The 141,021-nt window shown below is 46.4% G+C and overlaps 4 protein-coding genes across 24 annotated transcripts; 2 read left to right on the top strand and 2 right to left on the bottom strand.

Annotated features, from left to right (window-relative positions):
- Positions 1-21,953: 21,953 nt before the first annotated feature.
- Positions 21,954-72,399, top strand: WDR48 (WD repeat domain 48). Of its 8 annotated transcripts, XM_032348306.1 has the most exons (22): positions 21,954-22,028; positions 25,096-25,151; positions 29,525-29,581; positions 39,650-39,790; positions 41,971-42,049; positions 42,874-42,956; positions 43,072-43,201; positions 45,264-45,352; positions 45,729-45,830; positions 50,642-50,866; positions 52,567-52,641; positions 53,753-53,855; positions 54,863-54,960; positions 59,048-59,155; positions 59,696-59,792; positions 62,027-62,122; positions 64,395-64,500; positions 65,442-65,529; positions 68,115-68,191; positions 69,515-69,707; positions 70,364-70,462; positions 72,298-72,399. In XM_032348306.1, the coding sequence occupies exons 1-21, from the start codon at positions 21,974-21,976 to the stop codon at positions 70,457-70,459; spliced, it is 2,154 nt and encodes a 717-aa protein (XP_032204197.1). In that variant the 5' UTR covers positions 21,954-21,973; the 3' UTR covers positions 70,460-70,462; positions 72,298-72,399. The 8 variants fall into 8 exon arrangements, with proteins under 8 accessions (XP_032204197.1, XP_032204114.1, XP_032204378.1 ...); XM_032348223.1 differs by having other exon boundaries at positions 70,364-72,399; XM_032348487.1 differs by lacking the exon at positions 29,525-29,581 and having other exon boundaries at positions 70,364-72,399.
- Positions 72,400-83,528, bottom strand: GORASP1 (golgi reassembly stacking protein 1). 8 transcript variants are annotated; one of them, XM_032349321.1, is made up of 12 exons: positions 83,418-83,528; positions 83,148-83,265; positions 79,157-79,237; positions 78,385-78,588; positions 77,089-77,175; positions 76,818-76,948; positions 76,298-76,565; positions 75,377-75,527; positions 74,770-74,919; positions 74,319-74,540; positions 73,143-73,277; positions 72,400-72,761 (listed from the first exon to the last, which is right to left on the bottom strand). In XM_032349321.1, exons 1-11 carry the CDS (start codon positions 83,492-83,494, stop codon positions 73,186-73,188), a joined length of 1,581 nt encoding a protein of 526 aa, XP_032205212.1. In that variant the 5' UTR covers positions 83,495-83,528; the 3' UTR covers positions 72,400-72,761; positions 73,143-73,185. The 8 variants fall into 8 exon arrangements, with proteins under 8 accessions (XP_032205212.1, XP_032205130.1, XP_032205285.1 ...); XM_032349239.1 differs by having other exon boundaries at positions 72,400-73,277; XM_032349394.1 differs by having other exon boundaries at positions 72,400-74,540; positions 83,418-83,524.
- TTC21A (tetratricopeptide repeat domain 21A) lies at positions 83,192-118,810 on the top strand. Of its 5 annotated transcripts, none has more exons than XM_032347935.1 (29): positions 83,192-83,298; positions 84,578-84,707; positions 85,466-85,576; positions 86,826-86,992; positions 88,345-88,467; positions 90,474-90,631; positions 94,300-94,384; positions 96,008-96,106; positions 97,090-97,282; positions 99,728-99,825; positions 99,985-100,185; positions 100,893-101,022; positions 102,894-103,051; positions 103,283-103,498; positions 107,502-107,740; positions 108,783-108,855; positions 108,961-109,071; positions 109,430-109,568; positions 109,737-109,840; positions 111,037-111,225; positions 112,317-112,427; positions 113,084-113,165; positions 114,040-114,190; positions 114,427-114,588; positions 114,742-114,922; positions 115,015-115,239; positions 115,700-115,820; positions 115,937-116,004; positions 116,130-118,809. In XM_032347935.1, the coding sequence occupies exons 1-29, from the start codon at positions 83,272-83,274 to the stop codon at positions 116,205-116,207; spliced, it is 3,930 nt and encodes a 1,309-aa protein (XP_032203826.1). In that variant the 5' UTR covers positions 83,192-83,271; the 3' UTR covers positions 116,208-118,809. The 5 variants fall into 5 exon arrangements, with proteins under 5 accessions (XP_032203826.1, XP_032203773.1, XP_032203890.1 ...); XM_032347882.1 differs by having other exon boundaries at positions 114,730-114,922; XM_032347999.1 differs by having other exon boundaries at positions 114,730-114,922; positions 115,937-116,014.
- A 437-nt stretch (positions 118,811-119,247) lies between these two features.
- On the bottom strand, positions 119,248-131,335 carry CSRNP1 (cysteine and serine rich nuclear protein 1). 3 transcript variants are annotated; one of them, XM_032348946.1, is made up of 5 exons: positions 131,313-131,335; positions 124,373-124,626; positions 122,377-122,636; positions 121,538-121,852; positions 119,248-121,456 (listed from the first exon to the last, which is right to left on the bottom strand). In XM_032348946.1, the coding sequence occupies exons 2-5, from the start codon at positions 124,584-124,586 to the stop codon at positions 120,476-120,478; spliced, it is 1,770 nt and encodes a 589-aa protein (XP_032204837.1). In that variant the 5' UTR covers positions 124,587-124,626; positions 131,313-131,335; the 3' UTR covers positions 119,248-120,475. The 3 variants fall into 3 exon arrangements, with proteins under 3 accessions (XP_032204837.1, XP_032204924.1, XP_032205001.1); XM_032349033.1 differs by lacking the exon at positions 131,313-131,335 and adding an exon at positions 130,843-131,015; XM_032349110.1 differs by lacking the exons at positions 124,373-124,626; positions 131,313-131,335 and adding an exon at positions 123,348-124,366.
- Between the last annotated feature and the right edge of the window lie 9,686 nt (positions 131,336-141,021).

Here is a 141,021-nt window from a genome sequence, read left to right as displayed (position 1 = left end):
AGGTGTGATCTGAAGAATAAACCACTGTTTGAGAACCACTAGTATGTATAACAAGCAGCGAAGGTAAAGTCAAGAGAATGTTTTGTGGTTCTGCTCTGCCTCTTACTCGCCTAACCAAGGCACTTGGTCTCAATTTCCTGTTAAATTAGAGGGCTGCCCTTAACAGTTGCTAAGATTACAATGAAGTCTAAAAATTACTGTATGTTCTACCAAAAATATTCTGAACAGCAAAGGCAGGTCAGTCAGATTGATCTAGATGAGGAAACTCTTTTATCTTTACCATAGAAATAAAAACATTTTGGAGAAGAAAATAATATTTGATTTGCTCTTTGAGAAATACAAATTTAAAAATCTATAATTCTATTCATTGAATAAAATTAGCATTCTGGATACAGTTCCATTACATGCAAATGCCATGGGTTTTTATCTAGGCTCCTTGTCAACAGCTTCTCTGCTTTGTAAATTCTATTTAAGATGCTGTTTTCTCTTCCTGATCTCTATGAGGCTAGAAAAAAGGAATTATGCTTAAGTAATAAGTGATGATACTCATCTGTTACTTTTTCTTATGTTCATTTCTATGGCTTCTACTGCAATTATGTTTCTTTACAGAAGATATCTAAAAATGTACCTGTAGCAAGAGCTTGTAAGTGCAAGGTAAATGTTTGATTAGCTGCAATTAGGGGCTCATGAAAATAAATACCAGGTGACAGTTTGCACTATTCATCAGTGTATTAACAGAGGTGAGAGGGGGTATACTTTTTTCTTTTTAAAAATAACCAAATGAAGAAAAGTCATCAATAATGTTCACTTAAAGGAAACCACCTTTAATAGACTGTATCATTTGAGAACATAGTATATTCCAGGGGGCACTTGGGTGGCTCAGTCGGTCAAGCATCTTGACTGTTGATTTCAGTCCAAGTTACGATCTCAGGATGGTGAGATCGAGCTTGTGTTGGGGTCCACACTTAGTACAGAATCTGCTTGGGATTATCTCTCACCTTCTCCCTCTGCCCCTTCCCTGATCACACATACACTAGTGCACACATGCTCTTTCTCTCTAAATAATAAATAATTAAAATCTTTTTTTTTAAAATAATAGTGTTTTCCAACCCTTTTTCTTGGCAGATCTAGTAAACAGAGTGGTCCAGAGACAGATTTCAGTGGCACATTTTAGAAGTGCACATACACTGTCACATACAGAAACGTTTGTACATGCCATAGTTGGTCTATGGAGGAGACCTGACACCTGCCAGAGATGATGCCCAGAACAGAGGAAGAGGAAGAAATTCCCTAGTTTCCTCCATTATTTTCCTTTCTGGTTTCCAATAGTGCTAAACCCAGCCAGAGGCCAATGGACATGAGGGTCTGGAAAGTGCAGTCGGAGGGGACAAGTGTGAGGCATAAACAAGAGCCACATCAGCACAGTCCACCCCTTTTGCTACTCAGCATTCATTCCCATCTTTCCACCCATACTTAACTCTCTAAAACAACTTCATGCTTCTACCTAACAAAACTGCAGCGTGAGTGCCTAGCATTAAGATTTTAATTGCTGGGGCACCTGGATGGCTCAGGTGGGTTAAGCCTCTGCCTTCAGCTCAGGTCATGATGCCAGGGTCCTGGGATCGAGACCCGCATCGGGCTCTCTGCTCAGCAGGGAGCCTGCCTCCCCCTCTCTCTCTGCCTGCCTCTCTGCCTACTTGTGATCTCTGTCTGTCAAATAAATAAATAAAATCTTAAAAAAATATATTTTGATTGCTGAGGCATCCATTTTGGAAAGACATCCATTTTGAATATACATTTTGCCAGTTGTATGGAAAACACTCAGATATGGAATTAGGAAAACAATCAGATATGGAATTGAGCCATCATTACCCATGAAGTTTCCTCTTTCAGAAAGCCCTGGGTAACCTAGACAGTTGACCACTTGAATGCCCCACTTCTCCCTTCCCATGCCCTAATTCTCACTTCTAAACTTTAAATTAGCCAGTGAGGAGTGAACCCATGAAACCTGAGACACTCCACCCCTGGGTTCTAATCAAGGCAGAGCCCAAGGTCCTTTCTCTCTCTCCCTTTACCTTTGACCTCACTGTATGTCCCCCTAGCATGCTGTATATCCTTCAGGACTTGTGAGTAATAAATCATGTTCCTCAAATTTCTCTGATGGTTTCTTGCTGAAATGCATCCTGAAATCATAATAAAAATCACAAGGGCTAATCCAGCCAAGACTGGCCCTGGTGGGGAAATGTCTGTGGGGGCTTGCTAAAAGTAATACAGGTCTGGACAAGTGCCTCAGGCATTCCTACCCAACAGCAACACTATGAATAGCCTGAGACCAACATAATAAAATGTCAGGCAGAAGATGTATCTTACAAATGAAGATGTTCGCACCCTTTCCACAGCAAGGGGAAATATAATTCCATCTACCATGTTGTCCATATCAAGTCTAGGGTCTCCAAGGGATATGCAGCGCTGACGGGTCTGAGTGTGACTCCTCATAATCTGGTTTCCATTTAATTAAATTATAAAGTTAAGCACTGCCAAAACTCTATGCAAAATGACAGAGAAGGAAAGGTGTTGAAATTACTCGTTAAAATACACATAATATAGCAGCCTTAGTTCTCAACTTCATAACTGATCATAAGGCCATTACAGATATTTGTCATATCCTTCTTCATCTACCTATTCCATGTTACTCTTGACTTCATTCAGACCTTGGCTGCTTGGAATTCTTTACCTAGTGAGGGGACACCAACCTTCATTCTTTATGGACTTTAGTCCTTAATCATCCTGCCTTTTGGGGTTGCTAGTAACCCTTTCCCCCACACACCTATTGAACATGCAAGTATTAAGAAGCATCCCAATGAGGGGCACCTGGGTGGCTGAGTTGGTTAAGTGTCCAACACTTAGCTCTGGTCTTGATCTCATGTTGTGAGTTCAAGCCCTCCATTGGGTTCCATACTGGGCATGGAGCCTACTTAAAGAAGAAGAAGAAGAAGAAGTAGCAGCAGCAGCAACAGCAGAAGCAGCATCCCAGTGAATACCAATTCCAGACATAGTCTTATCTGTCTCCACTGTGTAGAAATACCTCCACATCAATGGAACCATTGTTGTGTATCCTAGTGGGAACATTCTACTCTTGGTAATTAAGACTTCTAGACGAGAAGAGCTAAGGTTACAGAAATGAGAGGCTAAACTTTTACAAGTGTGTTATTAGTTGTGAGAAGCTCCTCCCAAACAGTGTGCTCTTGTCATGAAAAAAAAAAAAAAGCAACATATATTAACTGTTGGTCCAAATCATAACCCATAAAATAACACTCCAATTTGGTAAGGTGCTGTCTCCAAGCTGGTACCATAACCGAGTCTTCAGCAGACCATTCCAACATTTTTGTAAGACCAGCTGCTTCTGGATTTTGAGACACATGATAAGACTAGTTGAATCTCTTGCTGCATATGCTTATGGTAAAATTAGTTCCTTGGTTGGAAGCAATGTTGTATGTAATACCTTGATGGTGAAAAGGAATGCTGTGGAATGCCAATAAGTCCATGGACAAGTGTGATGGCAGAAGCCAATGGACAGAGAGAAATAACCCATATTCAGAGAATAATCAGTGAGGACAAATTAGTTCCTACTTAATGAAGGAAGGGCTCCAATGTAACTGACCTACCACAGCAGGTAGGGCTGGCTAGTCCCTCAAGGGAATGATGCCATATGAGGGGCTCAGCACTGCTGTTAGCATATTGTGTGCTCAACAGTAGCAACAGCCAGAGAAGTCATAGTGTGAAAAGGTCCATGTTGTTAAACTGAGGTACGGCCTGCCTTTCTGATGTCATGACCACTTTATTCATGAACACTGAGTGAGCAACAAGGTGGTTGAAAAAAAAGAGAACTCACTCATATCAACAGGATAGTTATCCACTTCATTGTTGTGAGGCTCCCTTAACATGGATGCCTTTTGGTCGGTATTTACATTGGATACAAATATGTATCTGCCTCTCCTTAATCAGGTTCCTCAAAACAGAACCTGAGACAGAGGTTCATATATCTGTGATTTATTTTTCAAGCACTCTCAGGAGAATCTGATAAGGGAATGAGAGAAGCAGGGTAGGAAAGGGAAAGCAAGAATGTGGTTTCAGGTGAAGTCTAGCTTCATTCTGATTACACAAGGAGGTCTGGAGGGTAAACAATTACCACAGAACATGTCCCATCTTGAGCCAAGGGCTTTACATTTCCACCTTGGTCAGTCATTGACTATAGGCTGCCAGGACAAAGCAGCAGCATCATTCCCAGGCACCTCTGGGCAAATAATCTTGGTTGTTCAAGGATAATCCTCCTGAGAAAGCTGCAAGTATGAGGCATTGCCTGGGCATCCACTCAGCTCAGAGATATGCATGCAAATTAAGCATTAAAAGGATCCTATTTCAGGGCACCTGGCTGGCTCAGTTGGTAGAGCATGTGACTCTTCATCTCTGGGTTGTGAGCTTGAACACCACATTGAGCATGGAGCCTGCTGAAAAAAAAAAAATGATCCCATAATTAGTGGTCTTTATTCCCTTGTATAGATCCAGATTTCTATCTGGAATCATTTTCCTCCTGCCTGAAGGACATCCTTTAATATTTCCTGTTGAATGCGATGTCATAGTGATTTAATTCTTTCAGACTTTGTTAAGTCTAACAACATATTTCACCTTATTCCACCTTCATTTTTGAAAGATATTCTTATTGGGTATAGAATTCCAGTTTGACAGTATTTTTTTTTTAATTTTAGTACTTTAAAGTTATTGCTCTATTATCTTCTCATTTGCTCTATTATCTTCTGCTCTATTATCATCTGTTCTATTATCTTCTCTTCCCAAAAAGAAATCTGAAATCATCTTCACTCTTGTTTCTCTATACATGGCATGCTATTTTTCTCTGGCTATTTTTAAGATGCTCTCTTTATCACTGGTTTTAAGCAATTTGATTATGATGGGCCTCTATGTTTTCTTCATGCTTTTTATGCTTGAGTATTTGTGAGATTTCATATATATACATCAGTATGTAAGTATTTATACTTCCTATCAAGTTTGGGAAATTTTCTTTTTTTTCCTTTTTAGATTTTTTTTTTTTTTCTGATAGAGAGAGAGAGAGAACACAAGCAGGGGGAGTGGCAGAGGGAAAGAGAGAAGATACCCCACTGAGTAGGGAACCTGATGTGGGGCTCCATCCCAGGACCCTGGAATCATGACCTGAGCTGAAGGCAGACATCCTTAACAGACTGAGCCATCCAAGGGCCCAAGTTTAGGAAATTTTCAATCATTATTTATTTAAATATTTTTTCTCTCTTTCCCTCTCTCTCTCCAGGGACTCCAACTATACTTGCATTAGGCTGCTTGAAGTTGTCTTACAGTTCACTTATTAATTTTCACCTCTGAAAGCTCTGAGTGTTTTTTAAGCATCTTCCGTGTCTCTACTTAACTTTTTGAACATATGTATATTGTCAGGACATTTTTTGGTTTGCTCTGGCTAAGCAGGCTCTAATAGTTAAACAGGTTTTAACATTAAATTAGCCTGTTAGGGCCAATTTAATGTTAAAACCTGTTTAACTATTAGAGCCTGCTTAGCCAGAGCAACTCGATATTGCCTAGGTAGCCATATTGTTGTTTACATCCACGGACTTCATTCCGGGAATAAATGCCCCAGTAGTTCCTGGTATGATTCCGGGTATCGATTCCAGGAGTAAACGCCTTAACAATAGAAGCCACGTACTTTGGGTCTGCAGTTATGCCCTATAAAACCAGCCTGTGGGATCAGGAGGGGGTCACTCTCTTCAGAGGCAGCCCCTGGCCGGTCAGTCTGACTTCTAATGCTTGGCATAGAATAAGGCTTTGCATAACTTTCACTTTGTCTCAGTCTTGTTTCTTTGATAACGAACCCCAACAGAGCCCACCATGGGCTTTGAACTCACAACCCTGAGATCAAGACCCAAGTGAGATCAAGAGTCAGACACTTAACTGACTGAGCCACCCAGGTTCCCTCATGGTTGTAATTTTTAATATCTTTGTCTGCTAACTCTTCTGTGTCCATTTTGTGTGGTTTCGACTGAATAATTTGTCTCCTCGTTATGGGTCATATTTCTTACCTCTTTGTGTTGCCTGGCAGTTATTTATTGAATAGAAGGTGTAAAATTTACTTGTCAGGAGTGGACATTAGTGTTTGAATAAACATTCCTGAGCTTTGTTCTGGGACACTATTAAGTTACTTGAAAAGTGCATTTAGCACTGGGTGTGGTGCAAAAAATAATGAATACTGTTATGCTGAAAATAAAAAAAATAAATTAAAAAGAACATTAAAAAAAGAAAAGTGCATTTATCCTTTTGAGTCTTGCTCTGATGATGTGTTAGGTGGGACTTCCACAGTGCTCATTCTAGGGCTAATCATTTCCCATTACAGAGGTAAGACACTTCCGTGTACTTTACTCAGTGCCCTGTAAATCTTGAGGTTTCCCAGTCTGGCTGGTGGGCAGGAACTATTCTATGTGAGCACTGTGCATTGCATTGTTACCTCTCATAATTTGGTGCTGCTTTCCCTATCCTCATGTTGTTTCCTATTTTTCCTTTCTTTCTTTCTTTCTTTTTTTAAGATTTACTTATTTGAGAGAGAGAGAGAAAGAGCATGAGCAGGAGGCAGAGGTGGAGGGACAGGGACAAACAGACTCTCCACTGAGCAGGGAGCCTGACAAAGGGCTCAATCCCAGGATCCTGAGATCATGACCTGAACTGAAGTCAGCTGCTTAACCGACTGAGCCACCGAGGCATCCAACTCAAGTTGTTTCCTTACATGCATTCACTGGTCCCTATTCTGCTGAATAGTTGAGAGCACTCTACAGGTCTCTGGGTTTCTCTCCATTGCAGTGCTCTCCTCTTTGGTAACCCATCCTGAGAACTTCAGCTTTCTTGTTCTCCTCCAAACTTTCAGCTCCTCCTCAACTCATGGAGTCTGCTGGGCTCTGCCAGGGTTTCCCTTCCCCCACCAAGGCCTGGCAGGACTCACCTTGTTTCTTGTCAAGAGATCACTAGTCCTATGTTGCTTGATATTGAGTGTCTTGAAAAATCCCTGTTTTACATGTTTTGTCTGCTTTTTGGTTGCTCAGGGGGGAGGGTACCTCCAATTCCTGTTACTCCATCTTGAGCTGAATTAGAAGTCTACTCTATTGTTATTTTTATTAGTTCCTTACATTATCCAACTAGTTTATTCTTTTCCTAACCTTTTGAGCAGAATGTTTAATTCATATAATGTCGCTCTTACTTATAACAATATTTTCTTTTCAGCATAGCTTTAACCAGAACTCATAAATTTGGACATAGAGGGTTTTTCTTTTTAGTTTTTCTATTAACATATAATGTATTATTAGCCCCAGGAGTACAGATCTGTGAGTCGTCAGGCTGAAACACTTCACAGCACTCACCATATCACATACCCTCCCCAGTGTCCATAACCCAACCACCCTCTCCCTCCCCTCCTCCCCCCAGCAACCCTCAGTTTGTTTTGTGAGATTAAGAGTTTCTTATGGTTTGTCTCCCTCCCAATCCCATCTTGTTTCATTTATTCCTTTCCTACCCCTCAAACCCCCCATGCTGACTCTCAACTTCCTCATATCAGGAAGGTCATATGATAATTGTCTTTCTCTGATTGACTTATTTCGCTAAGCATAATACTCTCTAGTTCCATCCACATTGTCGCAAATGGCAAGATTTCATTTCTTTTGATGGCTGCATAGTATTCCATTGTGTGTGTGTGTGTGTGTGTGTGTGTGTGTGTGTGTATATATATACATATATATATCACAACTTTATCCATTCCTCTGTTGTTGGACATCTAGGTTCTTTCCATAGTTTGGCTATTGTGGACATTGCTGCTATAAACATTTGGGTACACGTGCCCCTTCAGATCATTACATTTGTATCTTTAGGGTAGTAGTGTGACTGCTGGATCATAGGGTAGCTCTATGTTCAACTTTTTTGAGAAACCTCCATGCTGTTTTCCAGAGTGGTTGCACCAGCTTGCATTCCTACCAACAGTGTAGGAAGGTTCCCCTTTCTCCACATCCTTGCCAACATCTGTCATTTCCTGACTTGTTAATTTTAGCCATTCTGACTGGTGTGAGGTGGTATCTCCTTGTGGTTTTGATTTGTACCTTCCTGATGCTGAGTGATGTGGAGCACATTTTCATGTGTCTGTTGGCCATCTGGATGTCTTCTTTGCCGAAATGTCTGTTCATGTCCTCTGCCCGTTTCTTGATTGGATTATTTGTTCTTTGGGTGTTGAGTTTGATAAGTTCCTTATAGATTTTGGATACTAGCCCTTCATCTGATATGTTGTTTGCAAATATCTTTTCCCATTCTGTCAGTTGTCTTTTGGTTTAGTTAACTGTTTCCTTTGCTGTGCAGAAGCTTTTGATCTTGATGAAGTCCCAATAGTTCATTTTGCCCTTGCTTCTAGAGGGTTTTTCTTATTGGTGCTTTCATTTTCTCTGTAGACAGTTTTTTTAAATTCCCAAATGATGGGAGTATATATTGTTGGATTATTATACCATTGTTTTTCCTAACATTAACTAGAATTTCTAGAATTATTCTAGCATAATTAACATTAACCAATGTAGTTTTCTCACACTGTGATTAAAGGCTGTGGGGAAGCATACCCCATAGTGGTTAGCAGCTGCATTCTTGAGTCAAAACTCTGAGATTTAAATCCCTGCTCTGTCTTTCCTGGCTATATAACCTTGGGCAGAGAATTTAAACTAAGGCTCAATTTCTTCATTTGTAAAATTAAAGTAATAATCGTACCTATCTCAGGTGGTTGTCCTGAGGGTTAAATTAAGACAATACATGTAAATCATTTAGCACTTAGGAAATACTCAACTAATCTTAGTTAAAATTTCTATTGGGGGAAACTTTTGGGAATTTTTTGGTCAACTTTTGCTGTTCAATTGGCACTTGCAAGAAATGAAAAATATATATTTGAACATATAAAGTTCATGAACATATAAAGTTCAATACAGTATACAGGCTCTTGATCCCATCCATACCCCCTTGGTTCCCTCTGAGTTTGCCTGCAGCTATAAGCGACAATGTGCTGACAGTCCCCTCAAAAACCTATGCATCTCCTCTTCTCTGCTTGAAAATGGCCAGCAATGTTTGGGACTTAAAACCCTCAGAGATAATTCTCAGCAAATGAAGGACAGAGGAAAGTGGATAAATATTCCAGCTTTGCTGTCCCTGGAGAGGTCATATCTAAGATACATTCTATTTTTTTTTTTTTTAGAATAGAATAAGATACATTCTATATGTTCTTCAAAGGATCTCCCACAGCAACTGAACTTCAGTTACCCACATGTGAAACCTGCTCATAATGCACCCTGGACAGGACTTTCCTCCTTCCTGGCTCACTGTCCCTGCTCTTTTTCTTTTGCTTCCTGAGATTACTGCCTAAATAAACTATCTGCACAAGACCTCACCTCAGAATCTGTTTTCTGGAGGAACACAGACTAACACAGATATATATGTATTAGATTATCCTAGTTAATTGTACAGTTCCCATCTGCTAAGCGTGGTTCTCAAATCTCATTTCAAATTATAATCAACTGGAAATAAATACATCAAAATTTCTAGGTATTGTCAAATAAGAAACATCCAGATTTAGTAAGGAGAGACTACTGGAAAGGACTAATGCAAAGGGGGTGAGAGGAACTGCTGCTGCATGGAGAAACTATGACATAAGATCTCGAAGGAGTTTTTCTTTATAGAGAAGAGTAAACAAGACTAGAAGGAACTAGGTGTGGAGAAGTGGGGTGAAAGAGTGACTTAAAGAGTAGATCACAGAATGCTTTCCCCTGTGCAAGAATTCTCTGCCTTTAGCACTCGCGGTTCTTGATCATGCTGCTTCAAAGAATGAAGAGGTAGACCAGAAGAGTGGTAGGCAGCAAAGCAAGTTTCCTGAGTGATAGTACAAAGCTCCCAGAGAGGGAAAGATCCAAGAGGGTTGCCCTCAGAGTTTCTAAGTTTAGGGTTTTGTTTTGTTTTGTTTTTTAAAGATTTTATTTATCTATTTGACAGACAGAGATCACAAGTAGGCAGAGAGACAGGCAGAGAGAGAGGGAAGCAGGCTTCCCGCTGAGAAGAGAGCCCGACGTGGGGCTCAATCCCAGGACCCTTAGATCATGACCTGAGCCGAAGGCAGAGGCTTTAACCCACTGAGCCACCCAGGCGCCCCAATTTAGGAGGTTTTATGAGCTGTTTTGTGGAACTATCTTAAGCAATCAGGGTGTGCTGCGTCACACCAAACAATACTTTCATCATGTTATCTACCTATCAGGTTAACATCAACGTGCTGAGGGGTCTTTTTTGCTGACATCTGGGAGCTTATGTCTTAACTGCCCCTTGCCTGTGATAGTGACAAATGTTTTGTGGGTAATTATCTTATTCTAGGACGTTTTGCAGAAGTCATTTCTGCGAAGGCTGCAAAGCAGAATGTCAGTGCAGTCCTGTCTAAGCTGCAAAACAGGATGTTAGTGCTGTTTTATTTTAGCTATCCTGACTCCATATTTTCTTCTTGGGGACCCTGGCCTGGACTACCTCACCGTCCAACTAACTCCTTAGAAGGAGAGATTGTTATGAAGGAGTTATGCACTGGTTCATGCTGGGGGCAGGTCAAAGCTCAGAGACTTGGAAGTAGGAGAGAATCTTAACCAGGGTTTGGTTAACCAGAATTTTGTTCTGATTGGTCAGTAGAAACAAGCAGTTCAGCTAATCATTTATGAGGCCATGGGTGGGAACTTAGAGGGTCTGTGCCTAATCTTGCCATAGGTAAATAAGGGGGCATACGTGAGTCTTACCTAAGTCATATGGGAAAGGATGGTTCTTTGCAGTAATTCTTTTCCAGAACACAAAAGAGGTTGTGTGTGTGTGTGTGTGTGTGTATTTCTAAACTGTCACTATTTTCCAGGAGCTCAGGTAAATTCAACGCTTTGGGGATGGAACTTAGACAATAATAGTTTCTAGAAGCATGACTCCCCAAGATAAGCTATAAATTACAATAAAAGACTTGAGAGACCCATCAACTAATCCAAATGTGTAGCCCTTATTCAGGTCCTAATTCAAATAAAACTGTTTTTTTTAATGACATTAATAAAACAATGAGAGATTTGAACACTGAATCCTTGATGAAGTTGAAGAACTGCTATTTATTCTTCAGGTATGATAACGATATTGTGCTTATGTGTGGAGGCCGAGAAAATTAAGTCCATCTCACCTCAGGTTTAGCATTAGCACAAGTACAGCCATCCTATCTTTGGCAGCCATCTCAGGCCCAAGGGCTGAACTTTCCCCTACTTTACTTTAGTTCCAGGGATCCCCCCCCAACCCTGCTTTAGTTCTAGGGACCCTCACCCTGCTTTAGTAACAGGAATACCTAACCCTGTAAACACTTCAAGGAAAAACCGCTATACCTAATCCTGTAAACACTTCCAAGAAAGTACCTAACCCTGTAAACAGCCCAGCAACAGCTAATCAGCTTACTGCAGAAAAGTCTGAAACGTCTCCTCCTCTCCCTTCCAAGCCTCTCGTAATGACCCATAAAAACCCCTGCCTTAACTAGCATTGGGGTCCAAGTCCCTACTCCGCTGCGTCGGGTATACTTGGGCCCAAGCTTAAGCTTGTCAAATAAACCATGTGATTGCATCGGTGTTGGCTCCTTGGTGGTCTCTGGGACACGAAAACCTGGGCATAACATACGAATTTTTAATTTTAAAAAAGTGATGATGGTATTGGTGGTTATGTTTTTAAAAGATTCCTTACATTTTAGAGCTCTCACTGGACAAAATGTTTATATATTAAAAGATACAATTTCTGGGATTGCTTTAGTATAGGAAGGGGGAAAGTGGGTAGAGAATTAGCTGCCCATGACTTGGTAAAATTGCCAGTGCTGAGGTGGTGGGTACCCCAGATTCATTAGGCCAGTCTGTTTACTTTTGCATAGGTTTGAAATAAAAAAGCTTTTCTAAAGAAACCCCTTAATTATTCTTCATTTGCAATCCATGTTGAAAAACTGCTTTTCATAGCTTTATTTTTTGTCTGCTCAACAATCAAAACCTGAAAGAGGTTTGTTAAGGGTTCCCCTCCCCCAATTATTACATTTTTATCCATTTCTCCTTGTATTTCTTGCAATGCTGGATTTATAGATGTCATTGCTTTATTATTTGTGACATGGAGGTTTATGAAAGATTACCTTGGAAAAATAATACATGCTCATGGCAAAAGTAAAAAAATATATATAGCAAGCAATATTTAAGAGTATAATGAAAAACAGATTTTTTTCACCTCAAATTCCCAACTTTCAGCCCCTCTCCTGTGTGTCAGCCATAATTACTGATTTCTGTCTTCCCTGAAGAATGAAAAAAAATATATATATATATAGAACATATATATTATATATATTATATATATTATATATATTATAAATATACATATGTACATATATATGTGTGTATACCTGAATATCTTTTTTTGAATATAACTGGGACCCCAGTGTTTTACACTCTGTTAGACTCCTTGCATTTATCACTTAAATCACTTAAATCTTGTACAGAAAACAGCTACAGTGGAAACTGCGCCTCAGCACACTCTGCAGCCTAAATGAATCAGTTTCTGAGAGCTATTTTACAACTCTGTAAATTACAGATAACAATGCAAAGTAATTCCTGTCTGTCCACACGCAAATCAATTCCGGCCAGTACAGGGACAAGCTCCCCAACCTGTGGAAAAACCAGTTTTGCCCGTTTTGCTCATTTATTTCAACATTCCTTTACTGCCCGTTTTGCTCATTTATTTCAACATTCCTTTACTCCACAGAAATTTGTCCTTCTTTGATTTCTCCTGTGAGCCAGTAGTGACATCTGCTTACTTCCTTTGTTACAAGGAAATTAAATCTGCAGCATGTGTTCATTTTACATGGGCATGAGAGTCTTTTTTTTTTTTTTTTGAGAATTATTCTTAACGGTGTTTAGCCAATTGGTTGAACATACAACTTATGGGATGTGTGGAAAACCCAACTTTATTTTTATCTCTCATTGCCCCTGTGTGAGTAACTGTATGTATCAGTAACTCATTTAATCTGTTCCAGTCGTTTGCTTCAACAAGGCTTTGATAAATATGCTTTTACTTGTGTTTTTAAGTCAAACTTAATTACACTTGTAGGATGACTTCCTAGAAGGACTAAATCACTCTCCGAAGAAATTATACCAATTTATCTTCCCACTAAGAGTGTATAAAAATGATGGTTTTTCATATTCTCTGACCACAGCACATTATCAGACCTTTAGATCTTTTCCAGTCTGGTAGGTGAAAAATGGAATCTTAACTTAAACACGTATTTCTTTCATTATGGATTAGATTGGCAAATTTTCATACAATATAAACTATCAGTTTTCTTTATCTGTAAGCTGCCTATTCATGTCCTTTGCCCATTTTTTTCTATTATTTTGATATTGTTAATAATAACAGATTGGCCCTCTGTCATGGGTGTTGCAAACATCTTTTCCCACAATGGAGCTGGGGCTACAGTGAAGAGATGGGGCCAGGCAAGCATAGCACAACTCAGTGGATTTAGAACGTACCTGCATCTAGAAAAGCTATGTCTCTCAAACCTCCTGCCCTCCATCTGTGACTGAGTCCTCACCTTCTCATTCACAATCCCTCAGCAATGAAAATCTAATTGAAGTGCAAGAAAAAGGATGCATTGAAAAGTCACCATGGAAACTGCCCCTCCCACAGCATTTACCATTCAAGCGCTTCTACAGGCATTCATGTAACAACAAATTAGCAAAGAAAGATTTCCAGACTCACAACCCTAATTTGAATGCAGTTTAAAGGTGCTCAGAGGCAAGAAGAATGCCTGTGGTTTCCATAGGGAGATTACTAGGAAAAGAATTGTCTCCAACTCCAGCTTCTGTGGAGGATAATTTGTTGAGACATTAGACTGTATTTTGTTTTTGCTGCAATTTTCCACCCTCCCCTACTTTCTGCTGATGGTTGCCAGTTCACAGTGCTTAGTGGGCCTTAAGCCTAAAGACTACTTCTGGTCTGCCTTTAGTGAAAGTCTGGACTCACTGAAGAGGTTAAACGAGGTGGGAAAGCGTGTGCAGAGGAAAAATCCATTCTCTTCGGAGGGCAGAGAAGTCAATGAAATCAGGAGGACAGGTTCTGCCAGGGGTGACGACCTGTGGCTACTGCTGAAAGCATCCAGGATGGTGACTGTAGGGGAGAAAATCTGCCACCCCAAAATGTGTCTCTTTGGCATGTGAATTATTTTCAGCTGATTTGCTTTTAAGAAACAAAAGGCTCAGGAAGAAGCTTTGACTGTCCCCCTGACTGAAAAGAATTTAGACATAGAACCTGCTCCAGGAAGGGAGCATTCACCATAGAAAACAACAGCATAATATGAATTGGGGTGGTAGACAGGGAGCAAGGTAGCAAAGTCTGTTTGCGTAAATTCCTATGTCCATTGTTTCTGGATGGTCCAGCAAACATCAGATTACCAAATGTTTATCTTTTTCATCTTCCTGTGATTTATCTTTCTTCCTCATGAAGTCCCAGACCACCACCTCCTTCTCCTTAGCTCTAGATAAGCCTCAATTGCCTGACTGTGGCTCTCATATTCTTATGAGTCCATCTATGTATGTATATAACTAAATATGTATGTAACTATGTATGTAACTAAATTTAATTTTTTTCCTGTTAATCTGCCTCACGTCAATTGAATTCGGCCAGCCAAAAGAACCTTGAAGGGTAAATGAAAATTTTTCCTCTGAACAGTGACAGAAACTGATCAAACATGGCTAATGGCTAGTGATCTTAGGGAGGCAGGGACTGAGGCTCTGAGAATTCCAACTGTAACAAAAAAAAATCCCAGTCCCAGTGCAGGAAAAGACCAGAGGCCTCGTCACTTTCAAATGACACTGGGCATCTCAGCCCTAACCACTCTGGCCTGGGACTATTGATGCTTCCTGTTACCTGTGGGTGACTCCCAAAATCTATGGGTGACTATCATGGATCAGGATGGCTAGGGGAGTCTAAGCAATGACTGAGGTAGACTTTACCATCATTTTGACTGGCTGAGGGCTCAAAATTATACTTCATATAATTTTAATAATCTCATATGATATTTATATACCAAAATTTATAGAGCAATATTCATACTCAAAGTACTTTTTAGGACTAGCATTTTGGGAAGCTTCAGCCAGTTAGCTATGGTACAAAAGCCCCACCACAAAAAAAGTACATTTCTGATGTAGTTTTAATTTTGTTCTTCCACTTAGTAAATGCTTATAAATGCATAACTTTTGCTATATTTTCTTGAATTTTTCTAATAAGTTATGGCTTTTTTATGGGAACAAGTAGATTTCCCAAAAAGGTACTTCGGTTATGACATTTTTGCAGTAGGAAATCCATTCTAAGTTTTGATTTTGTCACCTTACAACCAGTGAAGGCCAAAATCAGGGATGATATCAATGTTTCTCTACTGCCCTCCAGTGGGAAGCTGGATGGAGGTGGTAACATTTTTGGAGTGAAAGAGACTGGTATATATTTCTACATAGGCATGTAAAAATATAGATAGAAAGAAATAAGAAGAACCAAAGGCTATTTTTCTCCCATTATGTTCAGAAATAAGTGAATTGTTGAATGATGAGTGATTTAGTACCATGCCTTCTAAGGCCACATTTAAACCCAAGGAGTTACTGACAAGACAAAATAGCACACAGTTTTTGAGGTAAACATCTTAAACATTCCGAGTCTCTATATTTACTTATATGAAATTGATTTACTTATACATACTTATGTAGTTATGATGATGTACTCTTATAAATGAAACATTCTTCTTAGTAGAAAATCATCAAAGAGTTAAAGAAAATGTATGCAGCTTCTCAATTTCTCCACGTTTCTGATTGATATCATGGCAGATTTACATTAACAAGTTTATTTAGCACATCTGTGTGAGGCTTAAAATTTGACACTTTTTAAGTTAATTTTAAGGATTTTATTTATTTCTGTGAGAGAGAGAGCACATTTGGGGAGGGGGGGCTGTGTGGCAAAGGAGGAGGGAGAAGCAGACTCCCTGCTGAGCAGGAAGCCTGAGGCGGGACTGGATCCCAGGATCAGGAACCATGATCTGGGCTGAAGGCACAAACACTCAACCGAATGAAAAACCCAGGCACCCCAATCTGACACTTTTAAAAATTCACCTTTCAAATATCCAAATTAATGCATTAGGTACTACAAACAGTAGTAGTTGCAAACCAAGGCTCTATAGGGTTTTATGTTTGTAAACGAATTTTCAAAACTTATTAATTCATCTTAGACAACTAAAACAAAAAGCATGACAACATTTATGTCTCCTCCTGGTGACGGCAAATCTGGGATATGGTACAAAGACATACAAGGTTACCTTCACTTTGTTCAATAAATGGTTTGATCTTTGAGCCATAAAACATGAATTTAAGCATGGACAACCTTCATTTCATGGGTCTTTTTCCAGGCTGTTGAGAACAAGAGAGGAAGTAAGACCAAAAGGTATGAAATTTCAAATTGGTCTGAAAACTTTAAAAGGTGATAGAGCCTACATTACATTAAACTTCTGAGACAATCTACCCTAGGAAAATATAGCACTCTGGCAATATTCCCTGAGCAAGGTGACGATCAAAAATGATACCTAAAATATATTGAATATTTCCTGCATACCAGCTACTATGCTAAGATTATCTCATTTACCTTCGTAAGAACCACAATATATGTGTAACTGGAAGGACCAACCCCCAGAGAAAGATTGAATAAGAACATATCTCTTTTATTTGGAAGTAGAAGTCTTCTATAACTCTAATTTATATTTACTGCATTTTTATTTAATATGTGTGTGGATTTTTTTTTTTCAGAATTCTAAAGGCAAGTGTCTCCACATCTAAGAACAATATAATAGGTGTCAAGCCTTCTTACTTTTTTTTTTTCCTTCTTACATTTTGAATAAAGATGCCAATCTGCCCATGCAGGAAGTGCTATGAGACTGCTGAAGGAATTCTGCCAGGATAAGCCTCCTGGCAGTTACACCAGAGAAGACAAAGAATGAAAGAGCGATTGCAGAGGCTGAGGGTGAGAATATCTTTGCAGAGCTATGAAGAGGCTGTGACATTTCCTCTCCTTCTGGAGGAGGGAGGATTGTACCAGTTACCTATTATTCTGTAACAAATCATCCCAAAAGGAAGGTACCTAAACAATAAGGACTTACTACCTTAGATAGTTTCTATAGATCTGGAATTTGAGATCATGTTAGCTGAATGTGCTGGCTCAATTTCTCACAAAGTTGTAGTTCAAGATTTCATCTCACTGAGCAAACTGAGGTCACATGCCTATACTCTCACTGTAAGAAGGCTAGAAAAAGTGAGTAACCGTCTTTCTCACTTTCTGTAAGCACTGCTCATCACCACCAAGACACACTGTAGGTAATTCCCCAAACACAGAAAAAGAACTAAAATGGTGCACAGCAAAAAATAAAACCACAAAAATGTCTAACTCAAAGTCATCCCTTTGGCTGGCTAAAACTGGTACAACCACTGCTTTCAATGCTTATACTTCAAAAAAACTTGCCACTTAAAATGTTGCAAATATCCTTCATCCAGTCAAAGATGCACTCACTCTATTACCCTCCAAGAAAGTCAGCCAACATTTCATCAGTTACCACATCCGTCTGTCCATTTCTAAGTCTAAAACCTCTAGTTGATATCTAATCCTTTGCAATTTATAGGCTGAATAATCAAGTTTATGAACAATAGCACACCCTACATACAGTAGTGAAATAGAGGGCAAAGAAGAAAATAAAAATTAAAACACATAAAAGTGCATATGATACTCATCGAGATAGGAGATTCAAGTAAAGATGCCAGCTTTCATTTCTTCCCCTGATGATGAAGACTGCACCATCCTTAGTGACTTCCTTTCTCCATCAGCCATTCTGTGTTCCCTTTGCCTTCAGCCAGTACCTTCGTTGCTAAGGGGTCTGTGTATTTGATAGAACTATCTGTTTAAAGGTATAACTGCTGGAATGCCTGGGTGGCTCAGTGGGTTAAGCCTCTACCTGCAGCTCAGGTCATGATCTCAGGGTCCTGGGATTAAGCTCCTCATCAGGCTCTCTGCTCAGCGGGGAGCTTCCTCCACTCTCTCTGCCTGCCTCTACCTACTTGTGATCTCTCTCTCTGTCAAATAAATAAAATCTTTTAAAATAAATAAATAATAAAGGTATAACTGCAAACCTATTTCTGCTTGATGATCAGGGTGAATCACTCTAGCCAGTATCATAACCTTGTTCTTCTCCTTTTCCTTCTCTTGCCTATCCAATGACTCAAGACACACAAAATGGTTAGATAGCAGTCTCATCCCCAAATCAATGGAACCACTGCTCAGCCTGTGTTGGAATAATTCCTTTCTTTGGTAACAGACCTCTAAACCAGCAAAACCCAGAATCTCTGAGACTGGCAGTTAAGAAAAAAATAATAGCCCTTTGTTCCTAAATCCATTATTTTTGCATATGGAAGCCTGATAGTTTTAAAACATATCCACAAATTCTTTGACCCTTCTCCATTAAGAAAAGGAGTCTCTGGTTGCTGGAGGGGAGTGGGGGTAGTGGGATGGGATAACCGAGTGATGGACACTGGGGAGGATATGCATTGTAATGAACACTTGGTATTATATAAGACTGATGAATCACAGTCCTGCACCCCCAAAGCAAATAATACATTATATGTCAATTAACTGAATTTAAAGGAACTTTTTTTAAAAAAGAAAGAAAAGGAGTTTCCTTTGACATAACTATCCTTAGTAACTAAGTCCTAATGAACCAATGTGATTTTGAAGTGACACTGCAGGACTTCCATTGTTGGTTTAGAAAGGCATTACAGTTCCCATCCAGATTTCTCTCTCTGGGGATGTTTTGCCCTTGGAACCCAGCTACCATGTTGTGAGGAACCAAACAACACTGTGAAAAGGCCAAAAGTAGGTGTTCTGGCTGCAGACTAAGCATCAGTCCCCAGACACGTGAAAAAGTGAAACTTTAGATGATTTTAGCCCCCAATTTTTTGGCTGCCCCAGATGGCACCAAGTGGACAGTAGAACAGAGATAAACTGTCCTCATTGCATCCTGCAGAAGTTATGGATTTGAAAGCAAAGTGAATGTTGCAGTTGTTTTAAACCACTAAGTTTTGGAGGTAGCTATACAACAATTGACAGCAAGGACATGAAGGAAAAGTCCTAAACATTGGACACCAGTTCAAAGAATTTGCTGCAAAAAGGGTTATCTCCCAGAAGGCATCATAACTAAGTCTTCAGTAAGATGTGTGCTTCTTGGTGACACACGATACAATTAGAGTCCGATACAATTAGACCAATGAACTCTATGGGCAGTAGCCCACTGCATCACTTCTTTCATTACAGGGTGAGTTTTTTGGTCAGAAGCTACATGGTGTCAGATGCAATGACTATGTACAAAACATTCAATAAATCCCCAGATGGGGGTACTGACAGCAGCACAGGAAGCAGGAAAGCAAATCTAAACCTAGAGTAAGCAATTTCGGAGAGGAAAATAACTATTCTCTCTCATTGACTGGGTTGGGTCAAAGGAATTGACTTGCCTCTGAGTGGCTGGCTGGTCCTCCTGGAGCAGGGCATATCTCACCAACTCAGAAATGGTCAATGCTGCTGGCAACCTGAACACTCAACAGTGGTTTGGTGATCCCAGGCATAGCTCCAGTCCTGCTATCATTTCCATTTCATTCATGATTCCATTGAGCAAGCACTGAGCCTGGAAAAGGAAAAGGAGGCTGAATTTCCTCCATAAAGCAGTTCATTTCATCTATTTGATTCATAAGATTCATTCTGCTAGGTCCATTAGCATATCCCCTCCCAAATATTCCTTGTCACCTGTTCTCCAGTCTTGCTCTTTCCAATGTCATTGACCACTGGGCAAAACAATTAGCTTTGTACTATGAATTATTACCCAAGGCCAACTCTCCTTTCAGGAAAAGTGAACTTCTAGACATACTGCTGGACACTCTGCACATTAAAAGGACTTCATGACTTCAGTGTTCTTCAGGTGCAAAGTGGGACCCAACAATCTCACAAGGCATTTCTGGCAGGTACCACCATATCGTCCAGAGCAACAAACCTGAGCAATCCCTGGCACATCATGGGTACCCAACGGACATTTGTTGAATCATTCTTCAAAAATGCAGATCGTAACTAACTAAAACTTAAACATTTGGAAGAAAAAAATGTAGATCATTTCCCTCCCTCCTCTGTTTAAACTCCTTCAACAGCTTGCTATTGCTCTAAAAGACCCTGCTGGGTATAACCTCTGCCTTTTCCATCCTCTTGTTCTCTGAACTCAAAGCATTGGTCCTCAATTCTTGGAATATTCCATGCTCTCTCCCACCACAAGACTTTTGCTTGGACTGTATCCTCTCCTTGTCAAGTTAACTCCATCCTCATGTCTTGACTCAAGGATTCTTTCCTGTCTTTTAACTATTTTTCTTCATTATAATTAACTCCGTATTTATTTACGTGTTTAATTAAATTTCTGCCTTACCCTGGGACTCTAAGAATGTCAGGATTATGAGCACTCACCACTGGATCTCCAGCACCTAATATATTGCCTGGCACTTAACAGTGCTAAATAATATTTTGCTGAATGAACACATAAATAAATGAATGTATGTATCTGTACTAAAATGCAGCATATGTAATTTATCTCCAAGTTATCACTGCCAGTTTTGCTTAAGAAGCTTTCTGTTATCAATTCCTACTCCTTAAATTCACATTTCTTTATTAATTTAAAAAGGCATTTGTCTAGACAAAAACTTTCCTAAGCATCGTTCTATAATAGAACTACGCAACAGAAATATGTGAGCTACATATAACTTCAAATATACTATCAGTCACATTTTAAGAACTGAAAAGAATTAATTTTACTATTTTACTTAACCAGTATTTCCAAGACACCGTTTCAATGTGAGATAGATATAAAAAAATTGATGAAATATTTTACATTCTTTTATTTATCCTGTCTTTGAAATTTGGTGGGTATTTTAGTTTCATTGTATCTTGGTTTGAACTAGCTTCATTTCAAGTGCTCCGTACGGGACAGTGCAGTTCTTTAGAACTCACTTTCACAAGGAGTCTGACCATCCTCAGCACCTAAATTCGTGCCAGGAAAGCGTCCTCAGGTCGAACTTTCATCCAGAAGATCTAACTGTTCCAGTATAAGAGATGATTTAAACCAGATACAAGAGTGAGCCCAAACTCCTTCAGGATTCATTTAGAAAGGTGTCTCTAGAAACAATTTTAATGTCCATCTTCCTATAACATCTTTTTATGTCTTATTTAACTAGAAACTTTGCTCCTCCTGAAGTTATGGGCCACCTTCTTTGCCGACCTTTAATTTCTCCTCCTTCGAAGCCAATTTATAATTCTCCATTTTTAGGTTCTTCATGGCAAATAGGTCCATTCCCTTGGCTGCTGAGGAAAGTTGGGGCGGTGTGGGGGTGTCTGTCGAAACCTCCCATGTTCAGTACTCATTCTTTGGGCCTCTTCGTTATGCCTGCTTGGACCTCTGGAGGTGGCCGCCGAGAGAGCAGCCCAAATCATGGTTTAAGGCCCAGAGCTGGAGTTGGATTGCTCCTTCGGTTCAAAAAGCAGCTCTCTGTCTGCCAGCACTATACGCACACAACGGTTTTTAGATGCTTTAGCCTCACCAGAGAGCCACTGCCCAGAAAAACAAACAGCATTAGCTAGCGCTAGACAAGCCCTACCTCGGCTTCACCACGTGCCCTTGGCTAAAGAGGAAGGGGCGGGACATCCGCCCTGCCCGAGACACTTCCGGAAGTGACGTAGGAGTGTCAACATGCAAGATGGCGGCCCATCACCGGCAGAACACGGCAGGGCGGAGGAAAGTGCAGGTATGGGAGTCCCGCTCCTGGACCTCCAGGACGTGGCCTGCGGCCCCGAGCCCACCTGCAGCAAGGAGATGCCTCGGGCCGCGGTCGTTCAGGGTAGCGGCTTGGGGCGAGCGGGACAGGGCGCGGCCGGCGGCGAGGGGTGGGGCCGCGGCGCTAACGGGTTGAGGAAGGGGCGGGGGGCGGTTGACTGGGCCCTCCTGGCCCAGTCCCGGGACTCTGGGGTGCGCGGTTTGGAGCTCAGATCTGTAAGACTTCAGCTGTCTCGTAGGCTTGGGCTTGCTGGATCTGGAAGGGCTTGTTTCCCACCCACCTGGCTCCCTCTTCCCTTGCTTTTCATCAAAACGCTCTGCCCTATCGCGTCTGAGCCGAGGCCTGCGGGCACTTCCTCGGCGGGCGGCTGCGGAATAGGCCTGTGCGGGGGCGTGGCGGGGCAGCGGGGCGCAGATGACCCTGAGGGGTTTCTGTGGAGGATTCTGCACTTGGGAGCCCTCTGCCTTTTTATGTTTTTGTTTTTGCGGAAGCTTTGTTTCTGCTCAGGTGGAAACGACGTGGAAGTGTGCAGGTGTTAGTGGGAAATTATCATTTTTCTTCATTTCTTCATTTTCATAGTGCATCCTCAAATCTTTTTTCCCGTTTCTAATGATTTATTATTCAGGGGTAAAGAGTTATCTGACCCTTTCGTGTGTTCTTTATGCCTTCGTGAATGCACTCTTATTTTGGGTACAATTAAGAGTTACCGCTCTCTATTATTTTCAGCTGTACAAGGAGTAAAAGGCCTTATGGCAAGTGTTTGACTACAGGTATATTGTATATAGGAGTGACGGTTTCTGCGCTTATTCATTAAACGTTTACTGAGCACTTAATTTAGTCCTAAAGATGTGCAAAAAATTGAGACAGTATGGGACATAAGTAATACCCAGGATCTCTTTATGAACTACGTTATATGTAGTTCTGCAGATTGAAAGCGATTGTTTAATAGGTAAATAGGACAAAGTGATCCTTTAGGAAGGTAACCCCAGCAGTCGCTGTAGGCCATTGTCTTCTGGGCAGTTCACTTACTTGTTTTATTGGTCTCATTGATTCACTACAATGACCTGAGTATTCACTAGATGTCTCTGAGTGATGTCTCTGAATTGAGTGAAATTAATGAGAATCTAAAATAACTTACCTTGTTAGGTGATTTTTAAGTGCATCAGTAACAGGATTTAAGTAACGCCAGCATTCAAGCTAGGTGGGTGAAAATGTGTGCTGTGGACTAAAATGTAACTCAAAATTTTCTTAATTGTGTTCTAGACACTAGAGTGGTACACTTCTTAGGGTAGTGAGGCGGGTTAATCAGGCATCTGTTTCTTGCATTTAAATGTAAAAGGCCATTTAAAAGTATAAGATGAAAAAAAAATTTAAAAAAATAAATAAAAGTATAAGATGAAGAAATATAAATTCGCCACAATGTGTGTGGAAAAATTGAGTCTTTTAATAAGCTGAATGTGAGCCATCGCATGCTGAATGAGGGAGATAATTCATTCTTTGCCGGTCATAATACAAAACTACAGTTTGAGGTTCAGCACTTATTTATCTTGTTCTTGATAGGTCTAGCAGTCAGACTGGTGAAGTAACCTGAAAGTATTTCCTATAAAGAGCTCAAAAGAAGGAAGATTAGCCTGCTGAGGAGAAGATTTAGTGAATCTTGTTAGTTGCTTTCAGAATTTGTCCCCAAGATATAGAACCAATGTGAGAAGCTACAGAGATTGTATCTCATTGTGAGGGAGAACTTTTGTTTTTGGCAGTGTTTTTCAAACTATTCTCTGAGCACTTTTGGCATGTTGGGCTGCATGATTCTTTATTCTTTACTGGGGGCGGGGGGCGGTCCTATGCATTATAAGTTGTTTGCATCATCTTGGCTTCTGTCTACTAGATGTTAGCATCCCTCCAGTGTTGACAACCAAAATTAACTAGATACTTTGAAATGTTCGTGGGAGGTTGAAAACCAGTGTTCTATATCTCTTTGTGCATGTGTACCCAATTTACTTGATTATTTTTTAATTCTGAACAAAATCATAGTATTTATTGTTCAGTGTCCTGCTGTTTGGCAAAATTTTAAATAACATTCCCATTGACCCAGCAATTCCAAGTCTAAAAAATTGTTTTACAAAAGTGCAAATGAGGGGCGGCTGGGTGGCTCAGTTGGTTTAAGTGTCTGCTCAGATCAAGATCCCAGGGTCCTGGGATTGAGCCTTGCTTCGGGGCTCCGGGAATCTGCTTCTCTCCCTCCCTCTTTCTCTTTCTCTCTCTTTCTCTCTCCCTCCCTCTTTCTCTCTCTCTCTCTTTCTCTCTCTCTCTCCCTCCCTCTTTATCTCTCTCTCTTTCCCTCCCTCCCTCCCTCTCTCTCCCAGTGCTCCTGCCCTGGCTCATGTTTCTCTGGCTCTTTAATTAATTAATTTAAATTAATTTTTAAAATTTTAAATAGTTTAATTTTTTAAAAAGTTTAATTTTTAAAAAAACAGCTTTCTCTAGTTGTGCAAGAGTGTTTATTTTAAGAATGCTGTTATTGTGAAAAAACTCAATGTCCATCAGTAGTCACTTAGCAGATAAATACACTTACGTAGTGGATTAATTTGCAGTTGTTAAAAAGATAAGCTTGATCCATATTATTAAAAAGGAAAGATGTCCAGAAGTCAGAAAAACAAGTCAACATAACATAGTCCCATTTCCACAAAGGAAATAATGTGTTTTAAACGTCTGGAAGGCTATTAACAGTGATTATCTCTAGTATTAGATTATGTGATTATGGATAAGACAGGAAATGGGATATCTTTTATTTTAAAATATATGTTAATATATATTTTCAAGCTTTTTACAAAATTTTTGTTTTTATGAATAAAATCTCCATTTTGGAAAAAGTGTATAAGCCTACCTAAAGATTTTTGCTTCTTGGCTGTCTAGTAGCAAGAGGCAGTAGCCCTGAGCTTCATTATTAAGTTGTAGGCCAAAAAGAACCCTTGAGACTTATAATACTGATAAATAACCAGTGGAGAGGGGTCCAAACATTACTGCTTATTAATTATAGACATAATGAAGAATGAACACATGTCCTACCATCTTCGACTTCTAAGCAGCCTGAAGGTGAGTATGAGGGGGAGGGTGGATTTGTGATTGGCAGAAACATGATCAGACAGTCAAATGTATGAATTCAGATATATGATGCAGATTTTTTCCTGATAATCAAGGTACCAAGCAAGTATTTTCATTCCCTGGTGGTCCCTTACTGTTACTATTTTCTTTTGTTTTGTTGTTGTTGTTGTTGTTGTTGTTGCGTATCAGTGATTTTATTTCTTTTTTTTTAATTTTTAATTTTTAATTTTTTATAAACATATATTTTTATCCCCAGGGGTACAGGTCTGTGAATCACCAGGTTTACACACTTCACAGCACTCACCAAAGCACATACCCTCCCCAATGTCCATAATCCCACCCCCTTCTCCCAACCCCCCTCCCCCCAGCAACCCTCAGTTTGTTTTGTGAGATTAAAAGTCACATATGGTTTGTCTCCCTCCCAATTCCATCTTGTTTCATTGATTCTTCTTCTACCCACTTAAGCTCCCATGTTGCATCACCACTTCCTCATATCAGGGAGATCATATGATAGTTGTCTTTCTCTGCTTGACTTATTTCGCTAAGCATGATACACTCTAGTTCCATCCATGTTGTCGCAAATGGCAAGATTTCATTTCTTTTGATGGCTGCATAGTATTCCATTGTGTATATATACCACATCTTCTTGATCCATTCATCTGTTGATGGACATCTAGGTTCTTTCCATAGTTTGGCTATTGTGGACATTGCTGCTATAAACATTCGGGTGCACGTGCCCCTTTGGATCACTATGTTTGTATCTTTAGGGTAAATACCCAGTAGTGCAATTGCTGGGTCATAGGGCAGTTCTATTTTCAACATTTTGAGGAACCTCCATGCTGTTTTCCAGAGTGGCTGCACCAGCTTGCATTCCCACCAACAGTGTAGGAGGGTTCCCCTTTCTCCGCATCCTCGCCAGCATCTGTCATTTCCTGACTTGTTGATTTTAGCCATTCTGACTGGTGTGAGGTGATACCTCATTGTGGTTTTGATTTGTACTTTCCTGATGCTGAGTGATGTGGAGCACATTTTCATGTGTCTGTTGGCCATCTGGATGTCTTCTTTGCCGAAATGTCTGTTCATGTCCTCTGCCCATTTCTTGATTGGATTATTTGTTCTTTGGGTGTTGAGTTTGCTAAGTTCTTTATAGATTCTGGACACTAGTCCTTTATCTGATATGTCGTTTGCAAATATCTTCTCCCATTCTGTCAGTTGTCTTTTGATTTTATTAACTGTTTCCTTTGCTGTGCAAAAGCTTTTGATCTTGATGAAATCCCAATAGTTCATTTTTGCCCTTGCTTCCCTTGCCTTTGGCGATGTTCCTAGGAAGATGTTGCTGCGGCTGAGGTCGAAGAGGTTGCTGCCTGTGTTCTCCTCAAGGATTTTGATGGATTCCTTTCGCACATTGAGGTCCTTCATCCATTTTGAGTCTATTTTCATGTGTGGTGTAAGGAAATGGTCCAATTTCATTTTTCTGCATGTGGCTGTCCAATTTTCCCAGCACCATTTATTGAAGAGGCTGTCTTTTTTCCATTGGACATTCTTTCCTGCTTTGTCGAAGATGAGTTGACCATAGAGTTGAGGGTCTATTTCTGGGCTCTCTATTCTGTTCCATTGATCTATGTGTCTATTTTTGTGCCAGTACCATGCTGTCTTGATGATGACAGCTTTGTAATAGAGCTTGAAGTCCGGAATTGTGATGCCACCAACTTTGGCTTTCTTTTTCAATATCCCTTTGGCTACTCGAGGTCTTTTCTGGTTCCATATAAATTTTAGAATTATTTGTTCCATTTCTTTGAAAAAGATGGATGGTACTTTGATAGGAATTGTATTAAATGTGTAGATTGCTTTAGGTAGCATAGACATTTTCACAATATTTATTCTTCCAATCCAGGAGCATGGAACATTTTTCCATTTCTTTGTGTCTTCCTCAATTTCTTTCATGAGTACTTTATAGTTTTCTGAGTATAGATTCTGTGCCTCTTTGGTTAGGTTTATTCCTAGGTATCTTATGGTTTTGGGTGCAATTGTAAATGGGATTGACTCCTTAATTTCTCTTTCTTCTGTCTTGTTGTTGGTGTAGAGAAATGCAACTGATTTCTGTGCATTGATTTTATATCCTGACACTTTACTGAATTCCTGTACAAGTTCTAGCAGTTTGGGAGTGGAGTCTTTTGGGTTTTCCACATATAGTATCATATCATCTGTGAAGAGTGATAATTTGACTTCTTCTTTGCCGATTTGGATGCCTTTAATTTCCTTTTGTTGTCTGATTGCTGAGGCTAGGACCTCTAGTACTATGTTGAATAGCAGTGGTGATAATGGACATCCCTGCCGTGTTCCTGACCTTAGCGGAAAAGCTTTCAGTTTTTCTCCATTGAGAATGATATTTGCGATCAGTTTTTCATAGATGGCTTTGATGATATTGAGGAATGTGCCCTCTATCCCTACACTTTGAAGAGTTTTGATCAGGAAGGGATGCTGTACTTTGTCAAATGCTTTTTCAGCATCTATTGAGAGTATCATATGGTTCTCGTTCTTTCTTTTATTGATGTGTTGTATCACATTGACTGATTTGCGGATGTTGAACCAACCTTGCAGCCCTGGAATAAATCCCCCTTGATCGTGGTGAATAATCCTTTTAATGTACTGTTGAATCCTATTGGCTAGTATTTTGGTGAGAATTTTTGCATCTGTGTTCATCAAGGATATTGGTCTATAGCTCTCTTTTTTGATGGGATCCCTGTCTGGTTTTGGGATCAAGGTGATGCTGGCCTCATAAAATGAGTTTGGAAGTTTTCCTTCCATTTCTATTTTTTGGAACAGTTTCAGGAAAATAGGAATTAGTTCTTCTTTAAATGTTTGGTAGAATTCCCATGGGAAGCTGTCTGGCCCTGGGCTTTTGTTTGTTTGGAGATTTTTAATGACTGTTTCAATGTCCTTACTGGTTATGGGTCTGTTCAGGCTTTCTATTTCTTCCTGGTTCAGTTGTGGTAGTTTATATGTTTCTAGGAATGCATCCATTTCTTCCAGATTGTCAAATTTGTTAGCGTAGAGTTGCTCATAGTATGTTCTTATAATAGTTTGTATTTCTTTGGTGTTAGTTGTGATCTCTCCTCTTTCATTCATGATTTTATTTATTTGGGTCCTTTCTCTTTTCTTTTTGATAAGTCGGGCCAGTGGTTTATCAATTTTATTAATTCTTTCAAAGAACCAGCTCCTAGTTTCGTTGATTTGTTCTATTGTTTTTTTTGGTTTCTATTTCATTGATTTCTGCTCTGATCTTTATGATTTCTCTTCGCCTGCTGGGCTTAGGGTTTCTCTCTTGTTCTTTCTCCAGCTCCTTTAGGTGTAGGGTTAGGTTGTGTACCTGAGACCTTTCTTGAGAAAGGCTTGTACTGCTATATATTTTCCTCTCAGGACTGCCTTTGTTGTGTCCCACAGATTTTGAACCGTTGTGTTTTCATTATCATTTGTTTCCATGATTTTTTTCAATTCTTCTTTAATTTCCCGGTTGACCCATTCATTCTTTAGAAGGATGCTGTTCAGTCTCCATGTATTTGGGTTCTTTCCAAACTTCCTTTTGTGGTTGAGTTCTAGCTTTAGAGCATTGTGGTCTGAAAATATGCAGGGAATGATCCCAATCTTTTGATACCGATTGAGTCCTGATTTAGGACCGAGGATGTGATCTATTCTGGAGAATGTTCCATGTGCACTAGAGAAGAATGTGTATTCTGTTGCTTTGGGATGAAATGTTCTGAATATATCTGTGATGTCCATCTGGTGCCTTACTGTTATTATTTTCTGACAGCTAGAGTCTATTGGTTGACTCAAACTCTTTTTCTCTCACTCTCCCTCTTCCTCCCTCTCCCTCTCTCCCTCTCTCCATCACAATGGACTCTTCCCTCATTTGCTTCAGAATTCTTGAAATGAGGTTATCAGTGCTCATCCTATTCAGGAGCAGCAACCATGCCCTAGTATCCAGTGATGTTTTAAGTATATACATACTTGGCCTTCCATAACAGGATTCTTTTCCTTGGAAATGACCCCCAAATCCAACTTAACGAGGCTCACATAATAAAAGACATGTGTTGGCTCAGGTAAATGAAAAATCAAGAGGTAATGCTGGTTTCATGCAAATCTTGAACCAGCAGGTTCACTGTGACTCTAACCTAAGAAATGTTGTAATGTCAGCTTTACCATTGCGCTGCTGCTGAGTTCTCTTCCATTCCCAAACTCCCAGCTCTAAGCCTTCACTCTATTGGAGGGGGGTGAGGGGGCAGGAATGGGCTGTCCCATCCCAGTTCTTCTGTCCTTTCACAGTGTTCAAGTCTCTTAAGTAGCTCCTGTAAATTTTCTTCTAGGATTTGCTTGCCTTGAGGAGAAGAAATGGGGAATGCATGGAGAGGCAGCCAACAAAGGTTTCTTCTATCAGTACTTACCTTTTTTCTTTGCCAAATATTTAGTTATTCCAGACCTATTCAGAACTCAGTGTGGGTCCTTATTTTTGATTCTGAGTCCCAGTTTTGGGTTGGTTGTTTAATCTTTGAGACCTTTTTTTTAAAGGAAGTAAAGTGTGCCAAATCCTGACTTCTCAAGGAAAGACCTTTACAAATTAGCTGTATGTCCAAGATGAATTACTTTTTATGTAGGATGGGTAGTAGAACAAATTATAACAATGTGACAGCCATTGGAACAGAGGTCAGTAAACTTTTTCTCTAAGGGGTCAGATGGTAAGTATTTTAGGCCTTGCAGGCCATTTTACTGCATTATAAACTACTCAACTCTGCCATTATAATGTGAAAGCAGCCATAGACAACACCTAGATGAATAGATGTGGCTGTGTTCCAATAAAAAGTTTGTTTACAGAAGCAGGCTTTAGCCCGGATTAGGACCGTGGGTAGTTTTTTACTAACCCCTAGAGGAGTTTTACCAACACGCCCTGACTACAAGTCACGCTAGAAGATGTCCTATTTTTATCTGCAAGAGTGCTTTTTAGAATAGTTTTGAAAATTGGCACTCTTGAAACTAGGTACAAGAAGGAAGTAATGGGCCACAGAATTGAACAGGGAAAACAGATGTGGGAATTACTGCTATCTGGCCAATTTTTCTTGGCCAGATTTAGTCTGATTTAACCTGATAGCTGGAAGTAGCCTTACACTAAAAAACTGTGTGATTCCACTTATAGAATGTTATAGAATAGACAGAATTAATCTGTTTTGAAAAAAGTCAGATCTAGGTTGCCTAGGAATGGGGTGTAGAGGTTGGGAAGCAGAGGAGGAAACATTTTAGGGTGGTAATAATGTTCTTTATGTCTTGGGTAGGGGTTTGTATTAAACAGATCCATACATTTGTTAGAAGTGTCTGTATACACATAAGATTTCTACTTTTCATTATATGTAAATTTTACCTTAAAAGAAAGCTGTTTTTTAAAAAAGCCACAAATAAATAATGAACTTTAGATGATGATATACAAGTTGAAGTATTTAGGGGGAAGTGGTATTGATGTGCAACTTATTTTGAAAGGCATTGAAAGTAATAGATCAAGTGGTTGGATGGGTATGAGATAAACAAATACAAACAGTGTTAATTGTAGAATAGATGTGGGTATACAGACATTTGCCATGTAACTCTTTCAACTTTGAAATTTTTGTAATATAATGTTGGATGAAAATAAGCTTTAAATGTTAAAAAATGGTTAGTGATAAGCAGCAGCAGCCGGGGGAAGTGAAATTTTAAGTGTGGTGGCCAGAAAAGGATTTGCTGAGAAGTTGACTCTTGAGTAAGGATCTGAAGGAAATGAGATTGCCATCTGGAAGAACATTCCAGTGAGAACATCAGATGTAAAAGTCCTGATTGGGAATGTACCTGGCTTATTTGTGGAATGCTAATGAATCCTTTGTGGCTAGTATGGAGTCAGTGAGGAAAGAGGAGCAGGAGATGAAATCAGAGAGGTAACTGCAAGCCAGATCTTTTAGAGCCCTATAGGTCATAGGAAGGGCTTTGGCTTTTGCTCTTGAATGAGATGGAAAGCAATTGGTGAACTTGGAGCAGAGGAATATATACAATATATGCATGTTTTAATAGGACCAGCCTGGCTGCTGTATTTAGAACAAACTGCAGATGAGCAAGGGCAGAGCAGGGGGACAGTAGCTATTTAAGAAATCCAGATAATAGTGCTCCATGAAGGGTGGTGAGAAATAGTTACATTTTGGAAGACTAGACTCACTGACAGGATGTGAGATGAGACAAACTGAAGTAGTGCTGGCGCCAAGGTTTTTGGCCTGAGTGACTGAAAGAACGGAGTTGCCATTAATGCCCATCAGTGAGAGAGACTACAGGAAAAGCTAGTTTGGAGAGGAGTGTTGGTTTGGACAATGCCACAATTAAGATGCCTGTTAGACATCCAAGTGGAGGTAAGTCAGGGCACACTGTTGGAGAGTAGGGGGTGGAGCAGGCTGGAGAAATAGCCCAAAGTCTTCTTTTGTGAGCCTGAAATGTTTTATTTGTCTTTTAAGGTGTTTATTTATTTATTTGGCGGAGAGAGAACGCAAATAAGCGGGGGGGGGGGGGGCCAGACAGGCAGAGGGAGAGGGAGAAGCAGGCTCCCCGCTGAGCAGGGGGCCCAATGGGGGCTTGATCCCAGGCTCACTCCTACGACTCTAGGATCATGACTGAGCCCAAGGCAGCTGCTTAACGGATTGAACTACCCAGGCACCCCAAGCCTGAAATGCTTTGAAGTATCCCTTGTTTGCTTAAAAAGTTTGTGAATTTTGTACTTATTCCGTGATATAGCATATTTGTTTTCATATAAAAAATTGCCACTGTGATTGGCAGAATTCCCCCTGCCCCCCAGCAAATGCCCATGCCTATTCCTTGGAAGTTGTGAATATGTTATATTGCATGATAAAAAGAACTTCACAGATGTAATTAAGGTTACCGACCTTAATGGGGGATTATCCTGGATTATCCCAGTAGACCCAATTTAATCATGTGAAGTCTTAAATGCAGAGTGTATTCTCACAGTGGACACAGAAGTCAGAGAGATTTGAGGCACTAAAGGGACCCTCTGTAGGAGAGGGCACAAAGAAAGTAGGAGAATGACAGCATGCAGCCTATAGGAGCAAAGATGGACCCCTGGCTGACAGCCAGCAAGGAAACAGGACCTTCAGTTCTACGGCTTGAATGAGCTTGGAGGCCAACTCTCCTAGAGCCTCTGAGAAGGAACACAGACCTACCAGTCAACTCTTGTCCATATTGGCCTTGTGAGAGCAGAGGACTTAGCTCAGTATGGACTCCTGACCTTCAGAATTGTGAAATAATAAATGGGAGTTGTTTGAAGCCACTAAATTTGTGGTAATTTATTATGTCAGCAGCAGAAAACTAATCTGATTATCATGAAATTTATCAAGGATAGTTTTTCTCCTGATTGCCTCTACCCTCCTGCATATTACCAATAATTCAAGGCTATTTAAACTTGAAATGCAGAGACAGATCACATGAAATTTAGTGGATCGTCCCCATTATCTGATTTCTTTATTTTGGGTCCCAGATAATTGTTGGAGAAATTAATCAGAGAGTGCTTACTAAGCCAGTTACAAATACTTAAGAGTGTAACCTAACTGGATAATTGCTGCTGGGGCGCTACCATATTCTTTTCCTTGTTCGTCCCTTTACATGTTTCTTCTAAAATGCATAGCTCCTACCAAAGGTCTGGCTTCCCATCCCTTGCAGAGTTCTTAAAGTACCCTCTGCTCTTCCCCATGCCCCCGCTTTTTAAGCAATTTTAAATGGTCAGATATGATTCTTCATCTCTGCATTTGCCTATACCCTTGACTGTCTAAATAAGGTTTTTCCAGGACTTTGCTCACTCATTCATTACTACCATCTCCAGCACCTTCTGCTTTTCTTTTTCCTTTTCTTCCATCTCTTCTGCCTTCAAAGCTTACCTACATCTTGGGGTGGGGTTGGGGGAGGTGGGGAGTGGCAGCAGATTTCACTTAACTTGCTATGACTTCTCTTATATTCTTTCCACACTAGAATGAAAGCTCCAGGGCTACCTGGGTGGCTCAGTTGGTTAAGGGTCTGCCTTCAGCTGAGGTCATGATCTCAGGGTCTTAGGATCAAGCCACGTGTCAGGCTCCCAGCTTAATTAGGAGGCTGCTTCTCCCTCTCCTTCTGCTCCTCCACCCTGCTCATGTGTACACTCTCCCTGTCTCTCTGTCTCTCTCTCTCAAATAAAGAAATGTCTTAAAAAATAAATAAAAGATTGAAAGCTCCAGGAAGCCTTCTGTGCTCACTCACAAAATCCTCAGTGTTTAGAATTGAGCCTAGACACTGGTGGATGCTTCATCAATATTTGTTGAAAGAACTGCATCCTGTTTTTCTTTTATCTACAGCCATTTATTTTATTTTATTTACTTATTTGAGGGAGAGAGTGAGAGAGGACACAGAGGAAGAGGAAAAAGCAGACTCCCCTCCCAAGCAGGGATCCCAGTGCGGAGCTTGATCCCAAGACCCTGGGCTTATGACCTGAGTGGAAGGCAGATACTACTTAACTGACTGAACCTCCCAGGTGCCCCAATTTTTTTTTAAAAGATTTTATTTATTTATCTGACAGAGATCACAATGAGGCAGAGAGGCAGGCAGAGAGAAAAAGAGGGAAGCAGGCTCCCCACTGAGCAGAGAGCCTGATGCGGGGCTCAATCCCAGGACCCCGGGATCATGACCTGAGCCTAAGGCAGAGGCTTTAACCTACTGAGCCACCCAGGCGCCCCCAGGTGCCCCAGTTTGTTTTCTTTAACAATACGTTTTTAGGGGCACCTGGTTGGCTCAATCGGTTAAGTGTCCAGCTTTTGATTTCAGCTCAGGTCATAATCTCAGGGTTGTGAGATCAGACCCCTCACTGGGTTAGAGCCTGCTTGGGATTCTCTCTCTTCCTTCCCCTCTGCCCCTCCCCCCACCCTTGTGCTCTCTCTCTCTCTCAAACTAAGTTCTTAATGATATGTCTTAGAATATACCAGCATATAGAATTCATTTTTTTTTTTAAGATTTTATTTATTTGAAAGAGCGTGCACATGAGAGACGACACAAGCAGGGGTTGCAGCAGAGGGAGAGGGAGAAGCAGGCCCCTGGCTGAGCAGGGAGCCCGACATAGTGGTGGATCCCAGGACACTGGGATCATGACCCGAGCCGAAGGCAGGTGCCCAGCCAACTGAGCCACCCAGGCGCCCCTCATTTTCATTCTTTGATGACCACTTAGAATGGATAATTTATCTAGTTATTTCCTTTTTGAAGATACTATTGTTGTTTTGTCCATCATACTAAAATTTACTAAAAAAAATTCATAACAGTTAAAAAATAATAAAGGAAGTCTTACAAAAGTAAACAAAAGGACAAAGATCCATAATATAGAATGCATAAAAGATGTAGGATCATTTTGGAAGTTCCAGCATCTGATCAATGGGGGTTTGAGAAGGAGCAGAGAAACCAGATTATTAGTGACATCATACAAGAAAGTTTTCGAGAGCTGAAGTGCCACAATCTTGTAGATTGAAAGGGCTTTCTTAGTGCATGGCAAAATTGATAAAAGGACCAAAAAATAAATAAGTAAAGCAGCAAAAAAATAGAGAAGATCCTAAACACTTAGGAGTGAGGAGAGTGGGCAGGTGGCAGTACAGGAAACAATGAAAATGAGATCACTTTAGAATGAAATGAAACAGAATGCCGTTGAATTCAGTAACAATGCTGCATGCTGGATTGGAAGTTGGAGCCGGGGCTTCCAGAAGCAGAGGGGTTTTTCTACATGGGCTTCTTCACCCTGCCAAATCAGATGTAGAGGTAAAGACCTTTTTAGGCTTGTAAGGACTAAAATCACCTCCCATGCAGCTTTTACTGTGTTAGTTTCTTAAGGTGCTGGGAATGGGTTTCAGCAAAACTGGAGAGTGAAGACAGAAGAAAAGAGACATTGTAACTCAGGAAACAATGGCTTGAACCCAGCCTAGCCTAGAAGAGCAGTAAAGGAAAGCATCCAAGGTGCCAGCTGTGCCAGCGGACAGAGAGGGCAGGTAGCCTGGGCCAGAGTGAGAGGATGTGTGTTTCTGAGAGATTTCTGGGTAAAGCGGGGTGATCTGGGCCTTTGCTCTAATATCTAACATGGTGCTGCAATGACAGGGAGTTGAAATTAAAGTAGAGGAAAGCACTGAAGAAGGGAAGAAAGGGAGAACACCAGGGAAAACAAAAAGCTAAGAAAAAAAATGTATTCTTGGTACAGTTCTTGGCCAGTCAGTAGACAGCATTTACAAAGGTGAACAGTGTAGCTAGTGCTAGTGATGCATTCACCTGAAAATCGTGGTACATTTATATCATAAGAGTAGAGGGAGGAGTTACTGAGGGGAGTCACTATCCCAGCCTGCCATAGCCTGAATAAACAGATAATGTCTAAAATGGGTAAGCCAGAAGGTTGTAGGATAAGCACAATATTTTGAGAAAGGGGTAACTCTGCAGAGCAACCAAGAGTTGAAATGAGTTACCCCAGGGAATTAAGACTGGGTATAAGGAGTCTTACCTGGACAACACGATTTTCATCAGAGTCTTTCAATACTACGGTATTTGATCTTCTGAGTATAGGCAAGAATTACTTGGACAGAAATTATACATTCAAAAAACTAACTAATATGTGTCTGTCATAAAACATTCATACCATACAAAAAAGGCACGAGTGAATGACAGTCACCGTAATTCCATCACTTGGGAGTAACTACTGATAGTTTTATGTATGTATATCCTTCCAAACTTATTGTTTTAAAATACACATTTAATATTCTGCAACGTGTTTATAATATTTATTTTTCACTCCTCTGTTGGACATATTTCACTACAAAAAAACACATCATGGCTTTCTTCCATGTTGGTTAGTCTGTATCTGCATCAACATTTTTAATGACTAAATAGCATTCTCTTTTAAAAGGTGTGTGCCAAAATTAACCCAACTAGGATACTTCTAATTCTTTGCCATTTCTAATCACACATCTGTAGCAGATACCCTTGAAGAGGTAAGCCTGGATTTGTTTTGCTGAGAATTACTTTCCACCTGGAATGAGGACCTAACAATCATGTTGTTACTTTCTGACCATTTCCCACTGGACCAATCAGATAATCTGCCAGAAATTTGAACTTTAAGATTCCTATGTGCAACATAGTCTCCACTATGAAATGTGCCTTGGAGCCCCAGAGAAGAAGAGATTAAAAGAGGTTGAAATTGACAATGAAGCTGTCTTGGTTCTGATGGCTTTCCAGTATCTGATTCATGCAACAATATTTATTGTGTCTTTTATGTGCCAGACACTATAATGAGGTACAGTGATAGAAGGCACAAGGCTGACAAGTTCCTTACCCTCTTGAAGCTTTTATTCTAAAGGAGAAGATACAACAAAAAAAGAGAAATACAGAGAGTGGTAAGAACCATGCAAGAAATAAATAGGGTAAGTGATGGAGGAAGGAGATCAGGGGATGCCTTTCAGAAGAGGTGACTTTTCTGCTAAGATCTGAAGGGCCAGGATGAGCCAGACCAGATAAAAGCCGGGGGAAGGTATTCTTGGGGGTTTATAGAGATGGGGGATATTCTTGGCACAGGGAACAGTTCATACTGAAGCCCTGGTATGGGTGGGCTTGATGTGTTTGAGGAACAGAACAGAGTTTGGAGTAACTCTCATGAAAGAAGCCGAGGGGAGTGAGTTTGAAGTGAGTGTGAAGATGCAGGATCCAAAGCATGTGAGGAGTTTGGACTCTTAATGCTGTGAAAAACCTTTGGAAGATTGCAGTAGAGAAGTGTCATGATTTTATTTTAAAAATGTCATATTTTTAAATATTTTTATAGTCATGACCATATTTCCTGCCCTTGGGCCCTTGTATCTTTATGTTAAATACCCTCTCTTTCTCGCTCTTTTTAATTTAAGCTGATTTGAGTAAATATCTATTACAGTTACTTGTACCCAAAAGACTAGGTCAAAAACAACACTTTAGTTTTTGTGCATAAAGCCCTGGCCCTTTTTGTTTCTTTATTTATGTGTTTGTTGACATCTTTTCTTTTGAAAAAGTATCCTCTTCATGATCTATATTCTTCTGTCTGTTAGAGAGTTTGATGACTTCTTACTGTTTTGTATGGACTCTGTAGGTTCTCAAGAGTAAACGTTTGTCTTTCATATATATTTCATTATTTTCCCAGTTAGATATTTGCCTTTTCACCTTGCTCATCTTATTTTTTTGGCATTCAGAGTTTGGTTTGGTTTTGGTTTTTCCCCTCTAAATAACAACAGCATTATTGAGATAAAATTTGTGAACTCACCCTGTTGAAGTATAGGATCCAGGGTTCCTTTGTAAATTCATAGTGTTGCACATTGATCACCTTATTCAGAGCCTTTTGTCACCCCAGAAAGAAACCTTATATCCATTAGTATTCACCCCCATTTTCTGTCCTCCAAGTCCCTGGCAACCACTAGTACACTTTCTCTTTCTGTAGATTTACCTGTTCTGGACATTTCGTGGAAATAGACTCCTAAAATAGGTGGCCTTTTGTAACTGGTCTCTTTAACTTAGCATGATGTTTTTAAGATTCTGTCAGTGTTTGAGCCTCTGTCAGTACTTCACTGCTTTTTTGGCTGAATAAGATTCCATTGCACAGATATACCACATTTTGTCTATCTTTTCATCAGTTGGTGGGCATCTGAGTTGTTTCCACTTCTTGGCTGTTGTGAATAATGCAGCTTGAGCAGTTGTATATGTATGGAAGGTTTTGACTTGTGTTGGTCAGAGCAGCATTGGTCTTTTTCTTTGAAAAGATTACCATTTCTTGTCATATCAGCAGAACCTTCTCTATGTAGAGATTGTACATATTTGCCTGTCTTTTTAAAGTATTTTTATGATTAAATTGTTAAATTTCGATCTTTAGTTCATATGCAGTTTCATTTTGGTTTAAGATTTAGAGAAAGGATATAACTTTTCCCAGTGGAATCACTAGATACTCCTAGACAATTTATTAAAGAGGTTCTCGTGCCTTCATTGATTTGAAACACTACGTTTATATCAAAATTAAGAATTTTCAATAGGAAAATACGTGTCCAAATTTTGTTTTATTCTAGTAATCCTTTTACTCCATTGTAATTCTCATAGCTTTACCTTTTAAGATCTTTAAAGACTATCCTTTTGTTTTTAAAAAATGAGTGGGTATTTTCTAGACAGTGTACTACTGTATGTGTTTTGTCAGCTTCTAGAAAATCTGGTAGGATTCTAACCAAAGTTGGATTAAATTCACAAATTTAGGAAAGAATTATTAATTTTGAATCTCTTGTGCTATAATATGGCACATCTCCTTTATTCAAATTGTTCTTTTTTGTACCTTGTGCTGTTGATTATGTATCTTCCTCACAAAATATGTTTTTAGTACTTATTCTTGTTCTCATTGTAAGTCATCCCCCCCCCCCCCAAGTTTTTTCTTAACTAGTTACTTTGTTAGATTAGATACATTTGTCTTCAGGCACCTAGGTGGCTCAGTGGGTTAAGTTTCTCCCTTTGGCTCACATCATGATCCAGGGTCCTGGGATTGAGCCCCAAGTTGGTCCCTGCTCAGCCGAGGGTCATCTTCTCCCTCTCCCTCTTCCCCTGCTTGTTCTTTCTTGCTCACTATCTCTGTCTCTCTCCATTGAATAAATAAAATCTTTAAAAAAAAGAAAGAAAGAAAGAAACATTTTGCTTTGGGCTGCCTTTTTATTGCTTATAATTGCTTTTGGTTGATTCTCTTGGGTTTTCACATGGAGCAGAGCAGACAGGTTACCAACAGCAAAGTAGAGGAAAACGCATTGAAGGAAATGTTTAGCATATTACAGGAACACAAAACTTCATTTTGTGTAGCAGGTCGGTTGAGGCCTTTTTGAGGAAGCATCATTTAAATACATGTAAAGACTGCAAATGAGTGGGGAGGAAGAGCTTCCACACAGAGGAACCAGTGAGTGCGATGGTCTGGAGGCACAGTGTGCCAGAATGGCGAGCAGAGTGTGCAAAGATGAGTGGCAGGAGAAGAGGCCAGTCAAGGAGTTCAGATCAAATCCTGAGTTAAGGAGAGTAAGTAGCTAAAGAGGTTTAGAGCAGAGGTAAGATACATTCTAGTTTACATTTGTAAAAAATGGCCCAGCTGTTTTGTGGAAAATGGATTCAAGACAGCCAAGAGTGGGGAGGAGTCTGGTTAGGAAGCAGTTGTAGTAAGTTAGGTTTATACCTACTAGTCCTGGACTAGGCTATTATGAATGTCATTCTTATCCACTTCTCAGTGTTTCAGTCTCTACAGAATAAAATGACATTTTTATAGGGTTGAAAAATAAGTTTTATATTGGAAAACATGGGATTTTGGATTTCACATTGGCTACTAGTAGACTGCGTTTTATTATTGCATGTCTTGTGACTTCATAAAAAGCAAATCTGGACGTATTTATCAGGTATCCTATGTTATTCGAGATGAAGTGGAGAAGTACAACAGAAATGGAGTCAATGCCCTGCAGCTGGATCCAGCACTGAACAGACTTTTCACGGCCGGTCGAGACTCAATCATAAGAATATGGAGTGTCAATCAGCACAAGGTAAGGCAGGGAGTGCGTTTTACATTTTAAATCTGTACTCAGTAAACGTCAGTCTGTCTGATATGGCACCTTTCACAGTTTCACATTTAATCTCTGAGCAGTGACTTATTTGGTACACTGCAACCAGAATTCTGTAAGCCTCTGAGAAAAACACCCCTCGAGGAATATTCAAAACTGCTTTAGCTAAAGTGGGGACCGTGTAAACTAGGTATGTGATAAGAGCTCTCTGGTACAAAGCAACAAAGATTGGTTTGGTAGGAGGATTACTTTGAGCAATTTATTTTCCGGTTTTAAGTATGTTCCCCAAAAGGTTCTTGGCAGCCCTTTACAGTGCTTTAAAAAAAAAAGAAAAAGTTGGATATGCTTTTTTTACGTTTATAATTAATCTGGAACTTTTGATTTCTTTCTTTAAAAGTGATTAGGATGCCAAAAAAATCCTTAGGGCCTTATTAGATAATAAAAGGTTGATATAAAAATACAAAGACAACATGGTCAGCTTCTTCAGGAGATTTCTTAAACAGGGAGAGGACTTCAATCTATGTAAAAAATTAATCCCCAGTCAAATGGAAAGGCACTCTTTTTATATTTTCTTTGAATGCCTGTATTGTGAATGACATAGGAAGGAAGATTCAGGGAAGGAGAAAGAGCATTTACTGAGCTCCTAGGCATGTACCAGATATACTCTGAGCCCTTTCCTCTCCAGTGTGGTTTTCTCACAACAGCCCTTCAAGGCAGCTGATATGATTCATTTTCATAGATGAGAAGACGGGCTCAGAGAAACCCATGGTTAAATAGCTGGTAGGTGACAGAATTAGATCCCAGTCTAACTTCAGAACCCTGGGGCTTGACCTTGTAGTTTTAAAAGGCTGTGTCTTTCTAACAATCTGTGGAAGTCTGATGTTCAGTCTGAAAAAGAGCCACTACTCTGCACAGTTGCTGGATAATGTTTCTTCAGATGGACTTCGGTCCAGTCGGCTTTAAATTTTTTAGCCAGTGGAAATAGTGGTGGCCAAGTATCAGAAACTAAGAATACTGTGGCTTTGAAATACTTGTTAGAACTCATGTTTGAATTGGAATGTCACTTTCCTAGGAATTGATAGTATTTCAAATACATTAAGGAAAATACTCGCAAGAACTTAAGCCTCAGAGAATCTAGCAAGCTACCTGTCCTGCCCTTAGAAATCTTTTTTCCAGTCTTCATTTCATGATAAGACTGAGTAGCATCATTTCTCAAATAAATCTGTAGAGAGCTGAGCTGTTCTTTTCACCCTTGAAGAGTCTTGAACTTGCCTGTGTTTGGTATAGGATGTAACTAAATGCTTTAAAAGGCCTCTCCTGGTATTTAAGCCAAGAGAGAAGAATGGAAGAATCTCAAGTTACTGAATTGAAACAGTGGCACAGGTAGTACTCCTTTAACTTTGGGCTTCTGGTTCTTCTCTGAACTGCTATAGATATCATGAGGAAAACATTTAATTCGGAAGGTAAAAACCTTAGTAGGAGTTTAAGAGCGAAAATATTCATCTCCCTCTACAGTCAGGCTGGGCTTCTCAATATTCTTGTCGGCCGCGTGATCGTTTCTGGGTCTGCTCTGAGCCATTGCCACCCCAATCCAAATCCCTCCAGCCTGAAGATCTGCTCACATCCTATCCTTCCTAGGAAACACCTGCCTGCAGCACTCTGTGTCATATGCAGTGTCTCGCCCAGATCTTGTTGCTTTTGCTAACTTAAGGTGTAAGAATTAAGCATTTGTTTTAGAAACCTAGGCTTTCTTCAGTAATGAAATTTCTGAAACAAAACTTCAGTTTACGTCTGTTACATGGAAGCACCAAATGTTTGATGAAATTCTACCCTGAGGGCACCTGAGTGGCTTAGTCAGTTAAACATGGGGACTGTTTGATTTGGGCTCAGATCATGATCTCAGGGTTGTGAGATCAAGCCCTGCACTGGGCTCTGCACTATGCAATGGAGCCTGCTTAAGACTCTGTCTCTGCCCTTACCCATCTGCTCAGCTCAGTGTGCATTCTCTCTCTTAAGTAAATTCATTCATTCATTCTACTCTGAATTCACTGAGAGCAATGTGTCACATTAATTGAAGAAAGTAAACATACATATAATTTGTAATATATTTCATCCTCTAAAGTAAACTAATGATTTTCTTACAATTTTTCTTTTAATTTTAGCAAGATCCGTATATAGCATCTATGGAACACCATACTGATTGGGTAAACGACATTGTACTTTGTTGTAATGGGAAAACATGTAAGTACTTCTTCGGATTATTGGGCTTCTAGAAGTTTTTTATTCAATTTGATATGCTTTTCATTTTTTATGTACTTTTTTATTGAAATTTGACATATATACAGAAAAGCACACACACCTTGAGAACCCAGCTTCGTAAGTTTATGGGTGAACACCCATGTCTACATACAGATTACCAGAAGCCCCCTTGGACTGTCCTTTTAATCACTCCCTTATGCCCAAAGATAACTGCTTTCCTGTCTTCTGAGCACTGTAGATTAATTTTTCCTGCATTCGGATTATATATAAATAGACTGATAGCAATATGTATTCTTTTAGCCTTATTAATGTGTCTTTTGTTCATGTTATGGTACAATCCATTTCTTGGTTTTGCAGTCTGTGTTAGAGAAATTTTTCTCAATCAGATTAGTTGCTCCTTCAAGTGAAACATTAAAAAAAGGTTTCCCTGCCTCGTTTAAAAAATATTTGAGGGGGACTGGGTGGTTAAGCATCTGCCGTCAGCTCAGGTCATGATCCCAGGGTCCTGGGATTAAGCCCCGTGTCAGGATCCCCGCTCAGCAGAAAGTCTGCTTCTCCCTCTGTCCCTCCCCCTGTTCGTGCTCTCTGTCTCTCTCAAATAAAAACAAAATCTTAATAAATAAATAAGTAAATATTTGAGACAAAATACAGTAGGTTCTAGGAGGAGCTTTTTGGTGTGTGTGTGTGTGTGTGTGTGTGTGTATCTGTGTGTGAACATTGGTTTCCAAGTATGTTGCATTGTTTTAAGTCTTTAAAATGGTGAAAAGTCTTACTACTCAGGTTTGTTTATTCTTTGCCTCTTCTAGTAATATCTGCTTCTTCTGATACGACAGTGAAAGTGTGGAATGCACATAAGGGATTTTGCATGTCAACACTAAGGACACATAAGGTAAAACAACAAATGTAATTTTCAGTGTCTCTCGTATAATACTGAGATCTCGCTACTTTATGTGGCTCCTTTCCTTACTGATCTAGTAGATCATTGTATGTGTGTTCTGTTACAGGATTATGTAAAGGCCTTAGCATATGCCAAGGATAAAGAACTGGTAGCTTCGGCTGGGTTGGACAGACAAATATTCCTTTGGGATGTGAATACTTTAACAGCATTGACTGCCTCAAATAACACTGTCACAAGTAAGGTGTTTGAAAAAAATTTCTTGAATTCAAGTTGACATAAAGAATGGTTTATGAAACGTCTTTGATAGGTTTGCATCGAGACAGTGGTTCATATTTTGAGAATACTTCTACCTACGGTGTTCTAACCCCCAAGAGTATGTTTGAACAACAACGAGCTAATTCCTCACTACAGTCTAAAAATGGTAACTTCTTCAGGTGTAACCTGGTTATTTTTGTTACAAGTGCATGTCCTGGCTCCCTAGGTAAAGTGTAGGTTCCTGCAGGGCAAAGGAATCTGTCTTATCGTTACTTTGTACCTCGCACAGCATTGCCTGACCCAAAGCTGCAGTCTCAGCAGATACTGTTGATAGAGGTGGTGATTACTTGACAAAGTAGGCAGTTTCTGACTCTTAGAAGTATCACTCTGTCTTTTGAGCCCTTGAGTTGATGGAGTTGATGGCTAAGGTGAAGAACAGGCCTCCAGTACCGATTTTAGGGGACCCTTTCAGAGCCGCTCTACACATTCCAGCCGATTTCAGAAGAGTTCAGAGGGGTTGGGTGCCTCCAGAGGCAATTCACAGACATTCAGAGCTGGTTAATAATAGCATGGGTTTCTCATCAGCTAAGAAGAGATCTCAGATTACCAGATCAGACCCAAACAAGTCTAGATTTGAAACTCATCCTCACAGCTGGCTCAACCTACTAGAGTCCTCTAGGCCAGGTGGCAGAATGGACACTTAGGAGCACCTTATTGGCTAACCCTGGCCTGGAAAGTCTGTGTTCAGGATCTGAGCTATCTAGATCCCTACATATAGGTCCAATTTGTTGTGGCTGTGGAATTCTTACACTGACATAGCTAAAACAGTTGTAAGATAATCTAGGATGTGCCAGGAAGGGCATGTTAAGAGACTGATGTTTATAATTTCTTGAATATTGTTCTGCCCTTTTCCCCAGGAAATATGCAAAACTGTAAACACTACCCTCCCTTTGTTCTCCTTGCTTTTTCACCAGTGCATCACTGTAGTGATTCAGCACCTGGTCCCTGCTGGGGACTGTCATGACAGATCATTTAGTTTTCTCTAGATGGAGGGTCTACCTCAAAGAGACAGTGACAAGAGGGAACGAAGCAAAAGAAGTCAGAATTGTCCCAAGGTCAGAGACCAGGGGTAACAGATTCTGCAGTAGATACATCTTGCTTAGAATTATTTAGCGAGATTACCACACAGGTTGATTTATGATAGAAATCTGAGAGCTAACATTTATTGAGTACTTACTACACTAATTTTCTAAATATGTGCTTATATTAACTACTTCACTCTTAAGTCCTCAGTATGTTTATTTACTTCTTATTGAAAATTAGGATCAAATTGTATAGACAGTTTTATATGCAACTTTTTTCACCTCAGTAAAACTTAGATCTGAATCAAAGAGTGTGAGCATGATTCTTGCTACACATTGCCTAATGTCCTTCCAAGAGTTGTACCAAACAAGTTGTACTTACCCCACAACTAATGTATGGGAGTACCATTGTACTATTTTTGAGAACTGTTAGCTCATTGAAAATCTAAATTGGTAGGTGAAAATAATGTTTTTTGTTTTGATTTGTGTTTCCTTGAAAATTATGAGTTTGGACATATTTTTCATATTTATTAGCATATGTGTATCTATGAAAATACATAGATACTTACATAAATAAATAAAATACTTATGTCGATAGTTTTTAAATAGCAGTGCAATTCAGTTTGGCAAATAATTATTGAGCACCATACTCAAATCTAGAAATGATGTAAATTTTGATAAAAGTCTTGTTTAGAATGACCTCCATCATAGCTAGATTTCTTTTCCGTAGAGCACTCACAAAGATAAGATTTTCTTTTTTTTTATTATTTATTTTCTCACCATAGCACATATTCTTCCCGACGTCCATCGCCCAACCACCCCATCCTCCAGTAACCCCTCCAGTAACCCTCAGTTAAGATTTAAGATTTTCTAAACCAAATAATTAAACTTAAAATTTTTGCTGACTAGCTGCCGAACAGCTGATGATTTTGTTAACATTTGCTTCGTTTATCCCTAATAGCTTCTTCTTTAAGTGGGAACAAAGATTCCATTTATAGCCTGGCAATGAATCAACTGGGAACAATCATTGTGTCAGGGTCCACTGAGAAGGTAAGGGTATATTTTAACACTGGAAAACAAAGACACCAAAATAATTTGATCTGTGTAATTACTAAATATATAGACCATGGTTTTGCCTGGAGGGTGCTAAAGGAAGGGTTTTATTTGAACAAACAAGAATGTAACTATATAATTACTGTCGTGTGTGGTGATGGGGGCAGGGTGGATGGGTGAGGGAGGCCTATTTGTGTTTTGACATTAGAAAGGCTTCCTCCTACTTGAGAAGACGGGGCCTCAGCCAGTGTCTTTGGAGACCAGTATTTCCTTCTCAGAATGTAAAGGTTGTCATTTGACTTCTAAATCATTTATCATTGAAATTTGTTCATGGATATACACAGGTTGTATGATATTTTGTTCAAATACACAGGTTTTAAGGGTATGGGATCCAAGAACGTGTGCAAAACTAATGAAGCTGAAAGGACACACCGACAATGTCAAAGCACTGCTGTTGAACAGAGATGGCACACAGGTACGTACATGCACGTTTACCTAAGGACCTTGTCCAGAATTCCGGGCACCAGAAATGTCCCGCTTTCTTGCCTAGGTTGATCTCAACCCAAAGCCACACATAAACTGTGGTATACTTTTAAAACCTTAAAATACTCAATTGTATATAATAGTAATCCACATTTTGAAATTACTCTGTTTGCATCACTTCTAAATAAAGGCCAAACAAGAAGTTCTCCCCCTGGGGGCGCCTGGGTGGCTCAGTGGGTTAAGCCGCTGCCTTTGGCTCAGATCATGATCTCAGGGTCCTGGGATCAAGTCCCACATCCGGCTCTCTGCTCAGCAGAGAGCCTGCTTCCCTCTCTCTCTCTGCCTGCCTCTCTGTCTACCTGTGATCTCTCTCTGTCAAATAAATAAAATCTTAAAAAAAAAAAAATTCCCTCAGAATAATACTTACATCAACTAGTATATGCAGTTATGATGTATATAGGACAAAACAATTTAAAATGTTACTTTGTATAAAGCAAAAGGAAGTTTTGGTATTGAATGCTTTGTGCTAGTGAATTAAGGAAAGATTTGCTGACGGTGGGTCTGACTTTGGGCAAATCCTCTCATTTGACTGTAGATACAGTGTATAAGTTTAGTCACCTGTCGTAATACTTAAGAGTCAGCACTTCAAAGGAAAACATCTTGGTAATGTTTGAACATGTACTGATGCTCTAGTATTTTGTTAGGTGCGTAATTCTGTTTGTTCTGTAGCAGTGGGAAAATGATCTTTCATCGATGTAGATGATAAAAACAAAAACCGAGCACCATTTTCAGTTAAGACCTAACACTACCCTATACCTCTGCCTCCCCCAGCCATTTTTTCTCATGGGCCAGGGAGAAGCCCAGAGCTAACTGGGATTGATTGTGAGCAGGTTAGGAAAGGGAGAGTAGGGAGGTGGCATGATGAGAGGTGCCATCACTTTTGTGGAAATTACATCATAGGAGCTGCCTCACACATGGACTAGAGAAACCTTTGTCTCCAGAGGTGAGAGAGAGGTTTGGAAAACTAGCCCAACCAAGAACTCATCTTCAGAACCAAGCAAAGATAGGCTTGAAGGTGCCCATGGAGGTCTTTGGAGATGCAGAAGGATCTAGATGTTAATGTACTTTTTGGTCTAGAGGAGAAAATTTCATGTTACTTGTCCTTAGTTTACTCATCTGCAAAGTAGGGACCATAACATTTGTTTGTATGGTTGTGAGAAGATTACAAATAGTAAATATATTCTTGTCTATAGGCCATGGCATTTTCTAGCATTGTTGAGTTCCTTTCCAGCCCCATTTTCTTAAGAATCTAAGAAGCCCAGTTCGGTCAGCTCCTCACTGTTTGCAGTGTAGCTGTTGGGCTACACCTGAGATGGCTGCCCCTGCCTTGTTCTGTGAGGTTCGTTCAGGATTTGACTGTGTCTTGTGGTCTTCATGGGACTGAAATGGGACTGTGGGCAAGATGGTTTTCAGTAGGAGGCCAATGGGCTCGGCAGACTTTCTAAAGCTCCTCCTGCTGCTATACTCCTTGCCTTGTTTCCTATCTATATAGTCATGAATGTGCTTTTTAGGTAGCACGTATGGTTACAGATGCACTTCATGTGAAGTAAGCTCCACTTACTGTAAGCAGACCGTTGGAAATGCTGCCCTTGAGTGGTAGAGCACATAATTCTGCAGATACCAGCCTCCTTGAGTTCCTCCTCCATCCATTTTCCTTCTTGGCAGTAGAGGTGAAATATAAACTTAACCACCAACTACACATCACACTTAGGGAATTGATCAACAAAATAGCAGTAACAACTACTTGTTCAAGTCAAAGGAGAAGAAAGAATCCTTTGACTACTGATTCTCAAACTCTTATAATATCTGAGAGAGATAGATAGTTGTTGGACAAGAGCACGTACTGCATCCCACAGAGTTGCCCTGCAAGTTTCTAATGAAGGATCTCTTGGTGACATCAGGAGTTGGGAACTTGTGATAAGATATGCATAATAGGCCAGTGAATCCCATCGACATCCCCATTTGTTCTGTTGTTTATTTAGCAAATCTTACTATTTGAGGACTGTTGCCACTATAGTTGTTTTGAATAGTGCCAATATTATTGGGCTGAGGCACCTGACATTTCAGCCCTTGTACTTACTAAGGCAGTTGCTTAAGAAACTGGGACAATCTTCTGTCTTGGTTTGAGTCAGTGGCATTCTTCTGTGTCCCTCACAGAAGAATGATAGGTTCTTGATAGGTTCAATGATAGGTTTTCCTATCATTGAAGTTTTGCCAAACCTGGCTTAAAGTCTAGGGGTGTTTAAGCGTCAAGCCACTCCTTCCCCCAACTTACCTTATGCACTTTGTTGCTGACTGTTGACAGTTACAGTTGCATATGCATTCCAGAAACACTTGTGTTGGTCAGCAGCAGCCTGGCCTCAGTACACTGGTTCCCCCTCATTTCTGTTGGTAAAAGCACAAAAACCTGATCAGGGCTGTAGACTCTGTGCCCCTAAGTCTAATGTAGTAGAACCATTGAGGTCCTTCTGTCCTAGTCCCAAGAATTACTTTCTAGTGACAGGGTCTTCACATTTATCTAGTGAAAGGGTGGAGGTAGTGGGAAATGTATGATGATTACTCTAGCTCCTACAAGGTAGCAGGCACTAGAATTCCTATAAAATAGGCATATCCTTCAACTATACTACCAAATGCTGCAAAGAAGTTGGCCAGCATTGTACTTTTTTTTTTTTAATTTTATTTATTTATTTGACAGAGAAAGAGACAGTGAGAGAGAAAACACAAGCAGGGGGAGTGGGAGAGGGAGAAGTAGGCTCCCTGCTAAGCAGGGAGCCTGATGTGGGGCTCAGTCCCAGGACCCTGGAATCATGACCTGAGCTGAAGGCAGATGGTTAACGACTGAGCCACCCAGGCACCTCAAGCATTGTACTTTAAAAGTAATTGTTGTCTCCTTAGGGGCCTACTTTTTAGTGGTCTTAGATTACAGTTGCCATCAGAGATTATTTTGTGTTCAGTATCAGAGTTGATACAGCTCTGTTCCCTCATCTGCTTTTAGCTGTATGTTTAGGTTTGGGACTTACCTCTTCCCTACTACAGGTTGCCTGGGCTACTAGGACTTAGCTTTCCTTATCCTAAAGTTGTCAGACCTTACTCTCTGGAGATACATAGCCTAGATCTGAGTGATTAAAGCTACACCAACAAGGGCATCTGGGTGGTGCAATTGTTAAGGATCTGCCTTTGGCTCAGGTCATGATCCCAGAGTCCTGGGGTCGAGCCCTGCATCCAGTCCTGCATCACACCTTACATCTAGCCCAGCATCAGGCTCCCTGCTTGGCAAGAAGCCTGCTTCTTCCTCTCCTACTACACCTGCTTGTGTTTCCTCTCACTGTCTTTCTGTCAAATAAATATATAAATAAATTTTTAAAAATAAATAAAGCTACACTAACAGCTTTGCCACCTCAGAGTAGCAATTCTTCTTGGACGGGGGAGCCCCTCCTTGGCCTCTCTCCATCAGATTGCATGGGTCCTCCCACAGGTATGTCAGAGGTCTGCTTGTAACTTCCTCCAGACAGTTTCCTTGTTGGTTAGGCTCTTGGTTGCCTTGTAACCAATTGGAGTAAGGAATTAAAACACTGATGCCCCTGGCAGTTTATGGGGGAGCTTCCTAGTGGGTGTTCATATAATTAAACATGTCCAGAGTTCTAAAGGCCCCTTCCTGTCACAGGGCACGCCAATAAATCTTAATATTCTTGAAGTCCTCATCTATTCAGACACTTTTTAAGTCTCCAAGCCCACAACTATCTTTTCTTCTTTGAAGCTCTTTGCCTTCTTAATTTCTTATACCAGCACCAGCAGTTGCTTTTTCTTGACACCATTTTTTTCCCCCAAAGAAGCAAGTTTTTATTCTCTTTTGCAAATCACCACAGTAACTGGTAGTGAACCCCAGGCATGCCAAATATGAATGGGGTGTGGCCAGTTCAGCCTCTTTCTATCAGAGTCACAGTGTGCTCAGCCATACTTTGTGTGCCAGCATCTTCTATGTAGTTGATGCTCCTGAGCCTTCAGAAAGTGTCAGAATTGCTGATGTTAACTCTGAATGCTGAAGGTCCATATTTTATATTAATGTTGAACTTGAGGCTCAGATGGGAAGTATGCAAGATCACAAAGAGTGAGTGATAAGCCTGAAACTAGATTTTGCTTCTTATTAATGGAATTAGTGACTCTTATTAATGGAATGTCAAGAGACCTTATTAATGGAATTAATGATTCTTATTAATGGAATATCAGAGACCTGGCAGGCCATTAGGAATCCATTGCCATGAGGGAGAGGTGAGACAGAGGTGTGACCTAGGGCTCCAAAAGGCCTTTTAGCCTAGTGCAAAGGTTGTCAACCTTAGTGTACCAGAATGACCTGGAAAGCTATCAAAACACAGATTGATAGACCCTGCCAGAGTTTTTGCCTCATCAGGTTTAGAATCTGCCTCATTAGCTTTGGAATCAGACCAGGTATCTGCATTTTTAAAAAGTTCCCTGGGGATGCTGATTCTGCATGTGGCCAGGTAGGAGAGGAAAGAGGCAGTTTTGCTCAAAAAGTTTCCTCTGCTTTAGCATGCACTGTTGCCTTTGGTCATTTCAGCCTGTGGTGCATGCTTATCAGAGGTCTTCATCAGAGGCAGAAATACGGGTTGTTAGACGTGGGTGTTTGACACTATAGAGTCAAGAGAGGCACCAACTGCAGAGCACAGCAAAGCAGGAACTTTTCTGGTTGGAACTTATTCTAACTTCAACTTTCTTCGTTTTCAGTGCCTTTCTGGCAGTTCTGATGGGACCATTCGCCTTTGGTCCCTTGGCCAGCAGAGATGTATAGCAACATATCGAGTCCATGATGAAGGTGTTTGGGCTCTGCAAGTCAATGATGCCTTCACACATGTGTATTCTGGAGGAAGGGACAGAAAAATTTACTGTACAGACCTAAGAAACCCTGACATTCGGCTACTAATTTGTGAAGAAAAAGCACCAGTTCTCAAGGTATGTCCCGTATTTTAGTTGAGTGGTTAAGATTGTTACATGTACTAGCAATCTGGCAAAATCTGTATGAAAACATGAATCAGCTGTGGATTTGTAAAAACAAGTATTTTAATTTTCGTTAGTCACTTACAGAAGAAATTGTGACTTCTTCTGTACCTCAGTGACATGTAGCTGTCCCACTGGCGAATCCTAGTGCGATTGGCCCACATTGCTCCTGAGCTCAGTTGGCCTTCCTAACCTGTCCTTAGTGGAGGGATGTGACAAGTTCAGGTATCTATGAGCAGATAACAGGAAAGCACAAGTATGTCCACTGCCCAAGAAGGAGGATGTGGAAGAGTTGCTCCAGAAGAGAGAACAAGCCAGTTCATACTTCAAACCGTGACTGCCTCAAAGTAGTCCTGATTGCCAATCAGTCAGGGTGAAGGGGTACTCCAGAAGCCGTCCACATTGACACCTGCTGAAAGTGATGCCTGGACTGCAAAATGGCCTTGTCATCGTATGACAAGTTGCTCAGTTTCCCTGATAATCTCAGAACTACACATTAAAACCATAGTAAAGAGATTTCCAGATTTAAAATGGAGGCATAAGGACAGCACTACTTTCTTCTCACAGAAGTCATCCAAAAACAAGAAAAGCAAGAAACAGAACTGCAGATACCCACGGAACTAAAAGACCCCTGAAACTCAGACCACAGTATAAAAGGAAGGGCTGAAAAAAGGAATAGAGATCGAATGAGACCATTGAGGCGGTGCTTGTGGCCTAGGAGCGCACACATCCTGGCCGAGTATAGCTCTTCAACATAGGTGTTGCCCCTGGAGGACAAAACCAGTAATCTAGGGAAGCAGGGGAGTTGATGCTGAAATCAAGAGTCTGTGCAGGAAGCAGGCTGCTGGGGGCCAACAACAGGGAGAAGAGACACTGCGTGTGAGTCCTGCAGCTGCCAGGATCTCTTGGCTGTGGAGAAAAAGGTGCAAAAACTTAGTGGTGCCATAACTGTGTGTTAGAAGAAACATCACTTTGAAATAAAGAGGATTCCTACTTGCTAGGAGTCTATCTATCCCACTACTCCCAACCTTCAATTTCCTGGCACAAGAAGAATAGTGGATGACTGACCATAGAGTGATTTCATGTGCATGCTGTCTATATGCATGGGTGTAGGGACATATTTCTGTGTGTTCTATTTTAAAAATACAGAAGGTACACAGTACATAGATATACTATTCTTAGGTGAGGGAGGTGAATTATGTGGGTACTTGTCACTTTTGCTATGTTGGGATTTTTTTTGCTACAAACATTTTCAAAGAGAAAAGGAGACCTACTTCCTTGTTACTAAAAAAAAAAATACAAAATACAAGAGTAACAAAAACAAAATTATGGTAAGTCACCCTTTGACAGTACCTATTTGGATCCCCTAATTATTTAATTTAAAATTACGCTGAAACTTTCAGCCACTGTTTTTGGTGAAAAGTCACCCCTATTATATTTGTAAAGGCCATTTTTCCTTTAGCAGAGACACTCCCTCATTATTCTGTGCAACCCTAGCTTTTACCGCCTGCCACGGTGCAGTCAGCATACAGTCAGCATAGAGTCAGCATACAAACATGGAATGAAGGAGTTGATGTTTAATAATAGGTAGCTAGTCCCGGCAGCTCAGGAGAGTCTGCATTCCACAGAGTGGTGTTTTTGTGCTTTGTTTTCAGATGGAGCTTGATAGATCAGCTGATCCCCCTCCCGCAATCTGGGTTGCCACGACTAAGTCTACAGTAAATAAATGGGTAAGGGAACCGCTGTATCCCTGACAGAGGTTTGTAAACATGTGGTTTAGTTATTGCAGACCTGCCAGATACCAGTAGTAAATGCTCAAGATGAACCTGATGCTCGGCATGCTTTTGAACAGTGCAAAAATCTGAAAGCCTCTGTGAGTGCTCTGAAGGATTGTACTAAAATTAAGATAACAGTCCAAATGAAGCTTCTGACTTCTTTGTCAGGAGCCAAGATAGACATTTGGTGTGCCTAGAGTAGGCACTGTTGCCTGATAAAACCAGTAAATGTTAGTACAACATCTGAGCTCACAAAACTGCCTTTGAAAACAGGCAGCCCAGGTCCAGGTTTTCCCCACTATCTGAAAGTTCGCTTCCCACCATTATGATTACCCATTGTCTCTAACCAGAAGAAATCAGAAGAGAATTTTTGCTTTTATAAAATGGTGATTGCTTCTTTGTCTTTACACTGTCTTGGCTTATAAAAGACTTCATACAAGTGCTTAACTTTTGGATAGCAGGGAATACCATACCAACATGGCAGGGACACTGTTAGGTTTCTGTTCTTCCAAATGTAAGAGAAAATAGAAAAATTGTGCTTTCAAATTCATTCCTTTTTTCCTCATAGCATGAAGAGCAGGGATAGAAATAGAGGATAACCAAAGAGGTCATTATTTAAAGTGCTTTTAATTCTTAAATGTTCATTAAAGAAGATTTAAGTTTTCTTGCTTACCCGACTATATGTGGATAACAAAAGAGAGACTATATGTTCCCATTTGTTTCTGTTTATACACTAATCAAGTGGCCTTTCTCAGCTTTCTCAGTACTTGTAAAAAATGTTATATATCTTGTCTAAATTTCATTGTCCCAATGTGAGATCAATATAACTTTACCTGGAAGAATGCCTACTTTTCCTTCCAAAAAGACAGTATTAATATTCCCATCTTAATCCTTGGTTTGTTTCTTGAAGTTGTGGTAGATAATTACACTTTATGATTAAGTATTTTTTGGTTGATGTTACTGTTTTGGTTTTTCTCATTTGTCCTTTGTTTTTCTTGCCACTTTTAACAGATTGGCAAAGCTTAGAAAGCATAAAATGATTAAAAAATGAATTTTGTTCCTTTAGACCTTGAAGGGAATTCATAATTTTAGAGCCTCTGGAGATTATGACAATGACTGTACAAATCCTATAACACCACTTTGTACGCAGCCTGACCAGGTTATTAAAGGTGAGTAAGGAAGGTGGGAGGTATTATATCTTTTACCGAGGCTAATTATAGTTATTAAGAGATTGACAAAAATAAAGGAGGCAACCTTCCTTTCAGTGTAATTCTGATGTCAATAGAAGACACAGTGTATTGGTTTATTTTTAATAGAAGAAAAATATTCTTTAAATGCTAGTTACTTTAAAAAGCAGACTTTCTTGAGGTAAACTTTTTGCCCAGCATCAGAATAGTTGTGGTCTGTGGCGGGCTAAGAACCACTTTGTAAAATATAGAGGGTTGAATGTTATCTTTTGGCACAAGTCAGATCTGGTCCCCGACTTCTCTGTGCTTCAGCTGGAAGTGGCACCTCTGACTTGAAACACCTGAGTGAGGAGTAGAATGCTGAACAGGTGTTCATCACAGTTCTGTGTCCATGCTAATGCCTCAAGAATCACATGTGCATGCCCGAGGCAGAGTTAGAGATGGGACTGATCCAGACATCTGCTGTTATCACTTGAACTTTTCCCAGTGGTTAAAACTGTTTGCCCTTAACAGTTTTCTACTGGAAGCCCCTCGAAGGAGGGAGTTTTTTCATCTATAATCTGTTTTTTAAAATCAGACAGTTTGGGGGGCACCTGGGTGGCTCAGTGAGTTAAGCCTCTGCCTTCGGCTCAGGTCATGGTCTCAGGGTCCTGGGATTGAGCCCTGCATCAGGCTCTCTGCTCAGCAGGGAGCCTGCTTCTCCCTCTCTCTCTGCCTGTTGCTCTGCCTACTTGTGATCTGGCTCTCTCTGACAAATAAATAAATAAAATCTTTTAAAAAAAAAATAAAATAAAACCAGACAATTTTTCTTAGGTTCACCTTAAACAGCCATATATATATGTAAAACTGTATGTGTATCTTTTGACTCTCCTTCTCCTTTGTGGTAGATTGTATGATTTCTGTTGTTACATGCCAATGAGTAATTACTGCCATATGGTGAATTTAAACAGGGAATTATTTTCCTAATTGTGTGGGTTTTTTTCCTTTAGGGGGTGCGAGTATTATTCAGTGTCACATTCTTAATGATAAGAGACATATATTAACCAAAGATACCAATAATAATGTGGCATATTGGGATGTATTGAAGGTGAGTAACTTTTTGTATTAAATATAGATAATTGGGTCATGTATCCCCTTTATTTTTTGTATAAAATATATATATATGAAATAACCAAAGTAATAAGTACAAAATTAAGATTAGACTGCAATAGTACTTTTTTTGGGGCGTGGATACTTTTTTATACAAGTATTTAGATGAGACAATAGTTTATCTTTTTTTTTTTTTTTTTTTTTTTGAGGCCATGGTTTATCTTAAAAGCACCTAAAATTTTGGTGGAACCATTTCTGCTGTGTTATTTGCTGCCTTACCTTAAAGTAAATATATCACATTTCCTCATCCTTGACATTATTGACATTTTGGGCCAAGTAAGTCTTTGTTGAAGGGGCCAGGATAGAGTGGGATCTGTCCTGTGCATGATAGGGTGCTTAGCACCACCCTCAGCTGCTACCCAGCAGGTGCCAGTAACCACCTTCCCTTCCACTGCAGCTTTAGTTGTGATAGCCAAAACTCTCTCCAGATATTGCTAAATGTTTAGGGGGAGGAAGAAAGAAGCAGCATACAAAATCACCCCAGGATAAGAATCCTTACAGTGCACAAAATAAATTTAGCCATTTCTTAGGGTTTATAGACATCACTGTGAGTGTAAGTTACAACTCTGGGTCATGTTACGCTGATCCTGTGGGATAGTTAGATGTTTTAAGCCATTCAGCCACATTCTAAATAGCACTAAAGAATTTATAGGCAGGGCGCCTGGGTGGCTCATTCAGTTAAGAATTTGCTTTGGGGGGCACCTGGGTGGCTCAGTGGATTAAGGCCTCTGCTTTCGGCTCAGGTCATGATCCCAGGGTCCTGGGATCGAGCCCCACATTGGGCTCTCTGCTCTGCTCAGCAGGGAGCCTGCTTCCCCCTCTCTCTCTGCCTGCCTCTCTGCCTACTTGTGATCTCTCTCTGTCAAAAAAATAAATAAAATCTTTAAAAAAAAAAAAAAAAAGAATCTGCTTTGGGCTCAGGTCATGCTCCCAGGGTTCACATCAGGCTCACTGCTCAGTGGGGAGCCTGCTTCTCTCTCTCTTCCCTGCTCATGCTCTTTCTCAATCTCTCTCTCTCAAATAAAATCTTTTTTTAAAAATTTATAGGCAAGTTGAAGAGTTTGCTTTTCTTGGTGGTGATAGTATATTTGTTGTATATATTATGTATTATTTCCTGAATTGAATGAATATTGTGTGCAGAGAGCTGTGTTGAGTCAGATAACAGAAAGTCTGTACCGTGATCCCCTCTGATAGGGACAGGGGTAGGGAAATGGGAAACCTTACAGATAAAAAGACGAAATTACAGGGTAGTTTATGGACAGGGGCAATTACTTACAAGTAGAGAAATCAGACGAGTGTCTTCGTGGTGGAGAAATCATTTGAAGAATGTCTTAAAGAACTCCAGCAGATGACTAATGGTAAGGCATTTTAGGAAGAGGAAGTGAGTAACAAAGGCACAGGAGGGAAGGTGGTGCTCATTCAGTGACTTTGACTTTTGTGTAATTGGAGACTAGAGGGAATGTTGGGGGGAAGCAGTAGGGGTGTAGGGGTGAAAGGTGCCATTCAAGTAATTTCCCAGAGAGTCTTGAATACAGGCCCCATGGTTGGCCTTCTTTGCTGTTCCCTAAAGAATCTAAATCTAAGATTGTACTGGAGCGGGAAGAATCCCATGCCCAGAGCAACAGTGGTCTGTGCGATGGGGAAGAAGCTGGAAGGCCGTGTCTTCAGCATAATGACTTGGGGATCTAAAGGAAGAGACAGATGTTGGATACATGATAAGGAAGAATTGAAAAGCTCTGGGGTTTTGGTTAGGCTCCTGGTTAGAAGAAATGTCTGGATCTAAAGAATAAACAGCTTGCTTTCTGAGAAGAAGGGACTGTCTGAATAGAAACCTTGGCCTGCCTGACACTTTCCCTCCCCATGGGCATGGGTATGGGAAGTCACATAATGAAGCAGTTGCCTGGTGAGCATGGTTGCAGAGTAAGAGCATAGTTGAGTGGAAAATGAAATTGCAGCAAACCCCAAAGTCCAACTGGTTTTTCTTAGGATAGAGATACACTTCTCGGGACCAAAGACTCATGTTTGTTTCAGAGAGGGGTCCTGTGGAGACTGGGAGAGTCCAGAGCAGTCCTGAGGACCTGGTCAGCAGGAAGTTAGCTACTCTCCCACTGACGCGGCCTTCGTTCTGGCCTGTGGCTGGACTTCTCATGCTGCCCAGCATCTGATGCTCTCCAGAACATAACAGAATCTAACTGGGCCAAGCTGCTCTTTCATGGTGGGCTGACTGATTTTCTGCCTGTGGATCTGATGTTCTTTCTCTCGGGCAGATTAGCCAAAGCCTTGGTAGAGTCCTGCTGTCTGGGAGGTAGCTCTGCTTAGATGGGGCACTGACCTGGCATGTTCCATAATTGGCATTTTTTGTGTCTCCAGCAGCTTTCAGTACCCAGACACTAGGCCCTGAAGTGTCAAGATCAAGTGACTGGGAGTGATGGACATGACATTAAACAGAAGTAGGGAGTCGGAAGTATTTAGGAATATAGGCTTAGAGTGAGAGAGTTGCATTCTAATCTTGGTTCTGCTAGCTACATTAGCCAAATGATCTCTGGAACATGATGAACCTCTCTATACCTCTATCTTTATTCCTAAAATGTGGGTGGCACCTATTTCTTGGTGAGGTTAAGGAGATGTTCGAGAAGTAGTTATCATAGTGCCTGGCGCATAATAGTTAAGAGGCTATTACACTGATGCAGGTGAGAGATCAGATATTTATCTGGACTAGGATGGAAAAAAACAGAATCTTGAGGAAGGTATTGAGACCTGTGGATAAGGGGGAGCTTGAATAAAAGGGTGTATAAACAAAGCAGCAGAGTGAGTCCCAGGTTCCTGGGTCAGATAGTTTGGTAAGTGGAAGTTATGGGCTGGGGGAGGTGATGTAAGAGGGAAAATGGATTGTTGGGAAAGGGAGAACACGATGAACAAGACAGTGAGTTTGAATTTATGTGAATGTCTAGATAGATAGGTCCTCACACACCAGTAAAAGAGCTGGGCCGGAGAGACAGGCTCAGCGGTCAGCAGCTGGTAGATTATAACTGAAGCAATGGGAACATCAAAGTTTCCAAGGGATACATCAGTACTGAAGAGAGAAGAAACCAGCCATCACCCTTTAGGGAACTGTTAGAAAAGAGAAAACCACAGAGGTATATAATAAAAAGGGGTTGGAAAACCAAGAGCCATTGAATGGCAGGTCAAGAACTAAGCAAGCATTTCTCGAAAGGGCTTGTGCTAGCTGGCCTACAGAGAGTTTATGTCCAGTTTGGAATGTAATGTGCCTGGGATTTAACCAGTAGGAAGGATGGTGTTGGGGCAGAGGGGTGGGCGGACAGCAGTCTTGAGGGAGTCCTTAGAGCCCTGATAGAGTGGATTGTGGAGTGATTGGGAGGTAGTGGAGCAATCGTGGATGAAATTTGACTTTGGGGAGGTGGGCAGGAAGAGGATAGAGGGATCGGAGGGTCAAGCAAAGGTTTTGTTTTGGTGTTCTCAGGTATTTTTGAGATGGGAGTAATGGGAGTGTGTTTGCTGCTTACAGGGAGAAGCTGGGAGAGACATGAGAGGGTAGATTCCCCAAGAAGTGAGGGGATCTGGAGCACAGCAACAAGGGGCACTTTTTCCCTCACAGTGGGAAGAACAGTAGTACCGATTTAAGGGGATTTTGTCAAGGCTTCTCTAATTTGGAGGAGTGGAGGTTTGTCCTGTGCTGAGGCACAGTGAGGGAGGTGACAAGGCCAAACAGAAGGAGGGTAAGATTTAACCGGGGTGTTGTGGGGAACTGATTTTGGAAACAGAAGAAACCCCAGGTGGCAGCAGTGATGAGGCTGCAGACCATACGTTTATGGTGGGAATATTGGCAAGGATTTGAGAGGCCAGCATGCCCTGTGTATTATCCATGTGGATGTGGATGTTGTCCAGGATGTTTTTAGACTCTATTTTTTTTTAGACAGGTGTGAAAATGTGTAAAATTTGGAATACCTAAGTCAGAATCGTTCAACACTTAATATTGATAATTATTATACTTTTTTGCTGTGTAGGCATGTAAAGTTGAAGACCTGGGCAAAGTGGATTTTGAAGATGAAATTAAGAAAAGATTTAAGATGGTATATGTGCCAAATTGGTTCTCAGTAGACTTAAAAACAGGGGTAAGTTAGCAGCTGATATTTGTACAATTGGGAATAGTTGAAAGTTTCTGATACAGCTAAAAAGTAGGTTTATTAGTTACAGAGTTGTATGTGTTTAAGTGTGGAGATAGTAAATTTCTCATGTTAATACTTAAAAAATGCTGGGGCGCCTGGGTGGCTCAGTGGGTTAAAGCCTCTGCCTTCAGCTCGGGTCATGATCTCAGGGTCCTGGGATTGAGCCCCACATCGGGCTCTCTGCTCAGCGGGGAGCCTCCTTCCTCCTCTCTCTTTCTGCCTGCCTCTCTGCCTACTTGTGATCTCTCTCTGTCAAATAAATAAATAAAATCTTTAAAAAAAAAAATACTTAGAAAATGCAGTTTAAAAATGCCTTTTGGTATCTCAGTAAATTAAATTGTAGTTGGAGTGAATCACATGAAACATTTTCGTTCTAAATCTGTGGCTTAGCTTCTTAGTCAAATAGTACAGATAAATAGGGCCTTAGAGGCTTATTTGGAAAATGTATTGGAATGGAATGCCACTTACAGTTTTTTTTTTTGACAGATGTTGACTATTACTTTGGATGAGAGTGATTGTTTTGCTGCTTGGGTTTCTGCAAAAGATGCTGGCTTCAGCAGCCCTGATGGGTCAGATCCAAAATGTGAGTTTAAGTGTTCTTTCTTCCTTTCCTCCTTTCAAAAGAGAAGGTGGATCTGTGCTGAGTTGGGTTTTCTTTTTGTTTCGATTTGTTTTTTGCTATCTGCTCTTTTATTTTTTTAACAATATTTGAGGTTTTTAAAAATCATATTCTCTCTTGAAAATGGAAAATACTGTTCATTTTAAATGTTTTGTGGGGTCTTGATTTTTCTCACAATCTGTGGTTTAGCTTTAACAATTAAACACTCAACACACTCTCTACCCTTAAACCTTTCTGGAAATCTGATAGGGTAGGAAAAATGAAGCTGGGAAACAATTCTGTTGTTTTCCTTTTTTTTTTTTTTTTTTTAATTGAGATATAATTGACATAACATTAGGTTCAGTTTCACATGTACAACATGATTCAGTATTTGTATATACTACAAAATGACCACAAGTCCAGTTAATACTCATCATCACAGTATAAAATCACACATTTTTCCCCTTGTAATGAGAACTTTAGAGATCTACTCTTAGCCACTTTGAAATATGTGTTACAGTATTATTAACTGTAGTCACCATGTTGTACACTGTACCCCTGTGACTTTATTCATGTTATAACTAGATGTTTGTACCTTTTGACTCTGTCCACTTCCCTACCCCCTGCCTCCGGCAACCACCAATCTATTCTCTGTATCTATGAGTTTTGGGTTTTGTTTTTGGTTTTTTTTTTTAAGATTCGACATTTAAGTGAAATCGTATGCTATTTGTCTTCCTCTCTCTAACTTATTCCACATAGCCTTCAGTGTCCACGTAAGTTATTGCAAATAGCAGGATTTTGTTCTTTTTTATGGATGAATAACATTCCATTGTACATACATATCACGTTTTTTCTTTATACATTCATCCATTGGTGAACATTGGTTGTTTCCGTATCTTGGCTATTGTAAATGCAGCTGCAGTGAACATGGGAGGTCCATATATCTTTTCAAGTTAGTGTTTTCATTTCTTTGGATAAATACCCAGAAATGGAATTGCTAGGTAATATGGCAGTTCTATTTTTAAGCTTTTTGAGGAACCCTTGTACTTTTTTCCACAGTGGCTGCACCAATTTACATTTTCACCACCAGTGCACGAGGGTTCCCTTTTCTCCACATTTTCTTGAACGCTTGTTATATTTATCTTTTTGATAATAGCTGTTCTAGCATGTGAGGTGTAGCTTGTGGTTTTGATTTGCATTTACCTGATAGTGACATGAGCATTTTTTCATATACTTTTTGGCCATCTGTATGTCTTCTTTGGAAAAATGTCTATTCAGCTATTCTACCCATTTTTTTTTATAATATTATATTTATTTATTTTTTTAAAGATTTATATATTAGAGAGAATGAGCAGTGGGGAGGGGCAAAGAGACAGAGAAGAGAGAGAGAAGCAAACTCCCTGCTGAGCAGGAAGTGTGATGCAGGGCTCCATCCCACAACCTGAGCTGAAGGCAGATGCTTAACCGACTGAGCCACTCACGCACCCCTGGAAGATTTTATTTTTAAATAACGTCTGCATTCAACATGGGGCTCAAACCCTTATCAGATATATGATTTGAAAATATTTTCTACTATTCCATAAGTTGTCTTTTCATTTTGTTGATGTTTCTTTTGCTGTGGAGGAGCTTTTTATTTTGATGTAGTCCTACTAACTGACTTTTGCTTTAGGTGTCAGATCCAAACAGTCACCAAGCTCAAAGAATTTATTTGCCTATATTTTCTTCTAGAAGTTTAATGGTTTCAGGTCTGACATTCAAGTGTTTAATCTATTTTGAGTTAATTTTTGTGTATTGTGAGAAGAGACTCATGAGAGTCAATTATTTTTTGTTGATTATATCTTTGATTGGTATTCTTCTACGAATGTAGCATGTAGACATACCTGATATATATAAATGTAATTTTAATGACTCTATATGGAAATATTTTCTTAAAGAGTGTAATTCCTGTTTTTATTTGTTCATTTTTAATGAATGTCGATATCTGAACAACCAGATAGAATGTCTTATTTGCTCCATGTTACTACTTCTTTAAACATTCTAAGATAAATTTTAATAGATGCAAAATCTTTCAAGTCTTGCTTTTAAACACCATTGGCATTGGGTTTAGAATTTAATATCAGAATATGTGGAAATAAAATTTTTATTCCTTTCCCTCTGTTTTTAGGCTAAAACTAATAAATGTTTTTCATTTCTTTTCATCTTAATTAACTCTTTTGCAGTGAACTTAGGAGGACTTTTACTCCAGGCACTGCTAGAATATTGGCCTAGAACACATGTGAATCCAATGGATGAAGAAGAAAATGAAGTAAACCATGGTTCGTGTTTTTGTATCAGGATAATTGATTTAAAATTACTCAGAAGTTTAGGATACTTGGAGTGTTTGTTATTCCAGGAATGTTTAAGAAACTTTAAGAAGCATTTGTTAAGTCATAACATAATAAATAACTCGGGATGTGCCCAGTTTATCCCCCTCCTTTCCACATATCAAAGAGCAGTCTTAACTGAGATTCCAAGAGCACTTTCACTCAGTGATGCTGCTCAGGAGGGGTTAAAAAATCCCTACATATTCAAATGACCTTTGCCCTTAACAGCAAGCAGCTTGGCAGCCTTCTTCCAAAGGTATTTCTCAGAGTAGCTGTGGGCCTGGGGGACTTAACCTCCAGAAACAGCTAATGAGCTGCATCGAAAGCCGTTTCGGTCCTTACCTTGTCATGGCTCACGTTGGCCTGAAACAGACATTACTGAGTCTGATGATCTACCTGATCTTGTCTCTAAACATTTCAGAAGATCAAATTCCAACTCAGAAGTGTCAGGATAAGTGAACAAGTATGTGTAAGAATTAATGTCACAGAGGACATTGTAAAGCTGTGTGTGCCACAGGCAGTGGCAGCAACTTTCTCTGGGCAGCAGAGAACATGTTTTGAATTTACAAATTTGGTTCAGTTTGATTGAAAAAAGGGAAGAAAAAGAACTTAAACTTTCACAGCTCATATGTTACAGCCAGTCAAAGAGTCTTTGAGTCCCACCTACCAAGGACTTACTCTGCTGAATATGAATGAATCTCTGAGTTCTCTGAAGATTCTGCTGAAGATGGCCCACTTGTGGTGGTCAGCAATGACGAGGACCTCCTAGTAGAGATTCATTCTGGTCAACCAACTCATCCAAAATGATTTCTGGAGTTAAAATCTCTTGTGCAAGGATGGCATGCTTCCCTTCAAGCCATTCTTCTGTTGTCCCTGTCAGAGAGGGCACTGACCCCACCCATGGGGACTTTTCTTTTATGTCACCGGGCCCATTCCCCTCCCCATCAGATGTACAGTGGGCCCGGAGCCAGAGAAACTCAATGGAAAAGTCTTTCCACAGAAGCTTGAAAAAGCTAAGTTTTAGTGTGGGCTCTGCTGTTTATCAGCTGTGTCGCTGTGGGCATGTCATTTCCAGTTCTTGGCTCATCCCTCTCCATCTGCAACATGACAGACAGGGTGCCTTTAGAGGCCCACTAAATAGACAGTAAAGGTAAAAAACCAGAAGTACAGTCAGCACCCCTGGCATCAAGGGTTTGGTTTTGGGAGTAAGGAAAAGTTAGAGGAAACCCCAGATCATCCTTAAAATCAAACTGCCACAGTAAAGGCAGAGCCCCCCTCCGTCCCCCCGCCGCCCTGCTCCACCTCTCAGACAGAAGCCTCTGTTTTGTGCCTGTGTGGTCATCTTCTGTACCAGCACCACAACCAGTGGACTCTCAAGAGTCGTGTACATTCTACTTGTTGAGCAGCTCAGGTGTTCGGGCGTCTGTAGGAGTTGCAGGCAGGGGTGCGCAGAGATAATTGGGCATGGACTGCATCCTTTAGGGACTGACATTGTGGTAGGGCAGAGAGCTCCTCAGAATAGACAGAACATGGTAAGGTCAGAGGGAAGATTGGTTGTTTCTCCAAGATAGGATCTGAAAGTGCTGTAGGCTCAGAGGGTGAGGTTGCTTCCAGATTCACCAGGGATACCTTTAGGAACAAGGTGGCACTGGAGTGGGGCTTAACCGTACTTGGTCAAAAGATTACAGAGAAAGCAGAGTGAAATGAAGTCTACAGAGAATAATAAAAAAGAGGTGTCGACTTCACTGAGGATTTTATTTTTCACCAGTACCTCTGCCATTAAGCATAAATTTTTTTTCTGGCCCAAGAAATTTTTCTGAGCTTGGTGTTCCACACATGCACACACATGCACACACACACACACGTGTGCGCACACACACACACACACAAAAGCATATTGCTATTTATAAACAGGCTGTCCTACCTTTTCCTGTGGCTGAAGTAGAGTTCTCCTTGTTTCAAGTCTCAAATATTAATCTTCTCTCTTAAAATTCTCTAAAATTATAGTCATTTCCCATAAAGTACATTACAAGTTGCTTTACTTCTTATTCTTTGTAGAAATTTAACTTTGATTTTTTTTTTCACCTTTATCTGACCCTGCTGACTCATCAGACTTTTAGCTTTGAAAACTTGGCAATGTTTGAAGCTTGTAGAAACAAAATGTTTAGAATCTGTGTTTTTAGCACTAGTTCTGGATACTGATGTCATCTGCATCTTTTCCTAGTAAATGGGGAGCAGGAGAACCGAGTACAGAAGGGAAATGGATATTTTCAAGTGCCCCCCCACACTCCTGTGATCTTCGGTGAAGCTGGAGGACGCACACTGTTCAGGTATGAGTGTGGAGGGCTGGAGACCTGCCTAAGAAATCATCCCCTTTGCTAAGAAGTACTGATTCAAACGTCATAACTTGTTCTAGGAGTATAAGGGGTTCAGAAGCTTTTCCACCTCCATGAGATAGTTAAGTGTCTGATGCTATTAGACCACGTTCTAATTGAGAACTGAGCCTCTTGTGTTAAAATGAGGTCGATACTTTGCTTTAAGGCAGCTTCTGTGGTGGTTTCTACAGAAAGCTGTCACTTTCTCTCACTTAGCTGACATGACTGTTGGGGTCAGGAAATCCCCAGAAGTCCCTGCTCATAGAATAGCATCAGAGAAGATAACTTCCCTCAGGCTGGGCAGTCAGTACAAGATGGGCTGGGCTGCTCCTGAGAACTGTTGTGCTCAGTGGTGCGCGACTTGAGGAACGAGGCAGTCCTTCATGAGGCCATGCTGGGAAGCTGGACTGGCTTCACCTCAAGGGGCCAGCCAGGCCCTGCTGGAATCACAGGGGAGAGCTCAGTAGTCTTCTGTAGGGCCAAAAGTAAGAAAAACGCAGGCCAGAATTCTCTTGCTTTCCAGTGGTTTCCTGAGAGTGTGATGACCAAAACAGTCCTGATCCCCATGATGTGTGGAGGCCTGTGCCATGCACTGCAGCCCTGGCAGGGGATGTTTCTTGAGTATTTTGCCTACAGCCAGCATTCCTATCATCACCCGAGGACTCAGAGAAGCAGCTCTAGTATATGCATGGCCTCAAGGATGCGGGGGCCTGAGTGTTAGCACCTGCCGCCCCCCTTAGCCGAGTGAGCCATGCTGCCTGGCTGCACTCCATTGCCTCAGCTGTCAAGTGGGGCTCATCCCGAATGGACGCTAGGGTCCCTCCCACTAATGTTTGTTGACCGTGGTTTGTCATTTGTGCTGCTGTGTCACTGACTACCTGACGGGTTATGTTTAGGCTGCTCTGCCGAGACTCCGGGGGTGAGACTGAGTCGATGCTTCTTAATGAGACAGTGCCACAATGGGTAATTGACATCACTGTGGATGTAAGTGTCCTCCACTCCTGTTTTGCCCTTTTGTTTTGTCCAAACACAAAGGAGATTAAGAGCAGCTTTAGACTATACAGTCTTAACGTTAGTAAAAACTAGGCTGCCAAGGGGAACCCTCCTCAGCCTCCCTGCAGTCCCAAAGTTGCCGAAGAAGTACTGCTAATTAGTTATGTACTGTTTATATCCTTGTTGGATTCAGTTATAACTGTAATATGTGCTTATTAAAGAAAATAAATGAATCGGGGCGCCTGGGTGGCTCAGTGGGTTAAGGCCTCTGCCTTCAGCTCGGGTCATGATCCCAGGGTCTTGAGATCGAGCCCCACATCGGACTCTCTGCTTAGCAGGGAGCCTGCTTCCTCCTCTCTCTGACTGCCTCTCTGCCTACCTGTAATCTCTGTCAAATAAATAAATAAAATCTTTAAAAACAAACAAACAAAAAACACTAAAAAAAAAGGAAAAAGAAAAAGAAAATAAATGAATCGAGTGAAATGCCCATCTCTTTCCAGTCATTCCTCTCTTCCACTCACTCGTGTCCTGCTCCCTAGAGGGGATAAGTAGTCGTAGTTCAGGCCATAACCTTCAGGACCTTTTTCTGTGCATACACAAGCAGATACTACTGAGGTGTGTGTGCATGCACCTATGTGTGTGTACAAACACACAAATAGACACAGTTCATTATTTTGCACAAAATCTGTTATACATACTGTTCTGCAACTTGGTTTGGTTTGGTTTTTCACTTAAAAATGTATCTTGGACATCTTTTCATGTCTGTACATGTAGGTCATTCATTCCTCTTTAATGACTACATAGTATGTCTTTGTATAAATGTATCATAATTTATTTAACTGGTCTTCTATTGATGGACATTAAGGTTGTTTCCAGTGTTTTCTGCTATGAGCAATGCTTCAGTAAACATCCTTGTACATGTATCTTTGTGTACTTTTTAGGATAAATTCCTAGAAGTGGAATTGCTGGATCAAAGGGTATGCACGTTTTCAATTTTGATAGATAACTGCCAAATTGCCCCCCACAAAAGCTCTAGCAGCGTACGCTCTCACCAACACTATGAGTGCCTGTTTACCACACTCACCGACACTGGTTACTTTTCAGTCTTTGCTAAAAGATGGCAAATATCTCATTGTTTTAATGTGGGGTGTTGTTTTTTCACATGTAGTGAGGTTAGGCATCTTTTCATACTGGCCATTTGTATTTCTTCTGTGAGTGTACTCATTTTTCTGTTGGGTGATTTGTTTTTTACTGATTTGTAGGATTTTGTCCTATTAAATATTAACCCTTCTACTATTATATGTGTCTCTCAACCAAAGTTTTACTTTGTTCGTGGCTGGTGTCTTTTGCCTGGCAAAAAATTTGAATTTTTTGTAATCAGATTGATCTTTTATGGCTCTGAGTTTCATGTCTTGCTTTGGTATTTCCTGTCCAAAGTAGCAAAAATGTATTTCTCCTCTGGTACGTCTGTGATCATTGTGTATGTCTAGATCTGTAACCTATTAGAATTTATTCTGTTTTGTGTGAAGTAGGATGCTAACTTTCTCCAGATGGTTAGCCGCTGTGCCAAAACAATTTTTTGGAGTGCTCTATCCTTTTCCTACTAATTTGAAATGCTATCTTTATCATATACTAAATTTCTGTATACACATGGATCTGTTTCTACACTCTCTTATGTGCTGTTGACCTGTTTTACATATTCCTAAAGCCATATGAAAAGAGATTTAACCTCTATAGAACTTTCAGAAAATTTTTTTTCTGTCCCAGATATACCTCCAAGAACTTAAAGCTAGTGTGACACCTGATGGATATTCTGTGCTCTTCTCTAAGTCCAAGATTCCCATAAACCACTGCTTCCTTTGACTGTGAAAGTCACCTGGGATACATTGCTGACTTTAGGCGTGTGGCTTATTCCTGAGAGGAGACATCCAGACAGGATATGACATGGAAGCTCAGAGGGGATTAATACCCAGAGAAAAGATGACCAGTTAAATTTATTCTTTATCTAAGTATGTGGTTTGCTTCATGATAGTCATCTTGGTGGTTGGCTGAAGTTTCTACTCTTGCTTAAAACCTCAGACCTGAGGTCAGAGGGAGAGAAAATGGGAGGACCTAAGTGACCTTTTCATTTGGATGGTGGGTCTCACCAGGCCAGAGTGTACAGTAGAATGTTGTGGGTTTCTCTCAAGACACTGAACTTTTTGTTTGGGCCCCTAGGTATCAGCCCCAGTGTTTAAGTGTGGAATTGAGATTTTTATTTTGAGAGCTTTAAGAGTTAAAGCTTATTTCCCTTTAATACCTTGAATTATTATTTGAGAAGAGCCATTCTACAGCATCATAATGACACTGACCTATCATTTGTCTCACATATCTTTTATTACAAAGCTAAACATGATACTTTCCTGATACGTTTTCACTAAGGCTGACAAGGATAATTTGATATCTTACTGTACATTTCATAGAAAGTCAGTTTTAATTGTAAAATAACTTACAAATCATGTTTTTCTGTTGACATCATTTTCATTCATTGGCTGATCAAAATGATCATACCTTTCTTTTTACTTTCAATATTTCAGAAAAATATGCCCAAATTCAACAAAATTCCTTTCTACCTCCAACCTCATGCATCTTCGGGAGCAAAAACCCTAAAAAAGTAAGTAAATGCAGTGTTACATGATGCCTTGATCTCATTAATGGCCAGCACTCTCTTCTTCTTTATAATTGCTTTCATAATAAAGGATAACTAAAGCAGGTTTTGTGATTCTGAAAGCTTATACAGTTGAGCGTTTACCAAATACCTCCGGTGGTAGGCCACAGATGTTCAAAAGTATAAGACTTGGTTTTTTTTCTCTTGCCATAGCATAGTTTAGGACACAATGTGTATATAAAAATTGCTTTTATGGATACTTAGGGAATCATGGGAGTAGGGGAAAGAAATGAATCGTGGGCTGGAGCTTCCAGAAAGTCTTCTTGAAGGACATGGAATTTGAGCTGGACATGTAAGAAATGGATAGAATTTCAAAAGAGAGGTATTATACATACAGGAAATGGTTTGAGGATTTGGAAGTAGGAGCATACACAGGATCCTGAAAATTAGCAAGGACCGGTGTAGCTGCAGCAGAGACTCCAGAACTGGGAAAGGAAATTTAAGGTCTTGTGGACGTGTATCTGAGCAAGTAAAATCTGTTAGGGGCATTTCTAGACATATACAAACGAGATCAGGGGCATGAACCCCCGTTATCCCCTCAAACAGCTCCAAGGTCATCAACACATGCCTAAGCATTTTCCTTCACCTCTGCCTCTCCCTCCGACCCACCTACACACACATATACACCCCACATCATTTTAAAGCAAGTCCTAGATAGAACTTCAACCAGATTTAGTGACTGAAGGTCAAGATGGCTTTCAGACTTTGAGCCCGAGCTACTTGGGTAGGCCATTTTGAACTGACGTCAGTGATACAAGAGAAGTAGGTTTGGGGGTGAGGAAATTGATGAATCTGATTGGGGACATGTAGAGTTTGAGGTGCCCATGGGACATCCTTCTGGAGATACCCAGCCAGCTGTTGGGCTTGTGGCCTAGAGTTTAGGCAGGAGGTCTTGGCTCTAGGGCCAGGAGCCACAGGAGAAATGAGCACCTGGGGAATGGGAGCCTGGTAAACATGGTGGGCTGCCTTCCCTCCCAGGAGCATTTAGTTTGCCCATCCTCTAGGATCGTCTTTAAGGGAATAAAACCCAGCAGGCTGTTAAGTTTTAAGAACATGCATTTAATTTCACTTACATGTAATCTGTGTCTTTGGAGGAACACAATGGAAATGTGTTGGCAATTCTAAAACTGGATTAAGGCAATGACCTAAACATTCTTCTTGATTTGCTTCCGTGCTATGTTTTGTCTTTATCCAATGGAACACCAAAAAATATTTAAGAGATAACATCCAGTGATTCCTGATGGCACAATCTGCCCTTGCTTCTTACAGAGACAGACTCTCTGCTAGTGACATGCTCCAGGTCCGGAAAGTAATGGAACACGTTTATGAGAAAATCATCAACTTGGATAATGAGTCGCAAACCACTAGCTCTTCTAATAATGAAAAACCAGGAGAACAGGAAAAAGAAGAGGATATTGCTATTTTGGCAGAGGAGAAAATTGAACTTTTGTGCCAGGACCAGGTAAGTGCACTTAAGGACCATAGCTCCATTTTTTCGTGTCGATGCTCAGCAAGTTACATGTGGTGTCATTATGGTTCCCACGTCTGTTACCTGTGGGGGTACTTCTGCTTTTAGGGAGGCTCTAAGGAGTGCTGGGTCTCTTCCACCTATTGGTGAGACCCTTTCTGGACGGGCTCTGCAGCCCACCCTAAAGTTCCTATTTACCCCAGGGAGATTCTCGGAAAAAGGACATAGAGATTAAAATGCACACACAAAGGGTGAATGTGCTGGTGGCTTTTTTTTTTTCCTGACAAGAAAAAGACACATGATCAACTCGATTGACAGAGCAGTGTCGGCCATGTTGGTTTAAGATTTGAAGCAGAGGTGGGTGGAGCATTGGGGGCACTGTTTTAAATAAAGGTGCACTCGAGGCATCTCCTCAGGGGAACGGCTGAAGTTGGGATCTCCGGCCTAGCCACCCAAGCTGCTCGTCTCTCACTGCCCAGACTCGTGTCTGCGTGCATGGGAGCTCTGTCAGCAAGAGCAGGCCACCAGGGGCAGGCGAGGGGAGGACGAGCTGGATGACCTGGTGAGAGTCCCTGAGTTTACAATAAAGGTCTTGGATATTACAAAGTAGAGGCTTTGACATTTATTATTATTTATTTTTGGCCGTTCAGGTTTTAGATCCAAACATGGACCTCCGAACAGTGAAGCACTTCATATGGAAGAGTGGTGGCGACCTCACCCTCCATTACCGTCAGAAGTCCACGTGAGGGGTGGGTGAGCGCTCCTGGGTATTCATTTACTGACCTTCCTCCTTGGCCCCGAGAGTAGTCCTAGGAAGCCCGAGCCCCAGTGGGAGCACGACTTCTAACGGCCGATTTGGTATGGACCGAGATTCTCTTTCAGTTGAAGTGACTAATTGCGGTGTAAAATAGAAACCAGTCTCCATGTGTAGATTAAGCTGTCCCCAGGGAGGCAGAGAGTGCGAACAGAAAACCCCACAGGCACACTGTGTCCTGTGAGATGTACAGAAGACGGACGACAGGCCAGCACAGACTGGGCTTCCTTTTGTTTCAAAGGACCTTATCTTCGTCTGTTAGCACTTGTAGAGACACATAGGTAAAGCCACATCTGTCACTGTGTTTCCACTTCAAACCTACATGCTCTGTAGCTTTTATAAGAGAGTACATTCCATTCCTGCAACACCTATGAAGGCTTTTTCCAAGTCGGTCATTAAAAACAAGTTGTTCTCACATTTAAGACAGTTATTTTTAATAGGAATTTGCTGTTGTACAATTCCAGAGCCAGCCCATTTCATAATAAATTATCCTTGTTGGGCTCGTTTTAATATTGCATCTCAGATGCGTTCTTTAGGAAGACCTGCGAAACTCTGGGTGCTGGCCCGTAGCACTTGGACTGCCAGACTGGAGTATGCCCAGCAGCGCCCAGGGCTGCTGCGCCCCCACAGTGCCCCCGGCTGTGTGGCAGCCACGGGCAGGTGCCACGCTTTCCCTGCTCCGCCGCATCCAGCTTTGTTGAGGGGCCAAGCTACGTGATGCCACAGGTTCGCGCTTTGGGTGAGCAGCGCAACACCATCGAAACTTAAGACCACGAGGAGAAAAGAAAAGGAAAAAAAAAGACCACAAGGAGATACTTCATTTAGATGCTACCTGAAATTTATGGTGTCTGAGAAGGAAGGGTATCCTAGTGAGTTAATTTGATATTCCCCTCCTGGAAGTATACATACTTGTTTTCACCAGAGTTTTATATGCAGGTTTTTGTTGTGGTACCTGTATCCGGAGTTCTTTTCGTTGTTCTTTCTAACAATCTGAAGCTTTCATAGAATCATTTGAGTCTTGTACAGAATATAACTTATTGGGGATAAACACTTCAACTTTTGGCAGAAGAAAATACTTTGGATTCTCCCCAAGGTCATTTGTATTCAGAATAGAACAGTCCCGTACAACTACGGAAGACAAGCCTCCTGTATGAAGCCAGAAGCACAAGTGCCTTCAGAGGGCAGTTTATTCCAGTCCAGTTGCCTCCCCAGCTCGCATGCAGTCTGTCCCCACAACAGCAGGGACTGGGGAGGGGCTGGAAAGGGTTGTTTTCTTTTCTACATCTTGACAGGTTCAGCGGGAAGCAGCTGATGGGCCTAAATCCAGACCTTTCTATTTGAGATATTCTTACCTGCACAACTGTAGAGACAGGGTTCCCTCACTACTGGTCAGCTTCCTTTGGAAAGTGGACAGGTCACTGCCTCCAGCACTTTGAAGAAGTGAGCAAAGACATGCCACATTTCCAATGAGTCTTTCTCCCTTACACAGAGAGCAACCGGCTTTTTTTTTTAAAAAGTCCTTTCTATCTGTTGGATACAACAGTGTGCTTTTGGTGCACATTTTTTAGCAATAGTTGTGAATTAAAGGCAAAAACAAACCCCACAACTCACTTATCAGCCCTCTGCTGTGTTTGCAGGAGGGGCCCTTGGGGTAAAGGAATAGGTTTCACTGGGCCATTTGGCCCCATGTGCCGAGACTTGAGGGGTGGCTGCACTCCCTTCCTGTCACAGATCTGACCCTCAGCATGCTTCTACTTTTTTTCCTTCCAGTCAAACCAGTAACAGTTTCCAGAAAATCTGACAGTCTGCAATGCCAAAAGGGTAAAAATCTGTATTTCACAGTTGTATAGAATAAAGGCTTTAGTTACAATATTTCAAAGTGTAGTACACCTTTATTTCTTTCACTTGTCATTTTCCTTCATAGCAGATTACAGAGAAACTTCTAGTTCCATGTTTACCCTGACAGTCATCAACGTCAGTACCCATTTTATCCCCCTGGTCAGGGCGGGAAGTATGTAAAAGTGAGAGAGGAAGAGCCAGAATCCTAGGGTGAGAGGGATGTTGGGCAAGACTGTCAGGCTGCAGTTCAGGGAAGCTGGCCTCCAAACAGTCCTGTGGTGATTCTCTTCTACTTCCTGGATTCCTACAGGCAGACACAACACCTCCCTGTTCGACAGGCTTATCAGCTGCCATGACAGGCTTAACGAGGGCTTGCTTCAAATGCAGTCACAGTGCTAGAAATTTGAAGAGTTTGCTCATTGGGGGCCCTCCCTGCATATACTTGGGTCAGTGCCTCCCCCTGAGCAGACGGTCCTTATTGTGTGGGCCCAACAGAACCCTGAATGCACTGTTAAGTGCCCACATTACAGAACAAGCCACAAACATGGGACTTTGAACTGGGTAGCAGCTAGAAGACAAGGCCAGAGGCAGCTTTTTTAGCAATTAGCAAGATGTGGGCAGGTGAGGGACTTCAGGAGCTGTTCCTGCATGGAACCCTCTTTCTGGAGCAACCAGGTAAAGCACAAGATCTTGCCTAGTCTTAGCCACTCTGGGCACCAGGGGTGGAGGGAACAGCCTCCCATACTATGGGAAAGAACAGAATGGCCTTTACCCACCGTTGTCCAGGCCCCTCATTCCCCCTTAGGGTGGGAGCTGTGTTCAAGAAGTCCAGTCAGGACTGGCTTTGAGTCTGCTTAGGTTGGTGAATTTAAATTCGCAGTCTGTATTCTCCACCTGGGCAGCCTGGATGCCTTGTATATTTAGAAGAGATGGTTGTGTAAGTTTGGGATCTGACAGGAGTCACCATTAGGGGTACTGGGTCTGTGGGGTGTAGGCCCTGGGGAAGAAGAGACATCATGGTCCCAGAACAAGTGAGTCTCTGCTGACAGGGCTAGAATTTCCAACCCTCCTCCCCCAGGAGAGATGGACTAGTTCACTGCTTCTCTCCTCCAGCTCTGACTGGCAGATGTCAGTCAGCCTGAGCCAGCTATGCAGTGTAGCAGAGGTGAGGATACGAGACTTCTACAAGAGACGGTAACTGGGGCCTCAGGGGTCCCCAAGGTGTGGGGCTGCCTTCTAGTACACGTGGGGCTGCCTTCTAGTACACACGGGGCTAGCTGAGCTGTACAAGAAGAATCAAGGCAAGCCCTAGCAAGTTGCAGGCAAATACTCCAGACCTATCCCTTCCTCCTTCACTCCACCCTTCAATCCTCCTTCCTCCTTCCTCCTTCACACCTGACCCTGTGTGGACCCTGCTGCTGCCTGGGCAGCCATAGTGACCAGAGCAGGAGCAAGCACTGGACGTAAGGGTACAATGTGGCCTAAAGATGCTCTTGCCGATGGTCTCCTCTTCCTAACCACTGAGGCTCTCTGCCCGACCCAAGCAGCAGAGTAGTCCTTTTCCTCTCCTACCCCAGCTCCTGCAAAACTTAATCTGGGTGCTGCTCCCAGCTCTCCACTACCCCAAAAGGACTTGTCTGAGACTCTCAAACAAGTGCCCGACTCCCCAAAGCCAGGACCACCAGGCAGAACCAATGCTGGAAGGTCATCTCTTGGACGCCGGCAGGGGTTATGGGCACACATGAGCTCCCGAACTGCAGAAGTCCCTGCACAACCGGGAGCCACTGCCTAGAAAGCTGCACACACTGGGCCGGGATCAGGCAAGGGGCTGAGCTGCATAGTGCGGCCTAAGCGGCTCCCCCCCTCCCCCCGTCTCAGCCTCACGAAATGCCATCAGGGACCTGGACACAGCCTAGGGTGTTATTCAGGGGTGGAGAGCAGGGCCTGGCCACCTGCCCCCTCAGCCTCCGCCCCGAACTCTGGGCTCTCTGTGCTTGCTGGCTCGTCCTCAGCCTGTGCTTCGAGCAGCTCAGCAGACAGGCCGTCTTCCGGTGAGGCTGCCGAGATGAGGCTGTCGGGAAGAGTTAGCTGAGGCAGGTGGTCTGGTTGTGCCTGGGTGCCTGGGCTGTCCGGGAAGGAGACCTCAAACTCTGATCCGGACCATGTGGCCTCACCTGAAAAATATAGGGAGGGGCTGAGAAGGCCTGGGGCAGCCCCCACTGACTCCCCCCGCTACTCGCTCCCCAGACATTGATGGGGAATGGGAGCTCTAGTGTCAAGATGCTTTCACGTGGCTGCATTTCACCCAATAGCCAGCCTCCCAGCCAGCTGAGAAACTCAGGGCAACCTTGCCAATGACTCAGGGTCCTTCCCAGAAAGCTTGTGCAGGTGTGGGCCACTCACCACCACGCTCGTGAGAACCGCTGCTGGAGACATCCTCAGGGCCAGAGGCTGAGAGACCCGTGGACGTCAGCTCTATGGCAGAGGGCAGGCCGGGCCAGACACTGGCATTGCTGCTGTCCAAGAGGGAGATACCTGACACATCCAGGAAGCCTAGAAGAAGGATGCAAGTCTTTGCCAGCACAAAACCCAGATGACTGGAAGGCCCATATCCTGGGCCTCAGGCCCCTGTTCCTGGAGTGCCTGGCCCAGCCTGAAACTGTAATCTCAATCCATAAGGGTGCCCCCGCCCAATCCCAAAGTGGTCCCCACTGCCTGTTGCTGAGGGAAGAAAAGGACTAGCACAGAGGCAGAGGGCCCAGACCCTGCTCTGTCCCCACTATGCAGCGTGACCTCGAGCAGGCCGTGTCCCTTCTGTGGACTGCAGTCCCCCCACCGGCACACTAGACAGGCTCATCTGCAACCCTCTTGGCATCTGTGAGCTAGGAGGCATCCGTGGGTCTGAGGAAGGTTTAGGCACTGCCCTGGAAGCCCCGCCCCAAACCTGGGGCCCACCGCAGCACCGGGGATTGCAGACCCCTCCGCCTCCTCTCTGGGGCCCACTCACTACCTGGGTCCATGACACGCTGCACTGGAGGTGGAGGTTGAAGAGGTGTCTCCATGGGATGTGGAAATCCCCCAAGGTCTGGAGCACCACGGCTGGGACTCCCAGGCTCAGAAAACTGTCCCTCCATGAAGGAGCTGGGTGCCTGCAGCAGGGCCTATGGGGGCCAGGGAAGAAGGAGGGAGCACTGTAGGGGCAGTTGGGGCAGAGGAGTCCAATCTAAGCCCCGGCCCACACTGACCACAGAAGCACTGCTCTGCCTGATGGAGCAAAGAGCCGTGGTGTCCTGCCACCGGATCTACAGTCCGGTATAGGAGGCCCGCCTGGCTTCTCCGTCAGTGCTGACAAGGAGGGGGCGCCCTTCCTGGTCTGCTGAGGACTGAGCACCCACCTGGCTGGGCTCCTCCAATGACCCACCTGAAGAGGAACCCTTGGATGAATTCCAGCATGCCGAGGGAGCCATCAGTACAGACACTAGGCAACAGCCGAGTGCCTGAAGGTACTCAGTGACTTTCCCACAGGCATGAAGGCAGGTCTGGCATTCCTCTACAGATCTGGCCAAACAACCAGCCCAGCTGGGGTTCTGGATGCCCAGCCTCTGGCCCAGCCTGACCCCAGACTCCTCAAGGCACAGTACAAGGCTCTGTGTCTGAGCCTCTGTGTCCTACTCAGGAAATGAAAGCAACAACTAGTGCTTTGCCATGACCTTCACCTCCAGACCTAAGTGTCAGAACTAAACTGGGCTTCACTGTCCCAGGATTGGACCACCTGCTTTCACTGGCCCCCAGAAGCAAGAAAGGCCCCCCAAGGGCTCCACAAATGGGCCCCGGATGACAGCAGCCTTGGGTCCTCCTTTCCTAGGTGGCAGGCCCCTTTGCCCATACGAAGCCCCCCACTTCCTCTCATTGGCAGATGATCCCCACCTACCTCCATGTAGTCATCCTGCCTGGAGCCTGTCTCCAGGCCTGAAGAGGCAGGAGAGTCCTGAGGGGTGGGTCCAGGAGGCAGGGTGTCAGGTGGCGGGGCATCAGGAGGCGGGGCACCAGGTGGCGGGGCATCAGGTGGTGGGGCACCAGATGGCGAGACGTCAGGTGGCGGGGCATCAGGTGGAGGGGCGTCAGGTGGCTTCTTGTGGTGGCTGGGAGGCTGGGTTGGGATCCGGTGCAGATACCCGTAGCCAATACCACACCCCAGACTGCCGAAGTCCAGAAACATTCAATCCAGGGGGTTGTCCCATAGCCCTTCCTAGGTCTTCCAACCCCACCCACTCCTAGCCATGAGGGGCAGCAAGGGTGCCTCCTGGACCAGTGGTCATCCTCAGGATCCCTGGACCCTGGGCCCAACCTCCACCCCCCACCATGGGATTCTGGGTGTCCACGTCCAGCGGCCGGGTCCAGCCGGTGCTCTGCTGGGCCCCTGCCCCACCACCCTCCACCTGAGAAAGTACCTGCCCTCTCCACCCCAGGCTGCGTTGGGAGTTACAGTCACCTCCCGGCAGGAGTCGGATTCGGAGTTGTAAACCATCAGCTTCAGGGGCTTCCCCTCGTGGGACTCAATGAGCGTAAAGAAGTCCTCGGACTACGACAAAACCAGCACCTGAGCCCCACTCCCCACACTGAATTGGGAGGCCTCAACTAAACAAGGCCCCCCTCGTGGACAGCACCCATCTCGGCACCCTATCCGGGGGGCCTGGGGAGGACAAACCAAATGCTGCTCACCTCCTGGAGGATCTGGTCTGAGCCAACCACATAGTCTGTGTATGGGCGCAGGCCAGCAAGGGAGGCAGGTGAAGAGGGTTCCACGTCCTGGGGAAAGAGAAATCACCAACTATCTGTCTTACTTCTCGAGTTGGGGATGGAGAGGGGCGGGCGGGGAGGATGGAGGGGCTCCCTTTCCAGGTACTGAGCAGGATACTTGTTCTCAGGCTCCAGGGCTAGGACAAGCCCAGCCTCTCCTACTCCATCCTTCATTTCCTGACCTCCCCAAGGTGCACAGCCGGCCGGCAGAGGGCAGCACCATGGCACTGCTCACAGTCCTGAGCTCTGGAATCTCCTGTGGGTTAAATCCTGACTCAGCCAACCTCTAACCTATAACTGTGGACAAATACTTAACACCCTAGCATCAGTTTCCCCACGATTAAAAGCAGGGTATGCAGTCCTTCCTCACAGGGTTGCCGAAACAATTAAAAATAGAATACAGGTAAAGAATGAAAACGACAGTTGGCCCACAGGAAGTGTCCAACTGCGGTGCTGTTACTGGGTGCAGGCATATGGCTGAGACCGCTGTGGAGGGGCTGGAGGCTGGGCAGTGAGCAGAACTGGGTACAAGCATCATTTCCTCCCTTGGGAATCTCTACCACTCCTAGCTCCAGGTCTCCCAGAGCAATGCAAAGGGATTTGCCTCATCACCCCATTGTACTGGTGGATAAACTGAGGAAGGCTAAAAGGTTGAGAAGTCTCCCACAAGAACTCAGTGAGCAACAGAGAAGGCTAGAGATCAAATCAGTCCGTTTCCAGCTCAGGGCACCCTCCTTCCACTAAGCCTTGGCACTAAGCATTCAAGATTGTAGGCACCATCGTGTGTGTGTGTATGTGTGTGTGTGTGTGTACAAAGACACAGCAACATCTGTGACAACTCAGTCACTGAGATTCAGGAAGACCCCAGGCCCAAGGCCCAACCGGGCTCTAAGGAAACCTGCCAGAAATGACTAGATCCCGGTAGGCCATAGAGTCTACCAGAAAAGACCCCATCTATAAAGACCAGGAACAGCAGCCTTCTGGCAGTGTGGGGTACCACCAACCGGCCCCTCCAGTTGGTGGTATCCCACCCCTCAAAATAGGAAACCAAGGTCTGGAGGGTGAGAAGGGTGCCGTAGGTCGCCTGGCTACCAAGCAGGGTACACAGTTATATGGATGAGGAGCGGCCCTCAGGAGCCCTGTCCCGGAAGCAGGTCATTGGCCCAATCCAGATGCCCCACACCCAACCCTTGCCCCTCCCCCCCACCCCCCACTCACCAGCACGTGCCACACGTGCTCGCTGGCTCTGCGGAAGCTGCAGAAGCGCACACTGGCCCCCAGCAGGCCCTGGCCGCCCCACATGTTGCTGGGCACCACCTCCACTTCGCGCACCTTCATGGTCTTCATGTTAAACACCTCCAGCTTCACGGGCCTCTCCACATTGGCCTTCAGCAGGGCCTTCAGCGTGTCATTCTCCTTGTTCTGCGGCGGCAGAGGGGCTGACGCCAAGACCCCCTGCCCCCCACTACCCACCCCCCAGGTTTGGGCCTCTCAGACAAGTCTGGGTCCAACGTGGGTAAGGGCCCAGGAGGCCAGGTGCCCCAGCGGGGTTTGGTGTGGGCGTGGGCCAGGGCAGGGTCTGGGCCTGCGACCACTGCAGCCCCTTGAGACCACTGCAACCCCCCACCACCCCTAAGCACCACGAAACCTGCCTCTCTCAAAAACCATGGAAAAGAAAACAGAGTGAGCGAAGAGCCTGCTTGGTCCAGAGCACTGCAGGGCTCCTCTCTCTGACAGGTCCCTTCGCACCCTGACACCTCTCGTGTCCTGAGAGGCAGGCCCTTTACACCTTGTGGCCAGCTCCAAGAGCCCCAAAAAGCTCAGGAGCTGGACACTGGGCAGTGCACCAGTCAAGCTGAGTACACGCCTAGAAGGAGGAGAGGTGAGCTGGGCCTCCCTCCGGAAGAAAAGGGAGAAGGAGCAGAGTGGGGCCTGCTGTGGGACAGGGGACACACACACACACAGCAGCTGTAGCATGGGAGAGCCTCACCAGCCTCGAGTGCCCGATGGTGATGATGAAATCAAAGTAGGGTTCCAGGCCTGCCTGCTGGGCTGGGGAGTTCTCCTGCACCTGTCCCACAGCAGAGGCCACAGTCACAGCAGGCACCAGCCTCGTGACTCTCCGAGAAGCCCCCATCCATGTCCACAATTTCAGAGACCATCCATCACCACTTTCGCTGTCACAGCAAGAACCCGGGCCCTGCACAAACTGTTCTAGGCAGGTAGGTGACCGGTGAGCACAGTCAAGGTAACTCCACCCTCTGGCTACCTACCTGGGCAAGGTTGTCCTCTTTGGGAAATGGCTCTTGTTGGGTCACACATCATACTTCCAGAGATGCCTCACAGGAGAGCCCAGGGTAGCCCTGGGAGCTTCTAGGAGGCCACACAGACACAGGGCACCACAGCCCTGTGGGGAAGCTTGGGCCACTGGGAAGCTGGCAGGTTTACCAGAGAGGTTTAGATGTGGACAGGAAGGGAGGGCCCCAGAATAGACGGAACCAGGGGTGTGCTCAGAAAGACAGAGAGGGTGGGCAGCCTGTGGCCAGATCCCAGAGCGCAGACCCTGTGGTGACAGATCCGAGCTCAGCTGGGCAGGTGTGGGACCTACTGAGGAGTGCAGCTGAGGGAAGAAGACCCAAGGGACAGGGGATGTGCCTGAGCTGGGAGTCCTGCAAGAGGGAGTCCCAGAAGCAGGGATGAATCCCAGCCTCACAGCCTAGTCTCCCCTTCTGTGTGGAATGGCTCCTCCTCCCTTCTCCCAAGCCCAAGGGGGCCTCCAGCCCTGTATTCTGGAACTCACTGCTGCTCCAAAAACACAGCAACCAGGCCTCCCAGCTGGGGTAAAAATCCATCTCAAAGGCCTCATTTACAGAGCCTTGCTCAAACAATGCAGCCTTTATCCTCAGGGCTGGACCCTGCAGTGGGCCGCACACCCTCAGGCCTTTGGCTGTGAGCACTTGATGTCCCGCTGGCCAGGCATTAGCCCAGAGGACTAATGCCTGGCCAGGGCTCATGTGGCTTCAGGTTCCCGATGCATCCACCATGGGAAGGCCCTGGGGCTTCAGCCACCCACCAGCCCAAAATTGGATTCCCCAAGCTGAAGGAGAGCTCACCCCACGCCTTGGGATCCAGGGTAATTCACCCCTGGAATTAGAACGCCCTTCTAGCTGGGTCACCACCCACTGAGGCCCTGCTTGCCATCCCCAGGAGCTTGCCATGGCTTCCAATGCCAGTGAGCCCAGAAACCAACTCCAGTCCCAGTTGGCCTGCAACAGGGGAGCTCTGAGCCGTGCCCCTCTCCCTCCACAGGAAAGCTGGGACAAGGTGTCTTTTGAAAGCCACTGGACAGTTACTCAGGGACAGCAAATGCGGAGGTAGTCCTCCTTCCCAGCTCAGGACCTCATCCATGCCACTCCTGCCTCCCCCTGCTCCTGAGGCCAGTGCCACCCAGCTGCCAGCCCGCTCCCCTCCTCAGTTACTCCTTGTCAGCTGCCCTCCAGCATTACTGAGGTCCAGAAGCTCAAGCCTCCCATCCCCAGGCCCTCTCGCCACCCTCTGCCGTGACCTTGTCTTCTGGCCGTACTCCACTGCCCCTGCCCCCCACCTTGCAATCACACTCTAGGGCTCTGGAGCAGAGCTAATCTGCGTGGCTTGCCACTACACCCCCGCTCCCGCCATAAGCGCTGTCCCCTGTCCAGCTCTCCTTTGAAGGCTCCCAACACCCTCCACCTCGCAGCCACTCAATGCTTGCTGGTTTCCCACCACCTTTCACTGTGTTCCCCATCAGGGAATCTAATGTAATTAAAGGGACAGCAGCTGACACTTGCTGAGGACTGGCTCCGTGCCAGGGGACCTGCCCTACCTTGTGTTTAACTCTTTTACTAGCACTGACTTCCCCAGGAGGAAAAGCACTCCATTATTCAGAAATCTGACTCCAGGAAGTCCAACCCAGAGCCTGGACAGGTAACAACCATTTCCTGGGGGACCCTCCAGGCCTCTAATCTCACTGAGGGCAAGGACTTCTCCATCGTGCCTGGTGCACAGTAAGACCACCAGTATTTACAGAAGACAACAGACATGTTCTTCAGTTTTTAAAAAATGTAAGTAGGTAAGGTCACACTTCCACGGAAAACGTCCCCCGTTCCACAGCGCAGGAGAAAATCCTGATCTTCAGGACACGACAGGCCCTGCATAGTCTGGTCTCTTCCTTTAGCACTTGTCCTCCTCACATGGGCCACCCCATTTCTGGACACCAGCCTCATCTCCTGCTTTCTCAACCCAACCGTCTCAGAATGCTCTTCCTCTAAGTATCTGTAATGTCCACTCCTTTCCTCCCAGGTGTCTTCCTGACCCCTCTATCCAAAACAGCACCCACTCAGCCTCTGTATGCTCTTCCTCTACCTTCTTCTCCTCGCGCTGCTCGCCGCCTAGCATATATTTCTGTTTCGTCTGTCTCCCTCCTCTCTGTGCCAGCAACAAAGGATAAGTTCCACTCCATGAGAAGAGGGACGGTGTCTGTTCTGTCCACTGCTTTATCTCTGGCACCCAGAATGTGCTCAAAAATACCTGTTTTTGTGGATGGAAGACCTCCAATCTCTTGACCTCTCCACTCAGCCCCTCTCCCACATTCCCCCCACCACTGCCCCACCTCTCCCCTCTCGCCAAGTCCTCAATTTCTTTGCTTTCCTTCAACCTGCTGGGAGATTCTCCTGATGGGAGGCGTTCGGCCGTCCACTTTTCTGTCAGGTGCCTCACTGTGATGCCAACCAGAGAAAGCCCATTGCCAAACTCGAGGCTGTCAACTCTGGGTCTTGAAGCCAAGCTGGCTTGCCTTTTGGGAACCCCCTTCTTTCACCCTCCCCTCTTGTGGTTAACAGAGCTTCAGACACCCCTCAGCAGCCAGGTACCAAACTGACCAGCTTGCCTGCCTACACTCAGCTCTGCAATCCATCCAAGGTGCCCGTGGAGAAGTATGAGGTCCTTCCCCGCTGCGCTGTGGGTTCGGAGACCCTCGTGCCCTTCTCACCTCCGTTTCAGCACCTCCTTCTCCACAGCCACCCCAGCTCTCCATCTGGCTGCGGGCCCTCTCCTCACCTTCAGACTCTAGGAACCCTGCTCCGTCTCCACTTTGTCCAGAACTGCTTGTCCAGACTCGTCCCTCCCCTGCTGCCAACGCTCGCACCCCGCCTTCTGCGGCAGTCTCCTGGCTCTCCCGCTACGGCTCTCCCTAGCTGGTTGGCACTGCTCCTCCAGCCCGGAACCGGAGGCCGGTCGGCGGGATACGCGCCGTGGCAGTCGGCGTCCACCTGGCCATCCCGACAGGGACCTAGGGTCTTGGTCTTGCTGGCTCTCTTCCCAGGCCCAGCAAGAAGGCGATCACAAACATGACCCGGGTGCACAAGTGCGTCCCGGCTGGACCTGATGCAATCTTCACCTGGGAGAAGTGCCATTCCGGGCCGCCGGACCGGACCAGGAAACGCTCCCGCTTCCTGCACGGCTGGCACTCGGGGCCGGCGCCGGGCAGACCCAGCCGCAGATGGCCCGGGGGCCAGAAAGCCTCGACGCCGCCTCCCGCAGGCGGCTCCCACCGGGAAGGAGGCACACGCCCCACCGGGAAGGAGGCACACCCCGGCCGCTCGGGGGACCGGGACCCTGCCGCTGCCGCCCTCGAGCCGACGATCAGACGTCCCCTCGCGTCCGTGCGGGCGCCCCGCCAAGGTCACCGGCGCCGCGGAGGCGACTCACCCCGTGCAGATGGAAGCCCTCGGCGCCGCCCGCGGGCTGCTCGGCGCTGGCGCCCAGACCCATGGCTGCGGCCCGGCGGCGGCGCGCGTGTCCCGTACCGCGGTGCCCACCCCGCAGCGCGACCCGACGCCACCAGCGCGCACTCGCCCTCTCGGCGCTCGATTGCGAGCGCCTTGTCACGTGGGTGCCTGCCTCTTCCACCCCTGATTCTGACGTTCTTAGCAACCGACCCTTACCTCCGTTTCCAGGGACGCGCGCCTCCAACTTCCGGTCGCGAGAGGCGTGTCGGGGACCCTGACTCGAGAATCCAGCTCCGGGCGGCCCCACCAGACCGGGACTCGGAGGCCCGGGAGCCTGGAGATGAGCAGCGATGACTCCTCTCTTATGGTACGTGGCCCGAATGCGGCCAAGCCGCTCCCTCCGGGACTCTCCGCCTCCCGCCCCGAGACCCCCGCGCCCCGCTGCTCTCCTGTCACCTCACCGACCGCCCCTGCTGTCCCCTTTACCCGCCTTTCGCCGTCCCCCGCCGGCCGCTTAAAGAAGAGTCTGGCCCCCTCTGCTTCACTGTTCGTGGCCAGTGCATCTTTCTCCTTGTGTGTTCTCTGTGAACTCTGAGCTCCAAATCAACATCCCCACCCAGTCTTGTCCTTGAGCTCCCCCCAACCAACGTAACCAAAACCCATCTCTTTCATTTTGCCATCATCTCTCCCTCCCCTGCTGCTGCTTCTGCGTCCCCCACTTCAGTAGAGGGCGCCTCTACTGATCCTACAGCCTTCAGTCTTCCCCATTCCCATCTCACATGTGCCTCACATTCCTGCCTATCAGCAGGAAATGTCAGCCCCTACAAGTCTCCTGACAGAACCCTCTACTTTGTACCTCCTAGTCCGGGATAACCGCTCCCCAGGCACCTGAAACACTACCACCCCCCCCACACACACCCGGCAACACACACACCAGCTCTCTCCTCACCAGCAGTCCCCACACCACCACCACCACCCACACACACACACACACACATCTGAACACATCCCTCCTCCTGCTTTAAAACCATTCGATCCAGCTGCTTCCTATTACCCTGAGGATGATGTCTGCGCTCTTTCATATGGCCCACAAGACTGTTCACAACCCAACCACATCTCCTCCCCAACTCCAGCACCCACAAACCTTAGGGGAAGTGAGACTTCACTTTGAAATCTCAGCCCCTATTACTGCATGACCTTTGTCAAGCCATCATCTCCATAGGCTTCAGCTTCTTTAACTATGAGGGATATGGAGGGCATAATGCATAAGATAATGGGTATAAAGCCCTTGATACGGTTTCCAACAAGTGTTTAACCCAGAGTAACTTACAACTCTAACTAGTGGTGTACCCATTCTTATGATCGGCCCTCTCTTTCCCCTTTTCCCCTTCCTAAGACAAAATCTAAATTGAATCCTCCATTGTCTTTGACCCAGAATATGGTGATCGTTCCCGAATACATCCAAGCTCCTTCCTGGGAAACTGCAATGGAGCTGCTCCTGGGACTAGTGAAGAATAAAATGAGGCCTTAATGTTCTCTTCCCCGCCTTCCTTTTGCAGAATGGAGGAGGAGCAAGGAATAGGGGAGAAAGTTGGTGAGATCAGAGAAGGGACTGGGGCTCTTGCCCCTGTGTCTTCCTTTCACAGGCTGGGATCATTTACTATAGCCAGGAGCAGTATTTCCGTCATGTGCAGCAGGCCGCAGCCTTGGGCCTGGAAAAATTCAGCAATGACCCCGTCCTACAGTTCTTTAAAATCTACGGGATCCTCAGGGAAGGTAAGGATTTGCCAGCATTGGCCTCCTGACCTAAGGCACTAGCCCAGCCCTGACACTCTGGCTCCACCTGGAATGCCTCCTTACACCCCAGCCGCGTGGCCATGGGAAGAGTCTTATACTCAGTGGCTAGGTTCCCAGGTTAATCCACGTGTGGCTGTGTAATACATATCTAGTTGACTTTTGAAACATCAGAGAGCTCACCACCCTTGCTCTGCCCCTCGGTTTCCCTATCTGGAAAACGAGTGGGTGGGTAGACATGACTGCATGCTTATTGGATAAATTCTGGACTTGGAACCTGGGAGCTGGTAGTGCAAGAAAAGGAGGAAGTGGGAGGTTTGGGTAAAGGCAAGTATGGTGCCGGAGCAGGGGGAGGAGCGATGCTCAAGCAGGTGCTGACTCACTGAGGCCGAGCTGGCCGAGCTGCCTACAGCCAACCTCAGTGGACACGGAGGGATAAGTGGAATCTATGGCTCTGCCCTGAGATCCTTCTTCAGAACTGACCACCCCGCCCCAAATCTTGGCCTCACAGGTGCCCCTGCAAGTACTCACAGGTGCATCCTCCAGCCCCAGGCAGCCTGGACCCTGGTGTCAGCAGCCCCTTCAGGGGCCACTGGGGATGTCTGGACCTGTTGGCCTTATGATTCTGGGTGAAGCCAGGTGGTGCTAAGCCTTGAGTCAGCTCTGACAAGGGCTCCCATGTGTCTGCCACAGAGCCTCCTGCCCTCTGGGGACGTAATCACATGAGCTTTCCTTTGCAGAGCACATCCAGGATGCCATTAGCAACCTGGAGAGCATCCGGAATCATCCAGACGTGTCCTTGTGCTCCATCATGGCCCTCATTTATGCTCACAAGTGCTGCGAAACCATTGGTGAGTGCAGCCATGCCCGGCAAGGCCTGGCCCCGCTGGGGAAGGCCGCCCCACTCCAGAGCTATAGCCGCCCAAGGGCCTGCCACAGGAGGTCGGTGCACCCGTGGCAGCACATGCTACTGGCCAGTGAGGAGTGGCTTCTGTTCCCTCCCCTTGGAGGCCTCAAGGAAGAGCCCCTGCCCATGTCCTGCTGAGTGGGAGCTGCAGGCAAAGAGCATGACAGTTGGAGGGGTCCTCCTTTCAGAGCCCAGGAGTTGGGAAGACACCCTGCTTTCCTTGCCCCAGACCTTGTGGAGACAAATCAAGTCAATATAAATAATTCCACGCATGGGGTGCCTGAGTGGCTCAGTCCTTCACTGTCTGCCTTCGGCTCGGGTCATAGTTCCAGGGTCCTAGGATCCAGCCCTGCATTGGGCTCCCTGCTCGGTGGGAAGCCTGCTTCTCCCTCTCCCTCTCTTGCTCCCCCAGATTGTGTTCTCTCTGTCTGTCAAATAAGTAAATAAAATCTTTTTTTTTTTAAGATTTTATTTATTTATTTGACAGACTGAGATCCAAGTAGGCAGAGAGGCAGGCAGAGAGAGAGGAGGAAGCAGGCTCCCCACTGAGCAGAGAACCCGATGCGGGGCTCGATCCCAGGACCCTGAGATCATGACCTGAGCTGAAGGCAGAGGCATTAACCCACTGAGCCACCCAGGCGCCCCTAAAATCTTTTAAAAAGTAACAATAGGGGCACCTGGGTGGCTCAGTGGGTTAAAGCCTCTGCCTTCTGCTCAGGTCATGATCCCAGGGTCCTGGGATTGAGCCCTGCATTAGGCTCTCTGCTCAGCAGGAGCCTGCTTCCTCCTCTCTCTCTGCCTGCCTCTCTGCCTACTTGTGATCTCTCTGTGTCAAATAAATAAAATCTTTTAAAAATAAATAAATAAATAAACAAACATTAAAATTAAATAATTAAATGATTCCACCCTTAATGTCCCCCTCTCTAGAGTCAGGGAAAGATTCCAAGACGCTGCCAACAACTATTTCCCCTCAGGATGGATTGTGGGCCTGAGGTACGGGATTCAGTTTGGTCTGTCTGCTCTGCAAACTGCTGGGCACAGGGGAGACAAGAGAAAGCTCAGACTGCAAACCCAAGTACTGGCGTGGGCGGCTGCTGCTGCAGTTTCCAGGCCCCAAGGCCCTCAGGGCCTCCTGTAGGACCGGGCAGCCCTCCTCCCTCTGACTCGCCCCCTTCCTCCTCTTGGATTCACAGACCGAGAAGCCATTCAGGAGCTGGAGAGCAGCCTGAAGGAAATCCGCAAGACAGCCAGCGCAAGGGCCATGTACTACGCCGGCCTCTTCCTCTGGCTCATGGGGCGCCACGACAAGGCCAGGGAGTACGTCGACCGCACCCTGAAGCTCTCCAGCAGCTCCAGAGAGGTACCTGCCACAGGGGACAGCACCTGCAGAAAGCAGCATCCCAACATATCCCAGTGGAGTGGCCGTTACTCCTACGGAGCACCCTGGGGCTGGAGAGGGCTGCATCGGGGCCCCAACAAGAGCCCAGGTCTCATAGGACCCCCCACCCACACTGTCTCGGGCTTTAGCTGAGTACGTGCTGGCATGTGTCCAGAGTCTAATCTGCAGACAGTTGTTCAGGGGCCTGGACTTTCTATTTTTTAAGTCTTGAATTTGTTGCCAACATTTTGAAATCAAAAGATTTTGACCAAAAAGCCCAGATTTCCAGGTTCTTTGGGATAGCCAGATGAGCTGGTTATGACAGGCATCAACCTTCCCTCCTTGCCATGGTCTGCTGGGTATCAGTGGTGGCCCACCCAGGAGAGTCTCACACGTGGTGGATTGGTACTGTTGCTAGAGTTTGAAGCCTCAGTCCCGGCTCAGTCTAGCTGCCACCTCAGCGGGGAGTGACCTCACCCCCCCAAGGGGGTGAAAATTGGTTCCCCGAGGAGGGGGTGAAAAAAAGTCTTGCTGTTTATGTACAAAACACAGATTTACATCCTGCATAGACAGATAGTATATCTGTGAGATTAAAATATCTTGGAGGGAGAGGAAATGATTAAGGGAAAATATCTGAATGGTCTCCTTAGGAGGGGAGCCATGGGAAAGGAGTTGAGAAACACTGGTTTTGGGCGTAACGCTTCAGGGCAATGTCCAAGAGACCCCCGACCTCACCTCCCAGGCCTGGCCACCCATCTGCCAGCAGAGGCTGGGTGAAGACTGGAGCAGAACCCTTGAGCTCAGAATGGCCCCTACTCACCCTCCAAGAAGACATTCCCGTCTCCTGCACAGTCCAGGTGCTGTGCTGGGCTAAGGCGTGGAGAGAGGAGGAGAGGCCATGCCCAGTGGCCTGCGGTGGCCTCCTGACCCCAGTGTAGAGTAAACAGGCAATGACAAGACAGGTGAGAGCATGTCAGTAGGGGCAGCAGAGCTGTGAGGGTCCCGGAGAAGGCCCACCCTCAGCCTGGAAGATCATAGAAGGCCTCTGACAGGAGGGTCCTCCTAGGCTGAGTTTGAGAGACTCATGGTGGTTAATCAGGTGAAGAGGTTTGGTTGGGAGCGCTGCAGGGACAGCGAAGTGAAGTCCCAGAAGTGGGAGGGAGCAGGGCTGCACTGAGGTCTGCAAGTCGGTGTGCCTACTTGCAGGTAGGCACTTGCCGGGTCTCGGGGTACAGAGTGATGGGGGGCGGGGGCCATGAGGCTGGAGAGCTGGCTGGGTTCTGAGAGGCTGTGCAGGACCAAAAACTTAATCTTCTGTCTTGTTCTGATCCCAGGGCTATGTGCTCCGAGGCTGGGTGGACCTCACCTCAGACAAGCCCCATACCCTGAAGAAATCCATTAAGTACCTGGAACAAGGAATGCAGGACAGCAAAGATGTGCTGGGGCTGATGGGAAAGGTAGGCAGTGGAGGGAGGGAAAGGATCTCTGCCTGGGCCCCTGGAGCCAGGGAGCCTCTGTCTCCCAGCCTTTACCTGGCCCATGAGGAGCAGGGGCCCAGAGAGGATCAGGGTCACACAACAGCCCAGAGCCCACTTGGTTCTCACAATCCTGCCTGCTCAGTCTGGGTCCCTGTCTCATTCTGCATGGAGTCTGCTCTGGGTCCGTCCTTTTTTCTCTGCTTCTTTCTGTCACGCTTTCTCTTCTGACCTATAAAGTTCAGTGTGCCATAAGAGAAGGGAGGTAAGTGTTTTGTGTTTTCTTTTTTTTTTTTAAGATTTTATTTATTTATTTGACAGAGAGAGAGAATGAGCACAAGCAGGGGGAATAGCAGGCAGAGGGAGAGGGAGAAGGAGGCTCCCCGCCGAGCAGGAAGCCTGATGCGGGGCTCAGTCCCAGGACCCTGGGATCATGACTGGAGCTGAAGGCAGATGCTTAACTGACTGAGCCACTCAGGCACCTGTTTTGTGTTTTCTGATCTCAATTTAAATTAAGTTCCTTTTTTCTTATGTGACCCCCCCGAATCAATCCATGAAGGAAAAGCTAGCCCTCTGATTCTCTTCTCTTAGTATGTATCTTCTTAGAAAATGAATATGTACTCATTAAAAAAGCAGATGGCTAAAAAAGTCAAAAGATGACCTCCTTCACAACTCCCCCTCCAAACAGCTCACGTGGACATTTAGGACCTTGGTGTCTTCCAGTCTTTTTTACTAGCATGTGGTTCAGAGGGTGCCTTAGAAGGGCTTTCTGGGAAGTGGAAGCCAGGGAGAGCCTTGTACAGCAGTATTCGGAGCACCCTTGGGACCAACACCTGTGGGAAAAGGGACAGAAGCAGGACTGGGTGGCAGGAGAAATTGGGCTGTGACACAGCCCTAGCAAAGGCCTCAGCCAACTTGGGGTTCTAGAGCTGGGGTGGCCTATCCGTGACCTCCTCCCTGGCCACGTGCCAGGTGGGGGCTGCCCCTGCAGACGGGTGTGACCTGGCACAAGGCTGCTGCCTGTAGCCATGGGTGACCCAGCGGGTAGGCCTCCCAGAGAGCTATCAGGCTCCAGTTCTTCTGGTCCTGAAGGTGCTCCCACGGAGCGATGGGAGATAGTGTTGTTATTTAATTTAATTGTAATCATAAGGCATCTTATCACTCGAGTTCCTTTTCTTCATGTAAGATTTTGTCATAAGCCCCTGTCATTTTGAACAGCTCCTTCAAGCCAATCCCCTATTGTATGGCCCTCATAAAATTTGCCAACCCAGATTATTTTCAGTTTACACTTATAAACTGAGTGCTGCAGTGAGCACATGTATGCATAAATCTATCTAGAACAATCCTCCTCTTGTTCTTAATAACTCTCTTGAGGGCAGGTTGCTGAAGGTCTAATGTAAGCTGTCCCTGTCAGAGTCCAGTTTCAAGTCCTTTGGGAGCATTGCTCTCTGCCCTTCAAGCACCTGGGGCATGACTCACTCAGGAGAACCTGGGGGCTGGCACTGGCCTGCAGAGGCCAGAACCCCAGCCCAGTAGGCCTCAGCAGAGAAAAGCTGCCGCAGCCCCCCTAAGAAGGGTTTTGCCTGCAAGTCGGAACTGACCCTGGGCCCGAGTGAGCAGTTTTCAGCAATAAGCTTCAAGAAAGTGAATGGCAAATGAGTGAGCCCAGCACCCTCAGGTCTCCCACCAAGGGCAGCCTGCACATGGCCTTGCCATCTCCCACACTTGCTAGGCCTCCCCCATCTCCCCAAGAGCCCTTGCCTTGCCTGTCGAGGAACCCAAGCCTTCTGTGGACTTTGATCTGTGACTCTGAGGGATGACTCCTTCCCGCACACCTTACCCCCGAGGCCTTGGAAGGATTCCTTGGCCCAGCTGAGGGGACTTGCATGCCCTGTGTCAGGTTCTGCTCCTGTTCTGGTAGAGACCCAGACACCTCCAACCTCCCTCTGCGGGCACTGATGGAGGCTTTTCTCCTGGGCTTCCAACAGGCGACCTACTTCATGTTGCAGCAGAACTACTCGGGGGCACTGGAGGTGGTGAACCAGATCACTGTCACCTCAGGGAGCTTCCTGCCTGCCCTGGTCCTAAAAATGCGGCTGTTCTTGGCTCGACAGGACTGGGAGCAGACAGTCGAAATGGGACACAGGTGAGCAGCAGTTGTCAGCTGACACCACCACACCCATGTACCGATGCTTTCCTTTTTTTTTTTTTTTTTGGCAAGCCGAGGGTGCTGATATGTTCCCATCTTACAAGCTGGGGAGATGGGAGACATCGTGTATTTGATGGAACAAGACATAAAAGTAAATACTGTCAAGAGAGGAGGTATGAATAGTGAGTGATGTGATCATATTGGGGGGGGGGGGGCACAGGGAGGCTGTGGCCTCTGATGGATAAAGAAATGGGCATATCTAGAGATAAAAGCATATTGTTGGGGCACCTGGGTGGCTCAGTGGGTTAAAACCTTTGCCTTCAGCTCGGGTCATGATCTCAGGGTCCTGGGATCAAGCCCCGCATCGGGCTCTCCGCTCAGCGGAGAGCCTGCTTTCCCCTCTCTCTCTGCCTGCCTCTCTGCCTACTTGTGATCTCTGTCAAATAAATAAATAAAATCTTAAAAAAAAAAAAAAAGCACATTGTTTAGGAGACAGGTGGAGGGAATGACCTAAGGAACCCAAAGCAACCAAGGCTACAGGGCGACAAACAGTTGCCTCTAAAGAATGGTGGGTAGGGGGCTATAAAGGGACTGTTGCTTTATTTAATTGTTTTAAACTATCGATATGATATACTGTAAAAAAAAACTTCAGGGGCAAGATCATTGGTGACCGGGAGACCTTTCAGCTGAGGCCGGGTCCATCAGCCAGACAGTAAGAGCTGGGGAGTTCCTGGGGCTTTGGGAAGCCAGACACCAAGTTGGGATGACCTTAGAGTACTGTCATTGTCGATAGAAATAAAGACCACTTAGGGGGAGGGATGTTTGATGGAAGGTTTTCTGAGGATGGAATTTTCTAGATAATTGAAGCTTGTCTCTAAACTCTAAGACTTGAACTACTTTTATTAAGTAATTCTAAAATGTATGCTACTAATTTTCTTCCTTAAAAGAGTTAACAGACTTTGAGTGACCATAGGGCATCACTCTGATTTGTTACTAAATTGTAGTACCATAGTTCATAGTTCAAAACCAAAAGCAAAAACCAAAACCAAAACCAAACCATAGCATAGTTCAAAACCAAAACAAAACACAAGTGGACCTCTTCCTTTCCCATGGAGGGATGGTAACTCCTCTGATGATCATCCCTGGAATTTGCATCCCAGAGAGAGGCACCTGGTAGCAAATGAACATGATTCGGGCCTGCTAAGCCCACAGGGGCCCCCTCGTGCAGTGCCTGTGTGGGCCTCGGCTTCTCTATCCCATAGTTGACACCTGGCCAGTGTCCTTGGCAGGAGTTGGGTCAAGAGCTTGCTTTGGAGGCCTGGCCTTCAGCCAGCAGAATCCTGGGAGCACCTGGCTGAAGGCCACAACCATGGTGTGTGCAGTCTCCCTTGGCCAAGGCCCTGCTGCCCTGCCCACAGGGAACAGTGTTTAGTGCCAATGGGCTGAGTCCCATACCCAACTCCTTCCCTCCTGGAGGTTTCCCCAGCTGTGGTGTTCATAGAACTCCCCCATTGTTTTGTATTTTTTTAAAAAAAGTTTTTAAATGTTTTTTAAAGCTTACTTATTTACTTACTTATTTAAGCAACCTCTATTCCCCTCTACGTGGGACTTGAACTCATAACCCCAAGATCAGCAGTTGCATTCTCTACTGACTGAGCCACCATTGTGGGTTTTTTTTTTCTTGTTTTTTAAAAGATTTTATTTATTTATTTGACACAAGGAGAAAGAGAGAGAGAGAGAGAGCACAAGCAGGGGGAGCATCAGGCAGAGGGAGAGGGAGAAGCAGGCCCCCCCTGAGCAAGGAATCCAATTCAGGGCTTGGTCCCAGGACTCTGGGATCATGATCTGAGCCAATGGCAGATGCCCAACCAACTGAGCCACCCAGGGGCCCCAAACCATTGTGTTTTAAATCTTTGCCCCCTCTAGATGTGTTTCTCTTTCTATCCCTAACATTATTTATTTTTCCCTTCCCTCTTATTTTTCTTCATCTACATTAATTTGTTTCTTTTATTCATCTTTTTAAAGACCCAGTTTGAGTTTTGTTGGTGGTGTCTATCACATCTCTGTTTCTACTCTGTTAATGTCTGCTCTTTATGATTTATGGGCCTGTTCTGCTCTGGTTTTCTAACTCTTGAATCAGATGCCTGGCTCATCCATTCTCAATTTTCTTTTAGGATATAAGTGTTTTTTTTTTTTCAAGTTGGGAGAATATGAGTGTTTAAGTCTGTGGATGTCCCTCAAGGTACCATTTTAGCAGTATCTACACATTTGGATTTGATAAATTCAGTATCCTTTGGCTCTAAGAATTTTCTAATATCCATTCTGATTCCTCCTTAGTTCACAAGTTATTTAAAAGTTTGGTTTTTTTCCCCAAATGTATTTGGTTCCTAGTACCTTCAGAATCACTATAAAGGGTTAGAACCGTTTGAATGCTGACTGCCTAATCAATCCTGTTAGAATCAGAGTAATCCTCTAGGAAGCACAAGGCCTAATCAATCCTGTTGGAATCAGAGTAATCTTCTAGGAAGCAGAAGGCCATCCCTGACCAGGATGAAAAACGGGAAGTTTCCTATAAAGAAACAAAATATTGAACATCCCATAGTATATATGACCAGAAACTGTGTCTTCACAGTGACACATGATGGAAAACAAGCGTCCTTTTTATCATACAGCTGCAGACAACCCCCCAACCACCTCTCCACCACTCTGGGACCCTAGGACCACAGTACCATGATCATGTATGTGAGAGTTGGAATATGAATAGGCTTCTGTCACAAATTACCCCAGATACATGACTTAAATGACATGAGAAGTTATTCCTCTCTCAGGTAAAAGTCTGGGTGGTTGGCTGGGACTGGGACAGCAGCTTAACTCTGTAGGGTCCCAGTCCCCTTCTGTCTTACTGTTTTACCATTCCTAGGATGTGGCTCCCATAAAAAGGAAAGAGAAGAAAGAGAAGGTGAGCTGTAAGAATACAGCAGGATGTCACCTGGGGTACTTGTGCTCACACACTATTGGCCAGAACTTAATCACAGGGCCACCACTGAACTGCAGGGGAAGCTGGGAGATGTAGTCTTTATTCTGGGTAGCTGGGAGCCCAGCCAGACTAGGGAGTTCCATTATTAAAAGGAGAAAGGGGGGTGCCTGCGTGGCTCGGTGGGTTAAAGCCTCTGCCTTCAGCTCAGGTCATGATCCCAAGATCCTGGGATTCAGCCCCACATCGGGCTCTCTGCTCAGCGGGGAGCCTGCTTCCCGCCCCCGCCCCCCCCCCCGCCATTCTCTCTGCCTACTTGTGATCTCTCTGTCAAATTAATAAATAAAATCTTAAAAAAAAAAAAGATTTTATTTATTTATTTGACAGAGAGAAATTACAAGTAGATGGAGAGGCAGGCAGAGAGAGAGAGATAGGGAAGCAGGCTCCCTGCTGAGCAGAGAGCCCAACGCGGGACTCCATCCCGGGACCCTGAGATCATGACCCGAGCCGAAGGCAGCGGCTTAGCCCACTGAGCCACCCAGGTGCCCCAATAAACAAAATCTTTAAAAAGTTTTTAAAAAAAAGGAGAAAGGAAGACTGGATATTTTCAGACAATCCTGAGTGGCGGCCACACGGTGCTAGCCTGGCCTATGAATACTCCCAGTTCATGTGGCTCCTCTTCCTATTTCAGAATTTTAGAAAATGATGAGTATAATATCGATGCCTGCCAAATCCTAGCCATGTATGAGCTTGCAAGAGAAGGAAACACGACCACAGTAAGTTCTTTCAAGACTTAGGAGTTGGGCCTTGGGACAAACACAGCCTGGGGGAAAACATTTTGACAACCCCCATCCCCAGCACCTTGGAGCGTGCTCCCTGGATCTCCGCTCCCTCCCTTCTCCCTCACCTACTCTTGTAAGGAGTTCAGGGGGTCTGCTCTGGTTTGCTCTTTGGGCAGGCAGTGAGCGTGGCTCTGGTTCTGCCCTGAGCCTGGGCAGGTTCACCTGGAGAAGCCCCAGGCTCCTCATTTGTAAACTGGAGATAATTCCAACCACTTTGTGAGGCTGGTAGAAGGACTAAGTGGAATGACATGTGGGAGAACTTGGAACAGTGCCTGATTTGGAGAAATGCCATTTTTTTAAGGAGTGGACTGGAACTGCTCAGGTATTGGCCAGGTAGATCCTAGCCCCAGATTTGCTCCTAAGCCCTGTAGTTTTTCCAAAGAAAGCCAGAACAGTCTTCGAGCACAGTCAGACACATCTGGAATTCTTCATGAAAACCTCAATGCCCAGACAGGTTTTTATTTTCAAGAAGAGTTTGTGTTTCCAGTCATAACATTGCCTTTTTGAATAATTGTGTTGCCTCGGTAAAGGGTGGCAAATCAGGAGTCTGTAAGGGTTTCATGATGGGAAGAGGAAGCTTCTGGTTCCTTCTGCACAGCTCTGAGTCTATGGGTTTTGTGGGGCGGGGTGAGAAAGAGGGTACACTCCATATTTGGGAGGAACCCTCCACAAGGGCCCCAGTGCCATCTCTGGGTAGGAACAGGAGAATAGGGCCTGTCCTCAGCTCTGTGCATCCCCAGAGCACTGGGCAGTCTTCCTGGGGCCTGGCCTGAGGGTTAATCCCAGGGGCGGAGTTAGCATTAATGCCCATCCTTGACCCCCCCACCTCAGCCCCTGGGATTTACCCCTCTACCCAGGCTAACCTTGCTTATATCTACTGAGCAGAGTAGTCCAGCCCCATCCTGGGTTTCCCTTCTGGCACTTCTTTGCAAAACTCCCCACTCCTGGGTAGGGAAAGGACAGAGGCATCCACTGGAAAGAACACAGGCTTTGGAGTCAGTCACCCAGTTGGCTGAATGACCTCTGGCAAATTCCCTAACTTTTCTGACCCTTTGTCGGCTAGACTGGAAAGTCCAGAGAGTTCTAGTGACTTACAGGGTCGTGGGGAGGATTCATTGGAGTGATGGAGTGGCACAGTGTGGTGACTCCCGTCAACATGGAGTACAGGCTCAGGGCCAGGGACCCACCACAACCATCTGCTCTTAGAGCCAGCCCAGCTGGCCAGTGCGCTGCCGGCCTGGGGGGCTGCCCTTGTGTACACCATGACAGCTGGCTCCGGCTCTGGCTGGGGGGATCTGAAAGGGCAACTTCTCTTCACAGATCCATGAACAAAGGGGTGGTGCCAGCTCTTGGCTGAGCAAGGCTCCCGAAAGATCCACCTACCGGTTTTAAAATAATACCGGGCTTACCCCAGCCCAGATGAATCCAAATCTTTGGGGCTAGCTCCTGGGTGTGGGAACTTCTCCCAGGGGATGCTAACGTACAGCAGGGTTGAAACATCTGCCCAACTCCCATTTTCTACTTTACCTTTGACCTTGTCTGTTTTGTCTCCCACAGGCTACCAACCATGTTAGAAATCTGATTAAGGCACTGGAAACAAGGGAGCCTCAAAATCCAAGCCTCCATCTTAAAAAAATTCTTGTGATTAGCAGGCTGGTAAGAAGGGTCTTTCCAGGTTTTTGAATCATGCTTCTTGCTGTGTTCCTAAGGGGAGCGCTGTGGTCCCCTGGAAGCTGCCTGGGTACCCTGTCCTCCCCTCTCTGGCTCAGACTTGGCCTCTCGGGTTGATGGCCCATGCCCAGTGGCCCCTAACTGCCTCTGGCCAATAGCTGGATCATGTAGGCTCTGTATCTGGGCCCAGATGCTGCTCAGAGACACTGTAAAGATGAGCGCGATGGCATCTGGAAGTGCTTTTAGAGTAGGAGGTCCCTTATTTGGGGGAAGAGGGAAGTATTATGTCTGTTACATAGCAGAACCATACCCAGCCGTGGCTCGGGGTCCTGAGATACCCGACTGCCATATTCTCTCTATGAAAGTGTCCTGGAAAGGCAGGCCTGCCTGTACCTCTCTGACCAGACCAGGTGCAAAAAGACCAGATTGCCAAACAATTTGCCTCTGTCAGACCCTTCAGCCCAAAGCAAGATTAACTAGAAGGAATCATTGCAAAACCTGAGGTAGCTCCGGGGCCTTGGGAACCAGAACCATGGGGTCAAGTGCCACGGGGACACCATCTTTCCCACAGAGACACAGATCTATGTCTGATGCTCTCTGCTCATTCTGCACATCTGGCAGGGAACATGGCTGCTCGCAGCCTTCTGGGCAACTTCCCATATCGACGGGATACAAGAGCTTCTGTCACCCAGCTTCAATTTTTGAAAAACTTCTTGGTGACTTGGACCAATTACTGTGGTGAGACAGGAGATGGGCCCTTTGGAGGGCCCTGTGCCTGGAGGCAAGTTCCACAGATGTGGCCAGGGTGAGGTTCTTTGGAAGCTGGACAACTGCACAGACCCAGCTGTGGGTTGCGTGCAGCCTTTGGGCTCTCCTGAGCAACTGAGATGTGCCCGTCTCTGATGTGGCCTTGTTCAGACAGGCTGCACTGACTGGTTTCCCTAATCCCATGTGTCCATTCCTCACAGTGTGGGAAACACCAGGCGATTCTCCGGCTGGTGTGCCCCTTCATGGAGCGTGCATTCGTGGCCACACCCTCCTATGCCCAGGTGGCCACAGAGCTGGGCTACCTCTTCATCCTGCATGACCAAGTGAGGGAAGCGTCTCGGTGGTACTCGGAGGCCTTGAAACTGGATGGGAGCAGTGTGGCTGCCTTAACAGGTCTCTGCAGGCTGGGCAGGGTGGGGGCATGGGGGCACAGAAGGCAGGGAGCAGGGTAGCATCCATGAATCCAGAGGAGAAATGCTGGGAAGCATTCTCTCTAGAGGGTGTGTGAGTTTGGGGGTACATTGTATGACAGGGGCACCTTTCTGTGACATATAAACAGATAAACCCATACTCCAACAGAGGCGGAGATGGGCTACCTTAAGAAATAAGTAGACCCATTTTTTCCCCCAGAGAGCTCCAGGAAATACAGAAATTAAACAAAAACAAAAACAAAAAAGCAAAGCAAGCTCAGAGTCATTGGAGGCTGAGAGCAAAATAGGCCGTGGGGCAGTGGGGCAGTCAGTGAGATAATGAGATAACTTACTGGAGGATTGGTAGCAACTGGAGAATGCAATCGAGGAGACCCTTAAGGGGGGGGTGGGGCGGGGCAGGAGGTAGCAGGTGGGAGCCCCTGATGCTTCCCACCACCATCAGAGACATGAAGGACAAAAAGACTTGCTGCTCCACACAAAGGCCACATCCCCTGACATTCCCCCACTTGGCTCAGTCCTTCCCCACTTCCTCTTTCAGGGGAGACCCCCAGCCAGTCAGCGGGGAGGGAAGTCCACCGGCCTGAATGGCCATCCCACACACCAGCCTGGGCCAGTCCTGTCAGGTGTGTGCTGGAGTCACCCTCTCATCTGACCTGTTTTGGAAAATCAGTGACCTTAACAATTTGGGAAATGTGCCTTAGCTGCTAATACTCATCAGTCTAGTCCATTTGTAAATCTGCTAACGCTTTGAAAGAGGGGCCAGGTGGGACATGGAAAGCCACAGCCCTCTGAGGAGCAAAGTTAAAGCCAGTTATAGAAAAAGACGTCCCCCTCCCCCACTAAAACACCTCTCGTGTTTGCAGAGGCTTTACATACAGTCAGTACATAAAGAACAGGCTACTGTGAAAAAGGGTACAGGGAACAAAAAAGCTACCGAAAATTAAAAATATGATTGCAAAGTACAAAATTCCATAGATGAGCCAAATGGTGGGATGGATAGTAGTGAAAACCAAGATGGTATAATTAGGAGGACAATCAGGAATAAATACACTGAGATGACCAGAAAGTACCTATAAAAGAGGAATAGTAAGAATAGATGGATTTGGTGTCCCAAATCTAAAACACAATAGTACTTAAGTCAGCTTGGGGCCAATGCTGGAATAAAGAGGCAGATAAATGGCACAGAAACAGGTCTTGAGAATAAGGTGACATTTCAAACCAACACAGTGGTAGGTTTCAATAAACCATGGCTGAACATCTGGCTATCCAGCATGAAAAAAGTAAAAGGAAGTTCCTATCTCACACCATACTCAAAAATTAACTCCAGTTTATTGGCTCAGTTGGTAGAACACGTGACTCTGGATCTTGAGGTTGTGAGTTTGAGCCCCACATTGCAGGGAGGGGGTGTAGAGATTAGTTAAAAAATAAGCTACAGATAAATTAGATATTTAAACCTAAAAATTCAGTTGGACTTGTCTTCCCTGGGGGAAACTCAGAGGCTGGAAGGGAAAATATGTAAAAGTTTCAATGTAATGGATGGCAAAAGACACTGAAGAGGTAAATGGCAAACTAATGGAAAATGTTGGCTACAAAGGATTAATCATCTTAATATATAAAAAGAAAACAACCCTAAAAGAAAAACAGGCTAAAGCTACTATGTACAGGAGATTCATAGTAGAAAAGAAAAAGGCCATTCAATATACAAAAAAAAAAAAGAATATATATATATATATTTATTTTCCCTGGCAATTAAAAAAAAAGTGAATTCAAATGAATTACTGTTCACTCTTTAGACTGGCAAAAAATAAAGCATATCTGCGAGGTTGTGCAGAAAAGCCACTTTCAAGTTCTTGGCTGTAATATTAATTGAAATATCTCTGGAGGACAAGTTGGCCTTACCTGTTAACATTTTAGATATACATGCCCTTTGACCCATCAGCTCAACTTCAGGAATTAGAACATGGGAATACGTTTACCGAGACCCTGCAACATTTAAGCGTCAAAAGCAAACTAAATACGAGATGAGGTGTCCTTCAATGGGACCACAGTCAAATGCTGTATGGAATCCACAGTGGCATGTTATGTTGCCATTAGGGAGAACGGGGTGGGTGTTTATACACGGACGTGTATCATGTAGACGCAAACACATTGCTAACAAATGCATGCTTAGAAAGATGGTCCAAGGACTATACTGCAAATTGTTAAGGGCAGTTACCTGTGGGGAGAGATCTGCTTCAAGCTAGCGTATGAACTAGGGATGTTTTTCCATATTGCCTCATGCTTTGACTTCTCTATCCTGAGCATGCATCACCCTTCCTTCCGCTGTTGCCTCTGTGCTCCTTGGCCTGCTGGCCTGCTGGCTCCATGTCAGTGCCGGCTGCTCACACTCATTCTATCCCGGGCCCAGGGATCATCTGGTGCCAGATCCTGGACGGCCACCTGGAAGAGGCAGAGCACCAGCTGGAATTCCTGAAGGAGGTGCAGCAGTCCCTTGGGAAGTCTGAGGTCAGAGCCCTCTGAGGGGCATGGGTTCCTCCAGCATTGGGTCACCCCCACTTCAGTTTCCGGTATCCAGCAGCCCACATGGCCTGGACTCCTGCTTCACCCTCGCCTACCCACTGCCCAGCTGGCATTGGTGCCAAGAGCTGCACCTGCCTCCCACAGGTGCTGCTTTTCCTCCAGGCCCTCCTGGCATCCCGCAAGCACACGGGAGAGCAGGAAGTCACTGCCCTCCTGAAGGAGGTCGCAGAGCTGCACTTCTCCAGCATGCAGGGCCTCCCCCTAGGCTCTGAGTACTTCGAAAGACTGGACCCCCTCTTCCTGGTCTGCCTCGCCAAGGAGTACTTGTTCTTCTGCCCCAAGCAGGTTAGTGGAAGTTCTGTCCTCATGGTGGGGGTCAGGAGCGTCGGTCTGGAGAGAGGCAGGTACATCACCTGGCTGGCTACCAGGCAGCGCTGTACTCTTGTGGCTGGGGAACCCCTTCTCCTCTGAACAAACTTGAACATGTAGCATGTGAACCACTTGAGAGTTGTTCCAGTGCAGATTCTGATGGGTGCGGGGGGTCGGGGGAGGGAGCCTGCCTCTGGAAAGAGCTCCCAGGTGATGCCTGTGCTGTGATTGTCCCCTCCCATGGAGGGGCAGGGCACTGGACTGTGCCCCTGCCTTTATCCTAGAGAAAAACCAGTCTCCTTTTCTCCAGCAGTCTTCTAAGAAATCTACTAGCCTTTACTTGTTTGTCTGCTTTACTCGTTTGCCTGTTTTCCCAGCTAGCCAGGATTCCCTGGGGGCAAGGATCGTGTCGCCCCCAGTGCCATGTCATGAGTTGTCCCACAAATATTTATCAAGTGCACTAGCCACGTGCCAGATACCAAGTTAGGTACTGGGGACATGATAGCGAGCAAAACCAAGTCCCCGTTCTCTGGAGCTTTTGCTCTAGTCCTTGATGGCACAGAGTGCCATAATAAACACCTGGAATGAGGTAAAATTCCTTCACTGAAATAGTGCTGTCTGAGAGCTTTAGGTGTCTGTCTGGCACGGGGACAACTGTACAGCTAGGCCCCGTGTTCCTCCAGCCCCGGTCGCCAGGACAGATTGTGTCTCCGCTCCTTAAACAAGTCGCCATGATCCTGACTCCTGTAATCAAAGCAGCGCCAGCGCTGATCGATGCCCTGTATGTGATGGCTCAGGTCAAGTACCTCTCAGGTGAGTCCCCCCTCCACACACACACACACACACACACACACACACACACCCTCACCAGGCCTGCCCGCATCTCTGGCCTCCAGTCCCCTGAAACCAGCCTGATTCCCCTGGCCAGCAGGGGTCTCTCCCACCCAGCCTGCTGTTGGTGGCTTCTAAGCTCTGGGCCAGGTCATCATCCCTGAACTTCCATTATACACCGGGGCCGAGCTCATGCTGGGCTCCGGGAGTCCTCCAAATAGGCAAAAATTCCCTCACGAGATTTGCATTCTAGTAAGGGGAAATCGACAATAAACAGAATAAGGAAGCACACTGCGTTGTTTGTTAGGACCTAGTAATGCCGTGGGGAAAACTAAAGCAGAGGAGGAGAGGTGGCGGCAGGATTGCAGGTGTTTTAAAGGTGGTCCTGAGGGCCTCATGGGGAGGTGAGACCCCGTAGTCTTAGGGCTTTCAGAATCTCAGGGTGGCCAGAGCAATATCCTTCCAGCATCTTCCATCTCAAGGCCAGGCCCTGGAGAGAAAGAGGGAAAAAGGGAGAAGCCTTCGTGGGAGACTTATTGTCCTCTCTGGGTACTCTCCCCTGGCAGCCTTGTAACCCTGTCTTCCTGGAAGACAAGCTGATCTCTGGTGTGCTGGGGGCTTCTGAAGAATCCCAAATGCCAAGGCATGCACTGCCGTGCATGGGTCATGCTGCACAGAGACCTCCTCACCCCTTCCTCCTCCGGCTTTCCAGTGTTTCTCTGGGTTCCAGGCTTACCCACAGTTGCAGGGGCTCCTGGGTATGAGGCAAGGGCAGGAGCACTCCCCCAGGGATGCTGGCAGCTGCCAACAAGTAGGTTTAGGGCCAAAGCCAGGTCTCCAGCTGCTTCAGTTGCCATAGTGACACTTTCACACTTCTGCAGCACACAAAGAAGGAGCAGGGAGTCGGGATCCACATGCAGGTGCTCCTCACCCGCCAGGTTATGGACCCTGAGCAGGAGCTGTTGAGAGATGCAGAGGAATGCAGGACCCTCCTACTAGCTTAGTGTACCCCACTATTGGGCTTCCCACTGGGGCTGCAGGGAGACCCCGTACCCCCTAGTGCTAGATCAGAGCTCAGCCTCAGAAACCAATTGCCCTGGAGTTCAGTGCTGACTTGGTTCCTTGTAAGATGAGTGACTTAATCGTCACTGGGTTCCAGTCCTACAGCTAAAAGACATGGATAATACTGCCAATCTCACAGGGCTGGGCAAATATGAAACCCCCTTTCTAAAGATGCTTTGCATGTGTTGGCCATAGAGCGGATGCTTTTTTTAGTCTGATATAGTTACCATTATTGTTAGGTTTCACTCTGCTCTGAGGTGTGGGAATCAAGACTTAAGTGTTCCCCAGAGCTTCCACACAGAGCAGTGATGTGACTTAGTGGTCTCCCTGAGGGCTGCAGAGAGAAAGGAGGGGATCACACCATGGTTCGAGTTTCCTGGCTTTTGTCTGGGTCAAAGCACAAACCGTAGTTCTGATTTTAAGATGAGAACTCCAGGGGCGCCTGGGTGGCTCAGTGGGTTAAAGCCTCTGCTTTCGGCTCAGGTCATGATCCCAGGGTCCTGGAATCGAGTCCCGCATTGGGCTCTCTGCTCAGCAGGGAGCCTGCTTCCTCCTCTCTCTCTGCCTGCCTCTCTGCCTCCTTGTGATCTCTGTCTGGCAAATAAATAAATAAAATCTTTAAAAAAAAAAAAAAGATGAGAACTCCAAGTGAAACAGGACAGACCCGGGTCAAATGGCCAACTTGGGTATTTCTGGGTAACGGGACTTAGAAACTTCATTCTGCCTTTACATCCTAGGCCCTGAGAGTCCACTGGGTGCCCTGGATGTAGAGGTCTGTTTCTCATTTCTAGGAGAGTTAGAGAATGCCCAGAGCACCCTGCAACGCTGCTTGGAGCTGGACCCTACCTCCGTGGATGCCCACCTCCTCATGTCCCTCATCTATCTGGCACAGGGCAATTTCACCATGTGTTCCCACTGCTTAGAGCTAGGCGTCAGCCACAACTTCCAGGTGGGGTCCTCTGTGCCCAGCTGCCCACTCAGCACCCCTCAGCCCACCCAGCTGCAGCCCCCTACTTGCCCTGGGAGGGTAGCCCCAGGCACTCCCTACAGCCTGCAGACCCTTCTGCTGGCCAAAGGCGGGGCAGGCTCAGTGGGCTTCTGGAGCTTTCTCCAGGCTGTGTACTGTGAGTCACAGCAGCAGCAGCGTGCTGGAGCCCTGTGCTCCTCTCTGCTTCTCTAGGTCCGAGACCACCCCCTCTACCACTACATCAAGGCCAGGGCCCTCAACAAGTCTGGGAACTATCCAGAAGCCATAAAGACCCTGAAAATGATCATAAAATTACCAACTCAGAAGACAGAAGGAGGCAAGAAGTTCCACGGGCCCTCTGTACAGCCCAGCGAGCGGGTGTCCATCTTACTGGAACTGGCAGATGCCCTCCGGATGAATGGGGAGCTGGTAAGAAATGCCATGCTCTCTTCCCTTGGGACTGAGGCCTTTGGAGGTCCAGGGTCATCAACCCAGGCTCTCTGATTCTAGTTATCTGTGCTATTATTTGAGCCTTTATTCATTTGGGAGCACATCATACCCCTGCCTAAAGGCTTCTGTGGCTCCCACTGCCCTCAATGTAAAGCCCAAACCCTATTGTGTCCTGCCCGATCCATCCCCTGCCTACTACACTGTCCCTGTGAGGACATGCATTCAGAGCAGAGAGGCCCATGAGGACAGCTGCAGGTAGCTATGCAGAGGGGACCAGGTAGAGTGCCCATGGATGCCATCATCACACCAAACCTTTATGAACTCTGTCCCCTTGGAGTTTTGTGGTATACAACATGGTCAACTGTATGAGGCAGCCCTGGGGCCTTGAGGGGATGACTAGGCAAAGGCAGGGAGCACCTTAGCATCCTATGCAGGTGTAAAGGAGCATCAGAGAACACAGAGATGGATGACGGGAGCGGGGAAGCTGCCTCCACATGCTCTCTTGGCCCCACTGACCTCACTCACCTGCCCACTCTCCAGAAAGGGGTTTGTCAGCAGAGCTTCAAGACCATTTCTGCGATCCCCTAGTCCTGGGGCATCTGGCCTCCTGTGATGACCCTGCCATAGAGAAGGAAAAGCCCATGAGGCCCTTTCTCCTTAAAGTTAAAAATTGCCTTTGGAGTAAAGATAGGGATGCAGAAGCTTGTTTGTGCTTCCTTCCTTTAAATCTGCCAAAGGGATATAAGAATTGCAAGTGGAGACGGAATCTCCATCTATAATGAAATTAGGGGAGTGCCACATCCCGAAAAAGTTGATTCAGCTGGTCATTGATTTGGCTAGAGACTGAGGGCTAGCTATATGTCAGGTGCCATGTGGGAGTTGGGGATAGAAGAGAGCAGCCAGCAAGGGCCCCATCCTCTCAGAACTTTACAACCATGGGGGAGAGAGAAAGAAGGGTGCCTGAGGTCCCTGCATTTGCTTGAAACTTTCTGAACCAGAGATGTGGTCAGCCAGGAAAAGCAGGGGCATTTCCGCTTTTGGAAGGGGAGGACCACAAGACAAGAACTCTCTGCTAAAATGCCTCCTTCCTTCTCTCTGTCCAGACTCCTTTCTAGGAGACATGGGCCAGAGGAAAGTAAGGAGGGAAATGACCAGAAAATCAGTTCTGCCACTTGCTTTTCTAGGATCTGTAGACTGAGGCTTTCCTGTGAACCAGGGGTTCCATCCTGACCCCAGCTTCTCACAGAGTCTACCCCACAAGGGAGGACCCACAGGAAGCTCAAAGGAAATGGGCTTCTGGGCAGTTGTGCTAGGCCCTCTCCCTCTCCAGCCTTGTTAATAAGAAAAGGGAATGAGAATGGCATTTGAGACTGAGCAGTCATCAGAAGGGGTCCAACATGGTGGCTATAGGGAAGGAAGGAGGCAAACAAGGGAGGGAAAAAAGAAGAGGAGGGAAGAAGGGAGGAAAAGTAAGAAGGAAGGAAGGAAAGGATGGGAGGGAATGAAGGAAGGCAGGAAGGAGAGAAGGACAGAAGGGAGGAAAGAGGAGAGAGGAAACAAAATCACAAGCCAAAGACAAGTGAGGGTTACACTTTGGGAGAAAATATTATACAAAATAGAAGAAATATTTAGAAAAAAAATTTGTGGACTCAATGAAAATAAAAAGAACATGGACTCTTGTAAAAACTAGCTCAAAGCAGAGCACCAGAGATCCACAAAGGGGTTCACTAGCCAAGCTACAGGAAGCAGTAATCTCATTAGTCCCCCAAAAAAAATAGAAAATGGCTGAACCCTTGCTGAGGCTCTCTGATGGGAGAAAAGGTTGAGAAAATCACTGAAGTGATCTGAGAAGATGACAGATAAGAAAGAAAGAGGCAAATAGCCAGCCAATGCAAAATCATTGTTTCTGCAGAAGGGAGATGGAACAGGGGACACATCAGAGAGGTACTGGGAGAATGATTCCTTTAGGGGAGACATGAATCAGTGACCCAGAAAGGCACTCTGTGCTGGAGAAATAGCAGTAAAATATTAAGACCAAGAAATATCCTAATAGTAATACCCTAATGAAGTTACGAGAATCAAGGATTCACAATGTCATTGAAGGTTCTGACAATCATCTGGGAAGGCAGCTGTGAGAAAAAAAGAATCAACTTGGCCTCAGACTTTTCCTCAACTATACTAAATTCAGGGAGGTAACAGAACAATACTTATAAAATATCGAAGGGGTTGGGATGTCCCCCAGGATGTCTTTCATATGTGAAAGCAATAAAGGATTCTCTAAAAAATTGAATAACTCCAGAATTATGGTGTTAATTAAAATATTTTGAAAAACCTACTTGTCGATATAATGCAGACAACCAAAACACAAAATAAATGAAGTTTTTACAAGTGGGAAAAATCTGAACTGTAAAAGGACGCATAGAACTTATCTAAATAAATCTAAATATAATTACATTGAAATAATTACAGTCATTTCGACTCAAAGCCAGCATAATAGCTAAATTCTTGAAATAAAAGTTATTAAAGTCAAAATAACAATAGTATCCCATAAAAAATTCAGGGAGGAAGATGTGAAGGGAAGGTGAGGTTACTATATGCAATTTTTTTTTCCATCTTTATAGAGTGCAAAACAAAAAGTTTTCACAAAATGTTTCTTGATAGAAAGATAGCTCTTGGTAGAATTTTTTTTAAGATTTTATTTATTTATTTGACACAGAGAGATCACAAGTAGGCAGAGAGGCAGGCAGAGAGAAAGAGGAGGAAGCAGGCTCCCTACTGAGCAGAGAGCCCAATGCAGGACTCGATCCCAGGACCCTGAGATCATGACCTGAGCCGAAGGCAGCGGCTTAACCCACTGAGCCACCCAGGCACCCATCTTGGTAGAACTTAAAAGGGAAGATTTACACCACATTTTTCAAGAGTTATGAAGAAAGGAAAGCAGAACCTCACATTAGGCAGAAATGAAGCTGAACACAGCAGCATGTAAAAATGAATACAACAACAAAAAAAATGAAAACAAAACAAGTTGACAGAAAACCTAAGAATGTATCTGTGATAATAAAATTGTAAATGAAATAAATGTGCCTATTAAATAAAAGAGGCATTGGAGTGGTTTAAACAAGCAAACAGAAGGAACCTTTACTGTCTATATTTCAAAAACCAAAGGACCCAGAATGAAAGTAAAAACATGATACAAACATATGAAGCAAACAAAAAGAAAGCAGAGGTTGAGGAAGAAATGTCTGGTAAGACTGAACCCAAGTCAAAAAATCACCAAAATAGGGAAAGGTACTTTGTTAAAGTAATCAAGGGTATAAATATAATGAAGAAATAATTCAAATGGACTTTTATGTACCAAATACCATAACATTAAAATACTTTTGGGGCACCTGGGTGATTCAGTCCTTTAAGCGTCTGCCTTCAACTCAGGTCATGGTCTCAGGGTCTTGGGATAGAGTCCTACGGGGTGGGGCTGGGGGCTCCCTGCTCAGCGAGGAGTCTGCTTCTCCCTCTGCACCCCTCATTCCTGCATGAACGTGTGCACATGCATGCGCTCTCTCAAATAAATAAATAAAAATAAAACATACCTTTGACCAAAAGCAGGAAAATACAAGATGTGTCATAGGTCTCCAACAGGAAGGAATTGCCAACGGACATTGAGGTGCTAAGAATAGGCTGGTTCTTACAGTAACGGGTTTCTGTACCCCCAGGTCTCTGAGCACCTTCCCCCTGCCATCCCCCAGGAACACTAGTTGTGGACATTGAAGGGCTGTCTCTCCTTTCTGCCACTGGAACCTCTCTGCAGGTGGATGTGAGCCATCCTCCCCTTGGCTTCCGTATAGCAGGATGCTCCCAGCTGTCTCTGTTTCCTTTCTCTCCAGGGGTTAGGAGTGGGAAGAGGGATCACTTAAGTCTCCTCCAAGAGGTTTCAAGTGTGGTGGGTGACAGCTAACAGAGCGTCTTTTGGATTCCCATGTCCCAGCATGAGGCTACTAAGATCATGCAGGACGCCATCAATGAGTTCAGTGGCACACCAGAGGAGATCCGCATCACCATCGCCAACGTGGACTTGGCCCTGAGCAAGGGGAATGTGGACATGGCACTGAGCATGCTGAGGAACATCACGCCCAAGCAACCCTGCTACACAGAAGCCAAGGAGAAGATGGCCAACATCTACCTGCAGACCCGCAAAGACACCCGCCTCTACATCGGCTGTTACCGGTAAGCCCCAGGAGGCAGCACCCTGACAGCCGCATTTCCAGTGTTGGTTTTGGGAGTGTTTCCTCCAGATTGTGTTTCTTCCACCTGGGTCTCCAGTGCACGTCCTCCAAGTGTGTTAGATGCCAAGTACAGAATTTCCTTTGGGTCAGAATTTGAGTGTGCTGAGTCAGTCAGACCGGCTCATTGCTGAGATCTGAAGACCTGGAACCAGATCTGTCCTGCTTGGCTGCCCTGTATGGCCCCACATTCTGGTGGGAACCATGGGAATGCACTTCTGCCCTGTCCCTGTCTCTGTCTGTCCCTGAAGAAATGTCCAGTGACTTGATGTGGCCAATGAGAGGTGCAGGAGGGTGGAGAGCTGGGGTTAGAAGCCCTATATGATTTGACAGTGGGGGCATAAAAGTACCTTCCCAGCCCCTCCCTCAAGCAAAATTCTGCCTAAGCAATCCAGTGGGGAAGCAGTGCTAGGGGGGTGGGGATGAGGGAGGCGAAGCCAGGAGCAGGGAGAAACCAATGAACAGTAGAGTAACGTGGTCACATGGAGTTTTAGAAAGAGCAGGATAGGGGTGCCTCAGTGGCTCAGTTGTTAAGGGTCTGCCTTTGACTCAGGCCATGATTCTAGGGTCCTGGGATCGAGCCCTACGTTGGGCTCCCCACTTGGCGGGAAGCCTGCTTCTCCCTCTCCCACTTCCCCTGTTTGTGTTCCCTCTCTCGCTATGTCTGTCTCTGTCAAATGAGTAAATAAAATCTTAAAAAAAAAAAGAAAGAAAGAAAGAGCAGGATGCCTGCTTATGCAGAGGGGTCTGGGAGTTGGGAGTGGAGGCCAGAGGAATGGGTGGAAGTTCTGGCATGTCCAGAAAACAGATGAGGAGAGCCTAGACTAAGGTGGCTAGTGTGCACAGTGGGCTTTCAATGAGTATTGGGTGATGAATGAATGGATTAATGAATGAATGAATGGATTAGTGGGAAAGAAAAGGAGGAGATGGATTGAGAAACATGAAAGATGCACAGGTCTGAGCTAAGTTTTTGTTTGCTTTTGGAGGGAACTCTGTGAACATCTGCCTGGTCCCCACACCAGCCTGCTATTGGGTGATGCTTTCATGAACATTCAGGAGGTGAGTGAAAGCCTCATGGCCTTGCCACATGGTCCTCTGATCTCATGTCTCCAGTGGGAGAGAAGAGACAGAGAGAGAGAGACCTCTGGATACTTTCCCCACCAGCCTGAGAAGGCCTTGGAGGTTTATGACGAGGCCTATAGAAAGAACCCACACGATGCATCCCTCGTCAGCAGGATTGGGCAAGCCTATGTGAAAACCCACCAGTATACCAAGGTCAGGCTAGGTTGGGGTGGGGAGGTAGGGGTGGGGTTGGGGGAGACAGCCCAGCAGGGAAGAGGGAGGAGGATGTATGGGTAGGAGGGTCAGGATGGGAGGGGAGTTTGGCTGCATTTCCACCCTAGCTCCCTGCTGAATGGGGTATCAAGGGGAGAATTCAGAAGCCAGCCACCGTTTCTCCCCACCCCTCCATATACACCTGCCCAGCTTGAGCCCTCTGCAGCTGGGAGGGCCTTTCCATCTCAGGATTCTGTGTTCTGCGGGGACACACAGTGGTGGCCGCTGAGGGGAACACGGTGTGAGGCACTCAAGGGTAGAACCAAACCCAATGCCAGTATTTCCCATTTACCCTAAGGCAATTAATTATTATGAGGCCGCCCAGAAGATCAGTGGACAGGACTTTCTGTGCTGTGATCTGGCTGAGCTGCTCCTGAAGTTAAAGAAATTCAGCAAGGCAGAGAAAGTTCTGAAACAAGCACTGGAACATGACTCTGGTGAGGCCATGTCTGAAAGTCTCTCCCCCAGCATACTGTGCCCCCCACCGCCCCCTACACTCTCTTTGCCTGCAGAATGATGCAGGGGTCTTGAACCCAGTTCCCTCCCTCCCCCATCCCCCACTTCCCAGGGGCCAGAGAACACTGATTTGAGTTTCCATTTTGCAGTCAAGGACATCCCATCCATGATGAATGATGTCAAGTGCTTGCTTTTGCTGGCAAAGGTTTACAAGAGTCATAAAAAAGAGGACGTGATGGGAACTTTGAACGAGGTAATTGACGATAGACAACAGACTCAAGCAAGCTCTTTATCTGCCATTTCCTGATGGGAGCTATAAAAGGAAGGCTGGTCTAGAAGGCTCAAGAGCTGGCCCTCAAAAGGGAACCTAGGTTACACCTTAGGCCTCTGCCTTCCATTTATCCCCATACCTGTGCTCTTCATTGATGGTGCCCCAAAGTTCCTGAAGGCCAGCTGGGCCAGGCTGGAGAAGGCAGGGAGGAGGAAGGTGCCCTCGTCCTCAAGGATGCTAGAGGTGATAATACTCGACAATGCCAGGAGCTCCCAGTCACTGAATGCTCTGTGGTGGGTGCTATACTAGGCTTTTTGCTTTCTTATTAATTCTCACGGTAGCCTTTGAGATACAGCACTGGGACGTTCCTGCTTCACAGATGAGGCTCCAAGAGGTTAAGAAATATGCTCGGAATCTCACTGCTAGTAAGTGGTGGAGGTGAGATTGGAACCAGGTCTGACCTGATCCAAACAAAGGTCTTTCCCCACCCAGCTGCCTCGATGGGACACTTCCTGGCCATTCCTGCCATACCTTCCTCTCTCGTTCCAGCAAGGGCATGGTCTGCCACTTGTTGGGTAAAGGGGTGCATTCTGTGGGTGTAAGAGCAGAGCCCACTCTCTAACTGTTGAGATGATTTATGCCCTTGTTTCCCACCAGATTCCCACTCCCTTTTGGCCCTTAGAAATCCCAAAGCTTGACCCTGGTGTCTTTAATCCGTCTTCTTCCGAAACTCCCGGGTTACTCACTTGATCATTTCATGTCGTGGGTATTTGTGAAGGCTGCCTCAGAGTCCCTGCAAGGTAGTATTCAGAGTAAATGCATCTGTCAAAACCCAGCCTGCTCTGAGCACCTACTCTGGGCTTGTGCAAGCGCAGATTAGACAAGGAGGCAGCAGGGTGTGATGGAAACAGGTAAACAAGGACAGTACACTGGAGTGTTTTGTTTGGGCACCTTTGCTTCTACTCCTGCCCCCAAGGCAGAGCCAGTTTGACTCCCGAGTGCTCAGCCAGTGGCCTTGCCTGTCCAGAGTGACCCAGATCTGCTCAAGGGCACTTGAGATGCCCTTTCTGATAATATGCTGACACAGAAACCAGAGCGTGGAGACTGGTTGTGAATTGGCCTGAGATCCAGCACATCAGGCTCCGAGTCTCTGATCCTGACTTTATGGGTCTCCCCAGGCCATGGACCTCCAGTCTCGGATCCTGAAGCGTGTTCCACTGGAGCAACCAGAAATGATCCCCTCCCAGAAGCAACTGGCAGCCTCCATCTGTGTCCAGTTTGGGGAGCACTACCTGGCAGAGAAGGAGTTTGCCAAGGCAATGCGGTCTTATAAGGATGCCCTCTTCTACTCGCCCGTTGACAATAAGGTGGGGTCCTCAAAGCCAGAGCCTGCCCCTTCTCTTGGGCTGTGATGCCTTGCAGAGTTTCCTGCCTAGGGGCAGAGACCAGGTCCTTTCCTGTGCCTCGCTGAGGACCTGAGGTATAAGGGCCCTGAGACCCATGGTGTGGGGAGCCTGCTCTAGCTGACCGTGGGGCCCTCGAACCAAGTCTAGGAAGCCTCACTTTGGACAGCCACTTGTGGGAGGTGGAGTGGGAAAGACCCTGCCAAAAGTCATGTTAGTCTGGCATTTCTGGGTCCCCCTTGGAGGTGGTGACACAGTGAGAGCTGTGGCTGCCTGGGGTCTTTGCGCACAAACTCAGACTAAGCTTCCAAGGAGGTTTAGGGTCATGAGGGTGGTGTGACTCTCCAGAGAGAGTGGGTGGAGTCCATACTAGGAGAACGGAGAAAAAGCTTAGTGGCCCAGCCATTCATTCATTTAACAATCATTTGGGACACCTGGGTAGCTCAGTTAAGCATCTGCCTTTGGCTCAGGTTGTGATCACAGGGTCCTGGGACTGAGTCCCACAGGCTCTCTGCTCAGAGACTGCTTCTCCCTCTCCCTCTGCCTGTTGCTCTGCCTGCTTGTGCTCTCTCTCTCTTTCTTTCTGTCACATAAATAAAATATTTAAAAACAACAACAACAACAAAACATGTACTCATTTAACAGATGTCTCAAACGTGCCAGGCACAGTGCTAGGCCTGGGAGACGGTGGGCCCAGATCTATCCTTGCCCAAAGACTGCCTCAGGGAGGGGGCACAGATGAGCACATTTGTAGTTCCAGTGCTACACGATATGTGCCTGCATGTGGGTCTGCACACTGTGGGAACTCAGAAGATAGGTACCTGCTCCGCGTCTGGGGCACGGAAGGCAGCCCAGAGATGGTTAGGTCAGAGCCAGAGCTGAAGGAGAGGTACAAGTTATACTTAGTTAGTAAAACACATGGTATGATTGGAGAACTGGTAAAGGAAAAGAGTAGGGCCAGAGACCTAACAGAAATGGGTGATGAGAGCGGGAGACATTAGCCTCGGAGTTTCCCCTTGATGCTCGCTGGTCCGTTTTGTCTGGTCTTGTCACAGGTGGTGCTGGAGCTGGCGCGACTCTTCCTGCTGCAGGGACAGCTAGACCTGTGTGAGCAGCACTGTGCCCTCCTCCTACAGTCTGAGGAGCACCACGAGACCGCCTCTGTGGTAGGAGCCCCCAACCCCGAACCTTCTGCCTGCCCTCCCCAGGCTCCCTGTGACTCTGAGGGCTGCTTCCCAGCCCTAGAACTCAGTCGCCTGGCTGCCCCACACAACAAGGGCTGCCAGGCAGAGGGGATGGAGTGCGGGGCCGCTGCCCTTCACCAGGTAGGGGTGGCAGCAGGGACCACGTCAGTCTCCTGGGCCCATCCAGGGGGGGTGGAGGGGAACCACACCTATAGCTGGTGAAGGCAAGGGTGGGACAGGTTCCTGGGTTTAAAGAAGAGAGTGGGAAAAACGCTCTCCTGCCTGACTTCTCTCCTCCCTAACACCCAGGCAGCCACCAGGGCCACCCCTAGAAGAGGGGAGCCCGCATTCCACCTCTGCTGCCTGCAGTTGGCAGTTCCCAGACACGGGCGGAGAGGATAGTTCTGTTGCAGCCTGTCAAAGGGTCCTTCTGGTGTCCAGCCCTGGGCTTCTCTTCCCACTTACATCCTCTCCCTCTAACCCCAGTCAGGTCTTCCTTCTGGGCTCCTCCTGGGGCCACTTCTCCCAGTGCCTAGAGAAGCTTCCCCTGGAAGTGCTTTCTCACCTGCCCTGCTTATCCCCACCCCTGGCCAGCCTACCCACCAGGGAACTCCAGGGCACTGTGTGTTTTCTGACAGATGATGGCTGACCTGATGTTTAGAAAACAAAAATATGAAGCTGCTGTCGATCTCTACCACCAAGTCCTGGAGAAAGCGCCAGGTAACTGCCTGCATTAAGACTGGCTACAACAGTTCCCACCCTGCAAAGACTGTTCTCCCTTGAGAAGGGTGGGCCCCCTCCCCTCCTTCCTGACTGGGCAGAGGAAGCCCCTTCCTCTCTGATTTGTTCCCAGAGCGGCAGGAAACTGATAAAGCCTTGATGGAACATGCTGGCCCTTCCCCAGTCCAAGGGGCCAGTTCCTGGTCTCCTGGTCTCAGGCAGGGCAGCATTTGGCACCAGACCCAGGAGAGCCTGTCTCTCCCCACATCACAGCCATTGGACTGAATGTGGCTCCCTTCTGAGGTCACAGCACCTGGAGGTGGCTCGAAATTCTCCCTTATGGGTAGCTACATTTCTCCCTCATTGCAGTATCAAACCACACTCTTGCTGGGGCAGGGACCATACCTGATGCTCAGACTAGAGCCCCTGGAGGCCCAAAACCAGCTCTGCCTAGAGGCCTAGCCGAGTGCAGCTATTAGGAGTGCGGATCCTGGAGCCAGATGGCCTATGTCTAACTCAAGCTCTTCCACTCACCAGCTGTGTAACCTTTGGTAGATAACTTCTTTGTGTCTCAGTTTCCTCATCTGTGAAATGGGAAGCATTGGTACCCCGTTGTATAGTTAATATATAGGCAAAGCGCTTCATGCCAGGTACTGTACAAGTGTTAGCTATTATTACTACTTTTCAGTATGATGATGATAATTCTCTCAACTGTGGAGACCAGTGGAGACATTGAGGCTGCTGGGATGTCCAGGCTCAGCCCAAACCAGGCAGTGTCTGCTGGTCCCCTCCCTTCTCCATGCCATCTGGCAGCACCCAGACGGATCTAGCTAGTGGTTAGCATAGCCTGGAGATTTCTGCTTTCTTATTTTAGACAATTTTTTGGTACTGAATAAACTAATTGATCTGCTATGGAGAAGTGGCAGACTTGAAGATGCCCCTGCCTTCTTTGAATTGGCCAAGAAGATGTCCAGCCGCATTCCTTTGGAGCCAGGCTTCAACTACTGCAGAGGCATCTACTGCTGGTGAGTGGAGCAGGGAGAGGGAGGTCAGCATGATCTCCAGCAGGGGGTTCTTCCTAGGGGACACGCTGGGCTTCTGTAGCAATTCAGCGTGCAGATCTGGGGTGGGGTGGGGGGGTGAAAAGCAGCGATCCAGCCCTAGTGTGCACAGACTCAGGGAGTGGTCCCTGCAAGTCCCTGCCCTCACTGGCCCTCAGTTTCTGTCTCTGGTTCTTGGGTATTTCTCTTCTCTGCTACAGGCACATAGGGCAACCCAACGAAGCACTGAAGTTCCTAAACAAAGCACGCAAGGACAGCTCGTGGGGCCAGAGTGCCACCTACTACATGGTGCAGATCTGTCTGAACCCAGACAACGAGATCGTGGGCGGAGAGGCTTTTGAGAATCTGGTGGCTGAGAGCAAGTAGGGGCCTGGCTGACCTGGGGTGGGGGTGGGGGCGCAGGGGCAGGACCCTGGGAAAGGAGGGGAGAGCCTCCTGAGCTGCGGGGTCCAGGCCAAGTGAGGGCCCCACGGGTTCCGGGTTCCGGTGTCCAATGGCTGCAGCTCCACCGACAGGAAGGGCTCGGAGCAGCATGGTGTGCGCACCGCGGAGAAGCTGCTGCGTGAGTTCTACCCGCACTCGGCCCGGGGCCAGACCCAGCTGCGGCTGCTGCAGAGTCTCTGCCTGCTGGCCACCAGGGAGAAGGCCAACGTGGAGGCGGCGCTGGGCACCTTCATCGAGATGGCGCAGGCTGAGGTGGGCCGGCGCGCGGGACAGGCGGCTTGTGGGGCGAGGCTGGGGGCCCAGTGCACTCACGCCGGCTTACACCCCAAACCCCCCATGCGCAGAAGGAGAGCGTCCCCGCCCTGCTGGCCATGGCACAGGCCTACGCGCTGCTGAAGCAGGTCCCCAAGGCGCGCACGCAGCTGAAGCGTCTCGCCAAGGCCCCGTGGGCGCTGGATGAGGCCGAGGACCTGGAGAAGAGCTGGCTCCTGCTGGCGGACCTGTACTGCCAGGGCGGCAAGTTCGACCTGGCGTCGGAGCTGCTGCGGCGCTGCGTGCAGTACAACAAGGCAGGGGGCGCGCCGCCGTCGGGGGAGCAGGGACGCTGGTGGAGGCAGGGGGCGAGGGGCGCGTGGGCATCAAGGGCAGAGGAGGTGCCGGTTAGAACTGATGTGAAGAGGCTGGACAAAAGAGGGCACATGCACGCTAAGGAAGATGGGAACGGAACCGGGGGCAGGAGCAGGGAGTGGGACCGGGCTAGGTAAGAGGAGGCGGTCAGGGTGGGGCAGCCAAGAGAGATGGGAAGGGGTGTCGGGGTCAGAGCCGGAGGGCTGTGGGGAAAGGGGTCATACCAACGTCGGGGTAGCCTGGAGGGGGCACACGGTGGACCCCTCGCAAAGGTGGGAGATGCTACTGGAGACCCTGAGAGGTTAGAGTTAATGCAGCTCACCACCATCCTTTGCCCCCCCAAATCTCCCCTCCCCTGTGGGTTGTACCCTGTGCTGGGACCGGGTGTGGCTTTCCCTACAGTCCTGCTGCAAGGCCTATGAGTACATGGGCTTCATCATGGAGAAGGAGCAGTCCTACAAAGACGCAGCCACCAACTATGAGCTGGCCTGGAAGTACAGTCATCACGCCAATCCTGGCATTGGTAAGGCAATCAGCCAAGGTGCATGTGGGTGACCTGGGCACTGGGCAGGAGGACCGAAACCCTGGCTCTTGGGTGGTTAGGATGCCACTGTCTGTGTTCCCTGTGCCCCTGGACAGGCTTCAAACTCGCTTTCAACTACTTGAAGGACAAGAGATTTGTGGAGGCCATTGAAGTCTGCCACCATGTAAGCCATTGTAAGCCCCTGGGATACATTAGGGGTGGGGTGGGGGGCTTGTGCTGTGGCCTGGTCCTGGTGCAGAGATGGACACCCCCTGCCTGATGCTGCACCCCTTTCTTCCTCTGTCCCAGGTTCTCAGAGAGCATCCTAATTACCCCCAAATCAGAGAAGAAATTTTGGAAAAGGCCCAAGGGTCTCTGAAGCCCTAGCTGTGGTCAGTGGGAGCCAGGGTGGGTGGAAGCCATCAAGCTAAAGAAGTTTCTTGGAGGGGTTGGGAAGTGGGGCAGGGGAGAAGAGATTCAGAATATGACATATTCTTACCCATTTCTCTATTGTGTGTGGTTTATTTGAATCATGCCTCATCTGGTCTAAGGGCATCCCAAAGCTTTGTGTTTTTAAGGCACAAGAGGCACTTTTGCTCTGAGGAGAAGAGGGATCCACCAGCTTAACTTATGCTGGGCTCACTGGGCACCTTCTGTTGGGTTCCATTTTTATTCCAGACTCTGAGGGAGCAGAGGGGAACAAAGAGGCGGTTTGGGGAAAAAAAACAAAAACAAAAACAAAACTCCCTACATCTATTTTCATATTATTATGTTAGTTTATAAATGCCTCCCCTCCTCTATCTGGTCTTCAGACCCCCAGAGCTCAAGAAGCGACTCCCCACAGCATCCTGCCCAGCTGGGACACAGACAGGACGACCAGCTCAGAAGGTCCCACAGCTGAGGCTGTGTGAGGGAGGCCATCATCCCATAGGCTGTGGAGGCCCTTGGCTCACTCTGTCCATACATTCTGTCTCCTCCCCAGGTCCTCCGCTGGCCTCTGCTGCTCCTCACTGGTTTGGGACAAACCCGATTACCCATGACTGGTACAGCCCAAGAAAAAAATAGCTCCCACTTCAGATTTTCTAAAAGACACTGACCAAGAGATTTATCCTCCAGAAACCTTTTTCACGCCTTGGAGGATAAAAGCAATGGTCCCTATTTAGAGGAATTATGTTACTTGTAACTGGCAAGAGAGTGGCAGAGGTCACTTTAGCTGCAGCTCCCAACACCTCTCTTCTTGTTTCTCATGATGCCAGTAACAGGCCCGGTTTGGCCTCAGAGGAAGGAACTCTGAACTGGGAGTTAGGACTGTGACCTTCCCAAGAGCTTCTGCTCTGTGGACTTAAGTGTCCCCCTCTGTGGTAGGAAATTAGATGAGATGTGCCTGTCCCCAAAACCATAATGCAAATCCCTTCCAATGATATACAGCAAACAGTTTATAGTTTAATAGCCATGTGTTTAAAAATCATTGTTACATAATAGAGAAAAATTACTAGCATGACAAAGTCATGAATTCATGAGTGCTGTTACTCAGAATGGTTCTAACTTTTAAGTATATCAATATAATTGATATAAAGCAAAATACTTAGTATGAGTAGAATACAGCAAAATTTTCAAGAGAAGTTGTCCAGTGATGACAGTTTGGGAACCGGACAGGTAGGGGTCGCGTTTAGAATAGACAGAATTATCCTTGGTGGTGGCTGAGCCTTGTCTTTGTAACACCCTGCTGACCACATGGATGGCCTCTTGATTTGAGTCAGTCATCTGGAATGCTTTCCCCAGCTTACTACCATTCTTCCTATGGGAAACCGGTCCCCTTTACTAGCATCTGCTTTACAATCTGGTTTCTTGGGGTGGCTTGTTGAGAGACAGGTTTGTCTGTATGGAGAATGATGCTGTAAAGGATTATACATTAATCACATTTTTATTACTGTAGAACCTAAATGGTCTTCATTTATCTTTAAAAAAAAAAAAAAGGCCAGGAAGCGATCTTATTGCCCTAGACAGGGAGAGGGTAGGTTCAGTCCTGCCATGGTCTGTGTCCACGGTTTAGGGCCCTGTGGGGGCTTCCCGCCAGGGAACTGGAGCGGCCAGGAGTTGCTGTCCAGACTGCCAGGCTAATCAGAGCAGGGCCTCGGAGCCCTTGGAGAGACCCAGACTTTGAAATCATGCGTGCTGAAGCAAACTCTACAAAGAGTGTTCTCAGCTGAGGACCAGCAGCAGGGAGACAGAGCAATGGAATGTACCAGGATACTCTACCAGGAGAAGCCAAAGTCCTAGCTAAGCTGCTTACAGGGACAGGTTACCCATCACAGGCCAGGCACCAAGCTATGGATCCTCCTCTGACCATTGATGATGAGGCCATGTCCATGCATGTTCAGAGGTAAGAGACAGATACCCAAAGAGTAGCAGAACTGGCAGAGAGAGGATGATAAAACATAGAGATAGTGGCAGAAACATGAAACAATATGGAAGTCACAAACATGCCCCAGGTACTCTCCTAAGTGCTGCGTATATGCGAACTGAATGAGCTTTTGAGACAAGCCGTGTTATTTGCACAGTATTGAGGACACCAAGACCCAGTGGTGGTAAACAGTGTGATTTGCCTAAGTCACTTTGCTAGGTAGGAGAGCTGGGATTTGAACCTGGCATTCTGGGTCCATGTTCTTACCCCGTAAGCCTCAGAGATAAAGTTAAAGAGAGCCCAGCACAGACCAAAAGGCAGAGAATCAGAGCCAGATCTAGTCTCCTTATTTGGTCTTCCCTTCCAGCACTTTGTATAAATCCTTATTCCTAAGGGGGAGGCTGACCTTGCTCCTCAGGCCCTAGGCTGGGAGTCCCCAGGGCAGGGTGCGGCCTGCTCCTTTGGCCCACAGCCGGGCTGCTGGGGACAGGTCAGACGGGTCTGGCTGGTGCAGATGGCTGAGGTCCTGCAGCTTCCTGTGCGCAGCCCGACAGGAGGACTCTACCAGCCACATCCCACTGTCTGCCCCTAACTGGGGTCGGGGTGGAGGACTCTACCAGCCACATCCCACTGTCTGCCCCTAACTGGGGTCGGGGTGGGGACGGGACTTCGTTCTCTAGGCCAGGCCCCACCCAGCTCAGTGAGACCAGTGGGAAACAGCTGAGCAGAGAACCATCTCAGAAGACTACACTGCCCCAGCTCACCACCACCCTGGGAGATCACTGGGGAGAGATGGGCTCGTGGGAAGGGAAAACTGCTCTGCCTGGCAACCTCCCAGTGGGCTTCCTGTCTCCAAGGTGAGAGGCCTGCATGGGAGGAGGCCCGCTGGGTTGTGACCCTCACTCCTACCCCAACATAGCCTCTGAGTCCACACCATCCTGCGGGGGTACCCTCTCCCTCCCCCCACACTACCTCCCAAGGGTATACCCCCCCATCTCCCAGTCCCACAAACGCAGACCACAGTTTAAAAATAGAGCCTCTTTATTGGTACCTGTAAGCTCAGGTACAAGGTGTTCCCACAAGCAGACAGGCTGGCAAGGCCTCCTGGGCAAGGCGGCAGGCCCAGAGCCTGGGCTTCTTGGCACAGACATAGAGAAAAATGAATAAATTATAGTTCTGATGCTCAAGGACGATACAGAAATTAGGATGCAAAACTCAACATCGGCAAACAAAGGGCATAAAAGCCAAAAGGGCCTCTCCTCACCGGAGCCAACTGGCTTTAGGGCATGGGCAGGTGGCTGGGGCTGACATGCAGTGCCCAGCAAGCCCTGAGATAGTCGTCAGGAGCGTGCTATGGGCACAGAGGCTAGTCCCTTGCCCTCTCTGGGCTTCCTGCTTCCCTTCTACATTAGTGGGCCCAGAATAAAGCCTGTGGCCTTTGGGGAGGAATACCACGAGGCAGAGTACAGGAAGCAGAGGGGGCTGTGTCGGGGCAGAAGCAGGTTTTGGTCACGGTTGGCTTGGCTTGGCTTGGCCTGGCCAGTCCAGCCCAGCCCAGCCCAGCCCAGCCCAGCCCAGCCCCCTACCTAGACGCTGTCCCCAGTCACTTGCCTCTCATAGCCAGGCTGCTGCTGCAGTAGACTATAGGCACCCAATCCACACCTGGTCTGTACCAAAGCCCAGGCAGGGTAGGGGATGCACGACAAGGCAGAGGGACTTGCAGGGATCTGTGCCCTACCCCAACTCCAGCACTGCCCACTGGCCAGAGGGGAGAAGCCTATACCTTCTAGTCTCCAAATAAATTATGGAAATAAATTATAGTCTTCACAGTCCAGAAAATATAGCCACCCATGGGTCTGGGGCTCAGGGTGGCAGGAGAAGCCATTAGAAGTGGCAGATTTCAGCCCTGTCTTGTTCAGGCTAAGGAACATCACACGAGACCAGAAAGGGGTCTGCAAAGCTCCAGGGGAGCCATATTTCCTCCTGTTCCTGGCATACACCATGGAAAGTGGAAGAAGAGACTGGGGGGGCTCTGGGGGGGGGGGGGTGCTGACAGGGAAAGCCCCCTCCCTGCCCTCTCTTCAGCACGGAAGTAGTTACAAAAATAAATAAGTCAATCCAGAGTGTTGCACAAACTCAGGAGTGCCTGCATGGATGAGCCAAAACTCTTAACATACAGACCTCAGGGAGCCCCCAAATTACAACAAAGCAGCAACAGGGCTCTTAGGACCACGAAAAGGTCCCCCAGTCCTCACACAGGCACCGGCTCCACCAGAGGCGCTGGGGCCGGGTCCTCAAACAACTGGCTGTCCATGAAGGGTGCCGGGGCCTCAGTGGCGGAGTCCACCAGGCCCACAAGGGACTCCAGGAGGCAAGCGCCGGTGTCCCCTGCTGGAGAGAAGGTTGGCAGGGGGAAGAAGGGGGCCTCCGGGTTGTCCAGGCTGTCAGACACCTTCCGGGAGGTGTAGTGAGGCCCCAGACTATAGTCTGGCAGGGCCTGGAGCAGCTCGAAGGAGTCACAGGAAGACAAGCTAAGGTCCACAGAGTTGCTCTGGCCGGCATCTGAGCTGGGCAGCACTGAGGCACCAGGGAAGCTGCCTTCTCCCAACCCTTCAAGGCTACTGTTCAGGAAGAAGCTGGCATCCAGGTTGGCGTTTTCATCCAGGATGCCTGACGTGAGGCTAGAGCTGGTATAGCTGTGGGTCCAGCTGGCCAGGCCACCGGGCTCACCAGTACCAAAGATATCAGCTGGGTGGAAGCAGCTGAGGTTGTCCAGGCTCCCCACTCCCCCTTCCTCTTCCTCCTCCTCCTCCCCTCCCAGGTCAGAGTCACTGAGACTCAGGACCCGGGCCAGGCTGTCATCATCCATGTCAGCCTGGAAGCCAGGGCCAGGCAGGGCTGGGTGGGCGGTGCCGCTCGGGGCCTCGCTGGTGCCCGAAGCTGTGGAGGAGTCGGTCATGTCGCTGCTACAGCTGTTGTCTCCCAGCTCGCTGCTCACGGGGGGCTTGGCTAGTGGGAAAGCGGGGGCCAGGACCTGCTCACCAGGGCTGGCTGGGCCGTCCTGGCTGTGCGCCTCCAGCTCCCCCAGGCTCTCGGCCCCCTGCTCCAGCTGCAGGCGGGTGAGGGTGTGGAGGAAATGGGTCTGCACGCGGGCCTGATTAAATTCTACACGGCCCTTGGGGTTCTCGCAGCCCTCCCTGCAGCAGCCGCAGGGGAACGCAGTGTGGTCCATCTGCAGAGAGAGCAGAGCATAAGTAAGGATCCTGTAGAGCCCAGAGAAGCCCGAGCTCAGGTTCTGCTTCCCGGCCCGTACCTGGCACTTGATGCCCGCCAGACTGCAGCTGCAGGTCTCGGGGTCACAGACCTGATCACAACGACAGCCACAGTCCTCTCGGGACTGGCGCAGAGCCTGCAGCTCCCGCTTCTCCTCGCGATCGATCCTCCGCACCCCAGCAGCCCGCAGCAGAGCCCGCCGTCGCCGGGCTGGGTAGGGCTGTAGGAAGGTCATCTCCTCCAACCGGCCACCTGCCACGGCCACGGCCAAGTCCTCTTCCACAGAGGCATCATCAATGGCGTCCACTGTGAGTGGCAGGCTGGCCTCCGTCTCAGGCACCCCGCTCTCTGCAAGCTGTACCACAGCAACGAGGAAGGATGTGAGAGACAGACAGGGGTCTTGGCCCCTACCGCCACCAGTCACTGGACAAATGTTCCCCACAGGCTTATTCGGGCTGAGCACCATGGATACCACAGTGAATGTGAAGGCCAACAACACTGCCCTTGGGGCACTGGCAAAGAGATTTCCTGTTCCTGTCATTTCCCCAGTTCCTGGACAAGCCCCCAGCCTCCCTCCACAGCCAGGCTGACACCCCACCCCCAAGGTCACATCAACTACCCATCCCTCACATGGCACTGTCAGACAGCTTCAGGCACCATGCCCCCAGCCACTACAGCAAACACAGGCCCTTCCACACCCCACTCTGTCTGTGGATCATCCAGGTAACAGGCCCTGATGGAGCAATACTGGCCCCAGAGGCCTCCTTCCCTAAATTCATAATGAGCATACTGGCTCCCACCCTAAAAGCCCCTCCCCTCTAAGGCTAGGACTTCAGAAGCCAACCAAGAGCCCCTGCAATGGAGACGGGTCTCCCCTACCTTCCACCGGAGCGCCTCCAGCTTCTCCTCCTTCAAGCGTAGGCACAGCTTCTCACGCCGTGCCCGGGCTTGCTCCTGGGTGAACTCAGCCAAGGAAAAGCGGCGGCAGGCACTGTGGCGGGGGCCCATACCCAGAGTGCAGCCACCACGGCTGGGTACACTGGTGAAGCCCTGGCACCGTGGAAAGTAGAAGACGGTGATACCATCAAAGGCGACACGGCCTGGCCGCTTCCGGGGAGCCCGCTTCAGGATGGACAGGGCTGGAAGGCACAGAGGGAAGGGACAGGACATTAGTTCTCTGTGAGGCTCAGCAAACCTCCAGGAAGATGGTACTGAATGACCTTTCCTCTCACATCCTGCTGTGACTTCCCACCCCGAGAAAAAAAGAAATGAATCTGAATTGAACCAGCCTGGCTAGGATTAGAGCTGGTAAAATTGAATGGCCTTCCTTACTATTACTTACCAGTTCAAATGAGACTGTTAGATTAAACACCTCTGTCATCTTTATTAGCCATTTATAGGTTCCTTAGGCAGTTTTCTATAGGCTTTTTTTTTATTCATTTGTAGGAACTCTTTATATATGATATTAAAGACACTGATCATCTGTCTAAGCTATCTGCAAATATTTTAGTCTTTTATTTTTGTTCAAGGCATTTTACAAAATAACTTCTAAGGCCATGTAATTAAAAATATATTGACCTTTTCCTTGAGTTTCTTGCATTTTGCAACAGGCTTAGAAAGGCTCTTATCTGAAACTGCCTAAGTTATGGATTGTATATTGATTACTAAGCTATATTTGGTATATTCTATACAAATACTGGTATCCTATTGCTTTTAATTGAACCATAAATAGTTGCCTTAGAACAGCCGAATACTGGCAACTGTATGTATTTCAACTTACTATTTTGCCTGTCCCAATCCAATACACAGAATTCTTATTCTCTCAGCAAACTGAACTGGGTAGCACTTACTGAACAATGTTAACTACTAGTGGTGACAACATCCTCATCTTGTTCCTTAGTGGGACGGCTTCCAGTATGTTCTCACTGACAGGAATGCCAGCTTTTGGGCTGAGACACATTTAATCACTTAAGGTAGAATTCACTTATTACTATTTTACCAAGGGCCTTATCTAGAAGGAACATGACATTTTATCAAGTGTTTTTCAGCATCCACAAGCGGCTCTCTTATTTTTCTTCCTCTGACATAGTCAATGGGTAAACTCTAAGACTGGATTTTATAAATATTAAACCATTCTTATATTGCCAGAATAAATCCAGTTTAGTCAACATACTGTTAGGTTTTATGTGCTAAAAATCATACTCTTTTTCTATGTATAATACACAGATACATATATTAATACATAAACAAAGACATCATACCCAGGGATTAAAATGTCACTGCAGTAATAATTAGGAAAAATATGTCTAAAAAGGTTCCCTGGGGTTGGGGGCAGCAATAATGAAGAACAAAATTGAGGAATACTGCTTTAGGGCTCTTTGTCATTTTGAAATCAGAATGACGCCAGCTTGAAAAGTAACTGGGGATGAAACCTTTCCACTATGTTCAGGCAAAGCCAAACGGCATTTTGACAGGAGAGGGACCGGCCTGACAGGCCCCGCAGTACAGTGTGGGGCGTGAGACTCTAGTGGTTCAGTTGGTAGGACAGGGTGTGCAAGCTGGAGAAACGAAACTGGAACATAAGGGAGGAGTTGGAGCCAGAGGGCCCCAGGGCGACTCTGAGGAGCTCCGTCCTGACCTGCAGGACTTCTAAGCAGGGAGTCCTGAGGTCAAAGGTGAATTGAGCCGGGCCCAGGTGCCTCTGGACAGTGGCCATTCCTCAGTGACCACTGTATTACGGGAAGTGGCCTCGGTGGAGAGCCAAAGCCATTGGGACACGACCTCCAGAGGCCAGCATGGCTTTGTCAGGGGCCTCCCAATTTCATTTTCAGGAAGGAAGGAGGGGTGCGGTGGTTCTGAGGAGAGAGGGACTCACGGGGGAAACTCCGGGGGCCACAGAAGTCACGGTCAGGCAAAGGCGACTGATCCCAGGGGCCCTCCTCATCGGAATCCCAGGCTGGGGAGACTGATGAGCTTGGAGAGCAGGAGCGAGAACGGCGGCCCGAGGAGGACAAAGAGGAGGAGGAGGAGCAGAGCGAGGAGTCGTCCTCATCCAGCTGGTCAAACTTCCTCTTCAGGGGCCCAGTCATGGTGGGGCAGGGGGTACTCTGGGGTCCGCACACTGACAGCCTGGAGTGGAAAGAAGAAACCTCTGGGTGGCAGGCCTGCAGACAGGCGGCGGCTGCTCAGTCTCGACCAACTTCCCTTACCCTCCAAGGTGTCCCAGGCCTCCCCCTTGGCTCTGCATGCAGGGGGATGGCTTTGAGAGGCTTCCTGCCGCAGGCAGAGTACCGAGGTCCAGACCCTCTTCCTGGCACTTGCAGATTCCCACCATCTCTGCCCAAAAGCCTTCCTAGGACACCACTGGGAACCTTCCCCACTACCTCCTACAACCCACCTACACACATGCATTCACCAGACCAACAGATGGACCAACAGACCTCAGCTGGGCCTCGTTCATTCCCCGACAGGAATCCTGGGGGCTGACTCACTGGCTGGGTGATTCACACAGCTCGCATCTGTGTGCCTTTGTGTGTGTGAGGCCGTCTGCAGCAGCCTGCACAGACAGCTCTGTACGGTGGCTCTCCTTCCCCCTCCTCCTCCACCACCACCCTCAAACACTCCCACAGATACACCACCCTATGCACGGGCGTGCGCGCGCACGGACAAACAGACAGACAGACACACACACACACACACACACACACACTCTCTCTCTCTCTCTCCTTCTGTCTCTGGGGCCAGGCTGACCAGGGCACTCCGGGAAACAGGCTGCCTTCGACACTGGCCCCGATTCCCAGACACAGGACTTTCCGGAGCCCCTCCTCTCCTGTGACAGAGCCACTCAGACTTTCCCTCAGAAACCCCCGCCCCGCAGAAGTCCCCTGCTTCCAGGCCTGGCTGTGCTTCATGTGTCTCTAACAACTCCTGTTTGATCTTAAAAATGCATCTACATCTTGCCTCAACTCCAACATCTAGCTCTGTTTGTTTGAATTAACTTCCTATGGAAAATTATTTTTTTCCTCTCAAAACACACACACACACACCCCACCACCACCACCACCAACTCTTAGTGAAACTGACCAATCAAGATGACATCCAGGTGTCTCCTGTTTGTAGCTTGGTGACTTGGGGGTACCGCAGGACACAGCTTACTGTGTCTCCCCTTTAGGGGCTCCCACCCCTAAATGCCTCTGCTATCCCTGGAAATCCCCAAAGGACTCAGGCCTAAGGGCTGAGCTACCTAGTCTCTCTATGTCCTACAGGGTTCAGGCCTGGGCCCCAGGAGGTCACCAGGAGGAAGGGGAAACGGTGAAGAGGCCCTAGCGCTGGGGAGCCCCTCCCCCACTGCCATCACAGGAAATGAGAACAGGAAAAACCGACCAGAAGGCTGGCAATCTCCTCTCCTCAGGTGTCCTTTCTAAACACCCTTGTCCCCTTTGCCAAGCCTAGGACAGAGTCTCTGGATCCTACAGCTAGATAGAAGGTGCGCGGTCAGTAGACTTACTGGATAAAATTCATCCTGAGCACAGCCTCTCCCTACAGACGAGAAAGAAGCAAGAGAAACTCCCCTCCTTGCTAACCCTTCACACTGGGCCAGGGGAAGAGAACGCACAGGTGCTTCCGGGGACTTCTCAGCGGGTTGTTTCTCAGGCTTGGCACCCACAACCCCCGGCCAAACCACAAACAAAAACAACCCAGCTCCCAGCTGACCTGCAGCCTCTCCTAGGAGTTGGGGGAACTCATGACCCAGAGCCTGGCGCACACACATGTACACACGTGCAGACCCCAGAGACAAACACAAACACACGCCGCCAAGCCACACACACATACCCTGCCCTACCAGCCCGGTGGGGAGACCCCATCCTCTCCCAAACTTCAGATGCTGTCCATAGGGTGCTGAATGCCTCATCTACACGCCCAAGCTCAAGACCCACCCACCGCCAAAACCAAATGCCCACTTTGTATCTCTGCCTGGCTGTCCCTAAGAAACATAAAATTCCATAGGCCCCAAATCGAACCCCTTGTTTCTGTTCCCCACCCCCAACCTGTGCCATCTGTTCCTCTTCCTGTGTTCCCTATCTTAGTAACGGCACTGCCACCCACCCAGTTACTCAAGCCAAAAGCCTGCAGCCATCCTCAATAACTCCTTCCTCCCTCTCCCTCCGGCCACATCCAAGCCCCCAGTCCTGCAAGCATACACTAGCTCATTTAATGCACACAAGGCTAGGCAGAGACAGTAGGGACTAGGGAGGCCATCAGCATAGGATTAAGAACCTTGGCTCCAGAACCAGACTGCCTGCACTGGAACCCTGGTTTGGCTGTTACTCGGCTGCGTGACCCCGGTCAAGGTCCTTAAGCTCTCGATGTCTTCAGTTCTTTGTCTTAAAACCTCACAGGGTTGGGAGGTTTACAAGAATCAGTACGTGTCAAGTTCTTAGGACAGTGATAAGTGCTGAGTGAACATAGCATTCTACACTGTGGGAAAAAGGAGCCCCTGGATACAACATGTGAATCTCAGTGATGTCATATGGAATGAAAGAAGCCAGATGCAAGAATACACGTGAATGAAGTTCAAGGAAACGTAAACCCAATCAGTGATGATACAAGTCAGAATGGGAGGGCTGGGAGTTTGATATGCACTGGGGACAGCGGTTGAGGGGGAGCCTGGGGACTTCACATTGCTGGGTGAGTGGGTTTCTTGTAATGTTCTGTGTTACCTGGCTGGTGGTTCCATGAATGTCTAAAACTAAAAACTCATCTAGCTGTACACACAGAATTCATATGCTTTATGCATTTCATATATGGCTCCTTCAATTTTATTACCTTATGTCTCTGTCCCCACTGCAACTGTCAATGTTCCCTGCCTCTGCTCCTGTTGTCCCCATGCAGCCAGAGTGATCTTCCTCAAGATCTCTGCTTGCCATCCCCATGCTTAGGAAAGCTGGGCCTTAGGATCAAGCCTAGAATTCCACGAGAGGCTGAAGCAGGCCTGGCTGCTGCCTCCCCCTTTCCCTCACTATACCTCCAGCTGAACTTGCAGTTCCCCTAATTGCCATGACCTGCCCGCCTCCTGGCCTTTGCACAAGCTGGAACTCAGCCTACTCTCCTCTAACAGTCATTTCCAAGAGGGCCTCCCTGAAACCCCTATTTCTCACTCTTGACTACATGCTTCTCTGGGCTCCCACAGGCTCTGGGAATCCCCTACCCCACCCTTCTCTCAAAGTCTTGCTGCAGCCTCGCTGTCTTTCCCTCACACCAGGCAGAGGGCCTCTCTGCCTGACCATCCCTGTACCCAAGCTTAGAGCAGAGTCTGGCATAGAGAAGGCACCTAAGGACCAGCAGAGGTGGACCTCAGTGCGACTTCCTGATCCTGTCAGTTAGTCTGGGGGTACACATGTGCAGACCAGAGATCCGCCTGCACTGGAGCCATAGGAGCGGGTGGCTCTGAGGGTAGGAAGCTCGGGCTGTGGTCCGATGCCAACATAGGCATCTCAGGAGACACCTTGTTCCCCAGAAGTAAACAGACAGATACCAAGCAAGCAGATTTAAGCCAGACACCCTGGCTCTGCCTCGGGCATGTCTACAGAATGGGAATTTAAGGTGAAAGTGTTCTGAATGTCAGGAAAAACAGGGACACAGGGAAGCTACAGCCATGCTGCAGGTTCTAGTGGTGAACCCAAGGAGGATCTGCAGACCTAGAGTGTAATGAGAACTTAGCTCTTCCCTGATACTCCTCTGGGGTGGAGGGAGGAGAAGGAACAGCCCTTGGGTCTTGTGCTTCTCTGTCTCACCTGGGAATCCAGAGACCAAGAGAGGCAGAGGCAGGAGATGAGAGAAAGACTCAGCAAGAGACAAGGACAGGCCAAGTCAGAAAAAGGAATGAAAGATAGTGAAAGAGTCCAAGAAAAGTGTCAGACAGTGAGTCAGAGGAGGGGGGAGGGGCCCTCCGCAGCTACCCAGGAATCAAAATCCCAACCATGGCTCTGTTCCCAGGGTGAACACAGCCCCCTCCTAGGGTCCTGGAGGAAGGAAAAGCAATTCCCAAGAGTTGGCTCAGACAGAAATGCCACAGCCCCCCCCAGAGGAGCCCCAGAGACAAGCCCTGAATCAAAGAGAGCAAGGCTTCTTCCGGGATCTGCCTGGGCCCTGAGATCAGGCCACCCTCCTGTCACCACACACAGGAGTGGGATGGCTAGGATGAAGGGGTGAGACTTCCCCACTCTACTACTCCTCAACTGTCTACACACTCCGGCCACACTGAATCCCAGGAAGGTCCCCTCATCCTGGGGCATCAGGCAAACAAAAGCTCTCTGGTGGCCAGGGGAGTATCTCAAGGCCTCTGGGAAATCACATCAACTCCTTTCTGCAGCTCGCAGTCCTCATGTCCCAGCTCCCTACCAGAGCTGATACTGGGGAGAGAGCACCTTCAGCTTCGTCCATCCTCCTCTGGGAATCTGAAGAATGTGTCCTTTAACCTCAGATCCCCAGGCTCTGGTCAGGCCAGCTCCCCCTAACACCTGGGGTCACATGACTCCAGACTCTCAGGAACTACTTCCTGGGACAAGGAAAAGACACCTCTGAGTACCTCTGGCCCCCACTGGCAATGGCTAGAAAAACACTGGGCAGAAGCACAGAGAGGGCAGACAGGAAGCCTCCACATACCCCATCCCCCCATCTCTCAGAAAGTGATCCTGGGGGAGGGCACAGTTCCTCAGCCTTGGCCTCCAAGGCCTGGCACTGGGTAGGTGCCAAATGTTTGCTGCCTACAGGAGGCCAACTGCTCCTGCAGAAGGGAAATTGCACCTGACAGCAACTGCTTCCTCCAGCTAAGCAAGGCCTCCTTCATTCTCATTCATTCAACAAATATGGAGCTCCCACGGCATGCCAAGCACTGTGTCAGGCACTTGGGCGGACAGGGAGCAAGATCCACACTAGGGTTGCACTCTTGCGGCTTTGAATTTAGGAGCAAGGAGTATAGTTACAAAACCTTGGTGAGTGCTGGGATGGCAGGTGGGGGGGGGTGGGAAAGGAGGGGGAAAGCTGAGGGTAAAAAGAATCTCTAGGAGGAAGCTAGGTAGAAAGTTCCAGAGGGGGCACAGCAGGAGAAAGCGAGCCAGAATGGTGAGGGGGAGGGCCATCCTGGGACAGGTTACGAGAGCCGAGGCTGACAGGGCAGGCTTTAGCCTGAGGGCACTGGAAGCCACAGAAGGGTTTAAGTAGGGAGTGACAATACCAGATTTGCATTTTAAAAAGATGGCTCAGTCCCCGACCGTAGGGGGGGTGTGACTAGTTGGCTCCGGGCCAGGGTTAGGTGAGTGATGACAGGACAGGGAAGGCAAAGGAGAAAGGGGACTAGGCTTGCCGACCACTGGATGTGGAGACGAAGAGGGTGGTGATGTCAAGGATTGGAGGGCGAGCGGAGGCGGCCTGCTCCAGAGGACTGTGAGACATCTGAGTGGAGGTGTGGGGTGGGCAGTGGAGCTGGGGAGGGCTTCTCCAGTGTCAGAGGAGTGTAGGCTATGTGTGTGTCTGTGCCAGAGAGCTGGAGTGACTAAGTGTGTGAGGGCTGCTGTGGTGGGGACATCCAAGGGTGCGAGTCTGTGGAAAAGCCCCCAGGGAGGGGAAACTGAGGACCGGGAGGAAGTACGTGCTGCAGAGGGGAGAAGTGCGTGGGAGAGAGCCTACGTGTGCCCGCGGGTGTCCGGTGGGGCTGCTGCGCCCGTGACTCACAGCGGCGGCCTCTGCGTGTGACGGTGACTGACAAACAGGTGAGCGTACGACACAATCCCTCCTCCCTCCCTCCTGCCGGGGTCCGTGACTCACGAAGCCTCACTCCTCCACGATCTTCTCTCCACTCCCTCCCTGACCCCAGCCGGCCGGGGGCGCCAGGCACGCGCCCCAGCCCCCGGTGAGGGGGGGAGCCCGAGGAGGAAGGCGACAAATGTCACCTGCTCCGGCCACACGAGGAACTTCTGAAAAGTTCTCAGGCAACTAACTGGGTCAAAAGGAAACTCCTGTGGACGCGCGCACCCCGTCACCCCGCCACCGGCGCTAATCTCCGCTCAGCCGCCACCCGCACCCGCCTCGGGGCTCCGCGACTTCTTGGGGGTACCGGCGGCGGCGCGGGGGAGGGGAGCGGAAAAGCTGCCACTCTCTCCTCTCCGCCTCCCCTCCCCGGACGCCGGCCGGCCGCGCACAGGCAGGGGCCGAGCCGGCCCGTCCCCGCCCCGGCGCCGGGGGTGGAGGGGCAAGTGGCAGGGGCCGGAGGGGCGCAGCCCCCAGCGCGGGACGTTCCCTCCCTAAGGTCCCGGCCCGCCGGGCCCGCAGCCCCTCGGCGCTCACCTGCGATCCGGGAGCTCGCCCGGGACACTGATGCGACCCGCGTCCCGGCCGGGTGCGCTCCCCGCGCCGCGATACCGTGCGCGCTCAGCCGGGCTGCCGTCGGCCCGCCGTCGGCCCAGCCGCCCCTCTGGCTCTGCGCGTCCGGCAGCGGCGGCGGCGGCGGGAGACTGGCTGCGCCCGGCCCCGCCCGCCGCTCCGCCCTCCTCGTCAGTGGAAAACTCCGGGGCTCGCAGCGCTGACGCACGCCGGGCCTCCCGCCAGGCAGCCCGACAGCCCCGCCCCGGAGGCGCCACCTCCCCCCCGCCCCGAGCCGGGCGCAGCGGCCCGCGGGGCCTCCCTGCGGACTCTGACCCCGCGCGGGCGCGGGGGCTAACCTGCGCCTTCAGTCGCCCTCGCCGGTACCCCTCCCGCAGTTTCTTGAAGTCGCCGACGCTCCCAACCGGCAGAGCGGGGTCGAAGAGATCCCCCACCTCGCAAACACGGCCCCCGTTCGCGGATGGGTAGACTGAGGCCCGGAGCAGAGCGGAGCGTCAGGAAGGCCACCCGGCGACGGTGGCAGAGCCGAGGCCGCCTCTAGGCTTTCACCCCCGCCCTGCCCGAGGCAGTTGCTATCATCCAATCTAAACGTTCTTCCTCTGCGCCCTCCTTACCACCCACCCCCAGATCCGCCTGAAAAATAAACTGTGACTGGAGAGGAACCTGGGCAGAGAGAAAGGGGAACGAGGCGGGGGGGGGGGGGGGGGGTCATCTCTGGGCCTGACCTTCACCTCTGCCCACAGGTCTGAGACCCTGCAGAAGCCCTGAGCTGGGAGTTCCTGGAAACAGCTATCTCCTACCCACTCCCTCCCTATATCTCCTTAAAAAAAGAGAGAGAGAGAGAGATGTCTTCCAAGCCAGACACCCTGGCCACTTAAAATGGCCCACTGCCTTCCCTGCTCCCGCCAAGGCCTTTCCTGACTAGGGGCCAGCTCTCCCTGATTACTGCACAGGGGAAAGTGTGTGCATGCCCCGGCAGCGATCCCTGGCCAGGAGACCATCCTCTGCCCTTCTTCCCAACCTCAGATCAGACCTTACCCAGCACACAGGTCCCTTGAGCGTTTCTACCTTCACGCCTTTGCTACACAGCGTTCCTCTCGCCTGGAATGCCTGTCTGCCTTCTCGCTGCTTACCAGAATCTCATCGCCTTTAAGGTCTCAACTTGCGCTGCCTCCTCCAGGGAGCCTTGGTGGGAGCTTGACCCTCCCCCTCCCAGTCCTGCTCCCGCTGCATTCTGGGTTTTTCTCTGACTGTCCTAGATGAATGCTGTCACTCTCTAGCCCAACCCTCAGGATTCCTTTCTACCTTCCCCCAGGTAGGGGTTGGGGTGATCTCTCCAGCATGGATGGCTATGGGCTGGAGATGATGGTGAGGGCCCCTTGAGCCACAGGTGCTTATGTAGAGCCAGCCAGAAGGGGTCTGCCTGCCCTTCACCTTTCCAGGGAAGAAAAATAGGAGGAAAGGAGGTTGGAAGAAGCTACAGCTCTTGCCCTTGTTGTATGTATGGAGTGTGTATGTCTGGGGGACTTGTAGGGACAGGTATCTGGCAGCTGGAGCCAAGCTTTCAGTGACTTCCCAGTGTCCTCAAGATGAAGTCTCAACTCTGTGGGGCCTACAAAGCCCAAATAATCTGGCCCTTGCCCACCTTTGCAGCCTTACCACGCTCTCCTGTGCTCCCACCCCCAACTCCCCTGTTCCATTTCAGTGTCTGTAATAGGTATATGTGTCTTTTTATTTATACTCTATGCATGTAATATTGGTACGGCTGCATGTAGTTTTAATTTACATGTGAGATATTCTGTTCTAAATCTCATTAAGTTTCTTCCAGCCTTCTCTCTGCACTCTCACCCCCACCTCTTGATAACCACTCCAGTCCCTTGGCCAAGGCTTGTTTTGGGGACTGTGTCCTCCTCATCCTGATTCAGACTTCCCAAGATGCTCATCTCCAGCCTGTACTTACCTCACACTCAGTTGTGTGGTTTACTTGTGCATTTCCTTGCGTTGTCTGGGAGTGGTGGGAAGGCAGGGGCTGTGTTTGACTCTCCTCAGTGCTTGGTAAGAACCTGTTGAATACATTAAGTATACTTAGTAAATGTATACAGGGAGCTGAGGCTCTAGGAGTGTGCAGGGCTGGAAGTGGAGATGGAAGGGTCATCAGCATAGAGCAGAACGTTGAAGCCACGGGTGTGGCTAAGACAGCTCAAGAGGGAGTTAAAGGCTCCAGAGCTGGGTGTTGTTAGAGGTGACTCAGCCCTTAGGGCTATGATGGCAGGTGGCCACCCACCCACCACCACCCCTTCAGACATTCAGCCCTGTCCTCCCTGTAACTGCTGGTTGCAGACCGTTTTGGTTCCAAGGAATCCTTTCTTCCACTGCTGCCTCCTTCCTGCCTCAAATCCTTGGGACAGGTCCCCAGGATAAGGGAGTTTCTATGACTTAGAGTGTAGTGAAGTTCTAGTTGTTTCCCCTCCCTCTGGACTTCACTCTTCCAATGTGTAAAATAGAGGCACTGGACCAGAGAACCCCACCAGCTTCAACATTCCTTGAGTTACTTTCTAGAAGTCACTGCCTGCTGATCATCTGGGCAGGACTGAGCACTTGTGTTAATGCGGGTGTCTCAGGCTGCCTAGGTTTGCATTCTGCTGGCCAGTGTACTGGGAAAACTAGATGGGACAGAGACCAGGGCAGGGAGTTGGCAACGGGTGGAGTGGGGGCTTAGAGCAGGGAGCCCAAGGGTTGATGGGGTTTGGGGGGCAGGAAGGGAAGAAGAGAAAAAGAGAAAATATAGGAGAATAAAAATAATCAAATAAGTGATGTGTTTTCTCTAGCAAAGTGTCTCCCTGTCCTGGGATGGGCTTACCAGATGTTCCCCAGATGTTGTTGGTGATGGGAAACATCTCCCTCTGGGATCCCGACTAAGCTCTTCCTGTTCATGGAGAAATGAAGGGTCTGTTCCAAGGCAAGGAGGGTGGGGTCTGGAGCAGCCCCATCTGTGACTATGGCACATACATAGGCAGAAACACACCCACAAACCCTCAGGGAATTTCTGAATACTTAACAAGAGTCCAGAAAATTTCTCAAACATTCAGCATCCCTGGACCACCCATTTTAGGTAAATAAAACTATTACTAGTTTTAAATAAATATTTTCAAACTTAAAAAGGAATGATCCCCTCTGAAAAACTAAAATTAAAAGAGGAATGCCAAATGTGGAAGATTGAGAATTAACCAGATCTGTCATGCATTTTTGGTGGGTGAGTTGATGCAATCACTTTGGAAAATAACGTGGCAGTACCTAGTAAGGCTGAACATAGGTAAGCTCTATGATCATCTTTTAAAAAAAAAAAAAAAAAAGTAGTAGCTTTATTCATGACAACCTAGAATTGGAAAACAACTGAGATGTCCAAAGGATGAATGGAAACAAACTGATTTACCCTGCAATGGAATGTTACACAGCAACGAAAAAGAACAAATGCTTGACCCTTGCCAGGACAGGATGAAATCTTTAAAACATTATATTGATTAGGGGCACCTGGGTGGCTCAGTTGGTTAAGTGTCTGCCTTCCACTCAGGTCGTGATCCCAGGGTCCTGGGATGGAGCACTGCCTCCCCCCGACCCCCCTCACCCCCAGAGTCTGCTTCTCCCTGTGCCCCTCCTTCAAGTCGTGGGTGTGCAGGCTTTCTCTCTCTCTCTCTCCCACTCTCTCCCTCTCAAATAAAATCTTAAAAACAAAACATATTGACTAAAAGAAAGCAAGCACAAAAGAGCAGTAACTGTAATTCCATTTTTTGTATAAGTTTAAACAGTGGAACTAGATAAATAACATTACCTTTGGGGGTATTCAAGGGGAAGAGCCATAACAGAACCTTCTGGGATGCTGGAGATGTTCTATATCTTGATTTGGGCAGCGGTTGGTACATACATAGGTAAAAATTCAAGTTCCCCACTTCAGATTTGTTCAGGTTCCTGTATGTAAATTTCACCTTGCTAAAAGGAGCAGGGAGGGAGGGCTTGGCAATCGGAGTGAGGTGATTGGGACAGGAATGCCCTTTGTCTCAGCCTTCCACCAGGAAGTCAGCCTACCTCCTTACCAATGAGGAATACCAGGGGCTCAAAGGTCAGGTTCAACTGTTTAGATTTCTGAGATGGGTAAGAATTTTATTCCATCATGATTCTTAAATGGAAGAGGATTCATGTTATTTTGCACCCATAAGTTTTAAAGTTTTCGCTCTTGTGGTCAGGTCTCCGATCTGTTTAGTTTTTTAATACGGTGTAAGGTCAGGGTCTAACTTCACCCTTTTGCATGGGAATATCCAGTTTTCCCAGCACCATATTTTGAAAAGATGTTATTTCTCAACATCAAATCAAAACAGCTGAGTCCACCCAACGACTACCTCCCTCAGCTGGAATACTGTCCAGTGTTCCAGACCAGTCTCATCACCTCTGAGCCTTGTCTGAGAAATGGGAGCACCTTTCCCCGTCCCAGGTAACCTGGCTCTCTGATTGTTGTTAGTCTGTATTGTCTGCTTATGGCTAATACACGCTCCTTAGCACACCTGTGGATTCACGGAGAATAGCTGCTATCTCCGAAACAGCAGAGTTGAGGTGGGGGAGGAGTCTGGTGAGGCTGGGAACAGGACCAAAGTCCTGTCTCCTTATGCCGATCAAAGGTCCCTCTCTGGGCACCTCACGGCATCACCTCCTCCTCTCCCTAGTCCTGTGTTGGGGAGTCTTGCTCATCTCCACCTTGCCTCCTCCTCTTTCCCTCAAAGGAACTCACCCCTTCAGGCCCCCATCCCTCCACCCACACCAGGCCCCACAACAAACTAAAAGGGCGGCTCCCAGACCAGCAGCCTCTGGATCACCAGAGAACTTGTTAGAAATGCAGATTCTTGCGTTCTCCCCAGACCCCCAAAATCAGGAACTCCTGCATTGGGGCCCGGCAACCCATCTTCCAGCAGCCCTCCAGTGGATTTGGATGCATAAAGGGGCTTGGGCCCCACTGAGCTAAGGCCTTGGGAAGCAAAACCCAAGAAAGGGGACTGTCTTCCAGTACAGGTCTTGAACACTCTTGTTTGTTCCAACTGGAAGACTTTTGAATGGAGATCTGTGGATTAAAATTCTGAGCAGTGAATCGGGGTCAAAGGATTTTGACAGATATTGCCAAACCACCCTCCCTAAAAGTTGCCCCAATTGAACTCTCTAGGGTATCTGAGTGAGCCTGTTTCCCAACATTCTCCCTGGCACTGGGTGTGATCAAATATACTGATCTCTGCTGGTCTGGCAGGGGTAACAGAGAAGATGCCTTAGTGTTTTCATTGCCATTTCTTTAGTTATGAGTGAAGTTGAGACTTTTTTTATTTAAAAAAATTTTCTTTAGATTTTATTTATTTATTTCAGAGAGAGGGAGTGAGAGAGAGCATGAGAGGGGAGAAGGTCAGAGGGAGAACCAGACTCCCCATGGAGCTGGGAGACTGATGCGGGACTCGATCCTGGGACTCGTGGATCATGACCTGAGCTAAAGGTAGTCACTCAACCAACTGAGCCACCCAGGCACCCGGAAGTTGAGACTTTTTAAAGCCACTGCTGGTTTATATTCTTTACACATTTCATATAGGATTATAGGATTAAATCTTTGAGGACTAAGGATATGAGCCCTTCTCTCCGTCACTCATGATGCCGTCATTCCAACTTTCTTTTCTACCTTAGTTTATAGTATATTTTACACAGAAGTTTTAAATTTTTATATAGTCCAATTTCTTAAGTATTTAGGGGTACTGGGTTTTAGGTGCTCCATTCCCTATCATAATATTATAAATTCACCTATTCTTTTCTCTAGAGTTTTAAGGTCTATTTTTAATATGTAAATCCTTTATCCATTTGGAAATTATTTTGACTTAAGGAATGGAATAGTGTGCCCACTTTCTTTTTTCCCCAAATACTTATTTAAGTTTTGTTTTTTTTTTTTTTTCAAAGATTTTATTTATTTATTTGACAGAGAGAGAAATCACAAGCAGGCAGAGAGGCAGGCAGAGAGAGAGAGGGGGGGGGAAGCAGGCTCCCTGCTGAGCAGAGAGCCCGACTCGGGACTCGATCCCAGGACTCTGGGATCATGACCTGAGCCGAAGGCAGCAGCTTAACCCACTGAGCCACCCAGGAGCCCCTTAGTTAAGTTTTTAAGCTACCTTTTTCTTCTAATTTAATTGTTACCTTATTTTTTTTTTTTAAAGATTTTATTTATTCATTTGACACAGAGAGATCACCAGTAGGCAGAGAGGCAGGCAGAGAGAGAGAGAGGAGGAAGCAGGCTCCCCGCGGAGCAGAGAACCCGATGCGGGACTCGATCCCAGGACCCTGAGATCATGACCTGAGCCGAAGGCAGCGGCTCAACCCACTGAGCCACCCAGGCGCCCTAATTGTTACCTTAAATGGGTAAATTATCTGGTTTTCTATTCTGGCTCACTGGGTTGTCTATTTAATCTCTGGGTACCAAATTGCTTTACAAATTATAATTTCATAATGTGGTTTTATCATCTGATAGGTCTAGCCCCACCATGTTACTTTTCTTTTCCAAGACATTCCTGGCTCATATTTATTTGCCTTTTTGAGTTTCATGTCATTTTTTGGACAAAAATACAGTGAATAGGGGTTCCTGGGTGGCTCAGTGGGTCAAAGCCTCTGCCTTCGGCTCGGGTCTTGATCCCGGGGTCCTGGGATCAAGCCCCACATCAGGCTCTCTGCTCTTCGGGGAACCTGCTTCCTCCTCTCTCTCTACCTCCCGCAGGCCTCCCGCTGAGCAGAGAGCCCGATGTGGGGCTCGATCCTAGGACCCTGAGACCATGACCTGAGCCGAAGGCAGAGGCTCAACCCACTGAGCCACCCAGGTGTCCCTCATATCTTATTCTTGATTTTGAAGCTATAGAGATTTATTATAGAGGTGCACAGAGATTTTTAAAAACTAGATTATTAATGTGGATACTGCTCTCTCCTAATAGCGTCCTTGAGTCTCATTTAACATTTTCATCGGTAATTGCAGACTCAGCTCAGTATTTTCTTGTATAACTTGTTTTAACTTAGATTTTTAAGTTTCCTAAGTCATTTTGGTAACGGTACATCTCTTCTATACAACATACAATAGAAGATTGTTTTATGATTCAATGTGAGTCTTTTTTCTGTTAAAAGGATGGGTTTATCCTATTTACATTTGTTGATATAACTGATATATTAGTCTTAATTCTGTCGTCTTATCTCTGTTATGTTTTCCATTTTAATGCTTCCTCTGTTTTTTGTTTTATCATGTGTATTTTTTGTCTTCTTTGATATGTATGTGTGCGCACACATGTGTTTGTATTTTTGTCTGATGATTTGAAAGTTTACAGTCTGTTTCTAATTTTTCTAGTGGTTGCCTGTATATTGATTTATTTCTCTGCCAAGAGAAGAAAATCTTCAAATGTAAGGGAAAGAGTCATCTCAAAGGCTGAGACTTGACACCACAGTTCTGTCTTCAAATTCTTGATATCTTAACCTCAATGTGAAAAATGGTTGTAGTCTTGCCCTGAAGCCAAAGGTTCAGGGTGATCAAGATATTGACCGTGCCTCCCAGAGCTGCCAGTGCCACAAAGACAGTATTTGCTGTATTTTGCCTTATTTTCTCTTATTTCAGAGCCTCATGTGAATATCTTTCCCCACTAGCCCATGTACTTTGTTCAAAAGTGTCTTGTACTTGCTGTCCATTTCTCTGCACAGTAGTTGAAGAGACACAGAGAGACCATGAATGGAGTGCATTGACTCTTCTTGCTGCTTGTTTTCACACATACCGAGATCAGGAGCCAGATTGTTGCCTGACAGCTGGTTTTCATGAATACAGTGGTGTGTGGTTGGTGTTCTGATGCAAGTTGTGTGTGTCTGTTTGTGTGTTTTCTTTTAAGTCTGTGGACTGATGCTGGTAGATCAGTCAGTGCACCAACAGATAAAGGCACGCTCAGAAGAGGATGATTTTAGGAAAGCTTGTTTACAAGGACTGTTTAGAAACATGTAGGTGTAGGAGCACCTTGGGGGATGTTGCAATAGCCACAACACAGAAGAGCTGTTACCATCAACAGGCCTGAAGGGAAAGGGGATGGTCACCAGAACCGAGAACTGAGCAGAGGAGGCTGGCTTCCGTGGGACCCCGAGCAGCAACCCCACCACCGAAGAACAGATCCAACACAGGGAGACTCACAGGCAGGGAACCAATGGGCTAAATGCCCATTTTCACTCTCTTCTCTCTCCTTTTCCTGCTGGGGTTCCCATAGCTAACCCCACCTGGAAGCTCGAAGCTCATTCATATCATCTTACAAGGGAATTTGGTGATAAATAGAACAAAGAGTCATTGAGTACGTCTCCCTCATGTTTTTCTGAAAATATGTGGAGCGCTGACACATCAGGGTACACGCATTAGAAATGCTTTCAACTACCAGTACTAGAGAATCCAAGTTACAGTGATTTTAAAGTAGATGGTTTACTTCTCTTCGGTAACAGGAAGGCTGGATGTAGGCAACCACAGATATTCAGTAATGTCAGTGCCGATGTCTCTAGAATTCTCTCGGCATTCACCTCGTGCTGGTTGCTTCATATTTGTAAGATGACGGCCGAGCACCAGGCATCATGACCATGGTTAAGTTAGGAAGAGGGGGAGGAAGGGGAAGAGGGGTACCAGAATGTACAACCTTTTTATTCAAAACAAAACCAAAAACTTTCATAGATGTACCCTCAGCAGACTTCACATCATATTTCATTGGCCAGAATTGGTTTCGTGGTCTCACAGCAGCCAGAGAGCCTGGAAAAGTGGGAAATGGGCTGGTCGTGACTGATTTAGACTCCTTATAATTAACTGCCTGTGATTGGAGACGTTGGTGCATGGATAAAAATCAGGAATCTGTTATCAGGAAAGAAGGGAGGGGATAAATTCTGGGTCAACAATGAACAAGGCTTGCCACAAGTGGTTTTAGTCAACAATAAAGCCAATTGTCTGGAGCACTCACTCGGGACAGAAATTGCTCGTTCACACTATGTGCTATTGATTTTATGTGACACCCAAAAAGTAATTTTGCCTAAATCTTGCTCTGCTCTGAGCCTATGATTTAATTTACAAGCCACAGTTTGAATCATGTGTTGGTGTTTGCTCTAAGTTCAACAACTTTAAGGGTGCTTCTATGGTTTTGATCTTTTCTCTGTCTTTGGTGGCAAAATGCATCATTATCACACAGACCTGATATCACCCACATTCTGGAAGGATTTGATTGGCTTTCTGCCTAGACTGCAGGGCCTGATGTGAGGATGATGCAAGTATCTCAGTGGGCCTCATGCCAGTATTGGACAAAGTTTCATAATAGACGATGCCTCAGGGACTAGAGGAGATGGATTACCAGCTAACAAAATCCTATTTTCAGAGATCCATTCCCACATCTGTCCTTCTTTTTTTTTTTTCCCCAAAATTTTATTTATTTATTTGACAGAGAGAGAAAGAGATCACAAGTAGGCAGAGAGGCAAGGGTGGGGGGAAGCAGGCTCCCCGCTGAGCAGAGAGCCTGGCGAGGGGCTCGATCCCAGGACCCTGAGACCATGGCCTGAGCTGAGCTGAAGGCAGAGGCTTAACCCACTGAGCCACCCAAGTGCCCCTCACATCTGTCCTTCTGATTCACACTTTTTTTTCTACTTGTGTAAACTCATCCCCTTCTACACACTCGTCTACCCTGATCACATTTGATCCCACATATGATCACCTTTGATATTGCACAGTTTTGTTACTATTTCCCATACTCCTTTTTTGCTTAACGAACTTCTTTTGAACTACTGTTCTATCTTTATGATTTGGGGCCACACTACCATAGTGTAGTAACAGCAAAATGGAAATATGACGAATGTAAACAATAACATGAATGTGGTTGAAAACATCTTAGGGGCACCTGGGTGGCTCAGGGGGTTGAGCCTCTGCCTTCAGCTCAGGTCACGATTCCAGGGTCTTAGGATTGAGCCCAGCACCAAGCTTTCTGCTCAGTGGGGAGCCTTCTCCCCCTCTGTCTGCCTCTCTGCCTACTTGTGATCTCTCTCTCTCTCTGTCAAATAAATAGATAAAATTTTAAAAAAGAAAATAATTTAGCA

Source organism: Mustela erminea, chromosome 1, assembly GCF_009829155.1.
Source record: "Mustela erminea isolate mMusErm1 chromosome 1, mMusErm1.Pri, whole genome shotgun sequence".
NCBI classification, from domain to species: domain Eukaryota; kingdom Metazoa; phylum Chordata; class Mammalia; order Carnivora; family Mustelidae; genus Mustela; species Mustela erminea.
Note: the sequence above shows the minus strand (reverse complement) of the source record. Positions and strands in the feature narration are given on the sequence as shown.

What these genes read in the sequence shown, in the direction of transcription:
- WDR48 (XM_032348306.1), top strand. Translation starts at nt 21,974, where the DNA reads ATGCAAGATGGCGGCCCATCACCGGCAGAACACGGCAGGGCGGAGGAA. An exon ending in TGAACAGAGATGGCACACAG is followed by an intron (nt 45,831 to 50,641) that starts GTACGTACATGC and finishes CTTCGTTTTCAG; the next exon opens with TGCCTTTCTGGCAGTTCTGA. An exon ending in AGAAAATGAAGTAAACCATG is followed by an intron (nt 62,123 to 64,394) that starts GTTCGTGTTTTT and finishes ATCTTTTCCTAG; the next exon opens with TAAATGGGGAGCAGGAGAAC.
- TTC21A (XM_032347830.1), top strand. Translation starts at nt 83,272, where the DNA reads ATGAGCAGCGATGACTCCTCTCTTATG. An exon ending in CTACGGGATCCTCAGGGAAG is followed by an intron (nt 84,708 to 85,465) that starts GTAAGGATTTGC and finishes TTTCCTTTGCAG; the next exon opens with AGCACATCCAGGATGCCATT. An exon ending in GCGTCAGCCACAACTTCCAG is followed by an intron (nt 103,052 to 103,282) that starts GTGGGGTCCTCT and finishes CTGCTTCTCTAG; the next exon opens with GTCCGAGACCACCCCCTCTA.
- GORASP1 (XM_032349239.1), bottom strand. Translation starts at nt 83,494, where the DNA reads ATGCACTGGCCACGAACAGTGAAGCAGAGGGGGCCAGACTCTTCTTTA. An exon ending in GCGCGTCCCTGGAAACGGAG is followed by an intron (nt 79,238 to 83,147) that starts GTAAGGGTCGGT and finishes GCTGTGGGACAG; the next exon opens with GTGCAGGAGAACTCCCCAGC. An exon ending in AGCACGTGTGGCACGTGCTG is followed by an intron (nt 77,176 to 78,384) that starts GTGAGTGGGGGG and finishes CTCTTTCCCCAG; the next exon opens with GACGTGGAACCCTCTTCACC.
- CSRNP1 (XM_032348946.1), bottom strand. Translation starts at nt 124,586, where the DNA reads ATGACTGGGCCCCTGAAGAGGAAGTTTGACCAGCTGGATGAGGACGAC. An exon ending in TGGAGGCGCTCCGGTGGAAG is followed by an intron (nt 121,853 to 122,376) that starts GTAGGGGAGACC and finishes GCTGTGGTACAG; the next exon opens with CTTGCAGAGAGCGGGGTGCC. An exon ending in TGGCGGGCATCAAGTGCCAG is followed by an intron (nt 121,457 to 121,537) that starts GTACGGGCCGGG and finishes CTCTCTCTGCAG; the next exon opens with ATGGACCACACTGCGTTCCC.